General features: G+C 41.3%; 1 protein-coding gene across 1 annotated transcript; it reads left to right on the forward strand.

Moving 5' to 3' along the window:
* Positions 1–35,867: 35,867 nt before the first annotated feature.
* LOC306705262 (polypeptide N-acetylgalactosaminyltransferase 10-like) lies at positions 35,868–93,240 on the forward strand (the record flags this gene model as incomplete). Its single annotated transcript, XM_079171968.1, has 12 exons — positions 35,868–36,026; positions 48,063–48,165; positions 51,844–51,982; positions 54,588–54,754; positions 75,772–75,957; positions 77,675–77,858; positions 82,075–82,192; positions 87,264–87,371; positions 89,374–89,595; positions 91,354–91,470; positions 92,260–92,409; positions 93,076–93,240. 12 exons carry the CDS (start codon positions 35,868–35,870, stop codon positions 93,238–93,240), a joined length of 1,818 nt encoding a protein of 605 aa, XP_079028094.1.
* Between the last annotated feature and the right edge of the window lie 50,939 nt (positions 93,241–144,179).

The following is a 144,179-nucleotide window of genomic DNA, read 5'->3' on the forward strand; positions in this document are numbered from 1 at the left end:
ACTTCATCAATTTATTCCGCACAGAGCTGAGGAACCAGGGACATGTGTACAATAATTACAGGGTCAACATGTTTGCAAGTTTGCATTCTAATTTAAAATGGAAACACCAGGATATTCATCCACGTTCTTTGCAAACTGAGGAGGGAATTCATTCCAGCCATTGAAGGCTTCATCTTTTATTTTTTTTCCCCAGATGTAGACATCATGATTGGTGGTAAGAAAACAGACATGTGTCTGATTTCAATATAAAGACCATTGTGATTAGATCTGTGCTGAATCCAGAGGTATGAAATGACGGTTTGCTTTCCCTTCACCTTCACTAATAACTCCGAGTATAAGCAGGATGTGGTACAATATGAGGGTAACTTTTAATTATTATAATCTTTACTGATTGGATAGTAGAAATAAAGAGATATTCTTTGGCAACTAGATCCCTTTATGAATTTCTCTTAATGAGGTGTGGGCAGCATGTGAATTCAGCCCCCGATGGAGTAGAGACACTGTTGGTGGGTTAAAAATAACCACAGATATGACTTCTAGCGACCAAAGACAATTATTTCTGGAGCTAATATTCATCCGAGGAGCCAGATGGATTTGACCTGATGAGCTTGTTGAGTTGGACCTGCAGTTGTATAACACTGAAGGCTGAACTATTGATTAACACTGGAGTTGGTGATGCAGGTATAACTACTGCACACATCTGATACATCTATAACAAGTCAAGTTAGACTTAAGTAGGGCTACATCTAATGAGTATTTAGATTGATTGTTCAATGTTCTAATAAATCACACAACTCAGACACTAAACAAAGGGGATGAAATAGAGAGACATGTTAAAACAGACATTACAGAAATAGAACATTACGCAATTTAAACAGACAGCTAAAATGGTTCGAGGTTAAAAGCAGACTTAAAAAGCTGACAGCACAGTATGTTATGTACTGTTGTGTCAAAGATACAACTAGGAATAGGGGAAAGGAACCAAATGCAGACAAATAAAAAGCTGCTTTACTTTTAAACTATTTTCAAACTCAGCCAAACAATCTAAAACAAGTCTGCCAAAGCAGAACGGACCGGCAGCAGATAAACACAGTTAACCACAATGGCAGATGAGCGACATACATAATCAGGCAACTGGGAGCAGGATAGTGGCTGGTAATTATAAGATGGGGCTTAGTAAAGGAACGAGTGTCAGGTGTGCGGGGAGTAAGAGTGCCAGGTGATTAGAAGGAATGGAAATAATCAAGATGGGCGACTGGAGGACAAATGCGGAATCGCAGGGTCTCAGGGAAGAGAGAGGTTCCTCAGCACATTAAGAGAGCGTACATAAAAACACATCTCTGAGCTCTTAAGGGCTGAAAACATGCACTTCATTGTGTACTTAATGAACACAGTAAAGGCAGCATTATTACTATTATTAGATAGACATAGATGGTTGTGGACGTGGGAGGATTGGCTGTCAGGGTTCTGCACCATCACCCAGTTAAAGAAGGCATTTTTTATTTTATGTTATTTTATTGTGTTTATTACTGAAGCACCTGTTTCCCAATCTGACCAGACCTTGACTCTGAAAAACAGTGTTTGTTACTATTATTATTATTATTGTTATTATTATTATTAGGTCAATTCACCAATTACTGAGTTCTAAGGCCTCCCTCCACCTAAAGACAAGATTTGTTTCAAGGGTACAAATAACTTGAGGAAACAAAATTATCATACTTAATCACGCTAATTATTTATTCAAGGTAATGATCTGTTATTTGAGGTCATAGATTTACAGAAAAAAATTCCCCCAAGCAGTTCAATTCAATGCACCACCAAGGGTCTCAGAAACTTCAATAAAAGGAGAATGAACAACTTTTTGATCGTTTAAACAGACATTAAAATGTTCAGGTGTTTCTATTGTTCTGTACATGTTTCCTATTCACCTTGCTGTCATGTGCTTCTTATGGGTTGAACAGTTCTTGTCTTGCAAACCTAACTTCTTCCACTGGGACGATAAGGACACTGAACTGGGATCCTGACTGGTGTTCAGGTTACAGTTCCTGGTTACAGTACACGGCTAGGCTGCTGGAAGATTGTTAGTTTAAGCAGACGGAGGCCTGGAGGCTGACAGGCAACAAACGGGAGGCCAAGATCAATGTGGGCTAACAACTTATATATATATCAGCAATCTGATGTGTCAGACCTGAGGCTCCGGTACGGGGATTTGGGTCAGTTCAGGTCGGATTCAGATCTCATCAGTGTGCACGGAGAGAGACGGTTTGTCCTGTGGAGGTCAAGACTGAAAAGGTGAGCGTCCCTAATTGGCAGTGAAGTGCAGAGCAAAGTGCTGCGTCTTGATAATAAAACATGTCAGATTCAATCACCTCAGCCTCACCGCAACAGGGGGACACTTTGTTTTACTTGACTGCATGTGATTGATCTCCCACCACACACACACACACACACACACACACACACACACACGTTCCCAATACCCTTCACTCACTTATGACGACAGTTAGAGACTTGGAGACACCTCCCACCACCAGTGTCTGCCACTATAGAACAGAGGAGAGGAGTGAGAGTAAATTACAGGCTGCAGTGGAGCGTTGTATAAAACTTTTTATGACCAGAGGACATAAAACTGTAGAGTTGTGAAGTCAAATGTAACTTCCCATTTGAAAGTTTTCATTTAATGGAATCCTCGTCGGTCCTCAACATAGAACACCTGGAGCTTCCTGGATCATTTATCAATCCTAAAGATGTATGTTCTGCTCATTGGTTTTTAATTATTTGATCTTCTTCGTCTGACAAAATTATATCTTTTCACCAGTTTGGTATCAGTGACCAAAAGCAGTGCAACACCTGTGAGTCTCTCTGCCGCTGTTCAGGAGAATGAGCATGAACTGAATGTTTTATCCAGTTTACACAAATCATGATCTTCAGCCGTAGCCCGCCGTTAGTGGCACATGCAACTGAACTTCAGGGACGGAGTGTCAATATAAGCTTGTTACATGCATAGCGTCCATTCAAAATAAACTTCCATCTTCACAGGAAGTTTAGGTTTAGGCAACAAAACCCCTGAGTTAGGTCACGTGAGTGACAAAGGAATCATGAAACTAGCAACACTCATGGTTCAGCTGACTAACAAAAAAAACTTTCAGCTTAGCATGCGAAACCAACTTGGGTCTGGATGAAAGTCCTGTGTTTGTTTGTAGTTCAGCTTTGTGTGTTTTAGATCGTTATTTGGTGAGGCGTTAATTATGCTAGTTAGTTAGTTTTAGCATTTGTTAGCTAGTGGTCAGAATGGCTCAGCACTGTTGCTTTACTGGTATGTCGTAGCCCCTCTGAGCGCTGTACATGTAATCCAGTAAGATGTTTCCATTAGCCGCGTAGCCAGGATGTGTCTGCCAGATGTGTCTGTGACATAATAATATTTCTATGCTACTAAATTATATAAGTATAAGTTTTTGATTCAAATAAAATAGTTTTGATGAACAAGTTGGGATTTGCTACCCCTGTACATTTGACAACCCCGAGCCTCTGCTTCAAAACGATGCGGACATGATGATAGAGAAACAAAACAAGCCTTTGGATGAACAGTTGCCTCTCCGTGTCGTCTCACACACCTAAACCACGTCCGGATGCTGTGACATTGTGAGATTCCACCTGACGTGTAAAGGTAACCAAATTTGGGCTTTTATGGCCAACTTTTACACGGTTGGTATCGATACCGTTGACATCATTTTTGGTCAACGCAGAAGTTGCCCTAGCGATTGCTTTCCAAAAGATCTTAAGAAATGTGTTTGAATTTCCTTCATCGTAAAACATTTTGAAGCGCTGCGTTACTTTAACTATGTCCAAAAACACAACATCCATGTCGTACTATGGCGTCCCAACAACGAGGGCAATTCTGACAGCAGCAGGGACGAATGTGTCGCCACAAAGTCCAACTCATTATTTTGATCGGGCTGCTCTTCTGATTATTAATGGAATAAAAGCATTAAACATTTCATCTGTTTAACGTATTATTTATTACCAGCCATCATGACCACTGTAAAAAACAAACAAACAAAGATAAATCACTTCAACTTGTAGTTTGAAAACTAGTTTAAATATCAGCGATTGAACCTATGTTGTATGCTAAATAGTTTTTCTCCCTCCCGTCAGTGATGCTTATTACACTTTGAGGTGAGCAGTGAGCCCTGCCGATACAACTCATTTAATAGCACACTCTATGCTTTCATGGTCCCATTTAGGTGATTGATTCTGGGCATCTCAACCAGCTCAGCTACGCATTAGTGATGAATGCCGCTGTGATTTAATGTTCTCTCGCGGAGGCACTTGGCAAGCATCTAATTTTGTAAACAACATAAACACAACACCTGTATTCTAGTGGTCTTTCCATCCAGGGGACAAGACAACCGAAGGGCCCGAGGAATGTGATTTCACTGAGGAAATAGTGCTGTGATGTTTAAACTATTGTCTCTGGATCAATAGTTGTCGTGGGCATCCATCTGGCCTTGTTGTTGGGATGTGCCTCCTACTTACTTTGGTATTTCACTTGCAGCAAACTGTTACGCAACGTGACGTTTTATCTGGAATGTCAAACTTGAAGATGTGTGTCATGGCTGGCTGTCACATTAAATATCTAAACAAATGCATCTCTTTAGTTGGGGGTATTTGCTGGTCAAATGGCTACGTGCTTGAAGTGGATTTCTATAATTCATTTTGATAAAAGTGTTATGCAGGATGAACAACAAATACCCTGAGGGTACAAGTACATACATCCTCTGTTGCCTCCGTCACAGTGCACAGTTGTGCAATTTGAGGCTGAACCTTCATGGAGGACATTGTGTTGCATGGACCGTCACCGTTATTATTCATATCAAAACATTCCTTCAAGGGGAAATGACAAAAGAATGTTTTTTTCCATCTCCAGCACAGGCAGATGGATAAAAAGCAGAGCAGATGTTAATTCATTTTTGTATTTGTTGTGAGAACCTTATCATTTTTTTTGACATATTAAATCAGGTATTGAAAGTAAATATTATCGTGTTGCTCTGGAATTAATGCAACGATTAGCATTCAGCTGCTCCTGGAATACCTGAGCTGGTACAATATTACTTTTTAATATATTTAATCAGTCGGATCACCGATCCTTGAACGACAAAGATAGTCAGCAAGGTCATTATTAAAGTTATGAACAAAATTTACTGCAGGTAATTAATGCGACTTTTCAAGCGATCTTTGACAAGAACACACGAGGGCTCCGTCTATTATCCCAGGGCATTCTGGGAGTATATCTGCACATTGAGTGGTTGACATTAGAATGTATTATGTATGATTAGCGTCTGTTTCCCACAATAGTTTTAAAAGTCACAAGAGATGTCATTAAACTACAATTTGAATAAGTTATTAAAGAGGTAAGGTACAAAAAGTTGCAGGGAGGACGAAACATTAACATCGACTCCTCCAAACAAATGACCTAATATTTCCTCTGAAGGCCTCGTTGGTCGGATTTGGAACTTCAACTGAAAGATTTCCTGTTCCTTTTGTAGATTAAGATATTACACTTGTGTAAAAATGTGTGGCATACTAAAAAGCGAGGCGGTTGCTAATAAGCTATCCTTTTTAATAATTTGGTTAGAATAGTACGGTTCCCATTCGGGGCGTGGCCGTTCAGGGCGCGCTCATTCAGAGCTGGACAAATGCTTTGGCGCCCAGAAGTGCTCATTGCAGTTATCTTGAAATTTTGAAATTTTGATATTGAACGTTGCGTGTCGAAATTGAAACTTCAACACTGCACGTCCTTGCATCCCCAGCAATACACCTGTCAAGTGTGAAGTAGATCGAATACATGGTTCTTGAAATATACAAAGGACACACACACACAAATATAGTGTAAGAGTCAGACTTTAATTCCTTTATAGTTAGATGCTGCTGCTACAGAAACACATGTTTCACTAGCAAGGACCACACTATCAAATAGAAGCATTTAAGAGATTTATTGAAGGTAAACCTGATTGAGCTGCGAGGCTTGAACTTTGTGTAGCTCGTCCGGTTAGCCGAATGAGTTGTGGGGCGCTTCGATCAGGAAGTCCTTACCCAATTAATTCAATTGTGCTATTTTATATGCGCAGAAGTCCCTGCGGTGAAGCTTTCAAACCCTTAAAAGGGTCTGAAGCATTATGGACGATTACATATTTCATTGTTTTGACTCTAAAAAATGTTTATAGGCACATTTGGGAATCACTGACAGAATGAAAAATAATTTGAATGTAGTGTTTATGAGTCAGCAGTGGTACGTGGCCTTTAGTTGCTCTGAAAGGAGACAAGAGGAAGCCGTAAATCTGATTCTTGAAGAGCACAGTCGGTGTCATCCAGAACAATAACAAGAAGCAGAAGTAAACACATGATGAGTGCGATAACTGCAAAGGAGACAGTGGAGGGAAGAGGTAGTGAGGGAGGAAGAAGAGGACACATTGGAAATGTCATTATGGTGAAGACGAAGGTTCGCTTTAGAGCCGCAGCTAGAAAACAAATGGACCTTCCGAGTCTGCACGACTGAGGAAACTGTTTACACAATTTGCTTATGCTTGGCAAACGTAATAACTCACAGCAAATATGCAGCCTGAATCAACACAATCTTTCCTCACATGTGCAGAATCTGCTGAGATTAAAGCCCTTTCCAGTGACAAATGGTGCCTGTTTTGAATTATACCGAATCAATAACTTGTGAGACAGAAGCTAATTTTGTTGCTTTTTCATCTATATTACCAACCGAGGTTTTCCATCTGCGTTTCATTAGGCTCCACAGAACCTCTTTGACTGTAATATGTACGAGATGAAAGAAAGTTATATCAACATGTGGTCACGTGATGCGTCGAGTGGAAGGCAGCTGTTTCCACGGTGGAAATTGATTGAATTTGCAATGCAACGTGTTGTTGAAACAAAGCTGCCAGTTGCCTGGGGACGCACCGAGCTTTCTAACATCAATCAGTGACAAACATGCAGATATGCTTTTATCTAGTGAACTATAGCGCCGACTGAAACCAGGCTACTGTCAAACTACAGCGCTCCAGCTGGACGCTAACTGTGAAATGAAAGTCCTCACATGACCTGCAAATAAATTAGCTAATCAAACCTCATTTAATAACCTTCACTCTTCTGGTTTCAGAACCGAGCTGCAAGGACTTGCTCCCACTGAACCACAAGAGCATTTCCATTGATGTTGGCCAATATGGCCCGGATGGCAGTCGACGTTCCAGTTAGAGGTGTTTTGACGGGGTTGAAGTCAGGGCTCTGTTCAGGCAAGTCAAGTTCCTCCATACCAAACTGGTACCATTTCTTCATGGACCTGGCTTTGTCACGTTGAAACAGGAAAGGATGTTTTTGCCACAAAGTTGAAAAGACAATATTCTCTAAATTATCACTGACCATGTTGCCATTCACATATTCGTTCGCATATTTTGAAGAAGCTGTCTGGAAACGGCAACATCTGATAAAGGTTGTTGCGCTTGCTTATGGTGTTTTTTCCTCAAAAAGAGTTCAAATGGGGTTATGGAAACGTCTTCGCTGAATAAATTCTGACGTAGAGGACATTTAACTCACAGGACTGATCAGTAAGGGTACGGCTAAAACAGTGGCAGGCTAGCTTTTATGTTCGATCAAAAGGAAATGTAGTAAATCATCACCTGTACTGTAATTCACTTCATCACCTGATATCCTGGGATACACCAGGAACGTTACCCATGAAGAGTATCTCACAGAGTAAAGAGTCATTTAAATAAACTTAACTTTCAAAGTGTGACCTACAATGTGCCTCTGCTGCTTTAGAAAAAAAACAGAACTCTTCTCACCTACATAAATCCCATAAAAAGTCCCGTTTCTAGCACCTGCACTCTGACAGGCAGTCAGAGTCACACGCCACTACAATCACATCTCTGCCAATTTTCACTTCTGCTCTTTTCACTCTTCCTCCCCCTCATGAACCGTCTGTCCGTCCGTCTCCCTGAAAGAAGCTTCATTAGAAGGTCTGTCCTCCCCCAAATCTGTTGTGACGGTGCACTTTATCACCCCACACACACTGATGGAGGGAGGGAGAGAGAGACGGGGTCCAATTAGCATCACTGTGCCAGACTTAAAACCCCAGAGAGTCTCGGGTCGTCTCCGGCTTTCATTATGCAGTGGATCTTGTTCTTTTCATGGAACTTGATTTAGCTCAAGTCAAAAAAACTCAAAACTTCTTTAAAGAAGAGAAAAATACTGAAAAACTGCAATTTCATACTTTTTCAGGAAAGAAGCTTCACTTCACTTGTCAATCAATTCCAAGTGCTAGAAAGCTTGAAATGTGTTGTGAATATTTAAAAGTGTATATAAAAGTTTTGATTTTTCGAATGTTGTTCCTTTCAAGGACACTCATGCACGGGGGATTTCAGCAGCTAAACAACAACTTTTTTAATGCAAGAAGTTTCCGAAAAACACATTATTCTTTTTGACAATATCTATGTTTACTTGCTTGTCTTCAAGGTCCAAATTTCTGACGATATAAGACGGAAGGACAATGCTTCTCAGGAACTAACTCCTTATTATTGGATGTTGCAGTGTACTTGAATTCACTGTCAAGGAGAGTTCAGCAAGTTCCAAGTCTTGCAAGTTGAATTTCAAAGAATAAACTAAAGCAAATGTCTTTCTGACAGACAAATACATATAAACAATTGTAGAATGCATTGAAATAGTTTGCAATAATGTACAGAAATCTTCTTAAACATGCAGGGGGGAAAGCTATGGTCCTCAGTGCCACTCTAAGCACGGCAGCCTCAAAATAATTCAATTCACATTCATTCCCATGAAAGGATCTGATTATTTAGGGCTTTAAGCTTCAATTCAATTTGTTAGGTTTTCTTTCTTTGGTTGAGACATCTGTGATATTTATCAAAAAACACACAAATCACACAGTGCTAACAGTCCTCGTGTTTCCAGCTGAATGTTTCCACACGAGGAGAATCATTTCATGAATAAAAATACAAAGCAAGGCAGGTAAAAAAGCTGAGCCGCAGCTGCTGACGCTGTTCAGATAGAACTGTTGAAGAGATTAAAGGGTTGTTTATCAGACCCCCACTGACTCAATAATAATCCACAAACTCTCCTTCCTCCTGTGGTGACAAGAGAGACTCAAAACTCCCGCTAGTGTCTACAAGAGGAATTTAGCAATCAAGGTCTCAATGTTATAAAACACCCTCCTTCATAATACATGTGCTTGTTATTGCTCTTCACTCGTCCTGCATAACTGCAGCAGAACATCTTCAATGTTTCACAAAAGAAGATAAATGCAAACTTGATATTGTTGTGTTGCTATGTAGGTAATTATGGTAAGAATAGGTAACTGTGTATAATTATTATATCAAGCAAAGAAAATAGATAGTCCTTGACAGATTAATGGCTGCATTCAACTTTGCATTTCTTTTAGCGAACTGTATGTGTGTGTGTGTGTGTGTGTGTGTGTGTGTGTGTGTGTGTGTGTGTGTGTGTGTGTGTGTGTGTGTGTGTGTGTGTGTGTGTGTGTGTGTGTGTGTGAGCGCCCTGAATAAAGACATTAGTTCTGTTATTGTTGTTTAGTAGAAGAGAATTTTCAACACAATTTGTTTCATCTACAGGCACATTTTGATTCAAAACAAATATGAGGGAACAGAATGCCGACTGGAATGAACTGAATAAATTAGACAGAGTGTAATGTAGACCCGGGTCACTGAAGGCTCCATGTATGCATTCAAGGATTAATCCCAACATGCTGCTCCTACACTGTGCAAAACATTAACATCAGCACAAGTTTCAATGCTTATCCATGTGTTAAATTAATTTGTTCTGACAGTGACTGGAAATGTAATTTCTGCCTGATTATGGCCACTTTTCCAGTGAGGGAAGAGCTGTGGAGATGGACGGGTTTTGTGCCTAAACCCACTCTTAATAAAGGTGTCGGATCAGAAAACGCTCATATGAATACATCTTTTTAAGGACGTTTTAGGAAGGCACTGAAAAATGATGTTTGTGGACAAAATATCGTGTTTCTTTTACATTTAAAGAACATATTTTATCATTTAGTTTGGACGACTTGTTGGCCAGATTCAGGCCTTCATCAGTTTTAAAGTTGATTTTGCGGGCAGTCGACGACATAATTAGCTCATCAGGCAGAAAAAAACAACAACTGTAGAGAAAATTGATATCAAACCCGTTGAACTCGCTGCCGCTTAACTGCACACATGTAATTGACAGACTGCATCTGTAACAACATCCGACATCCGTCAGAAAAGAATAACCCCACACTGCCTGGAAACACGGCCCCGAAGCATTTCATTATCCTTTCATTCTCTCTCTAGCTGTAAAAAGGAAAGAGTTGAATTAATGAAAAACAGCATCAGAGCTAAAAATGGAACATGACGCACGTGCAAACAGTAAGACAAGATGTAACCCTCACGACGAAGTTAGCAGGAATCTAAAGATCAAAATGTTCTGTTCTGCAGCTGAGCAGATGCTTCTCACAGGCCCGATCTCCCTTTTTAGTTTCATACATTTTCTCTTCCTCTCAGTTTATCCCTTTTCTAACTTCCCTTCTCTCCTCTATTCCACCCTTGTGCGTCTTCCGCTCACTCACATGCATTCCTCTCAGTCTTTTTCACCTCTCTTTCTCTACTTTTGTGTCTGCAATGCAACGTTTGAAGACAATAACGTGTGCACATTCATGTCTGGTAAAAATGTTTACAAAAATGAAAGTATGTGCTGCAAAACACGGGACGTATAGATATATCTTGTGCACGTGAATCAACCAAACAGGAGCATAAGCTACATCTTGCACGCACCACGATCTCCTCTAATAAATCATGGCTTTGAAACGGTTATGCCACCATCCATTTAGCACCTTCAGACTATTCCTTGTGGCCGTATCTCGACTCCGGTTGCAGTTTGATTTCTTTCTTTGGATTTATTTTAAAATGCAGGAAAGTAAAGAGGCATGTCAAATGTAGAGCTGCAGAAATTGAGATAATTCTCCGAAAACTAGTATTAATTGTTTTAGTTTTTAGTTTTATTATTCAGTGCTCACATCGGTTTCTCCTCAACACTCTTTTGAAAACTGTCTCCACGCACGATGATGAAGACTTCAATGAAAGCTTTTCTCGTTGGCTCTCCGGCATGCTGAAGAATTTCCTCCTTGACCACAACTCAATTATTTCTATGCAGACTTGACGGTGACATTAAAGGTCACGGTGTATTTCCTCTTATTCATACCTTATTCTACCTTTTAATAGAGTTGTATATACACGTTTGAGATGAGGAGGGACACATCGAGGATGTTCTATAACTCTTGCCTGTCGACTCTGTTGATTGTGTTTCCCTTTCAGTGAACGTACATCCACACGGTGTTGAGCAGAGACACTCGCATCGGTGACCCCACGGCCGTCTTCCCTCCCACTCTGTAACCGACCCTTTTGCCGTTGAGCGTGACACATGCGGGATGAGCTCCGGCGTCCCTCTATTTCTATTCTTTCCAGCCCCAATCCTCCTCTTTCTCTTTCCCTCTCTCTGCCCCCACGTCCCCCCTCTCCATCTGTTAGTCAGATGAAAAATTGGAGAAACATTGTTCTCATTATTTCCCATAACCCAAAATAGACCTGGCCTACTAAAATGGCCCCTTCTTCACCTTCCCATTGGAATTTAGACAAGAACATCTCCTTGGGAAAAAAAGTAAATCTCCTTTTCTGTAGGTATTCTTTTTTATCTTATAATTCAATTACTTTCACTCACTTTACCTCGTGGTGTACCAGTAGGCATACTTTAGAATACAGGTTTCTCTCCACTCAAATCAATTATATACCATTAAATATAGAGTCAGTAATCACTTCACACATTATTAAATGTAACATAAATAACACATGGCCCAGTAGACAGCTGGATTGATTAAAGTAGAAGCATATATTTTCCATCAGAGACGGGCAACTTAAAAACACAAAACAAAAAAAGCGGGAAAAAACAATTACAAAACAAATTCCAGCCTGCTGAAAGCAATTAGATAACACTTATGAATTCCCAAATCAGAGGAAATCACCAACCTCCAGCTCACCACTGCATCGGCACAAACCGTCTAAACAAGTGCAAATAAAATCTTAGTTTTAAATATTCAATAAAAAAGTGTCATTATTCAATAAATACTTATTAAAGTCAGAACAAGTAGGAAGAATGCCCTCTTAAGAAGTTAATTCCTTCCTGTGTCAGACACACACAGACGCACACATACATGCTCACTCTGGCACACACTCATACATATTCACCACCTGCAGTCTGGAAGCAGCGGACCTAATCTCGGCCACATACTGTTGGGTGTAACACGGCATGAAAGATGCATGCATAATCCATAGTTTGGATTGGTTCGTCTTTTCTTTTTCTTTTTCAAGTATAGTAGGTGTCTCTCTGCAGGGCTGCGGAGTCTGAATGTGAAGTGAAGGTTGTTCTGTCGGTCCAGAACTGAGCCCTGTGCTGTTTTTAAAAGAACTGAGTTCCATCAGCCGAGCTCTGATGGGTTTTACTGTAGAGAGAAGGTTATTCTGTGGTTTCTAACTAGGTTTCGCTGAGTAATGAAGGTCATTCTGTATCTTCTCTGTGAAAAGGCATGGAGCTTTATCTCTGAATTGCAAATGGGAATGACTGCGGAATTAAGGTCACCCTGTGGGTCCATAATAATGTGCTGTCATGTTAAAATGAATTTAGTACTTTTCCCGAGGACCTAAATCTGCTTGGCGGTTGAATCGAGTCCATTGTTTATTTCTAACAGAAAATATCGAAAACTGTCCAAACATATTTCTATGTTAATGACAACAGCTGAAAGGAAGAAGCCAAATAGTTTTTTGTGGTTTTTATTTTGTCAGTCTCAAAATGTATGATGGGGATCACTTACCGCAACGGAGCCCACTTTACAAACGCAAATTGCAAACACTTGTTACACCTCGATCGCAATAGGTGGTGTCACGTTTCACGAATAATTCTCACTTGCAAATTTGGCACATTTGCTGCTACTCAGACACACTAACTGGACCCTGATGAAGACCTGTGTCGGTCGCAACATGTTTATTTTACACTTTTTTGAGACCATATTTCACCCTCGCAGTGAGCCCTTCAAAAGATGAAATAAGCGCAGTACACCTGAAGGATCCAACGAGCACCTTTATGCGATTACCACAAAGACCCAACAGCACTTTTCCTCCATTGTCTTCACACACTTCACGTATAAATCCAGGTCGACTCTTATCAGAGTCCTGCCTGCTCATTTTTTCAACAGTATTTCTCATGCTAACAATATTTCTCATGCTAACAGTATTTCTCATGCTAACAGTATTTCTCATGCTAACACGGTTCAAAAAAGTCATTTGAAATCTCCCACAGTTCTATTGTTTCAGCTAATATGAATTAAAGGATATCTTCAGATGTTTTACTCCTAAAACAATGCTTAAATGTGGTAAGTTGATTGAATTGGTTGCTCACACTTCATACTGGCCATAAACAGATCCATTCTCTGCTGTAAGGAATAAAGCACAAAATATACAGTCCTCGTTCCGTGCAAAAACGCTGACTAAAGGTCAGCCGAAAGTGCAAGGATTCAGCACTCTGAGACACACAAATCATGATTTTTGTATTGTGATTTAGTACCGTATTAAAGACAGACTTGAAAAATCTGAGCTCATCCTTTAGTGCAGCCCATTTCTCTCTAAAGCAATAAAGCTCAATTATGCATCTGCAAACATAAATGATTGCAAGTGTGTGAAACTGCGTTAAAGCCACTGCAGCATGTGTAGAATGTGGTGCGCATTTCGTAATGCACACTGCTGTTTTCATGTGTTAGTCTGATTTGGGTTTTTGGATTGTTCAGTTTTTCTTTTATGAACAAAAAAAGTATATAATCTTAACAATTTACACAAAGGGGCTTTAATAGATTGAAATCAAAAGGGTTATTCTTCAGCTTCTAAAACCAAATGATATTGCTGATACAAGACGGCTTTCCATTAAGATTACTTTTAAAATAGCTGTTGTAGAGCACTCAACCGGCTTGATGGGCGGGGTGCATTCCATATATTGGCACCCTCTATGGTTTGGTTTGAGGCCCTTTATTGCATATCAAACCCCCTCTCGCTCTCCCCTAACATTTCCTGTTTGTATCTACGTATCTACCCCAAATGGAGGTCAAATGGGGGTAAAACGCCCCCCAAAACATCCGATATAAAGACCTCACATTTGTGTGTTGACATACTGTATATACTCCACCGATGGTTCAATTCAGCTGGAAGCCTTATGAAGCACGGTCTGCAGCATGTGCTGCCTTTTTAACGTATTCAATCGTTTTTTTATTGACGTACAAAATATATAAAACATGTAAAAGCCATTTGAAGCCGACTGTATGACCCCATGAGACTTGCCCCGGAGCAGCAACATGATCACATTAACAGAGCCCATTTTACAATGACGGCTAATATTGAAAATTGACAGACAAAAAATAGAGCTGAAAAACACACTCAAACAGGCTCATACTGGCAGGTTATCGTAGACCCACTAATCACAGGTGAAGCACAGGAGGAAATGTGGGAACTGAATACTCAGCGGTACGTCGCTTTTGTGTCCATCAGTTAAATTAACCTTTCTACATGGTAGCTAACATCAGCCAGAATTTAGCAGCCACTTGAATCCTGCAATCCGGTGAGTGTGAAAAGATGGTTCCATTCCATTATTGCAATGGCCAACAGACAAACACACCCACTCATACATCTCACTACGATGGTCCAATTAAAGTAATGCTCTCTGGCATAATATGCTTCCCCTACTCTCGTGCAAAATTAAACAATAAAACAAGAATAATGTTTTTGCCCAATACAAACAAATCTCTCGCTTGGCTGTAAACCGCCTCAGCTCGGCCAAGTACTTGTTGACTGCCAGTGAATCTGTAGCTTGAAGGCCGACGTAAACATAAAACTTGAAAGAAAGAACCCACCGGCTTGTAACATTTACAGGCCGCTACCCTGGATCAAAGAAAAGAACACATTCGTGAACAGATGCAGCCTTTGCCCGGCCAAAGTGCCACGTTTTTTACTGCGAGCCTGCAGGACTGAACTTTCACTTAACCCTCAGAGGTGATTGGGAAAGTCATCGCCGGCCTTCTTTAAGATGTCATAACGTTGATTTGGTTTGTACTGACCTTGGAAATAGTATCTTTCTTCCACTCTTGTACTGTGTAGACTTTTATTTTTGAATGATTACATCTCTGAAAAAGCCTGAAAGCCTGGGTCCAGGTTTATTTCCTTTCAGCTGTATTCAATATTACCAAACACTTAAGCCTTAGATTTAAGAGGGATGTGTTTACTGGAAGCAGAAATGGCCGTGACCTCTTTACGGCTCATAAAACACGGTGGTGGCACGTGTTGACATTTCGTGTCAGCACCAGCAAAACAATACCAACGTAAAATAAGCGTAATTTGACATGGTGGACACACAAATTAAATGCATCGACGTGAACATGCAACGATAAGAGCTAGTGCCGTAGTTTAAAGAGTGAGAAAGAAAGACTGCGTATGGTGGGCAGGAGGGGAGGTCGATGAGTCAAACCATCAGGACTTTCAACCAGAAGACCGGTGTTCGAGACCTGTGTTCATGGACCAAAGTGTTTTTGAGTTATTTTGAAGTTACGTTAGTAATGTCCTTTACGCTCTTAAGTAATTGTTCACATTGTGTGCCCACCACCGCGTAATGCCCCGTTTAGACCATTGTTGTCATTTTACGTATTTCTGTGAAGAACACGTTGACTGCAAGACAATCGGAGACAAGCTAACAGACTTCAAACGTAAGTGTCCTTATAGACAGAAGATATCAGAATAATGACATAGGCCTTCCTGTAATACACCACATATTGAAAATAATGACGAACCAAAAATTAGTTGACAAACCTCCCCGACAAATAATAAACATCCAAAATGTCAAAGCTCGTTTTGTAGAAGCAGCTTTTAATGACTCATATTTATCTTTATTGTTAGGAGCAACCTAAAGTAACGGGAGCAAACAATGAAGTCAGATGACATAGTATTAAAAAAAGACAAAGCCGTGTAGCGAGTAGGTCAGGTTGGATGGATGAGTTTGACCTGAGACTCTGCAGTTCCCGTGTGAAACCAAATGTTAACGAGTTAAGGTATTTTAACTTGTGAAACTTATGTTTACCTGCGTATGTATTTTAAGTTACGTAACACACTTATTCTAACCCAAACCATGATTTACATGCATATTAACTACGTCTTTAAAACTTCTATCGTTATCGTTAGTTATCAGGAAGTGCATCTCTGCTGCTTCAGATTCAGTCAGGAAAAGCTCCATCGGGTCTCTTTAGAAAGTTTAGATGATCGGAGCAAACAGCCTTTGTGGTCGTATGGTTTGGAGGACTTGTTGAAACTCAATGAATGGACTAAAACCTTCAGTGAAAAAGCTCCCTGGAGCACTCGTACAAATATATCTTTTAATTAATTTAACATAAATTGCAATTCACAGTGACCATGTCCATGTGCAGAGAACTGCACGGGGATAATAACATGTGGATATAGCGGTGAACAGTATCCATAGCAACAAGCGTCATCATGTTCCCAATAACATACTACACTACACTACACTGCTTTATACATGTTGCAAGGTGGAAGCATGGAAGAGGAAGGGCTGCTGCGTTTGCTCACACCACAGAAGCTAGAAAGCGAAGCTATTTAAAGCTGTAGAAGTAGAATTTTAAATTCTCTGACTTTGTTGTCCAAGTGTCCAGTTGTGTGATCGTGAGTCCATCCATGGAAATAAATAATGTGGATGGAAGAAGAAGAAATAATCAATCCTTTGGATTCTTCTTGTCTTGTGGTCACTACGGCAATAGAACAATTAGCTATGGGGAGAATGTTAATGAATATGAATGGGATGGAAATGCATCTAGCGACGTATCCCTTATAACAGGGGATTCAAACTCTGTTTCCGGCCCGCCACGTCATTCTATGTGGCCCAGCGAATCCGCCAGCAAAAAAAATAAAAAAAGTTAAATAAAAAAAAAATAATTAAAAGTTAGACTTGAGAATAAAAATATCCCTAAAGTCATAATTCTGAGATAGAAAGTCGAAGTTATGAGATACTTAAACACAGTCATAGAAGCAGCTCTTTGGCTGCTTACTCTACATTTGACATATAAATGCATTGTGAGTACATTGAAGACACATGAAATACTTCACGTGGGATTGTGCAAACGCACCCTTGAAAGGATTTTAAGCATTGAACAAAGTTATTGTAATAACTTGTGTTTGATATTTGTCTTTGCTATTTTCTTTAAACGTTTGATCTGTGATCGAGTAATGTGGGTTTCTTAACCCTAAATTAAAAGGATTTAAGTTATAATAACATGTATTACATTTATATGACCAATATGTGAGGAGTAGTTACATTTACACAGTCTTACAGTTACAAGCGGCCCTTTGAGGGCGACCGTGATGCTGATGTGGCCCAGACTCAAGATGAGTTTGAGACCTCTGCCTTATAAGATTTGACTCATGCTGCCTTCAAATTGATGTCACGAGGTCAAATTGTATTTTACGAATGGAAAGCTGAGTACACAAAGACTTGAGATTGCACTTACAACATTATGAATACTTATTTCAAATGGTGGCCTCATTACTATGACGGTTTACACAGGATTTCTTCTGGTTTCTTCGTATGTTGGAGTGCTGCTAATTGGCACTTCCTTCAATGCAGCATGCCACTATAGATAAATTGCAGCGGTGTATAACAGTATAGAAGCTCCAATTGTAGTCACTAAGCAAAGAAGATAGTGGAAAGATGTGTTCAGACCGAACCTAATGCTCTGTTTTCTCATGCTGTTGACTTTAATTTAAAATTTCCTGTCCTCTTTTTTTCAACATTATTCTTGGAAAAAATCGCATAAATGCCTTATTGGTTGAGTTCCTACTGATGTCCTTTAAGAACTGTAATACGTAGCATGTCCTGGTTCAGTGCTTTGGCTATACCAAGTGGGCTTGTTTGACGTATACAAATATATATATGTGGCAAAAAAAGGAGGGCAAAATTCCGGTTAATAGAAATGCTGAAGAACAAAAGGTAGGTTTTGAGTTGAATTTTAAATGAGCGTAGGGAAGGGGCTGATCTAACAGAGAGTGGGATATTGTTCCAAAGTCTGGGAACCTTGACCGCAAAAGGAGCAGTCGCAGGATTACTAGGTGGCCGGTGTCAAAGCAATGGAGAGCTGTAGAGATAGTGTTAGGTTCCAGTGAGCAGCCGAGCGGCAGAATTCTGCAAGTTGCAGGTGAGACATGTATGACTGGGTATTAGAGGGAGTTGCAGCAGTCGATTATTAGACTACTTCCAGGTCTGGGTGGGATAGGAAAGGTCTTAATTTGGCTATGGATCTGAGCTGAAATAAACTAAGAGTTTAATGGATTCTGGGGGGCCAAATAGCACGGACTCATTTATTATCATTGAGCTGCAGGAAATTGAGGGCCATCCAGCATTTGATGTCCTCACGGCCCTCCCTGAGGCAGTCGGAGGCAGGGAGTTGGGCTTCACGGGCAGGAAGAGATGGATATTATCGGCGTAGCAGTGGTAGGAGATGTTATATTTCTGCATGATACTACCAAGGAGATGGAGAAGAGAATGGGACCGAAAATGGACCCTTGTGGCAATCCACAGGAGAAATTGGCAGAACTAATTGAGAATGTTTTGTTGGCGAGATAGGAGGAGAACCGGTCTAGTGCTGTACCCTCAATGCCCAGCGCATGCTTGAAGAGGTTGAGGAGAGTGGAACACTTTTGTAAGTGGACAGTCAGGGACAGGTCATGGTGGACTTTCAGCATCGCGGATTCTGTACTATGAGCCGTCTTGAAACCTGAAAAGTATTTGTTACATTCGTAAGTATTTCAGGGTCGAGGTTGGGTTTTTGAGGGGGTTGAAAACAGTTTAAAGGATGAAAGAACAGAACCTGAGGACCTCAGGACTATACATAATGGTTAGGATGCTGGGATGCTGAAAAAAAGCGGGATTTTATCAGTGCATTTATCAGCTTGTCCAATTTAAAATCACTGAATATGTCTTCAACTTAAGTGAAATATGTTTCCATTTGACCTTAATGGTGCCAATGTCTTGAACTTATTGATACTATACTAGCAAAGTTGGGACATATGAGGCTAGTTAGCGCGTGGAAATGTTCGCTGAGCCAGTGAACAAAGCTCTTGCATCAGTCACTCTTTCTAACGTCACATGTTTCTTTTGCTCTATGGTTACAGTGGCTGATTGCATGTGTCTTCACAAATGCTTTACTTCAGCCAGCTTCAAACTGTTTATTTACACAATCTCAAATATTCAGACTGCAGTCTACATTCAGAGTTCCATAAACACAAAGAATTAATCCATTTTCTTGGTGATCTGGCCTAAAAAAAAAAATGTTTCCCCCCACCCATGTGTCTATCAAAATTGATTAGGCGATGTTGATTTGACATGTTGCGGTTTTACATGTACCAAATAAACATTTGCATAAATCCAGCCTCCATATCTATGAATAATTATATACCCACAATGCAGTTTTACTGACGCAATGCAGACCCAATCGTTGCCTGTCAATTACCTCTCCACTTTTACCTATTTCTCTCTTTAGAGGCTGTAGGTTGTGATTCGCCTCTCTGCTCTCGGAGCCTCTCTGGCTCCCGGTTATCAGTCATTTATTCTCTAATCTCTCTGTCCAGGAGCAGCCTTGGTCTGGCTCCATATGGCAGAAAGTGGAGGTGGCAGCTGGCCTTTTATCACAGCACAGAACCCGGCCAGGTTATACACTAACACACACCAGGGAAACACACGCACACACACACACACACACGCACACAGAGACAGTGCATCAGCTCCTGCAGACCCGAGCCAGATCGCACACTGTTTGACAAACACACACACATGCAGTATAAAATGTACACGGAGATGAACATGCAGTGAAACAAAAAACAGAGGTTGTGCAGGGCAAACACAAACATTAGTGCGCACACAAATTGACCAGACAACTAGACACACACAGACACAAAACAGTCCATTAGACTGGGGTATAAACTACTGTAATCAAGATGTCAGCAGAGAGCACACAGGGACAGAATTCTACATTTGAACCACAGAATCCTGATTTCACGCACAGTCGGTTCTGCTTTCGCATCTTCTTGCAGCTCTGTCACTGTTCGCCTCTTTCAAAGGTTTCTTTTTGCATTTTGTTGAAGAGGGTTCAGCTGTTGAGAGTCGGGTGCCTTCTGTGGTTTGAACCCTTCTGTCATTTTAAACAGCTCCACATTGTTCATTCAAAGTGATGCGCTGCTCTTGTTGTCTCGGTGAGAAGGCTCATCCTTTTGTCAGTCCTACGCAGTTTGGATCCTACATGTGTTTTTGGGTCACAGCGTGATTTTGAGTTTTTACCAGGAAAAATACAGCCTTACAGTTTATTTTGCTTAAAATGACCTAATAACATAATCCACCAATTAGAAGCACCTCTGCAGCTCAGTAATTAACACAAACTCATTTCCTTTTTCTGTAATCTTTGAAAAAAAAAAATGGTGTAGAAACTGACAAACAGCTGATTTACCGGCAGTCGTGTGCGGACTATATTTCTTGGCTGTGAGCAGTTGCTAGGCAACCATCGGAGGCTTCAGGAAATTGAGTTTATTGAATTGAATGGAAAAAAATCGCAATCGTGTTTTTTAGTAGACAAAAGAAAAGGGAAACAGTTTTTCCACCATTAACCTATCTAGAAAGGGTTCATACACGGCTAATAATGCTTCTTTTTGGGGTGTTTCCTGATATTCATGCTTTTCATTGATAAAGTTGACAGTTTGTTGGGACCTTGAACCTTTTTAACACTCGTGTGGATCCTGATAGTTCACGACAGCCGGTAAAATGCCTCCACGCTGAGGCGTCTTTACGTCCTCCTGGAGGCTGACGTGAATATTTTCTCCGAGGCGTCAGCTCGTATTTATAATCAATCCACTCGTGAGTCTGGCCCGGCCACTAGCTCGGGTCCGGTCTTGTCACATTGACTGCTTTGTGTAATGGATGGGGCAGAAGCTGAATCATCCTGCGGTCTAATGTATTACCAATTACTTGATTTCTGCCCCGCGCTCGGTTCAGATGCATTGATACAGTGAGGATGGAAAGTGAAAGCTCCCATAGTCCAGAATGTCAATAGAGCTCAGCTAGAGGCCAAACGGGCATCACTCATCTACGTAATGTGTGTGATGAGTTAGGACTGAAGACACACTGTGTAGGAGCAGCTCATTAATCAGCTCCAATAATCTACTGTAATATCAATAAGCTGATCGATGGCTGGCTTGAGCCAAACTCGATTGATACAGCAGTGAGTTTCTTATCTAATGTGCAATAATTAGGGAGTGAGTGTATGTTTTGAGGGAAGTTCACTGTAACATGAGTACTCCACATGGGTGCTCATTTGTAACTATCAACTGTCAAAGGTGATCATTTCCAGCTATAGGTCTGTATACCATGAAAAAAGTGGTGTAAGCTCATTTAAAGCATTAATACTTTGGAAGTGTGATGACGTAATATAAAGACAGAAAAGACCCGCACAGGTCAGAAGCGATCGAAGTGCTTTAGTTGCCTGAACCTGAACTCACAACATTAGCTGTTATCATGTTGTTGTTGTGGTCAAATCCAATCATAGATTTCTGTTTCAGATATTAGTCATGATCGAATTGACCTTTTGCATTCATTACGTAGACCATTTTATAAAATTAAAACGGATATTAAAAGCAAGACAAAATATGAACATGCTCTCGCTTTAAAACACAGCATCATACAATTGGAACTTAAAAAGAAGGAAGAAAGATTATCATTGTTCAAAGCACTGCTGTCCCTCAAATGTCGCTGCACAGTTGGTAGCATTGAAGCTCACTTTAACATACACACACAAAGGTATCAAAGTAGACACATAGATACATGTATTACCATTAGCCACACAACATAATGCATTCACACATCAGACGTTGGAGAATATTTTAAAATAGAAGGCATTGTGGAAATGCTTCCACTGATGATATCTCTTGGTGCCGTGAGGATTCGTGTGTCTGCAGGAACCATAATGTCGCCCTATTCTGTCACTCGCGCATTAAAAAGGCACAGGAATAAGTAAAGGAGAAAACTGTATATTGTTCATTGCCAATCAATATGGAAACGATCACTTTGCTCAGCTTTCATGAGGAAAAATCGCGAGGAAAAAAGGCAGAAAGAAAGAGATGGAATGGGTAAAATATCCACCATTCATGAATTCATTTTGACCGTATCTCTCTCCGCCTGAGTGGTTCATATATCGGCTTAATGTGGTTTCATGCAGATGAGGATCTGAAGCTGTTAAATGCAAAAGAAGCTGCACGACGGCTGATACCGTGAGAGTCATTCACCGCCTCAATCAGGAGGAGAACGAGGGTTTATGGAGAGGAAATATGTAAAGTCGGCATCTGGAGGGGAAAAAAAGAAGCAAGAAGAAATGGTGTGAAATTTTTAACAAAGTGAACTAATAAATGTCTGAGGAACTGAACGGTCGTCCAGCTGAAATCTTGAATACTTGATTTGTGATGATAATTGATTTTCAAGTGATTTTGTTTGTTTCAAATGCACCCGTTTTGATTGATTCAAGCAGCTTGACTGTAGCTAGCAGAATCACAGCTGAACCTCAAATGTATTTTACTTTCTAAAAATGTCATCGAATCTTGTTTTCTCTCCGAGCCCGCGAGCTCATCGCTGACAGTTTCATCCGCCCACCGAGGGTTCACATCATGCGCACAACCGCCTGTCATTTAAAAGCTCGGTTGCTCTGAATGTCCCAGTTGTTTTGTCAAAACTGTTGACAGCTGGAGAGCAAACATGTCCTCACACCTGCATTGTTAATTCAGCATCACTTTGGGTTTTAAAAATGAAGGAAAACTTCCTGAGCAGCAGTAAGAGAGCCCATGTATTATATAATACAGGAGTCACTAATAGGCGGACCGCGGTCCGGGTCCGGACCCAGACGCCGTTCTATCCGGACCTGGACCTAAAAAAACGATTTCAATTTTGACGGAGCGCTTCTATTTTAACCGGCGCAGCTTTTCTAGCCTTTACGGACTCGTTCAGCGGTCCAGGAAACACGCCGACCAATTACATGCGTTGTAAATCACATCACGTGACGCTGCTCAGCCAATCAAATATGTGTATTCCAATAAACTTCCCGACTCGAGTTAGAGTTGCACACACGGGGGAGACGGGGGGAGAGAGACCCAACGGAAAAAGTACGTGAGTCAGAGAAGTTGTATTACACAGAGTTCTCCAAAAAGAGAAATGTGGTCAGAGAGACCCGAGTCTTTAAACAAGAATGGACGGACTCTTATATGTTCATGCTTCCTACGGGCAATTTACCAGTTAAGTCTCAGAAGTCAGGGACCGTAGCGATTATTAAAAGCAGCAATGTGACACGCCACTACGAGACAACACTAAATATACAATCTAAGAGCCAAGCGCAGTGATTCACTGCCCAACGATGATGTTAAAACAGATGAACAGAGCAGAAACAAGTGGTCTCAATAACCACAGATAAAGTCCCTGCACACACATTTCTCTCTTTACAAGGTGAGGAGATATAATATCTTGGCTTCTTTGGGCTACATCACCTCAATAAGCATGTATTTATTATCAGATTATGTATTGTTTATAATTCATCCAGTTCAATTTGAAATAAATATTGTTTGTACATTATTCAATTCAACTTTCTTTACTTTTTTTGTCAGTTGTTGACTACGTACAGACGTTAATACAACTGCTAGGCTACTTCAATATACATGGGACTGAATGACAGCACAAGTTAGACATTTCTGTGATGTTCCACGCCTCTGCGTGAGGAAATGCTCTCTAAATCGACCTCGTTGTGTTTTAATTGAATACTCCTGATATAATACATTAGATAGCAGACTCACTGTGGGGAGAAAGAGTCTATTTGACCTTTTTTCATTCACAATGGGTTCCCCTGCTTCTCCTCCTCCCCTGCAGCCACAGGTGGTAATGATTAAAGGTTTAATGATGTTCCTCCGTTCACTTACAGCTCTGCATCTTCGTGATCTGTTACTGAATTAAGCGTACGTTCTGCATTAGTGTAGAGTGACAAGGTGTCATTGATCTGAGTTTACTAATTAATTATCGTCGAAAGGCCTACATTAAAAAGGGGGCACTCTATCCGTTTTACTCTTGTGAATCAGTTCACTTATACCACTCAGCCTGTAAATACATATAAAGCCTTCTTTTGGATCTGTTTCTTGTAAATCCACAGATTGTAAGGAAGTGCAATACTAAGAAATACTAAAAGTTAGGGTGCAGAATACTGAAACACTTACAACAACCCCGTCTTCTTTTTTCTTTGTACACCACTAATTTGCTTTACCAGCTACATTTAGCAGGGAAACATAATTGCAGCTTGATTTATGTGCCGTGGCCGTGTGTTCCCATGTGTCTGAAGTGCATTGTTTTTTTACTGCAAGCAAATTATACAGGGCGATGTGGACGGGAAGAATGTGAAGTGCATGACTTTAAAAACACAGAATTGTCGATCCAGAAACTAAATGTCCAGAAGTAAAAATAAACATGACTTTAATCTCAGTGATTCAAAAGCAGCTTTAGACACGTTTTCCCTCTGAAAAACCACCAAGTTTCCAAATATAAAACCCTGTGTCTGTGATGAGCGAAACAACCTTTGTGGATAAACGATGCATTCATTTGCCTCATCTTGATTAAAGCCCAAAAGCAAGCAGCAACAACATTCTCTTTACCCTCTTCATGTTATTTTTTTCTCTTTCAGAAATGCAGTTAATTTGATTTAGAGAAGCTCACATTAACATTCAGTTTATGTTTTACAACTATTTCTGCTTGATAGTTGGATGAAAACACAGCTGCTCTACCAGCATTGAGGCGCGTTGGACGAGGTTCTGCATTATGTGACTTTAATGAATAACAGATAGAAGCTCCGGCTGATACCAGTCCATTCTCTTTGACTTGAAATATCTTGTATGTCTTTTTCGATTACAAAGACAAGGCACTTGTTGGAAGACTGGAGCGAGAAGGCACTGAAGCATAGCTGTATAATCTCATTCTTCATCTTTTTATTCCCTCAGTGTGCTCTGTCTCACATTCAGACTTTATAACTCATCACGCTCTAGTTTGACTGACCCCAGAGATTGGAAAATAAAAACTCTTGAGACCGCTGGCCCGTTCGGCCCTGGAATAAATCGGCCCATTAGAGAGTCTAACCCAACTTCCCGATGGCCAGCCTGCCCCTACGTACCAACAATTAATCTTTAAATGTATACGTTTGGAGGGTTGGCAATATGAAACGGTTGGTAATTGGATAAAATGTGCAAAACCACCTGTTTAGTCGTTTTAAATGCAGCATTTGTCATATTTGAAGGTCAGCTCACTTGAAACTATTATTCCCACTTTCATCGCTCCATCTTGGGGAAATTCACTGACCTTAAGTGGATTCATTGGCGGCACCATCTGCCCGACTCACCGGGGCCGCTGTTTGTTAGAGGCTGAAGAAGCTATCAAGGCAGCGGTGGGAAGAAAATAAGTTCGAAAATGAGAAGAAAAGTGGATGGGCTGGTTATGTTGATGAAGGTGTTTGGATTGCAGGGAAATGAATATACTTGGCTGGTATGATGACTGATGAAGGAAGAGACGAACAGAGATGTACAAACAGTAGCAGAGAGGGAGAGAGAGACACACAAATAGATGTTAGGGTTGCTGGATAGAAAATACTCTATTTTTTGTTTGCATATAATCTTGTGAATAGAGATGGATGGCTGGAGATGGATACGCTTTTAGATACTACCAGACACTTGGGAGAAAAGCCGCAACATTACTGAAGAACCATGATGTTGGATGCAGATACTTTGTCCCTAATGGAGGAAGATGAAACTCAAGGTCTGCATTGTCAAAGGATACATATGAGACTCTAGCAATGGCATCTTTGTGTACATAGCAGTGCCCGTATGAGAAAGCAGGAAAAACTCTTAGTGTTGCAGAGAACATGTAATTGCAATGCTGTTTCAGTAAAAAGCTCCCAGGCACCACTGTAAGAGAAGCACCTGTTTGATGATTGGTGAACCGATGCTCTTGTCTCCCTTCTCATATATTACCGTGAGGTATGGAGCACAGCTTAGATATAATTCAAACACTACGAAGGATGATGGTTTTTGAAGCCAACAGTGGTTACTGATAAGTTTTAACAAAACAAAATGCAAGAACGTAGTGAGCAAGCTTACACATACTCTTAATAACACAACCACAGTATGACCACCATTATTATCCTGAGATGAATCGATTGGATGTCTTGATACAACAATATAAAATACATAAAGGCCTGTACACATACTCATCTGTTTCTTAAGTTCTCTGCATTTAAGCATTAATCAGCCCCACTCTTTTTTTTTATTAATAAATTTAGCATGAACACAAGCATTGTTGAATGGATTTTCCAATTTCTGGGAAATAGATTGTGGCGTGTCATGGTGAACGGCACCCTGTCTGATTTCCACAGTCCACATTCATACTGTAGAGTGTAGATGGGTCATTGAAGAAGTTCCCATCCTGACGGACATATTGTTAAGTTTGCAGATGATTCAGTTATTATGAGCCTGGAAGAGGGGAGTGATTGTGTTCATGATCCAGAGGTTGAAGAGCATTTTCAGTGGTGTGACGGTGGTGTTTACATTTAGAATGAGAATCAAAAATGAGTCATTGGAAGTATTATTGCAGATACAAGGAATGTTACTTTGGGATTGATGCATAAAAATTAACACAGTACAATAGTATAAAGACATAATTCGAAAGATATATTAAAAAGTATTACTCATCCTTGTGTGTTTTCCTACGAATGTCAAGCAACACGTCTCATATCCAAACACTTGTGTCAAATTAAACCTCACAGGGAACAACATAGTTGGGTTCAGGAAATGAATTGGATTTTGGATGAGCCAAACCGTCGTTATTTTAACCCAATGAAAATAAAATGATAAAGTTAGAATCCACATTTGGATGGTATTGATGGCATTTTATCATCAGCAGCTTTTCAGTGTAGTCAATGCATTGTTTAATTGCCTATCCACATACACGTTGGACTATATTTACAATGCAGTGAATCATCTAAGCCCACGGTTTTCCAATCAGGAGAAGGAAAGAGCTTCTCTGTTCACATTTGCCCAATTTGACACCTTGTGTACAGAAGAGTTCACTTTCAATCATAAGGCTTGTACATCCAGACAAGGACGGAACTCAGAAGAAACCTCACAGAATGTTTGGGAAATGTATGCAACTTGTGCAATAGAACATTTATCTGAGAGACTGGAGCACAAAGACAATGACAGGAGAGAGCAAAAGGCGACTTCTGAAACATGCACTCACGCAAGCAAACAAGTCTTCCAAAAAACCTGAGGTTGGCAATTTCACATCAGTGCAAGAGAGACGGGCACATTATGAACTGCTTGGGACCGGAATCGACACATCGGAGAGCAACAAAAACCAACAAGAAGCAACAAAAGTCTGAAAATGGGCACGACAGACAGTAAACTGGAACAGTGGAGCCTATCTATTGTCCCACAGCTGGGATAGTGTCCTAGACAAGCTTCCAGCAACAACAGAAATGACTCAGGGAAAGATACGACCACCTGGCAGCGCTTGTTATAGTTCTGAGGAAAGGTAGCAGTACTACAGTGAAAACTGTCAGAGTGGATAAACAAATACAGAGTCACTACAGTGCAGTGGAATGCAAGGGCTGTAGATAGTGCTGTGGGACCAGAGGAGACATATTTACAGAGGGCACTGGTCCAGGAGCAGCTCTGGGTATAACATCCTAATCTTTCTTCCTCTGCCAGTTACACCAGGAGTCTGAGGGAATACTGATGTCGCATAATTAATTCATAAACAAAAAGAGCAGACTTCATTATTTTAAACGCAGAAGGACCTTTCACACAAAAGGCAGCGATTGTGTTTGTAAGGCAAGTGATACTATTTACCCGGAGAGGTTGGAAGGTGATATTCATTTTAAACGATTGTAAAAGTGAATAAAGAACCACCCGGCTTTCCAGGAACAGCGGCGTTCCTTCATTTCATGAAGTGATGTGGTGGTTTCGCTTCTACATTGTGATCTGTAGCCTTCAGCTTCTAGCTTTATGTTTCTACCTGTTTTCACTTCAGTTTAACATCCTGGAGATATCCAACGCATATGTAGACCCTTCCGTTCACTGATGAGCAGAAGGGAAGGTGGACTTTCATCCAGGAGGCCGGTGTTTGTGTCCCAGTGTTGTTGAGTTGTTGAGTTGTGACAGTTGTGGCGCATGCAAGTATTTTACTTAGTTTAAATTCTTATCTTAAGCCCACGCATGAGGTTTTTATTTGACCTACCTACCTAAGTTGTGATATATTGCCTAATCTTAGTTTTGCTGTCTGAACCTAACGTTGTTGTTTCTGTGGCAGTAGCATGTACTTTAAACACATTGTGCCACCACCACCATGCACTGTTGAGGTTGTGGTAACTCTTGCTTCATAGTAAAATTGTTTATGAAAGCATTGATCTTTTCTAATCTCTTGGCTCTTTAACGGCTGCTTTTGACTGTAATTGTTTGTGTAGTTCTTTAGCACTTTGTCTCAATGCTTGTTATGTTGATGTAAATGACTTTGAATCGCCTCGTTGTTGAGATGTGCTGTATAACTTGCCTTGCCCTCCTGAACGCTCCTGTGCCACATGACAGATTGCTCCGGTTACAGATTTAGCCAGAAAAGCTGTGCAATTAGGAAGAAAGCATCAGATGAAAATAGTATAGTGGAACCATGAAACAAATCAGTTCCACTCAGCATCCCAGCCCTGCCTTTTATTATCCTGCTCCTTCTTTGCATGCGCGACTGTAATTTCTCCCGTGAATTGCTACTTCTTAACCTTTCATGGCATTAGTAAAGGGCACTTTTGCCCATAAATTGTAGTGTTCATTTCAGCCTCTTTATCACCAACAGAAAGAGAGCACACCACACATTTTCCCTGTCATAGAGGCTATATTAGTGCACATCTTCTCCTGCCTTGAATGTGCTTACCACCAAAAGTAACACATCATTCATTGAAACATAAATGTGTGAGCTGGGAGATTTACACACAAACCCAGGCTGCAAGGAATTATCAATCTGCAGCACATCCTGCTCACTCAGTGACTACTGTTGCATATTAAGTCATTTTTAAATAAAACCATCCATGGCTTGACTCCTTTACTTAATATGTTACTGAATACATCCAACGAAGATATTTATTGAATAATAGCACTGCTTTATGGGCTGCAGTAGTTTTCACTGAATAAATGACAGTTTTTTTTTTATTTTCAAGTTATTGCTTGTTCTTTAAAATGGTGATAAATGTCCATCACAATTCCCTAAAGCCCAAAGTAACGTCTTGTTTTATCAAACCAACACTCCCAATTTAAAGACAATCAGTTTACTATCACATAAGACACGTAAATACAGCACATCTTCACAAACGAGCTTTCTTTGCTTGAAAATGACTTAATGAATCGATTATATTTGCTGATTCCCTTTCCATCCTTGATGTGGATCTTCATCCCGTTGTCTATCACCCCCTGTGTGAATGGCATTTTGCCTCTTGTGTGTATGTGTTGTTTATCCTCTTTCCAAGGAGGCTGAACAGTGAGGTTGAAATGCAGATGACTCATCACCCGGAGAGGCAGCTTTTGGATTCATTGGTATGGATACGTTTATCAAATCCCCACAGATTGTGTATATTACAGTCATGTTGTGCTACAGAAAGATTCTTGCTTAATTCTGCATCGGGATAATTTTGGTTTCTCACTTACAGAGAGGTGAGATCGGCTAAAGCTGCAGAAATAATTGCCCACATTTATCTGTTGTGTCTCCAGGAAAATAGCGCCAGCAGTAATGCTCAGCTAATCACGGTTCATCTAAATTAAAAACACGTTGTCACGTTAAGCAGGAACAGAAATAGTATGTACAGGGCACAGGTTAAGGGCGATATTCTGTTAATTACACTAAACTGCTTGTGATGATGTAAACAGTGCCTAAATCTATTTTGGGATTTTATATTTTTTTGCAGCAACTCTGCCAGTAAACACTTCTGAATGTTTGCATAAATACAAAAAGAAGCTTCTTCATTCTCTGATTACATGCCAGCTTTCAGTCACAGACCTTCAGTCATTCAGAAGGACAGAAACTCCAGGTGCATATATATATATGTATATATATATATATACATATATATATACATATATATATATGCATTCCTGTAATTAGTCCCAATGCAAAGCATATGTGTATCCCTGAACAACATCATACACACATGCCAATATACTTATCCAATAATCAATTGGGATGTATGAACTACAAAATCGTAAAATGATTGATACAATGAGAATGACACCAGAAACACATTTCTAAATTTAGAGACAATTGCACATGTTATAAAAGAAAGCGTGGACGCCACAGCTGTAGCTCTTTACTTGGCCAGAGAAACGGATCCTCAAGTGTACAAATCCCGTCTCGGTTTCATCTCTTATCGACTGCTGAGTTTCACATTTATTTGCCACAACAATACAATGTAAGCTAAATTTCAGGTAAGTTAGCGGTTTTATCATACGTTGTATCCATTTATGTATCCCAATGCACACAACCTGACTCAAATAATGGAGCTGTAACAGGATGCCACTGACTGTAAACTGATCCTTGAAACAATGCTGGTGCCGCCCACCACTTCTTCAGTAATCAAAAGTCATCCAGCTGCGTGATGTGGGGAAGTTGACAAATATTTCATGCAAATGACGCGTAGGACCAAAAAGCCTGGAGACAAGCGATCGCACTTGTTTTGATGGCCTCTTGAGACAGAAACACCGTAGTTTTCTATTCCCCTCAAATACATAAAAGAAGTTCAAAGTAAATGTAAGAAAAACTACGGTCAGAGCCATCTTCTCCCCAATCCTATATTATAGAGCTTCAAGGAGCTTATGGTGTTTGAATGCATAATAAATCTAGAAGGGCACTTGGAGAGCGCAGACTGCCGTCAAGGCCAATCCGCTCCATAATGTAAGAGGTTATTCCTGGGCCCAGGGCTAAGTTTCATGAAAATTGGACCAGTACTTTTTTCATAATCCTGCTGATAAACAGACAAACATGTTGAACCGAAAACATAAACTCTTTGGTAGAGGTAATGAAATAAAAACTAGAAGGCCACTGGGAGAGCGCAGATCCTTCGCCGAGGCTAAATGCCCGATCTCGCAATGTTAACGAAAGTGAAAAATGATTTGTGCATCCGCATTGTGATTGGGATCCGCTCTGAATTAAGTTCTTCCTTGGACCGTGCTACACCCTTCCTGTGGTTGACTGTCTGAGGTTCAGGGGCCAAAAGACAAGAGGGCTGCAGCTGCATGTGAGGGTGCACCAGGCCCCAGAAAGCTGCCTGGCATGTAGGGCAGTCTATATGGCACTTGAGGGCACCCATTATTGCAATGCATCTCATTTTCTCTGCTGGAATGGTACCCTAAAAGACACTTTATTATGTTTTAAAACTGTCGGAGCATTCAAGAAGGGACTTCCTAATGTTTTCTTCACTTGGATGGCATCCGAGATGGCACGTCATCATGCTTTAGTGCCTTAGGGGGCATTCAAAAGGGCACTTTGTTGTGTTTTCTCCACTGGTAGTACTGCCAAGAAGGCACTTTATGATGCCCTTCCATCGGTGAAAACATGACCGAGGGCCCTTTAACATGTTGGTTCTACCGTAAGGGCAACCAAGAGGGCACTTTATCATGTTCTATCTGTCATAGGAACATCCAACAGGGAAATTCATCATATTGTTTCCACTGAAAGGGCATCCAAGAGGGCACTTAATCATCTTCTCTCTTCTGGAATAGCAGGGCACTTTATCATGTTTTCTCTTCTGAAAGGACATCCAAGAAGGCACCTCATCATGTTTTCTCCACTGGAAGGGATCCCCAGAGGGCACTTCATCGTGTCTTGTATACCGTAGGGGCACTTCATTCTACTTTCTCCACTGCGAGGGTGCGCCACAGGGCACGTTCTCAGGTTTTAGCTACAATAGGGGCATCCAAGAGGGTACTTGGGTCCACCAGTACACCCTTCTACCAAATTGGGCCAGTAGTTTTTCTATAATCCTGCTGGCAAACAGACAATATGATGATAATTACTGTAATGTCGACATATACACATATACAAGTGCTCTTTTCTAATCTGTATGTACTGTATGTTTGGTTTTAGACGTGATTGTCATTTAGCCAACGCTCGTCAGCCAGATGAGTGCTGGACACTTGCATGGTCATCATGCCAAAGACAACATTCGGGTTTGCTCGCTCACTTCATTTTTGCTTTTTAATTAGCATAAATGACATTTTGTAAAAGTGATTCTCACTCAGTCCGTCACTGACAGCACAGCAAACAATGCTGACCTCCTCTTCTTGACCTCAAACTGCCCTCCTCCCTGTAACCTCTGACACACACGATGAGCAAATCCTCATTTCTAAACCAGTCAAGCATCTCCGGAATCTCTTCTAACCCTTGTATTTGACAGGCATGCATGTACAGAGGAAGGAATGAGCGTGGGTTAACTCAAGATTAGACACATTGTTTGACAGAGCGGACTTGAACCAAGGATGTGTCACGATCTCTCCCTCTGCTAATTCAGAGAGAGAGAGAGAGAGAGAGAGAGAGAGAGAGAGAAGCTCATTCCTCTCTTGTTCTCTCTCCATCTGTACCAGCCTGAGTTGTGACAATTCAATCTGTTCAGCGTCTTCCCGCATGAATTATGGATGAACTCTGCAACCTCTGAATGTGGTGGAGATTTACGCTTTATACCTCTTCCTGCTCATGTCACAGGCTCAGTGTGGATTTGAAAGAGGTTCGGGGGGGAACAACAAAAAAAAAAAACAGCTAATTCTCAGAACATCAAAGCAGAGGAAATGGCAGCATTAATATCCCCTGATGGCAAATTACTGATTTACTCTTCTGTGCTGAAAGCCATTAGCAGAGCTCATTCAGAGACGGCCGTGCCGTGACTTCCCTGATAAGTAATTACTCGAGCATCATTCTGTTTCGATGAACCGAGCTGTAAAATCTGCTCCTACAGGTCAAATAAACACAAAGAACAACGGAAAGACAGAACAACTTCAGAGCGCTCTGCTGGGTCCAAAAGAACTGAAGAAACATCCAAAACAATCCCAAAACATAAGCTCGCCGTTTTGTTCCGCCTGTGACTCACACTAGCCTCTACGCCTCATGTGGGCTGCAGGTAGCCAGTAGAAGGATCCTGTGTTACATCTGCTCCGCAAACATTAGCCGGGCAGTTAATGTGTTTTTAAAAATAACTTCCCCATGGCACACTGGTCAAACAAACAGCAGTTGACTTCAAAAATCACCTCAATGGAGAGTGAAAAGGATATCTACTGTCATTTTGAGTCGACAAACGTTGAGTCATTGAGTTGAAAACACATTCAACTTACATACAATCCAATAACACGTTCAACTTTGGTTATAAAACATATTGCAGCCAATATTAAGCTGAATGGATGTACTGAGAGGGCCACTGACCCACTGAGACCATGAGACGCCCTTTGCAATATCAGGGATCACATTTCTTGCTCAAGGGCAGTGCAGCGGGGCAGCGATTTGCTGATGTCTGCACAAGTCACTCGGTGAAAGAACATTCTCTCTGCTGAGCTGACGCCTGCTCTGCTCCTTCTGCACGCTTTTCAGATGGGATAATATGTTGGAAAAGCTCTGATTCAGAGTCTAGAGTCAAGCATGGCTGGCGTTAATTAAGTAAGGAGTAGCGCAGTGGCAATGCAATATAATGCAGTCGTTGTATTCACTGTGTCTGCAAGTGCAGCCTTGAGGAAAAATTGAAAAGGCAATGAAATGACACAAAAGAACGGCCGCTACTGGTCTTTTTCAGTTACCCTTTAAAGAAACACTTCACACGAGGCTGGGAAGCAGTGTTTTACTGCCCTCTCTGGTTGGAGGTTTCCAGTTTTTTTTAGTTTAGTTTAGTTTAATCTCTGTTGGGTGTGGTCAGAAGTTTCATTTATTGAAGCTCAGACCACAACAGTAGTCACATGACTTGGTAAAGCTGACTTGATATTCACAAAGGTGGATCACCTCACTCAAACAAGTGTGATGTCTCGTCACTAATGAAAGGAAATCATTGGCTACCTGGATGGTCGGGAACAACACCATGCTTTGGACAAAGGTCAGCAGTCCTCATCCTGAAGGTATTACTGAGCCCAAAATGACGGCGATATGTGTACCCTCGTCTGTTCTGTTGGGATTATTCGATATACGACTCTACGAGCAGAAAGTGCCGCTTGACGTCATTCGCTTTATTCTCATTTATCTCCTTCTGTTCAGTCTCAAGCACTACATTCCTAGAAGTTTTGTCAAAGGTTTGATCTGCTGATTATCCCTCCAAGTCTCCTTTCAAAATTATGAACTGGATCAAGTTTGATAGAGCGAATCAGAAAAACACAGGAAGTTAGGTGATCTACACTTCAAAACAAAAGCATCAATGCTGGCACTCGCAAGAGAGGGAGGGGGGGGGGGGGGGGGACATAAATCAAAATACTAGGAAATAATAGAATGAAGCTGTAGTTGTTAATGCTAAAAGTCTACCTATAAAATGTGCAGAAATAGTTGACATATAAAAGAATATGATGAATTGATAAAAACGTATACAAAGTTAAATATCAGTTCCAGAAGAGTTAGAAAATGGACTCAAAATGGGGGCTGTGCAAAACCTGTACGGTCCATTCAAATACATAGACGTACCTCCTCCAGCCTTTGGGTTTAAATAGACATGTTGGTCGTAGACGTGTGGCTCACAAGCGGCCTAGTATATATATTGTATGTTTTTTTATAATGTACTTGTACATAAATAACTTCCAGAAGTCTACAGGAATTCAGCTTTTTTTTCTGTACAACAGATTTATTTGATTTGTTCAAAACTTTAACTAACATGTGGTTAGATGATGTACATTTTAACTAGCTTTTGACAAACCATAGCTGTGCACAGTCTCAATATTTATATGCATTTTTTGTATGCCTCTTTGATCTGATATTGAGGAGCGTTTTTCTTATTTTTCATCAACTTTTTTAGGTTTCATCTGATATGTTATCTGCTTCTTATCAATATTAAGGGACTGTGAACATTACCAAGACTGTTTGCTTTGTATGCAGGCAATTGAATACTGAATACTTCAATACTATTACTGAAATGTATTTGATTTCTTCATGTGTAATTTTATTGTGACATTGTGAATGCAAAGAACAAAAACTGTCTGAGACATTTTATATTCAGTTATGTGTTCTCTGCATATATTTATTTATTTAAGATAAAGCAATAAGACATTTATCAATTTCGGAATTGTTAGTCTTTTTAATACTCACATTTCCTGGTATTTTACATTTACCACAGGTGCTGTTCTCACAGTGAACCTAATGTGTCTTTCTTCCTGTTTATTTCTTTATTTTTTTGAATAAACAACTCGGGGTTTTATTGTGAAAGTCCCGACAGGACGTTGCGTCCGTGGGCGTTTTGCAAGTAGCTTGAAAAGCAGTTCGTCCCCTCCAGTCAGTCAGAGTGAAAGTTGTCTCCCGCTTGGAAAGCCTGGGCAGTCGGCACTCGCTGGTTTTCCGCCGCCGCTGCTTCTTCTTCTTCACTCGCGCTTTCTTCCTCCCGGAGAGAGATGAGGCGGAAGGAGAAGAGGCTGCTGCAGTTCGCCGGGCTGCTCATAGCGGCTCTCCTTTTCCTCCCCAACGTCGGGCTGTGGTCTCTGTACCGGGACCGAGTGTTCGACAACACGCCGGGCACGGTGGACGGTCCGGGCGGCACCCTCCGGATACAGGTTAGTGGATCTCCGCTAGAATTCTTCTTATGTATTGTTTCTCGAACCGGGGAGTCTTGAGGAGAAACACAAGTGCCCGGTATTTGCCTTTACGTTGTCTCCTCGTTTTCTACGAAATTGGGACTCGACGAACTGAAACAAAGAACTCCCTGATGTAGGCGACTTTGGAAGTGGCTGTAATTACAACAGAAGTCAGCTCAGAGCGGCAGAGAATGCCCATAAGGTCGAGTTGACCGACCGTATCTGCGGTGCGGAGTCAGAACCACGGAGAGCGCTTCGACACTTCACCGCACTTCAGCCGCTTAGGTTCAGCACCATGGAGAGCGCCAAGACTTTGCGTGACTAGGCAAGAGGCGCTTCTCATAACACATGGGGATGTCCAATCCCGCAGTCTAAGGTTGTATTGGCTTACTAAACTCGTGGTGTAATTCTGATCTGAATTAATAAAGTAGTTGTTTTGAGATTTCTAGCAGCCCATTAATAATAAGGCAGCTATAGAGGCTTGGGATTGGCACGAGGTTTAGGCTCATGTCCTGTGAAGTCGCTCTTGTTTGCTGCTTGGTATTATTGATATCTGCTCCAGGCGGGGTGATTTGCTGCTGGTCGATGTACTGCATTTCTGATTTTCCTTTAGGGGGGAGCAACTGTAGATGGTTTCACTAAGTGATGGTGTTTTAATTGATGTTGCTGCCCTTTAACATCTTTTCCTAAGCTCTTGCCTGTTGGGGACGTATAAGCTTGCCACTGGCTGTTTGCACTATTGATGACTGTGAGGATTAATGGAATATCAAGAGTAACGAGAACCAGTCACAGACGTATGACTCATGACTCAATTTGGATGTAACAAGTTTGTTCTCCTTTCTTCTTTTGAAAAGGGTTCGTGGAAACTCACTGTTGCTGAGATAAATCAGAAATACTTTTGGTTTGGTTTGTTTTCGCCTCTCAATTGATTTTTATCTAACTTCCCATTAAGATATTCCTCGTGTGCCGTGTATTGTGAAGACTTCAACTGTAATTCTCAGGTGCTTTGTGATATCAAATTACATTTGATATCATCCTGAGAGAACATTTAACATAGATTGCCTTTTAATATCCTTCCGGAATTCAACGACATAAAAGGTTAATCATATTATATTCTCTTCGGAGTTGTATTGAAACAGTGTTTCAGGCTAAACACTCAGAGAGTGAGATCATATTTATATTCATTATGGTTCACGATGCCTCTCAAGGCTTTCCAGTTGTCGACTGAAAAAAAGAAAGTGAAAAAATGTGAACCTGGTAATATTCTTTCACCGTAGTGAGTGGTTCCATTTGGTTTGGTCAGTGGTTTTAGACGTATAACGGATAGTGTGCGATCATGGTCGTGGTAGGTTGCCAAACACATTGTCGGTACTTGGTTGTAAGACTTTGCCGATGTTGTGGGTAGAGCGAGTCTTCCAGTAATCAAAGTGTTTGCTGTTTGATCCCCGGCTCCTCTTCTCCACATGTTTGAAGTGTGCTTGGGGCCAGAGGCTGAACCGCATACTGCTCCCAGTAGCAGATGGCAGCGCCTCACAGGGTGGCTCGCTACCACCAGTATGTGATTGTGCTCCTGGGTAAATTAGAGGGGCACATTGTAAAGTGCTTTGGATAAAAGCTTGTTTTTTTAAAGATTTTATAGCGTTAATTTGTGACAATCTTCCACTAATGGCATCCGATCTGAAATAAATACCCCATTCTGGAGGGTGAAAATATAATATTTGATAATTGGTTTACACAGGACTGGTTTAAAATCAGTCTCGTCACTCAGGGTTGCATTGCCTGTGGACGACTTTGCGTTGCTATGCCTCTACCTCGTTACGATGGCTGTGCAGATGGATGCTGAGTAAAACATGATCATGATGACCTGATATAATTGGTTTGATGCTGATTTTTTGCTTCTCCAGGAACATTTGTAGTTCTAAGACCTATTGGAGCTGTTGTGAGATCTGACAATGTGCCGTTATTTCAGTGTCATGTGGGTACTGACGGCTTTTCTGGGACGCATTGTGTGAGAAGCAGGCTGCCAGATGTACATCAGGCAGCGCTAACATTTGTCTTATTTTAGGTTTTAATACAACCCAGAACGTCTTTTACACTGCTGGAAGCTGGCTGCAGTTTTCTTTTTTTGGCAAACTTAATAGCAAAAGACAAATGGAACAAAGGACAAATGAGAGAAAAGGAAGGAACAATATGTGTGTTTGTGTTCTGTGTTTGAGTGCTCCCTGTGGGCTGGTATGGCTTCACTGAAGTAGATAAAAATCAATACCCTTATCCCATTCAGCCTTTTCCCACATACGTCTTGTTAGAGACATCTGTAGCGGATATTTCCTTCCCCTTTGTTGGGTTCTGTCAGCTTCACTTGTAGACGACACAGTGCTTAAACCATCAGAATCAGAGCAGAGCGGATTAAACATAAACAGAATGAGCTGCAGTCTCATTCATACACAATCTCTCCCACTGATGTACACAATAAGATAGAATATAAATGAACTACATTCAAACCTATTGTTTTTTTAAAGAGTTATTTAAGCAGAGAGGAGGAGAAGACTGGCTTTTCTTCAGCTGAATACTCATTTATTTGGTTGCAACTAGTTTTCTCCTGTTTGCCCCGGAGCATTCTAGTTCGAGGAGTTTTTACCGTTTTGTTCTTTCTTGCTCCTTCAAGGGAACCCACAGCAGCAGTCAACTTGGATTCACAGCAGGTACAATGGATCCCAACGGCAACGCCCAGTCGCACCGCTCCTGTAGCTTAATCCGCTTCGACCCATGACGCATACGCTCAGTATCTTCAGAAACCTGTAGTCGATCCATCATCATTAAATGCATCATCTCTTCATATCTCTGAAGCTCGGCCCAAAAGTATCTTGGGAACGTGTCGAGGAAGCAACACTTGCTTGACAGCGGATGTTGACCTCTGCAAAGGACCGATTTCCACTTTTCAGAGTCTCTTTTATACCAGTGGTGATGAAAAGATTCTTTTTTGGTGGAGTATTCCTTTCAGGGCACTGCAGCAGCAGCAGTTGACTGCCTGACACAAAGCTGCTATGTGGAGATTGAAAGTGCAGCAGCAACTCGCTGTGACCGGTTTCCATTGAAACTACTGGCTGCACAAATGAGTTCTGTGGATTATCCAGAGTAAAAGGGACACAAGAGGGTTTCCAGGAGGTTGCAGATGAATTTGGTCTGATATCTCAAACTCGGCAAATAAAAGCAAAACTATCTGTGTGGCTGGATACAACGAGGGTTATTTGAGGAATTCTTCCACATTGACATTGCTTTAATTTTCCTCTGCATGTTGAAAACGGGTGTTTTCCTAATGTGGCTCCCTGACATTGCTTCCTAATTCGCGTCTCTTCCTCTGGTCTTAACTCCTGCCTAGACTGCAATTAATCACGTCGCACAGCATCTGTACTGACCTAACATGTGTAGAATTAAATAACTACTGTGTGCCGTTCCAGTAGTGATTATAGATCTATTCCCTGTTTTGGAAGAGTCAGCAGTATTCCTTTTTGCTTTCCCATCAGATCCCACCAATCGCTAAACAGATTCACTTTGAAGAGGACTTGCCGTGTGAAGCCTCCTCCCTCCTCGTTCCTCATCTCCTGTGAGATCCATTGGATCCGCGATGACAGGGGACCTCAATTGATTTGCGGGTCCTGCTGGAGGACCGAGGAGCCGAGGACGGGAGGGAAAGAATAATTAGCCGAATGAAAAGCGCTCATTGTGGAGCACGTTGAACACAAACTGTTGGCGGTTACGTTGCTGCCAGAAGCGTGAAATGGTTGAATGTTTCAGTCCAAACAGAGCCAAGAAGCAGCCAAGAAGCAGCCACTCTATTTACTGTGTTTGTGGGCTGAGTTTCTTTTTTAGGGTTAGATTGTAAATGTTCAATTTTTCCAAATTTGACTGTGAAACGAGGTAAAAAACGGAAGAAGCAAAAAGCAGGTTTCTGTTATTTAAAATGAATTTAATCTTGCGGTAACCTTCCCTGCAGCGTGGCTGAAAGGCGTTCAGCGGCACACTGACAGCTCCGTGTGTTAAACCACTGTATCTGTGCCTCTTAACCAAGCTGAGCATTGATCACTGCAGGAGAGGGAGGGAGGCTCCCCGGCTCAGCGACACACGGTGCCACTCAGCAGAACAGAGTAAGTTTACATGGGCAGTCGTACATTAGAGTGTCCCTTAGTACCCCCGGGGTCGAACGGAGCCCAGCAACACAAGCAACGAGCAGAGACAAGTTGCTCATCTGTTTGAATTCTGCTGACAGAGAGACATTCACACAGGGTGAAGAGTGAATGGCTGCCTCTGCTTATGCCTGTCTTGTAGCTTCATTTGTAGCTCTAAAAAAAAAAACATGACGCTGAGGGAGAAGCACAGTTTGTGGTGGTCTTCATCACGATAGCAGGGCTCTGCCTCCAATGTCAACTCCACACTGCAGACTCTGTTGTGTATCTGGGCCGCAAAGATATTTTTAATTTTAACAAAGAGTACGGCTACGCTGCTTAACGGGAGGTCAAGCACCAAGTCTTCATAACAAAACCACAAAATAGGTCACCGGTTATATGAACCACACACTTTTTAGACCCGACCATCTCTATTTTAGACATGAAGCAACAGTTAGTCTACAGTGCTATAATTCCACTTCAATCTGAACAAGTATAAACTTGCTGTTTTTGCACTGAACACATTGGTAGAAGCTTCATTTCTGTGTTCACTAAACTGCCACCTGGCCTTCGCCTCAGGCTGAAAAGGGCACAGAAAGCTGCTCTTTGAGCTGGCAGCACCACGGATCAGCACTTAATGGCCACCGTTCTGTAGTTCTGCAGTTATTCCCCAGCCTTCCTCCTCCTCAGACATGATAATCAGGAGCTTATTTGAACGGCTGAGATGTGTTTGGGCTGGAGCCAGTGGAGGCAGCAACCAACACAGCTGTAAATTACCACTGAACCCCACAGCCGCTCCATCACACCATGGTTAAAGCCCACAATGTGGTTTTTTTATGTGTCCCTTTGTTGGTGAGTCGAAAGCCTGTGCAAGGGAGGTTAAATGCTCTTTTTTCCCCTCCGGCGTTCACCCAAATTTACAAAAAAAATTGTGTTTTCTTACTTAGCAGTGTCACACACAGCTGTTTTTCATTTTCATGTGCCAAGGTTCTGAGATATGCGTCAGTGAAACACCTGCCGTCATCCCGGCACAACAGAGGGAAATAGAATTGTGTGTGTCCCCTTTATAGTATTGGAAAATTACCTAAAATTGTATGTGCTTAAAAATTTAAATTCAGATATTTGCAGGTTTCCCAGCTGAATCCGCCATCAGCTGTTATTAGTGTCCTTGAAGCTGTTTGGAGGAGCCTCTGTAGTCGGCTGATCGCAGGGCTGCTTTCAGCTGGAGGTGTTTGCGTACAGTTTACCCTCTGGTCCTTTCTTTGTATTTGTGGACGTACACAACTGAAGTGTGTATCTGTTCCGTTTGTGCATACCTCTTAGTGTGTTCTGTCTTGTGTTTTTGTAGCTGTTTGTTTACAATGTGTGTGTGTGTGTACACACAGAAAGGAGTGCTGCAGAGCCTCCATTCTTCCCACAATGTGTTGGAACCTGGCCGCCTGGGTTTCTCTCGTGACCATTTCTTTTTACGTTTTACTTTTCATCCATGACTAAAATCATTTTGTATTGCTCAAGGCAAATATACAAATTGCAGAAATGATCTATGTATTTAGACCTTTACACATTGAGGGGGTTTGTTTGTGTGCACATCAATAAATATATTAATATTTGTTTCTCAAGAAAATGTTCAGCCAATCAGCCAATCGTGTTGTGCTGAATGGACATGTTCAAAATACAAAAGGCAGAGCACATCAGATCCACTCCTACCATTCGTACCTTTCACAATAAAAGCAGACTGTGTAACTAGAGGGAATTCCAATTGCCTCAACATAAATATCTTACACTAGCTTCGGCTGTACAGCAATTTATCAGTCACCAGTGAACAAATATCAAGCAGAATATAGTGTTTGAATAGAAAATGTAGATACAGTCATTACTATCAATTCCTCTTTGTCAACAACAAAACAAACAACAACATAAAGGAAGACTAACTGGCTGAGAAAAAGGTGCTTGATGTGACATTTTCAGGAAAATTGAACTTTTCTCTTGAAACACTGCACTCAAAAGCATCTTTAAAGAGCCTGGCACTCTGGTGCTCTCCGTGTGAACACGCCCGTTTGCAGAGTCCCATGTTCTTGTGTCCTTTTCTTTATCCTTCACTTGATCTCTGCTTTGATTCAGGAGTGAGGGCCTACATTTTCCTGTGCAGGTGATCAAAGCATTTTGATTTTGTAAGACCAGTGTTCACAACACAATCCATTAATATCTGAGCAGAATGTCTAAGACCGCGGGGGGGGGGGGGCGGGGACTCCATGAGTCTGGCATCTCCCTGGTCTTCTTCCTGCTCAGCAGGACTCTGGATAATGATTCCTTTCGGGAGACAACGGACTATGCTGTGGCCGTGTCTTTGAGAGGGTTTGGAGTGCCTCGCTGCAGGGTCCTCTGGAGGTCCTGTGCCCTCAGACTAATGTCTTGCTCTGACAGCACAGCAGCGTAGCTCTATAGAGCTATTTGCAACCCAAACACCTTATCTACATCTTAGCGGTGGGAGGATAATGTTGCTCTTTTTAGCCGGTGGTATGACTTGTGAAAGGACTTAGTCATCTCCCTCTAGCCTGGCCTCTCATGGAACTGACGCAGGACTAGGTCAGTTAGTTCATGCAGAAGTTTCATGTTCTTAGAAGAGGTAACGGGGGATTTGTGAGCCTCCAGCACAGCTTGACTTGCCTGTGAAGTGGCTGAAGGTGGAGGAGGAAGAGCAGAGGGTGAGATTGGAATAGGGAAGACAGGTAATTGTGTCTCTGGGGGTTCGAGGCGGATCTGTTTGTGATCTGACAGAACAGGAAGGGGGGTGGGGGGGGGAGAACAGAAAAAGCTTCCTCTTCTCTGTCGGAGCTTCTGTCGGCTCTGAGCGCGGGGAGAAGAAACAGAAAAGGGAAGTATTGACCCAAAGGTGGTCGGATTCATCCCTCTCAGAGAACAAATGGGCAGCTCTGTTCCTATCGGACTTACTGCTCTGCTGGTAATACCAGCTTTTCCTCTGCGCCAAACAAAGGAAGTCCAATAGCAGTCCTCAATCTCTCCCTGTTTACGCCTCGTCTTTGTTCAGCACAACAGACCTGGAAGCAGCTGAAAACGAGCAAAGCGTCGTCTGTTTAAAAGTGGCTGCTTGAAATAACGAAAGTGTAACACGTTTCGAGGCTGGTGTTCAATACAAATAACATTGTTTTGTTATTCCCTTCGTCTTTGAGCGAATGGAGATGACGCCCTGATTTGTGGTTCGAAGTAAGATGGTCAGGGTGTCAGAGTTAAAATGAATCTGTGTCATAATAATAATAATAATAATAATAATAATAATAATAATAATAATAACTGCTTAAAAACTGATTTTCAAATTCACATGAAATTATAATTATCTATAATTAAAGCAATAATTTTCCATGAACTGAAGTGATGAAGTGAATAATTTGACCTGTTGGGACTAGATTAAAAATCACAGCATCACCAAAGTCAGTACAATAGCTAGAATGGGCAGAATGAATGTCGTCACCAATTTCATATACATCTAAAAGAAATTGTCAAATTTTAAACTCAGGCCAACTTTGCCATCCCATTAGTGTGAGTGAAAAATGCAGCTATTACATATATATGTAGCATGTTTTCCTTCTGAGCATTGAACCCATCTCAGGCGTTGTTAATGCCAGGTCTCACAAGAGAAGAGCAAAGCTGGACAATTGTCTTGAGAATACAACCAGCAGTAGATTATACTGTAAACAACAACAAATAAAGATACATATTTCTACAGTCTTCTGTTGAGACACATTCTTGTCTTAATGAATTGTTAAGTGTTGACTTGGTAGTTCAGCTATCCTCTTGGGAATGCTTCTCGAGGCAGTAATACAACATAACAGCATGAAATCACAGCGATATGGGACGAGAGCAACACAAACAATATCTCTATTTCTGAAATATTCAGAAGATCCGTATCAGGGTGTTTTCTAACAGAGAAAGCATTTGGAGGCTAGACAGCAACCACCACATGTACTAACAACCTGACATTCTCTTTATCTGAAAGGTTCTCCACTATGCTTTATTAGTAAGTTTAGAAGGTACGAGTGAGACGTCACTGGCATTTTCGTCTGATTTTGCTGTAATTTATATCTCAGGAGGAAAGGTTCTCCCTTGTGCCATGATACTGTACATCCACTGAAGAATAAAGCCACCGCCACAGAGCACGGTGAGGTGACTCTGTTCAGAAAAGGTAATGCCTCAAGAGGTTAGCATGGCATTTCCATTCATCGCGGTGGCGCCTTTCATTGGCTTTTGAGGTGTTGAAGACCTTTTCAAGTCTGGTCGGGTGCGACGTGTAAGGCCTTTTCAGAAGCCACTGAGAGATGACACAAAATAGTCTGCAGATATGTCAAGAATGGGAAGTAAATGTAGAATGATGAAGGATAAAAAAGAGGAGAGTAGAACAAAGTTAAAAAGGGTGCATCATCTTTCATTCTCCTGAACAACTGCAGCTGAATGACCACTTAGCCCCGCCCACCTTAGTTAGCGTTCCGTTCTGGAATGACACAGATTTACCACTCAAGGCTAATCTTGCATTCTGCTGAAGCAAACTGCATCATATTTTTTGGGTGGCCACTTATGGCCAGGCGGCAACCTCCGGCTCTGACCGCATTCTCTGACCAGCAGGGGGCGACTCCTCACAAATAAAATATTTGATGGAAGTCTATGGGAAAATGACTCTACTTCTCTCTTGATTTATTACCTCAGTAAACATTGTGAACATGAGATTATGGTCTCAATCTCTAGTTTCACGTCTTCTTCAGTGCAGCATGATGTTCATTTAGTGAATCATGGTCCCGTTCAGAGTCAAACGGACCATAAAGCAGGGGATGCTTTAGGGGCGGGGTTTACTGCGACTGTATACGGCGTCACTACGTCACTCCTCCGCATTCCAAATATGGTAATATCCGTTCATTGGTTGAAAAAAACAACAACATGGCAACGGCTGTAAACCAAGATGGCAACGACAAAATCGGCGAACTTGAGGCTTTAAAACGTCAGTCCACAAACCAACGGGTGACGTCACGATGACCACGTCCACTTCTTATACACAGTACATGGTTGTAGCTCGTGCTCAGGTACATCTCCTGGTTGCGGTGACCCAGTGGGGGTCAAGATTGTATGGAGTATCTTACACAATGACTTTGACATGTTTGCATGCAAACTTCGCAACTTGTTTTTCTGGACGGGCGCTATCTAATTGTGGGTTGTAGTCATTCAATCACCCAATACAGCGGTGCTACATCTGCACTCTACTGTCGGCACGTTTTCTAGTTTGAAGTGTGTTTTTTGTGTTCTACTGCATTGTGAAAATAAATATATAAATATATATATATTGTATAACTCATGTTAATCCCAACCCAGGGAGAGATACGTTGAAAGCGGCAAACATTCGATGGATAGATGAGTAGACCATTAAGAGGCTACATGAAAGTTAATTAGTGATCACTCAGGTGAAATTGGCCGCCCACCTCCTCCCTCACTGCCATCTTCTCTCCCTCACTGCATTCAACATGAATGTTTCGCTTGATAAAGTATGAATTCCGTCGCAGCGTGCCCCTTATCTGCACAGTGCTTTGTAATTAATGATTGAATAGTTGATGGAGATAAAACATTGGCTTGCATGTTTTTTGGCATTGCTCCTGTCATGCCCTATTAGCTCGTTCATGCTACACCATGAATATTGATGGAGTCAAAAAGTGGCCACAGTGGAAATGTGTTCGTGGCAGCATGAAGCCTCGTCCCTGTAGGTATCGGCAGAGCCCACAGCAGGCAGGCAGGATAACGATGAATGTGTTTGCTGTTCTATCTTTACAATGTGAATACCATTTACACCAGCTTGTATGAGGTGGTGATGTGGTTGATGCTACATAATGCAGACCCACAGCAGTGTAGATTCACTCCCTTTATTTGCAATCCTACCCCACCTGCCTCGCCAGTTGAATTGGATTTTTTTTGAAGTGTTGGAGTGGACGAGAAAGGGTCAGGCAACCCCGGGGGTTTAGTTTCGTGAGGTTACAGCAGCGGAGGCTCTGTGAGACGGAGGAGCAGTGATGGTGAGGCCGGCTGCAACGCTTGCTTGTATCTTTTGAAAAAAAATGGATTGATTGATTTTTGTATGTTTAGCCTGAACTGTTTGGCTGTTATTTTGTAACTTATTATTATTATATTAGTGTTGAGTGATTAAATCAGCTTTTCTGGAAGTTAGATTTCCGCTTTTTGTTTGTTCTCTGCAACGTCCTCAACATCTGCTGGAGCGGTCACTTACACAGATGGAATCTCGCTTCATGTCAGGTCCTGGTGTGACACAACGGACCTCATACAGGAATACTTGAGGAAGAGGAAATATGAAGCAAAAAGAGAGGAAGGACGCTATCGGGAAAGAATTATAAAGGCATTTTACTTTGTAATGAAAAGACTAAACAGCTAAAACAGATGAGAAAATGATGAGGTACGTTACTGCACAATGTTTGTCTTGCAGAGTTAAATCATACTGAATAAGCCTCCGTCTTCTTCCTGCAGAACGTGGGGGGGAGGAGTGGCTGCTCCAGTGACCTCCTCATGCAAATCAATCAGAATTCAACACATCGCTAACACCACCAATCAGAATAATTAGCTCTTTAATTTTTCTTAAAAGAGGTGGCACTGAACAATAGAGATCCTGATTTTCCATAATTAAACTTAATTGGCTGTTTTGTTGAAGCGCTGTGTTTGGATTGCCTGCTCTGGTGCGTGAAGTCTGAGACAAAACTGTCCGTCAAAACCCATCGCGGCCTCTCAAACTCAGCTGTGTGCATGTTTTCAGAAACACTTTGTGGCATGTTCTTGCTGCTTTTAATACATTTTATAATGTTCTGTTCATACAAAATGTTATTTAGACTTAATTTATATTACAAATAACCGTATACTGTCAAGATGAGAACACAGTATGAGTGTTAGTCATGTTTTTTACAGTATCTGCCACCTTGGATAACTGCAGCGGCTGCTCGAGGCACATTTCACTCATGAACACACCCTCCTATTACACGTAGTGGTTTGTTTGCCTGTGCTGTGGCATCAGCTAACAGCCTGGTTAATAGTATTCCGTGCAGTCAGACGTGTCGTTTGCATTAACAACATTTACTAATTGCATCCTCCCATGGAACTAATTGATTTATCATTGTGCTGTAATCCTGTAATATCCTCAGAGTCTCGGAAAAGTAATTTCCAAAGCAGAGACTATTTCTTAAATGGCTGTATTGAATTTTAATGCTGAGCAGAGAATAATAGCTTTGGCGATGGGGGTGTGTACTGCATGTGTATGTCTGTGCACATATGTGTCACAGCAGTGGAACTGAATGTCATTTTCTAGGTGTCATAACAAATAGAAAGAGATTTCTTTTCCACCCTTTGTGTGAACCGGCAGCTGTCAGTAGCACACTTTAGGGAGAAAAATATAACTCCTACAGATTTTTGGAGGAAAATTAAGTCGTTATAAAGTGGGTTTCTATACAAGTTTGTTGAAAAAAATCTTTTATTCAGGCATTTTACTGCAGATTCCTATGCATCACATTTGTATTATTTAGAAGCACAAGATATCTTCCTGTATTTGTTTACAGTTTAATATCAAAGACAAAGACAACACTTTTCTTTCTTCCTAGTTCACCACCACCAGAAATCAGTTCATGTTTTAAGAGCCACTTCTCGGTTTTTCAAGGAAACATCTTTCATTTCTAGATAATGTGATGGAGAGCTTTTGTGTGATCCAACTACATGTTGTGGTTCGTATATCTTTGGAAACAGACCAGCTAAAATGATGGAGGTCTAAGTGGTTTGTACCTTTTTCTGTGTGCTCTTGCAGGGGTTGAACCAGATGAGGAAGGTCGCTCAGGTGGGACTCGACGGTGTGCGACGGACAGACTGGCACGACTACGAAGCAATGAGGAGAGACGCTGCTCGCTCAGGTAGGTCCTAACTCTGTGCTGATGCTGCCGTTTTGTTTGGGTACGTTTTCTCAGAGCATCTGCTGTGTTTCAGCACTGAGGCCACACACACACACTACACACACACACAGACTGCAGCATGCTATTTCGATTCTTTATGTTTAATACCTTCCAAGTGGATGTGTTTCTCCCAGAAGCAGTGTGAATCAATGCTGCGAGTACAGTTCTGAGTTCGTAGATATACACAGTTAATCTTCTGCTATAAGCATCGATTCAGTCTCGTGCGTTGAGTGGGAAACATGCCTTCTGTCTTTTTTTTTTACAAATGTAACACATTGAATTGGCTTTTAGATATTATTAGATGGTACTATAAGAACAGTACTTTTTATAGTACGCACATGAACTGCCTGCACGCTTATAGGCTACATTTGATGTCTAAGTTCCCAGCATGCACTGGTGCAGTCTGTTCAGCAAGCGTGTGAGCTAGCAAGACAGAGAGAGAGAGAAAGAGATTGATTTATGTTTGTCTGCACTAATGTTAGCGATTCAACAACACCACCATAAAACTCAGATTACCGCACACGTTTCAAAGACCAGCCAGAAGGAATGAAAAACAGCAGCCAGCTAAATAACAGGAAACTATTTAGCCAGAAGCACCTTCCTATTACTTTAGGTCCTCTGGCTACAGTAGCTTTGGAGGCCCTTCCTTCCCTTCACTATAGGCATGGCAACATTAATTCAGCACCCGCCCCAGAATTGTGTCCTACTTGTGTGATCCAAGTTGTTCAAGTCACTGCAGTGCATGGTTAGGTCCAAAACACCAAATTTACTCAAAAAAAGATAGTTATCATTTCCAAAATTCACAACATTTAGACAAATATTCTGCTTCAAACTATTGTTGTTGGCATATAGCCTTGCAAAAGCATTATTTTCACTGCTGGGTAAGCCCATTCATTAAGGCGCCATGGACGTTATCTCACAGAAATACTTGAAATGACCACAACCTCTTTTACAGCGGAGATGGCACTTAAAGTGTTAAGATTATGTGTCTGCACCACGGGGACAGTCTACACATTTAGGCAACAAAAACACGGAACTTCACAACCCTTTACACAAATATTTCCCTGCTTTTGCTGGCTTCTTACACCCAGCTGAGTAAACGGGCCAAACCATCGGGAAGAAAACGGGAGAAGCTACAGACTGTTTCAAATGTACAGAACGGCCTCAGGGATCGCCACCCATAAGAGCGACATATATCCTGAGGAATATACATCAATATTGACATCATATATCAGCAAATGTGCTGATGATGTGGTGATCATGAAGACAGTAAAATAATTTCCCAACCCCGACATGAAAACAACTCTGTTGTGAAGTTTTCAAATGACAATACCTTCATCGGACGGATTACAAACAACGATGAGAGTTCACAGGAAACCTACAATCTTCCAGAGTCGTGCTCGGAGCAACAACCATGTTGCTCAACATCAGTAAGTCCAAGGAGCTGATTTTTGATGAAGACACACCCCCCTGTGTCTACATCGATGGAGATGAGGTGGAGCAAGTGGACAGTTTTAAAGTTCCTGGAAATCAGCATCACAAACAACCTGACATGGTCGGCACACATCTCCATCCTGGTGAAAAACAGCTCTTAAGGAAACTTAGGAAGGCAAAATGCCCAGAGGAGCATTAGAAGGCTGACTGGAAACATTACAAACTGACATGGGATGTGCACGGCCCAGGACAGGACAGTGGGTAATTACAACTGCACAGAACATCATTGGTACCTATCTACTGAGCGTCAGTGATATTGGTGACAGGAGGTGCCTGCGAGGAGCTCAAATAATATTATAAAGACCCATCCCATGCACAGCCCGTTCACCCTGCTGCATACTGGCAAGTGTCACAGAAGTATCAGCTGCCGTAGCAGCAGACTTCAGAGCAGCTTCTTTCCTCAGGCTGTGAGACCCCTGAATTCATTCTCCACCCTCCACCATATAATAAAGTTTTAGAGGGTTTTGTATTTTATTATATAACAAAATCCATTTTGTTACGCAACCCTGTTGTGCAATGACGATAAATAGACCCCGTGTCTTGTACTTTCAGACCCAGAACCTGCAGAGAAAATATGTGGTATGAATTTGGGACACAGCTTGTGTTTGAATATCTCAGCATGCAGTAATGGAGAAAGGCAAATTGAGAGACTGCAGTTTGAATGCTATAGCTGCCTAGAGAGACATGGAGACAGACAGAAAGAGGAACAGTGTACGTCTCAATAACCAAACCTGTCTGGAGCACTTCACATGCCGCCAGCTAAGTAGGAAAGTGTGTAGCGTGCAAGTAAACAACATTTCAGTTTGAAGAAAAGCACTGAGAGAATCTGTAATTCAGTCAAAAGGAATCTTATAGGATGGTTTTAAAAAATGTCTTCGGGTTCAGATTTGCCTGAAGAGGATCAGAAAACACAAAATAAGTGATATATGTGTTTATTATGGAAGGAAAAGAACACTGTTAAGTAGAAGAGTTTATCTCTGAAATGAGCCATTAAAGTGAGGAGTTATTCTTCACAGTTATTACCTTCAGGATCGTAGACAGATCATCTCTACCTAATGAAACAAGGCAGCTCACTTTAATTTGACGCTCTGCTCTGACTATAGATAAGCCTCCATGCGTGCGTCTTTGTGTGGAGTGCATTGATGAGTGGCTAATGAAACATACAGCACAGTGTAATTTGATGCACTCCTGAAATAAGCTTGAATGTTTGTGGGTTGTTGGAGTGATTAGGTAGATGCTTGTGTGTACATGTCTTACATCCAGGCCAAGTGCTATACAGTATATGTGTAGGTATATATTGGTTGTTAGCCTCGACTTGAAACGATTGGTTGATTAATTAATTACTAAATGGAATGAAAACATATTGGTTCATTCGATTACAATGTCGATTACAATGTTTTGAATCCAAATATTAGCATATTTTCTTGCTCTTTTATGATATTGAACTAAATAGGTTTGGGTTTGGGACTCTTGGTCAGATAAAACAGCCACTTTGGATTAGGAAAATATTTTCTTTTTACCGTTTGCTGACGATTTGTAGACCAGACGATTCAAAGATTAAACAGGAAAATAACCAGCAGATGAATCAATCATGAAAATAATTATTTATTACCGCACCGAAAATAACTATCTGTGCTTCAATGCTTTGATCCCTTTGCTTTGAGCTAGTTTTATCCGAATTTCTCATTTGAAAGAAGAGACTTCCTGTTTGTATAAAGGATCAAATAATTAGAAAGTTCAGCTTGCTTAATTAATTATCCTTCAAAAGAGAAACAGATTTGAATGTTTAATGTGAGTTATGAAATTTGTATTCATACCTTTTTTATTTTGTATTTGTCATCTTTCTATGTCACAGGTGAAGTATCATAAAGCTAATTACAGAATATCAAGAACGCTGCCATTTCGGCACAAACATCTGATCTCTTCCAGCCAGAAACCTTCAACCAGTGTTAATTGATTTTTGGCTACTTGGGGGCCACAATTGGTGGAGTAAACACACCGTGATGATCAACCTATTTAAATATCAAGAGGACAAAATAAGCTTACGTAGTGTTTGAGTCTAAATGCATGTGTCTGAGATGCATACAAAGTCTCCGGGTTAGTGGAGAGTCACTGACCTGTGCTGTCTGTGTGTGTTTGATTCAGGTAACGGTGAACAGGGGAAACCGTTTCCTCTGTCAGAAACTGACCGGGTAGACCAGGCCTACAGGGAGAACGGCTTCAACATTTACATCAGCAACCGGATCTCCCTCAATCGCTCCATCCCTGACATTCGACATGCAAAGTAAGTCCTGTATGTGTGTGTGTAGGCCAGTTTTACCTGTCTTGAGGGGACCTTCACATTTTCACATTTTCACATTTTGGGGACTCTCTTTCCTTACGGGGACATTATGAACGTCCCCAGAACCTAAATCAGTACATTTTTGGAAAAGACTTGGGTTAAGGTTAGGGTAAGGTTTGGTTTAGATTAAGGTTAGGCAAGGGTTAGGATTAGGCTGGTAGCGGTTATGTCTCCAGGAAATCAGTGTAAGTCAATGTAAAATTCATAAAAAGACAACTGTGTGTGCGTGTGTGTGTGTGTGTGTGTAGCCCCCGGTTAATGTTTGAAAGCACTCCTTAAACAAAGTCGAACACTTGCTGTGCAAGGTCAACAATGCATGCAATTTGAATGCATTGACTTGCTTGTGAAATGCCAAGATAAAGATCATTTTTAGGAGGACCACCAATGGACTGACATTGCCTTGAATCATTTGATTGTATCTTGTGAACAAAAAAAAAAACACGAATGCAGTAACATTTTGAATTCTATTAGTCCCTATTCTAAGTCCCTGACATCCACCTGTGTATTCACGTGTAGCACGTCATGGAGAGAATGTTTGGTGCAGTATTTGTCAAGGATTACTGCTGCATCAGAAAATAAAGTTATAGAATTTAGAGACCAGGTCCTATTCAGACTCCTGCATGCTCCCTTCCCTTTCTTTCAAGTAGAAAGCACCTTGGAATGCTTTCTCACTGACAGTTTACCTGTCAGTGAGAAAGGACTGATTCTTTTCTTAAAACCTATAAAAGCAGGCCTTCCTTGACCGTACACATCTCTTGACGCGACTCGTCTGTGCTAACAGGAACTCTGGAATAAATGCAACACCTCAAATCAGCTACATATTCTGTTTTTTTTTTCAGCTGACCAATGTAGATGCATGAGAAAATGTGGTTTTAGAAAATGGTTGGGGGCTTAAACTTCTTATTAAATCCACTCGTACCCATTTTAAACACGCGAACATACAGCAAACAGAGCTGTTTTAAGACGTTAAGTGAAAGTCACGTCTCAGGTCAAGTTCTTTTTGGTCAATGACCGATCTTCACTAGCAGATAGCAAGTCAAGACGCAAGTCTTTCGGGTCAAAATGCTGATCGATACACTGACCCAGCATTTCAATACTATATTTCCAAAGCGGTTGTTAGTGTCATTTTTAAATAAATTTGTCAATAAAGAGTACATATCCGAGGTGTATAACAACACAAGGCCTGTTTGGAATCATATTGTGATGAAATCCCCCGTCGAGATATCGTGATAAACAATTACGTCGTCTCAATTAGTAACATAGAGCACACACTCACTTGAATTTCTCCAGAAATATGATCAGTTAAAGCAAACAATCTACTTAATCTGATTGCTCTGTTTTTGTCTGCATAATCAGAGCCAGTGTTTAGCTGGAAAATGTCTATTTTTTCTCTATAATTTTTACTAGAATTATATTTATTTTGCACTTAAGTTCCATACAAAAATAATTAAATGAGGAAATATTCATTCCACACAGAAGTATACAAAAATAGGTTTCATCATGTAGACTATTTATTTGTTCAATTACCAGAAAACGCGATGCGTCATGTTACACACCGATTTGGAGGTATTAAACGCTCATCCCTTCTGCTGTAACGTCTCAGGTCAAAACAAGTCTCAATTAAGTCAAGACCTTCCCTCCATCGATTATCTACCAGTGTTTACCTGACAACAGCTATAATCAAAGCCCAAAGATTTGCTTTGGTGTAGTTGTAATTGAATTATTAGCATGTAAATGGTGTTAAGGACTGATGTAGCCCCTGTGGCTGCCAGACACTTGTCACCCTCCTGTGACCAATCATACAGACACACCTGCTCCCCCCCCCACCGACCGGCGGCTGCTCCCCCTGACTTCATCCACTCTGTCTGCCTCACAGGCAGCGTCTCTCTCTCCTGGTGATTGGCATGTTGTCGGTGCCTCCGAGGCAGCCAGTCCCAGACCTGCGACTGACACATTCCATTTCTGCACGCTGACAAGATTTAATTGAAGCACACACACACACACACACTCTGACACACACACTCTCACACACACACACATCCCCTGTGGAATTGGACAGGGTTTGTTAAGAGTCACCAGTCGACCGTCTGCCTATCACTCTGCCCGCATGTCTCCCAGCGTTCATATTTGAATAAATAACACGCAGGCTGATGTTCAACACGGACATTGATCGTCTGACACAGTTGGCTGCACTCTCTCTCTCTCTCTCTCTCTCCATCAGCGTAACTCTCTCCCCGTGATTAGCTCCTATGCAGGGGTCACGCCGCTTGCTGTGATGATCATGTACGAGGTGATCGCTGTAGCCCCGTCATCGGAGCACAATGTTAACAGCTACGGCGACTGATGACAGCTGTATGTGCTGCAAATAATAAGATTAAAGCTGGCTCTGATGCAGGAGGGAACATGTCACTGCAGAGCCAGTAACCAAGAGAAAGGTGGATGAAGGATGTGAACGAGGTGCTTTCTTCCGTCTCTCGATAAGGCGGATGGAAGGGAAAAAAAAGGACAGAAGTGTCATATTTCTATATTTATTTTTGCCTGTTTGCAGCTGTAAACCGAAGCTGTATGCAGAGAAACTGCCCAACACCAGCGTCATCATCCCGTTCCACAACGAGGGCTGGTCGTCGCTGCTGAGGACTGTTCACAGCGTGCTCAACCGCTCTCCCCCGCAGCTCATCGCCGAGGTCATCCTGGTCGACGACTTCAGCGACAAAGGTACCGAGGAAACGCGCCGAGCAGAACACACACACACCTGTACAGATAACATACCTCTCCATGTGCAAGATAGACTGTTTGATTAGTGTGTCACTTCTCTGCGTTTTGAACAGTTATGACATAGTTTGTTCGATTCCATACTTTTGGTCGAATTTATATATATTACAAAGGTTTTAAACTATCTTGGTTTCTTATTAAAAGATCATTTTGATGATTTGTGGTGCTATTTTTTCACAATTTCTCTATCACCAAATTCATGGCAACATGCAACTAGAAAATGTAAAGATGTTGGTCAGACCAATTGAAGTGTTTTCATCAGGAATTTCTAACCACAGTGCTGTACACATTTCTCGTTATTTTCAATGGGATGACTGTGATAAAAAAATCACTTGATAAAGCTGTAAAGGCAGAATGAGTAGGATTGTCCTCAATAAAACCATCTTTTAACTCATAAAAAAAGAATCCCTCTCAATCATCACCTATGACCCGCTAGGCTTTCTGAAAAGAAACACCACTGACCAGTTAGCATTTTATAGATTGCAAGGAAGAATTTCCGAGCCACATTTGACAAGTTATTGATTACACAATAACTGCTATGCCAGGGGCTGAGCATTCTGGCTTCCAAACCTTCTTTGAGGGCTCTTATACGAGTCTGAAACAAAAACTCCTCGTGCAAGAGGTCATTGAAAAATTCTATCTTTGACCTCCTCACAAACCCAACCTGTGGAAACATCCACAAAGAACCGACTAACACCCGGCAGCTGGAAATCAGTGGATGTTGGGAGTTCCTTGATAACGTGACACCCTGAATCTGTCTTTCTGCAAACAAGAGCATGTCAAAAACTATTTAAACTGCACACTTTGAAGATTAGTTTTTAAAATCAAGCTTCTCTCTGCGATCAGAATGGGTTTTACTTTCCTCATTTATTCAAAAACATGCTTTGGTCAAATCAGAAACAATTATCCAGGATTATTCCCAGTAATATCTTTTCCATAAACCTTATTAAGCAAAACCTTCATGTATATTCCCGTCTGTTAATACGGAGAGAAATGTGTCAAACGTGGGTGAGACTACCTGTGAACGCCGAGTATTCATGTTTAAGTGACATTTTCACGCATCATTGGGCCCAATTAGCCCTCTGACAGGCGACTCAATTCTCTATCTCTGACCTATAGTACCTTTAAGCTGCCTTTAAATGCCTTCACTCACCCAAGCTAAGAGAAGACCCGGTTGCATCTACTTCAGGCTAAACTACATTAGATGGAAACACTTGCTTGATATGCCCAGTAGTCAAACCACAGTCTGTGTTTTCATGAGTCAGGCCTTGACCCACATGGTCTTAAAAAAAGAAAAGAACATGGTCTCAACATTCTGATGTGATTGAAGATTCAAGGGCCATTTCCTCAAGTACACCTACCGGAGTGTGCGTTTCGGTGCGGGTCAGTTCCAAGTACCCCCGACAAAGCACATAGAGCTCAAACCCTGCTGTTGGGAAAAAAGTGAATGTGAATGTAAAATGCAAAACAAAAAATAAGAATAAAAACAACCCTTCTGTTTTTACCTGGTAGCTGAGAACGGCGCTAAAGATGAAGGTATAATCATATCTTACGAAACAAAACACTCTATTTCTGTGTTCTTTAGCCGCTCTCTCCAGTAAACATCTCATTTCCATTGTTACGTAGCATTGTCGTATGTCTCCGTGTGTGTGTGTGTGTTTGTGTTTGCGTGTGCGCCTTCCTCTCTCGGTGTGTTATTTTGTCTCTCGCTCTCCCTTCACCAGCCCTCTTAAAGAAAGTGTTTAATTCCTTGTTAATTAGTGCTCTCTGTCACGGTCCCTCGTTGAAGGATGTGTTTACCTCCCGTCTCCACGGTAATGAGATGTTCCCGCTGCCTCCGACTCATTTAGAGGTTAACACCCATCAGAGCTCGGAGACCGAACCCTCCCACTGCTGCTGCAGAGCGGAGAGAAAACAAAAGGTGGCGAAAGTGCGGCTACAATAGTTTTTTTTTGTAGAACTAGCTTGAGGCAGAGTGATACAGGAAAAAAAATGTATGTCAAATTTACAAAGCAGAGAACCAATTTTATGTCCCACTCCACCCTATAAATAAGCAATTAAATAGAGTAGCCTTTTGACCATTTAAAAACCTGGTGCTGGACACAAAAAGAATAATCAATAGGATTGAAGAAACGAGGAGTTCCTGCACACTGGAATTACAGCTCCCTTTAATTGTGTTGTGTTATTGATGTCTCGACCAAATGCAAGTTCACCAAGGTAAAGGAGATGAGGGATACATATATGGGAACGTATTTGCATTCACATATGTGTCAAGAAATGATTGTCACAAGGAAATATAAGAGAAAAAAACAATAGACAAGCGAGGACAAAATAGTCTTGTGCAAAGCATCCAATCAATAGGTCTCAAAAGATGTACCATAAAAGTATCAACCTGAATTCATAAGCCATTCTTCAGCACTTTTAATCTAAATAAATCATACAAAGTAAACTTTTGTATTAGGATTCAGACAGAGGAAATAGGAAACCTTCTTTTCCAACATCATTCCTTCCCCTCCACCACCACACGTCCCTGTGGGTGGGAGGTAAAGAACAAGTCAGTTGTGTGAAAATAGCCTGGAACCTCCGATGGGTCTGGACCTCCTGTCGTCAGGATGGATGGGAGAACATTTCACAGCTGCAGAGAAGGGATTTACCCTCTGCAGGCCGTCGGCTCTAACACTCCCTCTCTGCCACTGCCCTTTGATAAGAAATGAGTCAGGCTGTAATTAAGGCTTTAGAGACACAAGGACAAAGTAAACTTCAATTGGTTCTGGTCTCTGGTTGAGTGGCTGGTGTTACAACGTCACGGGGAATAGTCGCGGACAGTTTATGTGCCGAATACAACAACTACTCAGCATTGAACCCTTGCATAGTAAATTAGGGAGCAAGTGCATTATGGAGGAGAGAAAAAGTCATTTATCATGAAGTGTGGTTCAGACATCCAGCAGGGTGCTTCATTTCCGGTCCACACATTTATTAACCTGGCTGATGAATAATTTTTAGTGAGAATTTGGAAAAAGCAGGATGAAGACTGTGCCTGTATATTTGCATTTCTAGCCGTAGCGTTCTTCATTCACTCCTTAAATATATATTTTTCCAAAGTTAAAGGAATGTTGGCTTCAAGCTTCAAGCCATAACGAGTAACCAAAATAGAATTTATTTTAGAAACACACAAAATCAATCACTAAAACATCAATCACTTAAACATCAATCACTTAAACATGAGGAAAACAATGTCACCGAATGGCATTCGGGCAGCAACGTGTTTGTGAAGCACAGCTCACAGGTGATTTGACTTTGTCTGATTGGACCTCATCTCTGGTCTGTTCGGGCATGTCCCCCCTGACTATTTTGTTGGATTTTGTGATTCCTGTTAGCGTGGGACAAATGACATCTTTATCATTCAAAAATGATTTCAAGGAATCCAGAGAGACCCCGCGCATATCACAGCATAGTCTTTCCCCACCTTCAACCTGAGCACAATTTGCAATCAGCCAAAATAAGTGAAATCACCTGTGGGGTGTGTGGTGCATTTACCGCAGCACAGCGGGAACCAGCAAGGCAATCGCTCAAACACAACAACATATCCACAGGGAGATAGTGAGTAACAGAGATGCTTTTAAATGAATTGATAGACATGTAACTTTAGCTCAGTTTAGATATTTGGTGGGGGGGTTTCTCATCGCAATGTTTGTGTGCACCTAAGAAAACTATTGTATTCATTTTATTGTGTTGTTGTTTCGAGGCTCTCAGGCCTTTCTCACCTATACGAGCTAGCTAAATGATGCTTTAAATCCTCATTACCTGGGTCAGTACACTCTACCTGCAAACTGTCTACTGTGTCCTTTGCTAAAAATAAACAAGCAGGCGAGGCACATTTTAATAGAGGAGCCAGTCCCTCTATTAAAATGTTTTATTGATCTTTACATCACTGAACCAGCTTCAGCACTGATCCTTGAAGGAAACATATGCATATGCTCATACGCTCATACTCTCTGTCACTGCAGTTCGGTGTGTCAATGCGGTGCATCTATACTGACTCTGTGGCTGTGACATAACATCCTAACTGAAGTCCAGCTCGGTGTCATTCCTAGGGCGTGAAATACCAACGCTTTGTCACGGCCGTCCGCGTCAGATACAGATACGCAAGGAACGTCGGTATGAGACGCAACAAGGCTTTCAGTTAACTCCAATGTAAACCAATCCACCGCAATATTTCACATTTAGAGCAAGTCATTTGGAAGTCTCTGCTTAGGATGGACGTGTCGAACAAACGCGGGACATTCACCCAGGAGACTGCAGTTCGTGTCCCGTGTGAAACTAAAGTTTGACATTACGTTATTGTAACCCAAAGTGTTTTTGTTTGAATTCATAATTTTAAGCACGTGTTTCCTGCGACCGCAGTGGAGCGCCATAGTTTGACGCGTAGTGCAGTGAGTTGAAACGTGACACCAAGTGTTCCTGACCGATCGTCCACATGTAAGGAGCTGGAAATAACAATGGGTTGGGGAGTCCAGATGGCTCATTAAAAAGACACAGTTTCTGACTTTGGGATTTCTCCGTGCATGGTTTTGATCAACAAAAAGGTAATGGTCACAGAAAATTTACTTTTTGCAATACCCAACATTTTAATTAGAAATGTAGCATTCATGCTTTGGCAGTTCATAGAGTCAGTGCGAAGGATATTGATTTTCATCCCCACATGGTCGAACATCTGACACACCAGGGGTGGAAATTCTAAGAGGAGCAATAGAAACATTGCAACTATAACTATAATCCAGATCTAGGTTATACGCTACCTAGCAAACAGCCCTGTTCATTTAGTTTTAGCTGTCTTAAATTCAATCTTTATGGTCCAGTTGTACGGCACTTTACAGTTGAAATACAAGCTTATCATTCTCAAGCAGTGTGTGATCTAATTCTCATTCACAAAACAGAATCAATCTGTGTGAGTCATTAGCGGGCCGGCCCGCCCTGACAAAGGTACTTCTCCTTTCATTACCCACACACAGACGGGAAGAAACCCTCCCAATCAGTTCTGCTGACGCTGAGTTACCTCGCTCTGCTTCACAGCATACAGAGCCTACAGTCATACTAATGCCCTGATATATTTATAGCTTCATTATGCACCAGAACTGCTTGTAACCGCTATACTGGGGCAAATTAACTCATGATGAGGCAGGTTTTTCTTTTTTTTTTACGTTGTGAAGTTTGCCCTTAAGGTGAGTTACATTACACATGTTGTAATTATAAAAATGACCTCCAGTTTTATTGATGGGGTCGTTAAAGTATCCCTCCAGTGTTGCTGAAAGTTAGCATCATTTTCTATATCAGCCTCCCTCTCGTTTATCAAACCTGCTGTGACTGTTTGAAGCTGTTTATGCACAGTTAGCAGAAAAGAAACAGCCGTTTTCCTCAGTTTTTTCACGATATCCATTCATTCACATTTCTTAGGTTTTAAACCTAAACATCAGAGATGTGTAATAATGGCACTCAATTAATCAACAAACACGAATATTCCCATGACGCGTGGATGCTTCTCTCTCCATTTTTCTCTCATAGAGGGACCTGAAGGCCAAGCTAACTTGTTTTGTTTCTGGTTTCCATCCTCTACTTCTACTCTGTTTACTAGTGGATAACAGCCGTGTGTAGCCTATAGTGCCAACTTCTGACTGAACTACATTGACCCAAGTTTATTCACTCCAAACCAGTTGATGGAAAACCACCTGATTTGCATTTCTTTTTCTGCGACATTTAAAAAATTTGCAAGAAATTTGCAGGACAATTGAATGAAAACATAGCTGCTGTATCTAAGTATGAGGTTTACATGAGAAAAATTCATAGCATAAATTAATGGTTGCTCACAGAGATCATAGTGACTCAAACCTTCACCATAAACTCCTTCAGTTGAGACTCAAGAGACTCTCGATGCTCTCTGCCTCATCCTGCGAGCTACATCTTTCTTTCCCTTTTTTGTCGATGCCAAAACATGTCAGCAATCACCATCCTGATGCTGCAGTCGACGTCTGTGGGGAACCGCCACGCTTGTTATCCTTTATATTTGCATTCTTGCACCAGAGGGCAAAGCTTTGAGGCTTGACAACCCTCGTCCCACGGCTCAGTAAGCTCCACCAGAATGTTTCTGAGGATCACGACACTGTTTTAGATCATAGAGAGTTGTGGACCACGATGGAAAAAAACCTGCATCCATCCTATTTTTTTGCCCCTTCTGCTACGATCTGGCTAATGGCAACAGGACCACATTTTCTGAGGAAAGTTCACCACCTGCAAGAGAATCCTTTAATGCACCAAGCGGCTCTCAGGAGATATATACTAACTCCATTTAGCTGCCGTTTAGCCACAGATGATGAATGCTATTTGTCAAGTGGAAGTGATTTTGGAGAGATACCATAGCAACAAAAGCCCTGGAGGTATGGTGTGAAAAATGTCTGTGGGAGAAACCTCTTGGCGACTGAGGACACAGCTAAGTTTCACAGTTGCCCTCAAGCGAATTGTTAAGAGGAGGTGATGACCGTATGATGAACGTTTGTTTTGTAGCATAATGTCATCCCAAAAAGGAAGTCATTCCAAGCAACACAAAACAAACAGACAATGTGTCTCCCTGTACCCAAAACCAATAGATTGCATTTCATGACTATTTCACATTTCACAAACTGCTGTGAGCTGGTGCTGTGTGGTCAGGCAGATACTGACTATACTCTGCAGATTTGGTCACATAGATGACCAACGGCCATCTTCTACTCCTTTTTTAAATTATTTTTTCTTGGTGACCGTCAACAAATCCCTCTTTGGATTAAATATCCTATGAAGTGGTTGCCTTTTAAAGGGGTTACCCTGACCTTAACCATAATATCGTCACATTATCAAAAAAGGTATTTGGTCAAAATTATTTTCATATTGCCAATTTCACTGCATTTGCAGTATGGTATACTGATGATGTTAATTATTTGTCAGATACATTACAAACCACTATGACCGAGTAATAGGGCCATTGTAGGTTAACAAAAATAATTACGGAGCCGTGCGAGGGGGTAATATTAAAGCGTGAGCCTCGGAGAGCAAATTTTTTAATATTAGCGGACTCTCCATTCATCCAACCCTTTTCCTTCACTTATCTGGGGTCGGGCTGCAGCGGGCTAATCACAGTACTCCAGACGTCTCTATCTCCCAAATGAACTCTAAGACATAATTCACCATCATCTGTGACAGTTGATCTCAAAGGCTGGTTTTTAGTTTAGTTTAGTTTATCAACTGGATCCCCATTAGCTGACGCCTTAGCGGCCACTAATCTTCCTGGGGTCCGTCAGAAAGGACAAAACGTAATACATACAAAACGTGTACACCATTTAAAAGACACTTTTGTGTTTGTCTCTACATTTCTGTAACTTCTACAATATTAGTATTTATCCTCAAAAAAGAACACTGACAGAACACGTGTGTTTATGTACCACCATATTGTCACACTCAGTTTGGAAGTTTAAACGTTTAATGAAATGATCTTTAATTAAATGAAGTTGATTAAAAAAAAATCATTATTCACAGCCACAGCAGTGGGGGAGCATTGTACATATTCACGCCTTGACACCTGGGAGCTGGCCATTACCAACACAGCCTGTTGCCACTTGCACATAAACACCAGTCGAGCGGTTTGGGGCTGAGAGCTTTGTTCACCAGTCTGACAGGAGTTAATGATGCAGGGAAAGGTGTTATTCATTTATTTCCCTTGGCCATGCCACAGTGGGGTTGCAAACGGGTGATGTGAGTTGGTTGGTTTTTGTGTTGAAACATCTATTTTCTGAAAACTATGGAGCAATGAAACATTGATTTACTGGTTTTTCTCCATTCTTCACTAAGGGGTCCTACTGATGTCTTTTGCAATCTTCATCCCATTTACCACTGCAATTGCTTTGATTTGTTGGCTGCAGGCTATGTGATTTGCTGACAGTTGGTATTGGTCTGTGGTGCGTTTACCTGCAGGTAAAATACTCCAAAGTCTTTGCGCCATTCTGTTCACTGATATGTTTTTCTACTCTTTGTCCTATTTTTTTAATTGTTCTAAAGTAAAGGGATGTCTTCACATGACTCATATGACAGGACTACACCGCTCTACGAATATTACTGGAACTCTAATGAGGATAAAAATTGAAATACGAGAAGTGAAAACATTCTCTTAAATCATACGTATGTGCAAGATAAACATGAATTAATTCATAAAGGTGATTCCTAAATGAGGACTAATTTTCCTTTGGAAGACATTACCTTGATTATCTACCAATGTTTTGTAATGTATAAGCCCTTTCCCTTTAAAACTATACCTGTCACGATTAGGCTTTGCCTCTGTGTTCTGTGTTTCTCTACCCTCCTCACTCTACCTGTCAGTCACTCCCTCAGCTTATTCCCTTCACCTGCCTCTGATCACTAATCAAGCACTTCCCCCTTATCAGCACAACTCCTCTCACCTGTTCTTCCCCCTACATAAACTCCTGCCCCTCAGTCACTCCTTGCCAGATTCTTGTATTGTCTACCCGCCCGTTCGGCTCGTCCTGTTCCCGGTTTTCCCGTCTGTCTTCCCTGTCCTGCTGGAATTTCCTCCCTCGTCTCTTTTCTGTTCCGTGGATCCCCTGCCGATTCCTGTATGGTCTGCTATTTGGATTGTTTTTGCTCATTAAATATACCCTTTCACACTACTCTGCCTGGTCTGCGCTTGAGTCCTCCACCATGCCCCGTGACAATACCAAGTTGAAACAACTGTTCTCTCAAACGACGTCGTTGATATAAAATTGACCATTTTTGGTCAACTTTATCAGTGCATACATGTTCCAAATAAAAAAGACTCATGTGTGACGTTACCACCGCCAGTAACAAAGCCTATATTTACTCAGTGGGACCTCATAGGCACACTTCTCTAACCGCTACTGTGATGTAAACTTGCCATTGGCAGCTTGATTTATTACTTTCTTATTTCCTGCTCCCCATCGGCATCAGTTGGGCAAATGGCGGCCATACTTCATTTCAAATAAGGTGGGGTCTGCACGCTGGTATTATGCAAAGTGACTTTTGATGTATTTCCAGTCAAATGTAGTCTTTTTGGTGGTTGAACAGCATGGCTCCCAGCAGGTGTCAGCACAGCGTCCAACCTGACACAACCATAGGTTCTGCTGCTAATTGGGTAGAAATATGTCTCATATTCTGGAGGCAAAAATATTTCCATTGTGTTATGAAATGATTGTAACCTCGGCGAGTGCTGGTGCATAGTGCTGCCAACTAGGGCTGCAACTAACAATTATTTTAATAATCGATTAATCTGCAGATTATTTCTTCGATTAATCGATGAATCGGATAAAAAAACAAAGCATTAATTTCCAACCGAAAAAATCGCGTGACGCTGTGACCATGTGTAAACCATAGTGCAAACAATGAAAACAATGAATAGACACTGCCGTATTTATGTCTAGATGTTATTTTTAGTGTTGATGGAGCTGCTACAATGTTAGCATAGCCTAGCACCGATTGATCCGAGCTCCATTGAGAAAACAAGTACAAATGGGCGTCATTAAGTAGTTATTTCGGAGTCCCTTTTTGTCGGTTTATTGCCGTCAAATCAGTTTATTGTGTGTTCATACAGCTGTAGTAAACCGCCGACGTGTGGCTCGCTAGACACAGTGAGCTCGATGAAATCCACAGAGCTCTTCCGGACTATGTTGTGAACCAGTCATGACGGCGTTTAGTTTTCCGTGATATCTGGGACTTCCACAACACGGGACTTCCACAACACGTACTAGGCAGAAATAGAGGTGAATTTTTTCCACGGTTGATGGTGGACAGTTGAGCGGCTAGCGCGATTCACGCGAATGAACACAAATAGTCCCCGGCAAGACGGGCGGAGCGAATGACGCGATTCGCGCCGCGTTCATCGCATTTGGTGTGAACACGGCATTATTGAGTGGCGTAATAATCGCGCGACACAACAAATCGATAATGAAATTTGTTGCCAACTCTTTTAATAACCGATTATTAGCGATTTTATCGATTCGTTGTTGCAGCCCTAGTGCCAACCACAGCAACTTGTGGATTGAATCCAGAGACATTTTTGTGCCAGCTCCTATCTGCTCTGATGGTTAAAAGGAGTGAAAAATCCAAATCCATTTATGCAATTAAATATTGAGAATGAAAAGTCAATGAAACATTGCTATTGTCAGAATGGCCATGCTATTAAGATGACAGTAACTGTCGTCATCCTGTAATTTTTATGTCTGCGCTGGCGATAGCCAAGGCCAGAGGCATTGTATATTTAGTTTTTTTTTTGTTGTCCGTCAATCCATTAAATGATGACAATTTCACAAGGGTAATTCTAGCTCTAAGTGCATATCATTGCAAGTTGTGATATTGGAGAGATATACCATGTGCAAATTTGATACATGAGTTTAGTTGGCCACAACAGGAAAGCTGTTAAGGTTTTACAACTGAGGATAACTATTGAATTTAGAAAATTGTCCATAGAGGAAAGTTCATTGAAGTACCAAAATCATTAGGGTGCATCCTCTGGAGGCCAAGAATGTCCAAGGCAAGTTTCATGTAAATTTTTTTATGCTATCTTCTCAAGGAAAAATATTTTTTTAATCAGGGACAAATGCCGATCTGACTTCGGTGGTGATAAATGAAATGTCGGGAATCGATTAAGGAGTCATCCACTGTGGTTCGCAGCAAATGTCAAAGCAATCCGGCCAGTAAGTTGTCCAGAAAGAGGATCTTGCTCTGGAGCAAAGTGTTTGTGATCGATGGACGACCTGACTGACTGAACTGAAGTGACATCACTATCCTTTGGCAATTCCCATTAGCAGGCAACAACTCAGGCATCTGCTAGGGTCTGCTTGTGGTGAAAAGAAAGAGTACCGTAAATACAGTTTCTAATTGGTACTTAATGGAATTATTTAATTTTAAGAAAGTTTTAACAATGCTTGAGTTGCTCTGGCTGCCTGTGAAAGTGGCTGTCAGCAGTGTAGAGCTACTTTGAAAACGCTTATCAACACCAGCAGCCTAACCATCTGCATGACGGATAGGTTCGGGCAGGATGCTGCGTTTATGAGGAGATGAGAGACAATTTGTGGAGCGGAATACAATGGAAGCGAGTACGAAGCATGGGAGAGGAAGTTATGCAGAAAGAGACTGAACAAAGTTCAGCGTGTTTGTTCATTCATGCCAGTTTGTGACGGTGTGTGTGTGTGTGTGTGTGTGTCTGTCTGTTTGTGTAAGTGACTGAGGGTGTAGGGAGATAATGAGATAATGGCGCTCAGTGAAGTGTGACGGAGAGACGAGGGAGAGAGTGATATGAAGAGGGAGGTTGAGAGGGAGACAGACGACAGAGGACAAAAGGAGCTAATTAAGTGTTCCCATTTAGAGATGTTGAGCCATCAGTGGGAGCTGATCGATTCAAACTCTTTCCGAGGAGGAGAGCACGAGATGAGTCACGTTTACTGTGTGAGGACAACGTACACATTGTCTTCTGCAGCCGTGGCGATGCATTTACTGGCCTCTGCATTAAGCTATAAACTAGAAAATGTAGCGATGGAAGTTCATTTAAAAGCCACTGAGCAAATTCATTTGTCTCTGATTCTGACTCCGGTATGTTGTTGGTTACAAGTCCCAGTTTTTTTCTTTTATTGTATTTGTGACAAGCACATTGGCTGGGGGTTACTACACCCCCACATCGGGCCCAAAGGCTCTTTGCTGATGCCCAGAAACGTCCCGAACACAGCAAAATAAGGAAAGAGAAAATACAGCCAGAGAGCAGGGCCTCTGTGGATACAGACGATGAGTAATGATTCAGAGGGATTCTTTTTGTATTCATCTTGTTTTGTAGGAAATTGTTGCATATTGTACCTTTTATAATGTACCTCGCAGCACTTCTTCTGATTTTTGCTTCCCAGCAGGTGAACAATTTTCTGCGCTACCAGGGTCACAAAGCAAAATCCCTCTGCCAGACAGCGCAGACCAAAACTAAGACTCAATCATCTGTTTCTTCAAACATTTCGACACAATGTTATCAAAATGATCTGCAATAACGAGCAAGTGCTCGTAGGTTGCACAACTAACACTTTATTAAGATTAAACTCCATCCACAAAGAGCATGTCTCGATCAAGCGCTGAGCACAAAAAAACACCAAGCCATAAAAACAAGTCTGGTCTATTACAGCCTGGAACAACACAATCTGCCCAAAACAATGGCGCAGTTAGCAAAAAAACTTCTGCCCACAGTAGCACAAAATCTGTGGCGTCCTACAAAAGTGTGCAAAAGTAGGCATTATGCTAAGAAATAGCAAACTACACAATTATAACAGCGACCAACGTATTCTCATACAATAGTTCGTATGATATTTAAGGAAAGTTACTCCTCATTTATTGTGTTTTCCCACAAAAGCCAGCAACGCTGCAAACGGTCTTTTCAAAATAAACTTCCGTCATCACAGGAAACAATTCAGTTAGGTTTAGGCAAACAAAACTACTTAGTTGGGTTCGGGAAGGGTCATGAAATACTTTGTTAGGTTCGAGACAAGATCGAAGTGCCGTTACTGAAGTATGCAAATTACAAGACAGAAACATCAACATTGACTTCTCCTGGGGAACGAACAGCGGCCTCCTGGCGGAAAAGAATGAAATATCAAAAATCGAGAGTCTAACCCATGTTGGGGAAAAAGTACGATCTATAGGGAGAAAAAAACAAAATCTCAAAGATCGTGCTTCCTGCCGACCGGCCTTTTCACACACACACAGACTTCCTCCGCCTCCTTCTCCCTGATGAGTCATTCCTCTCAGGTGCTTCTTGAGAGAGAGAGAGAGAGAGAGAGAGAGAGAGAGAGAGAGAGAGAGAGAGAGAGAGAGAGAGAGAGAGAGAGAGAGAGAGAGAGAGAGAGAGAGAGAGAGAGAGAGAGAGAGAGAGAGAGAGAGAGAGAGAGAGAGAGAGAGAGAGAGAGAGAGAGAGAGAGAGAGAGAGAGAGAGAGAGAGAGAGAGAGAGAGAGAGCGAGAGAGAGAGATGCAGTGGTGCCTATTTATGCATTAGCACTGTCTCTTTCAAAAAGTAACCCGTGGATATTTTCTCAACTTCATCCTTAGAAAGCACAGCATCAAAAAGAGAAATCAGAGACAGATCAGGATTCCTGAGCTTCACCAGTAAACACACACTGGAGAAGCAAAGGCCATGCACTCTCTGGGCATATTAAGTGATTTTATCTCAGTCCACCACAAACAACCATTGGAAAGATGTTGCAAAACATTTAATTAGCTATGTGATGAGTGACTGAATATATGTGATGGTACCTTCACTATCCACCACCTCAGTGTATTTGTACAGGAGCGATGTAAGTCAGCTGGTTTGAGACAACTCTTAACATGACGGATGCAAGAACAAAGCTGAGGTGGTACCCAGATGTACTCATAATGATACCAAAGTCACAAAGTTGTTTTCATCAGTACATTAGGCTCAGATCAAAATAAAGAAATCACTCAGGTTGCAGGTTCAACCCCTCACTCTGACAGTATTAATGGTTAGTAAACAGTAAAAACAGTTTCTTCCTCTACAGTATGTTATTCATTGTTTTTGTTCTTTGTTCATTCTTTTGCTCATGCATATTTATTTGTTGTGCAGTGTTAGAAAGAGCTTATATTTAGAAAACCATAAACAATAGGGATTTAATAATCCCTACCGGTCTGAACTCTGGAGTATGATGTTCACTCAAACTTAGCGGTGCTAAAATCGTATCAGTAAAACTCTGTAAAAGAGCTGCCATTCTAAGATAATCAGGGGTAGCATCTCTTGGTTTTTAGTTGTTAGACGCTTTCCAGGTGGCACAACTGGCGTTCATTAGAAGAGCTTAGTCGAAACCTTTTTTAAGGTGGAGAACACAATCTGACTGTCTGCCTCCACAGGCCATGAGGGCCTGCAGCTTAATAACAGAGCTTAAAGCCTGCAGGACATACTACAACCTCCCTCTGTAGTAAGTGTGATGTAGAATTATGTAGGGTTGTCCTTTCAAACAGAGCTGGAAGCCCCAAAACAGAACACGCTGTAGAAACCATTTTTCTAATTCCATCTTTCTTTCCTACCCACTGCTAACTTTACACGTTCACATGCATTGAGACATATTGTAATATTTAGCTTTTCTGTCTCTGTTCCTCTCTTTTACAATATCATCCATAATGACAGCATTTTCATTTTTATAAGACAAGCCTTCAATTGCTTTGGCACCCACTGAACCTCGAAACATGACTCGTCATAATGTCCCAGGTTGTGCCCTTGAAAGTCTCTCTTGTCTCCTGTTTGGTTTTTTTGTTGGTTTAACCATTTTTCATTTTGAACGTAGAGGCAGTTTTTATGTGAGGTACCAGAAATGAAAGTTCACACATTTCTGGAGATTAATGTCAAACGGGTGTCAGATTTGTTTGGCTCAGAATTTGCAGATGTTGTGCTTCTACATCTTCATCAACCAATAACCTCTGGCACACACTGGGTCGTTTTGCAGGCAGGGGAGTTTGAATATCTCAGGGTCTTGGTTATGACAAAGGGTAAGATGTGAGACCGATCAAAGCAACATCTGCAGTAATGCAATGTTGCTGCGCTGTCGTGGTAAAGGAATGAAAAATGCAACAACTGAGATTTATATGCAAGTATGCTAAAGCTTGTCATCATTGGTTCGTCATGTACCTCCCTAACCCTCCCCGTGTTTCCCGACGCTCAAAAATGCAGCACACACACTGACCTACAAAATGTTTAGTCACTCCCTTGAAAACCCTTTTTTAACAGAGAAAGAATGCAAGCTGCCGCAGGAAGTGTGGAAGTGTGTGATGGAGTTCACGAGGGCATTGGAATATTTTGCTGAGGGAATAAACGAGCTGCTCCAGTCCTTGGTGGTGTGCCAGAGCATCGTGGGATTAATCCACCACCCTGCAAACAAAACACAGTGGATCCAACATGGCACACTGAGCTGTGACCCTAATGGTTTATTTATGCATTTGGTTGGATGTGGGTTTTTTTTTTTTTAGGTAGAAATGTGTGGGCACCCATATGATGGTGTGTGAGTTTGTGTTCATTTCAAGCAGGAAGCCCACTTTCAATCCCAAACAGCTCATGTCAGTTTTGACTTCAGTTGGTAAAGTTTAAAGCATTTCATACATTGGCCAATTTAAAGGATTATTTGACGATATACATCGTAGACCACTTTATCCCCAAATACCACTCGAATTTTAATTTATTTTTGCCCGTCCCGAAAATAGTTAGTGACCCTAAATCTTTATTAAACCACTACGGTACTTGAATTTGGGCTTTAAATATGTTGGGCCCTCTGCAGTCTACTGATTGGTTGGATTAAAGAGGTTTAAACTGTGATTTGTCAGTCCATGACAGTCTATGTTCAGCTGAATAGTGCTAACCATAGACTAACCTTCTATCTCTATTGTGACATTTGAAGAAGAGCTTTGCTAAAGCAACACACCTTTAAATATCCCATCTTGTTATAGGCATCAATATGCACTGGACTCTTATTCAACTGTTGCTCAGAGCGATCTTTGTGTCTTTCTGCCCTTTCAAATTTCAGTCTGGTTAAACCATTGTGGAGCCTTTTGCTCTCCATGTACGTACAAGACCAAGTAGGTATGTCAACATAACCTATTTCTACAATGGACGTTCTACAACGTCAAAGCATGAAAGACAATTTATAGTCAGCTATAGCCATCTGACTGTAAAGAATCAAGCTTTTTTTTCAACCTTTTGAACTGCAGTGTATATCTGGTTAGTCAGTTCCATGACTATGAAACTGTTGGAGCTTTCAACCACTCGAAATCTAGTAAGTGGATTTCTTTCTTTTAGGTAAGAGGACTTGCTTTTTCCAAAAGGGTAGCTTTGTTGCAGCGGTGCCTACAGATGACTCTGAATGACATTAACGTTGAGTTAAATGTTTCCTGGACAAATGGAAGCTGTATTCCAAACAAATAAAGTCACATTAGCTCACCGGCTGCTATATTACTAGTTCACACAAGCACAACATGCATTGTGCAGTTACGGTGGTTGTGATGTTGTGAAAGACTTGGCTGACTACTCCTTTAAACTCTCCAGTTAGCTGGTGTGATTTCAGTTCACGGGACACGTGTAAGCTAAAATCACATTTTATCAATGACATTTTTAATGAACATAGACACTTTGACAAGAGCCTGAGGCAAACTGCCTCGCCTTTCATCCGCTAACCGCTAATTCAGCTTTGAGTATGGCCGCATGTGAGCAGAAGAAAGAAGGCTGCGGCAGCTAACGCACCGTCCGCAGGAGAGAATAAGTGAGCGACATGCTGCAGGAAGGTAGAAAGAAAAGAAAGGGATGGATGGGATACTGGGAGTTCAGGTGGAGTCTGAATAAACATCTTGAATTGTTATCTCCAACCCGGTGTGTGATGAGCAATTCATCCCTCTGATCCACGCTGGGAAATGACCCCCGACATCCACCACGCCTCAACCCTCCAATCTCCTCCGCTTCACATTCTAATAAAGACTAATGTGTTTGCCGACATCAGCTCGCTCTCATTAGCGTGATTAATTGCCTCCTTGCTTTTGGTAAACATTGTGAGCGGTATTCCAATTTATTCAGCGAAAATTAACCAATCATAATTAAATGCTCTGATCTCTCTCCCTCACCTCTCCCTATATAAGCTCTCTTCACACGCCGGGTGAATGCCCGCTGATGAGGTTTGCCTCGCTTCCTGTCATTAGCAGGATGATGTGAGCGTCACTGTGCGTAGGGTGAGCCAGAGTCAGGCTCGTAATGGTCAGTTTTTAATGGGTTAATTTATTGCTGGAGCACATGGGGAGGACAGCTCGCCTTTTCCACACAGTTTGTCCGCCGACCTTTCGGTGCCCTCCCGCCCTTGTTGCAATGTCACACTTTACAGCATGTAGGTCAGCTGCTGTGCAACACAATAAACACAGCAACGGAAAATAAAGATGGCCGACTGTCACAGGACTCAGCGAGAATATGTGAGCGAGATACAGGCCCCACGTATATCTGAAAATTGGCAATGCAGGGATTCGATTTGGGATTTGTTTTTGATGGGGTTGATATAGAGGAAAATAAAAAGAGTGAAAACAGCAACATAAACACTCAGCTCGAAGGTCGAGGTTTGAGTTGGTTATTAGCAGAAGTGATTGTTGTTTTGAGGCCTTGTTTCAGTGTTCAACACTAAACCGAGAAAGCAATGCTGCAGCCATGTTCGTGTCTCTGCCAGGAATCAAACATTTAGTCACAACGCAGGAAAGCACAGATATCATAACATATAAATAGTATTGTAACCCAAATTTAATTCACTGATTGAATGACATCATTTTACCTCTTGTTTTAGTAAACGTAATCATGATTGCAACCCCTTTATACATGTATAGTATTAAAAGCCCAATGATAAGGTAAAGGATTTGGTCTCAATGTGTGGTACTAAAGCGGTTTTAGTTCTCTCCCTCAATCCAAAGACATGGAGGTTAGGTTCCCTGAACTCTTAAATCGCCTTTAGGTGTGAATATGCAGCCTGTTCTCACTCCCAAATATGGCGACTTGGTCAGTATCCGTACGCTCTACGTGGTTGTAGTTATGGCGGGTGTGAAGGAGCAAGTCAGTTGATGGTGTTGATGCACAGCCCAGAGAAAAAGAGAAAAAGACAGACTAACAACTGAGACACAAGCAGTATCAATACATGGAAACATAAAGGCTTCCATATCATCATTTCTAAACAGCAGTGAGAACAGAGAGAAATATGGAGGACAGAAGGAATGAGTCCTGTCACATCTCCTCTGTTGCCCTTGTAGATAGGATCCTTCCTCGTCCCTGAAGATGCTTTACGTGTCTCTGTGGCAAAAACTAGAGCTGTATGCGTAATGGTTCAAGATAGAAAGAAGAAACAGGATGGATGGAAGTGCGTGACATTCTTGCTAAAATCTCAAAATGTTGTCAAAAGTTTTTGCTACCAAATCAAAGCGTGACTTTTTCTAAGTTGTACATCAAGGTCTTGGTGTCTTCATGGGGAATTTTGGAGGATTCTTTGCATATTTCTATCAATTCTTGATAGAATAATTATTAAATTGAGCACTAGATCTGCGTTACCAATGGAATCAACCCCCAAAAATGACTGCAACAACTTATGAGAGAGAATCTAGCATGGGAATGGCCATCATATACTTCCATCATGATGTTCTACGCCCTTATCCACTCTAAACTTTCAACATTTAAATATGTAGGCGCCTAAACAAAACAAGATGTTTATTACATATTTATTTATAGTAGAACAACTTGACACATAGCTGCAACTCAAATGATTTGCATGAAAGTAAATGAAGGTTTCAACGTATGAAGTTTAAAGGTCAACTGTTCAGCTTCTCATAGTTTCTCTCTCTGCTCTTGTTGACGGGCAGTAATGTGGCTTTTTGTCAAGCATCTGTCAAAGTTACGTTTTATGTTTGGACTGCTTCTATTTAAACACTCAGGGCTCCTGCTCTTATCCTCATAAATTAGATATTAGTGTCAAAAAAAGTAATTATCTATTTTTCACCTCCAAAACACGGGCGGTTGCAGCATCCTCCTTATTTGGCACACGATGAGTATAAAACCATTTCACTAGAATATCAAATTTAGACCCTCGACCCTACCGTCAAACCCTGACGTGTGCTGAGCCACACACACCAAATATGCAATTGGGAAACGAGTAAGAAAATAACTTGTTACACAAAACTTGTCAGAGAATTGTGTCTCTTCTACCAAGGTCTACCAAAGTATTCCACAACAAAAAGCATCCTTCCAAATACATCGCTCCAATCTCCTATGATCACCCATTCAATAATTAACAAAGGAGCAATAAAACAGAGGTAAAGTCTTCAGTCCGATCTAAACAAACAAACAAACAAACGATGCATCACGAGATAGACCTTTAAACCTTCCTGCTTCTGTGACTAATGGTATAGCTGAACTCAGCGTAGTGATCTTTGACTTGATCACAGTGATGGATGTGATTTGAGTTCAGTGGCAATCACAGGGCTGATGGTTGTCCTACAAAACTGCTGGTTTTGACAAACCTTTGGGGTTTGGGTTACAGTGTTCTACGGCTTTTGTTTACTTGTGACAGTTTTGCTAGAAGGAGGCCTGCAGCATCTCTCTGCAAGAGCAGGTATCTGTTGCAAGCAATTTATATAGAGGGGTAATGGATTATCAGCTGTTTAATAATCTTCATAGAGGAGATTCAAGTTTGTCTGAATCCATTTGTTTTTGTCTCTTTCCTCTGTCATTTGGCTGTTTTGAGTATTTACTGATGCAATATAACTGTTCCTTTTTGTTGTCCTGCATCAGTACAGCAAAGAAAAATTCTGATTTAATGTTTAGTATGTAATGTCAGCATTGAAAATGTGTCATCCGACGGGCAGAAAACTGAAGAACAGTTGTAGTTAAGATGTGTTGCGTAAAGGCATTAAGGGACCTGTACAACCTTTTGTGGTTTAAAAAGTTTCCCATCCTGAATCCGTCCTTCACGGCTCCTGCGCTAGCCCTGCTGGAGACTGGCCCAACTGTCAGCATGCAGTGGGCAAGAGGCAAGGAACACCCTGGAAAGGTTGCCAGTCTACCACAGGGAACTGCAGTAACCACTGCACATCAACCTCTATCCTGTGAATATGACTAAGCAGACACACTTTAAAGGAGAAACCCATCCCTGTAACAGCAACTCAGAAATCACTGAATCACTGAAAAAGCATGAATGCCAAAGTAGCTGAGAGTTCGAAATCTTTTCAATCAGTCAGAAAAGAGTCACAAACCAGGCTGATAGCTAGACATGGGAGTCTAGACAGTCTGGCAGAGGGTTAATGAATCTGGGCCAGTAATGAGTCGCTGATGAGGACATTGAGGTCCATGGACATGGAAGTTGAGTGGAAATGAGGTGATCGCAGAGCAGATGAGGGTAACAGGATCTCTAATGACAGGAGAGTTAGTGATCAGGCAGGTGAACACAGGACAAATGTCCACACTGTTTTGCAGTGCACTGACAATATTTGTGTATATATATACTATATATATATATATATATATATTTTTTTTTTTTTTCTTTTTTTTTTTAAATTTTTAAATTTAAAATGTTCAAGTCAATTTAACTCCAACAATGTTTTACACTTTGTTTGCAACGCACGTAAATAATCAATGTGTATGTAAGTGTGAGCCAAAACAGGTGATGGAGAATAAATTATTATAGATTGAGGGTGTCAAAAAACACCAGACTTCCACCCAGATCACTGCTGTTCATGTTCCGTGTGAAGCTCATTTGTCGTCTACCTTCCGCACTTTGACATTCCATACACATTTTAACCAAAACCACAGTCTTTTCCTAAATCTAACCAAATATTGTTTTGCCGAAACATTGCAAGGACCTGCGCAGGAAAACTGATCGCTCTTATTGCTGGATAGTACAAAAGATATCATAACTTTTCAAAGGATATCTTACAAATTTTTGCATGAGGATACATTGCATTATTAGAGATTTAGTCAGCATGTGCAGCTGGCCTCAATCGCAGCTTTTAAAAAAGCTCATTCTTCTCTCTATATGCGTCAATTTGCATTTTGGTTCAACAAGCATACAATCTGAAGTTCATAATGTAGAGACAGATTTCACCATCAACAGACTCAAACATTGCAAAGCAGGCAAAGCTTTGTTGTCCATGAAATTGCCATGTGTTGCAGACTGAAAATCCCCTCGCTGTTGTTTTTCCAAGGGCATTCTAGGAAATCAAGAAAATGATTGAGGTCGATGTGTCAGTCTGAGAGAAAACAGATGTCAGGGAAAAGCAAATAATACCACTTAACTGAACAATTCTTGACAGCACTAAACATGACACTGATGATCCCACCCTCTTCCTGTATCCCCTCCCCTATGTGCAGAGCACCTGAAGGTGGCGCTGGAGGAGTACATGATGCGGATGCCGAAGGTTCGCATCCTGAGGACCAAGAAGAGGGAGGGGCTGATCAGGACTCGCCTGCTTGGAGCCTCCTCGGCCAAAGGAGAAGTCATCACCTTCCTGGACTCCCACTGTGAGGCCAACGTCAACTGGCTGCCTCCGCTGCTGGGTGAGGAACACAAAAGCACGCAGCTAAGCATTAGCTAGCATCAACATATCACTGTCAAGATATGTAACAATGTAACGCTTATCCCAGCCAAATCTCTTCATTCACGGTGGAGTAGAAAAATACACACTAAAAAGAAATCATGTTTTTATTCCACAGACAACTTGACTAAAACAACAACTGTAATTCATTACTCACTACTTTACAGCTAGCGTTAGCTGCATCCGCAGTAGATATACTAGGTAACGATCGGGTGCTAAGGCTTGAGACTTCCTTCACTACACTTAACTTATTACGGGGGCATTTGATAGTTTGATTGGCAGAAAAGAACATAGCGAGAGAGAGTGGCAGTTTTAAAACCAGGTTTCAATGAATACAAACTGAGCTTACCATTTTACCTGCACCAAATATCAATGCACTTACAGCCTCCAAGAAAGCAGATACTCCAACTTGCATTCACGATCACCGGCAATGTCTTCTTCTTTGTCTGCATGCCTTTTACATTTCCTGTGGATGACCATCATGGATGTGGCCCGGCGCCATCTTGTCTGCTACCAGGCACTTCACAAAATGTCCTCACTTTTCCCAATGAATTTCCAAAATTGTGAAAGCTTTGCTAATCACCAGTGCTGAAACTCATTTGCCACCATGTTTTATTTCAAGGATTTCTCTTTCAAAAATATCCAATGTCTTTTAAAATCTCTTTACTTCCCAAAAGTCTCCTCACTTTTCCAAAAGCTTTAATTTCCCAATATGTCCTCTCTTTAAGAATAATCTCAAGGTCCTCATAGCTGGATGTAACCGACCCACACAAACAAACACACACCACCCCTGCTGTGAGACTAAGCGCTTCCTCCTCCGCCTGATGGACTTGCTCACAAACACTCACTTTCTCGATTACCCTTTTTCCACTAATGACCCACGTTCGGCTCTGTTTCCCAGCATGGCGCCGTCCCACATCGAAACCTTTTTAACAACAAGCTTTATGACCCACGTTACCTCTATTGTTAACACAATACTCAGGACAATGATGCGTGTCTGCCAGTGTGTGACATAAACAGGCAGCTGTTTGTGTTCATTACAACACTTTGTGACATTTTAATAAAGGAGAGAGGGTAAGGAGGCTGTGACAAAATGATGAGTACAATTTCATTTTACGTGCACCCTGTGTGGCATTCAAATGACAACCGTGTAATAATAACTTTTAAGGACCACACAACTAAAGTACTGCACTTAATCTAAATGTCATCCAAAGAACCTGCAAGTCAGAACCCTCACTCACAAGTTACCTTGAAAATGTTTACACTTTGTGTCACAGAGGAGCTTAGAAACTGGACTAGACTTGCAGAAATAAATGATTCAAACAGATTTAGAGCTGCACTTTTCCAAAAAATATATTATTTGAGCATTTTCTTTACTGAGTCAACACACTGGCAACCCTTTTCCAGTGAAAGTTTGATATGCGTCTGACATGTGCCGAGAGCTCAGTGGAAAAAGGGGCAAACACACACATACAGTACATTCATTCTTCCCGGGCACCCACTGACTTCCTCCTTCACCACTGCAGATGAAGGACCCTCAATACTCAAACAAAGACAGACACACAAACACAACTCTAAGTCTTGTAAAAATGTAAACGTTGTTTCTGGTTTGCTGTAATGAAAAGCGGTGGAACAACTTTTCTTTGGACTGAACTATCTGCTGCGTCTGTGTCTCTCAGACCGAATCGTCCAGAACAGGAAGACGATCGTGTGTCCGATGATCGACGTGATCGACCATGACAACTTCGGCTACGACACGCAGGCGGGGGACGCCATGCGAGGGGCGTTTGACTGGGAAATGTACTACAAACGGATACCCATCCCTACAGAGCTGCAGAGCGACGACCCCAGTGAGCCCTTCGCGTGAGTGACAGCATGCTCTACTTATTGATGGTGTCTTTGTTTTCATAGCCTACTCCTCACTGTGGGGATGTTTTATACATCGCTTCACCTCACACTCTTCATCTGCTGGACGCTGGCTATCACAGAACCGTAAACCGCTCATGTTTTAAGTCACCTGGTCATCATTATCCATGTGCACATTCATCCTTGGACTGCTGCCCACATATTTATCACCTCAGAAGTCAGATACACATTGCTGCTATAGCCTACGCTCTCACGGCATCATCACTCTCTCAATCCTCTGTCGTTACTGAATTTGAAATGCTCCCGTTCTCGTACGCAGCACCTTTTTAAATAGTACGATTGTGGCAAAGTTGCATGTGTTTGGGAAGTACTGAGCATACGACTGGCTTGGATTATGTTGCACAAGTTGTGTGAGAGTTTTCGAACTCATTTTCTATATAGTTTTGCTGTTGTTAATCCTTGACCCCATTTATTCAAATCCATCCGTTTAAATCCGTGTTCAGATTTTCCGTTTGCCGGAAGGCATGCAAAAAGAAAACTGCTTCTCCCAACAATTTCATGGAGCACATGGTAAATAATTGAAAATACAAATGGTCATTCTGTGGGTGAAATATTCTTTCAAAATGATGTTGGTTTGTGCAACACACACGGAGGACGTTGTCAAGTAATAGCCCCACCTCACTTAGCTTGACGTTTCCGATGTGTGTAGGAGGTGTGGACAGACCGAAAGCCAGTGTTTCATATTTCTTTTTTGGTTTTACTTTTCTACTTTTTTCAGGAAGGGGGGAATCCATGTACTCGTACGACAGGCAGTACAGTGGAAGTCAAACACCCTCCTGAGCAGCCACTTCACTGGTGCGCTGCAGTGCTCCTCCAACTGTAGACACTGTGTCAACACATGAATTAAACATTGTGCTCAGTGGTTCTCCTACCTACAGCCACACTGTCGTACCACATGCTTTTACACGAGGAACACAGACGAGCAGGTTTTAAATCTCTTTTTCTATATCAATCTGTATATAAGCTGCATGCTGAAGACTCGGGTCACTTTATCTGCTACAGCAGACCATGGCTATGCTACGGACAGCTAATTCAATCCATACGGTGTTCACCTGCCCTTCATTGCCTCTGGTCCAGTGTGGCAGTGGGGGAATGGAGAAGTGCGTGAATTTGATTTTCTCCATGCACAATGGAAAATAATGTAATAATTATTAGTAATTATAGCTGCACAATATGTACTTTTTTTTGTAACTGCAATATCAGCTTTCTTAATGAACACAACACACACAAGCGGGAGTTTCTAAAGCCGGTTGCTTCATCTGCTCCTGTGCTGCACTATGTCTCAGCGGTAGTTAAGTCCATTCCCCTGCAAGGATTCAAACTGGTCCTTTGTGCTCAAATCTAAAATAATATAGAAAAAGTTGTGGAGCAATGGCTTATTATTCCAGGCAAAATCAAACACTGTTGTGTAATCTGCTTTATTTATGTCTTTTGGCCAGTGGGAATCAAGCTCATTGTCCACACACTTAAATGTGTATTTATACAAAGTTTATTTTCCTCTAATATGCGTCCATAATGGAACTGAAGACTGTAGTTGTTGTCATGCAGGGCAAAAACAAAGCAGCAAACATGGATACATCACTTGGGGAAGTTTGATTTATAACTTGTTGCTTTATAAAAGTTGGTAGAGTGGTTGTACACATGTTCGACAATAATATACTAACAGTTTGGTGAAGGCCTTTTCCTATTTCAACATGACAATGCCCCCCCTGCACAAAGCCAGCTCCATAAAGAAATGTTTTTCCCAGTTTTGTTGTGACGGACCTTGACTGGCCTGCACAGAGCCACGACCTCAACCCCGTTCAGCACCTTCAGAAGGAATCAGAACACCAACTGAGAGCCGGGCCTCATCGCACCAACGCCAGTGGCTGAACTCACTACTTCTCTTGTGGCTGAATGGGAACAAATCCCTGCAGCCAAGTTCTGGTAGAAAGCCTTTCCAAAAGAGAAGGAACAATTCCAATGCGTTTGTAACAACATGGTAAGCTGGCAAACGTCTGTAAACATGCCAATATTGAATACAGACAATGATTGTCATTGAAACGATTGGAAAGGATGACAAGTTCATTACGCAAGCAAACAAAGCCATTCATTTAGCACACGTGCGTATCATTGAGCTGTAGTGGTCATTTAGAGACCCGTCCAACAAACAGCAGGCGCAGCAAACACCACTGTTTGCACCACAAAAGAGAGGAGCAGAGTGACACAAGACATGTTAAAAAAAGACAAAACAAAAAGAATGTCGGAGGGAAGTACAGAGGTGTTTGTGCAGTTATCACTCGCCGGTAGATTATTTTTCATCCTGTTCACCCTTGGAGGAGGAGAACTGCTGAAACCTGGCTGTTATCGCCGCGGGACTCGTGTCTGTGCTCACAGCTCGTGAGGCGTGGGAAGCCCCGGAGTGTTTCCTCACTGCTGACAGTACAGTAGCTCGCCCTGTTTGCCATTTAATTGATCCTCCTCGGGGACGACTTGGGGCGAGAGCGGACTACCTGCTGGCTGCCTTCCTCCGACTTCCACTTGATGAAAAGCTTGTAACTATGACAACTGCAAGCGTGTATAGTGACACGTCTGTGCCGAAGATAGGGTATTTGTGGGGGAAGGGCGGCATGGGGGGGGGTTGAGTTGTGATTTATTGTTAAGATCAGTGTGACATGAACTGGATTCAAAGAAGGCACGAGGTGGGTCGGGTTCCTTACAAGAAATCAAATAATAGTCGTGTGTCTGCACCTGCTGCCCCAATTTGTCTGCCTCAGGTGTTGCCGCCGCTACCATCGAGTACCGTACGGCAGCGATGTAACGGCTAACAAGCCCCGCACTCAGCAGCACGGAGCTTTGTCACAACAGACAGAAGCCACAGTGCTCTGCGGTGGGTTAATTGGTTCTGCACTCTTCAGTGCATGTTCATTATCTGTTGGGAACTCGTGGCACCATAAATACATGCACTCTGACTTGCTGCCTGTGTCTCTATGTGTTGCTTCCCTCGCTCTTATTCTGACTGTTATGTTTGTCATTTGAGTTTTTATAATCGCGTAGGCTGCAAAGTTTGTTTCGCCCTCATCATGGCGGACAGCAGCTGCCGTCGGTTTTGGATTTAGATCAGTCACAGTGGATTCCAACTGAGAACCAGTCACAGCAAAGAACATGCATACATGCATGAATAGAAACCTCTCAAACACCTGCAGTACAATCCATTACGATGCCTTCCATTCATATGTTAGGTTCGTATCAACACACTCATCGCTTCGCCGATATCTTGCTCAAGCTTCTTCCAGTGAACATATTGTTAACATATTGAACGTATTAATCTTATAGAAATAGATTTTGCTGCCACAGTGATTTGAAAAATGTTGACCCTTTCTTGCTGCGTCTCCTTCAAAGCTAACTCGGACACAATTGTTTTATTTGCTGTTTGCTTTCAGGTTGAATTTAATACATAACGGGATATAGACTCTGGTTAAGGAAACTTGCAAATCGGACAAGAAGATATTGGATATCATTTTTCATTGTCATTGGGAAACATTCATAGCTCCTCATCCATTTTCATTCAAACAAAAGAGCACGAAATGTATTTTCTTTTTCTATAGAATAGCAATAATGCACAAATTGTTACAGGCATAATTTTTGGCAAAATAATCTCTTTTTTAATTTGACAATAATTATGTATGCAGCTTTGGTTTACTCGAAACCCATCAGCCATCAGCCTGATGACGGATACGCGTCTGGAGGCGAGAGTCTGTATCTCTGGGGTCCCCGTGGAGCCAACAGATATCTGAGCCAAGACTTCCTTCAAGCTTTCAAGGAAAAAGTTTTTAAAGTTCCTCACAAATCAATATGCATCGGCTCATGTCTCCCTCTATTTCTCTCATGAGCAGTTCCACCCGTAGACATTTAGTTTCAGTTGTTAGAAGTGATGCTTTCTGATATTCTCCTCACTTTCTCTCTCCATTTGGTCACTTTGACTCAAAAACAGTGCTGCGTTCAAGGATATTGTGAGTTGTTGCAGTTGTTGTTGTTGTATTTTCTTTGGCAGTTGAAAAGTGGAAAGCGATGCTGCCGCTCTGCGTGTACATGTTGTGATTTTGGGTGCATCTGTTGTACAAAATGTACTGCAAGTAGTGAGTGTGTGTGTTGTATTTTGTGTGTCCTGCAGGTCGCCGGTGATGGCAGGTGGACTGTTCGCTGTGGACAGGAAGTGGTTCTGGGAGCTGGGAGGATACGACACGGGTCTGGAGATCTGGGGAGGAGAACAGTACGAGATCTCCTTCAAGGTAAAAATGATCAAATCCAAAATGTAAATTGTAAAATAATGTTCTTATATGTTCATAAATCACAGGTTAATTGAATGCTCATTTATCGTACACATTTGCAGATGATATTTTTGGAATTTACATCCTGTAACCAAGTCATTCTGCCACCTTTTCAGCCCGTTATCATTGCATCGGGGTCATACACATAATGATAATAAAACATGTCATTTTGGAAAATAATCTTGTTCTCAAGCAATGCCATCATCCTGTTTCCGTTTGGTTTCTGTCACACCTTTGATGAAAGCTTCTCTCTTTGCTTTGTCTTTGAGACTCTTAGATTTCTGTTTCTAATATTTCTGCCTGGCCGCTGTTTTTCCACATTTTGTAACGGTGAAGCAAATGTATGTCCAGGTTCAGTGTCAGGGCAGTAGACAGACGGGGGGGGGGGGGTGTTAATGGAAACATTCTTCTCCTCACTTGTAATGTTTTGTGATCATGTTTTCTCTAAACCAAAAGCACAGCTGAAAGAAGAACAATGTGTGTTTAACAAACTGATTCAAATGCAAGTGAAATCCCTTTTTGGTGTTCCTGAAGAGGATTAAAGAAAGCAGAGAGTTGGAGACACATTTATGAGGTTGGCAGTGTTCCCAATCCATTCCACACCAACGTGAAGCCAGCTCCTTGGAGGCTGTTGTGTTGTTGACCTCTGACATTCAGGTTTTGGCTTTGTCGTTCTAGCAACTGTTCAGATGCCAATGGTGATTGTTAATAGTACATACATCATCAATTCAGCTGGAGAAAGGCTCAGGAATCTTGTTTTCAGCAAATTTCTAAACATATTTTGTGATCTTGCGAACTCACTTCTGACACAATTTCTTGGAGGAATATGATGAAAGCACCACACAGCCTCCGTCTTCCTGCTGTGAGGTTGGTGTGTGGTTTCAACATTTCAAATCCGACACTGAAATATGAATCAATTTACAAACCTGACGCACTTACAACTTGACCACTAGTGATGCAGAAGATTCCACTTTAACCCTGGAATGTAAAGGATAACTCTGCGCTGGAGTGTTTTTCAAACCCTGAGCAGAAGGTGAGGATTTCCTTAATTTAAAGCCGAAACGATCGGCCTCAACTAACATCATCCGTGACCCAGGGCTGAGCCTCATGTGAAAAGCTCTTTTATTTGAATACTGTTTCCAAGCTTTTCATCTTATTGAAGTAATTACTGAGATAATATCCCAAACCGTGGTTATTATTTTGGCCAAGATTATCATACCATTAAATGTAGCTATCAGTACATTCCTAGCTGTGCCTCTTAACCCTACTTTAAGCCCACAGATATTCAATTTGGTTTCCTTTTTTATTAAGATCCCCATTAGCTGATACAGAGCAGACAGCCCATCTCCTGAGTAACAGGCTCTCACACTAATCCTTACAGCCACACCGCTGCTCCCACAGACAGCCGGGCCCTGCTCGCATGCGAAACACAATCACTTCATTCACTGGTACAGTTAATCTAAAGCTCCATCGTGGTCACGTTAAGTATGGGAATATCAAGCATTTCTCAACTCATGAAGGGAAATAATCTCAGCACATACAGGCACACGGAGCACAAAGGCCATATGACCTCACATGCCAAGCAAGAAGATAGAACAAGGCGCATAACTGACGGTGGATGTTTTAAATTCCGCTCTGGCATATTGGAGTTTCAGTTCTGCTAACATTTCTCAGAGACAGCTGCTCTGGAGGCAGGAATAATTAAACTTCCAGGGAAGGAGCCACAAAAAGTAGGTATTCTGTGTATGAGTAAGCTCAATGGCAAAAAGTCTGCAGAGGGAAACTTTTCTCTAAAAGCTTGCATTGAAAAATAAATGACATGATTTTTTTTAGCATTCTGAATTTTGCATGGGTAGTAGGCCACTTACATAAACTTTCTCACATTGGCCAGTGGTTTGCTTGATGCGATCGTGTGGTCGCCGCCATGATAATGCACCAGCTTCTTGATGCTTGTTTCCTTTAAAACACCATAAAACTTTAAAAGTCTTTGTTTGCCAAAGAAAACATGAACTTCATTGTTTTTTTGCATCATGCAAAAAAGGACCTGTAAAGCATCTGTTATCTAAAAGCAGATAGAGTCAGTCATTGAGTTTGGTGCAGAAGCCAGTACTAACCTTGAAAGCATTATATTTCTGCTTTTTCTCTGACTTTTCGTTTATTGCTGCCGGCCTTGGTTAGGTCGTTGTTATTCATGTAGTGGAAGGAAGCGCAACACAAGAGCCCCTGACATACAGTATATGCTGAACTTATGTTTTATTTATTCAAAGACACCAATAGAGACAACTCAAGTTTTAGTTGCACTTTTATTCAATGCTGGATTTTGTCTTGCAGCAATATGTTTTATTCATGCAGTTAGAGTGAATTCTGTTGTTCCGTAGCTTTTCTCTATCAGCTGATCTGAGTCGGTTCACTGGTAGTGGAACTTCATCTGCAACAGACCAGAGAGACATTGATGTCAAAACAGGGTCTGGATGCTTTAATAGCCTAATGTTAGTTTGGGTTTGAAATTATTCCCATGTGGTTAGTTGTTTCTTAACATCGCAAACTCAATCCAAGTTAGAAACTATCACATTAAAGGGTTAATAAGATGAAGCGTGTTTTGTCGATTTGAAAAAGCGAAACGCATCGCTCTGCCTTTTTTCTTGTTGTAGATCAGACGGCGCGTTCTTTGCATTTCACTTTGTTTTAATTGAGTATAATGTTAGCTTGACACAAACCATGAACTGTACACATCCTGAAAGTCAATAGTACCGTTTAAATGAATGGAATCCAACAACATCTGAAGAACCACACTAATTTGCCTGAAGACCTGCTGTTTGGTGTTCAGATAACTACAGTTGGTAAAGTCGTGTAGCTTCGAGTATCCGGCTAAAGTGGGCCACGAATATGGACTGACGCAGAATATTTTGTTGGATGAAAACTTGTTACAAACAATTACATCGATGTTTTTTCCGTAAATTTGGACTTTCGGATTGAACAACGCTCTTGAGTTATTGTAAATGTTTGTATCACACAATTAGAAAACAATCCTACGCAGCCACCACTCAAGTGTGATAATAATAATTCAGTCAGGAACACTCTCGTTATAGATTTTAACCATTTATTGCAACAAATGGAATACAGTTAAACTTGGCGATAATGGCTCCGCTCTTTGAATGCTCCCCGGATTAGCCAGCAGCTACTGAGCTAAGACCGGGAGCACCGAGCAATAACCCCCCTGGGTTTACAGGACAGAGGTACATTTTTTTAAATACATTTCAAACATTTGCCAGAAGACTAACGAAGAGGTGGAGGCTGGGGTAGAGGAGGCGAAGCTTCGCCAGCAGTGTGGTGTGTAGCAGCGTAGATGTAGAATGAATCAGTGAGAAGGAAGCCATATTTAAATAAACCTCCGTGAAGTGAGAGTGGGCTGTGATTGGTGCGTGGCCGATTGGAAGCTATGATTCAATCGGCTGGCTGTCAGCTGGCTACAGCTGGGGCGTATAACTTCCGTGTCCTGCATGAACTTACGCTAGCTTCATTATTAGTGTATTCTTTCTTCTTTTGCAAATGTGCAGAAATACTGTGTTGAAACACAATGACTGTGCACTTTTCAAATGTTAATTTAGCATTGGAATGGCAACGTTATAAACAAAGCTTTGTTTGGTTTTTATCATATTTTTACTCTCGGTTTGCCAGTTGTTGTTTCTTTTCCCAACATGTTTTTTATACATAACGAAGCTGAGAATAGGCTGCCGTCGTGTTACCTTTCATTTCAACGGACGTGTTGTTGCAGATGATTTTGAGCAATATTGCTTCGACTTCCTTATTCGGGTGTTTTTAAATGTACAGTAGGAACACAGTGGGTAGGACCAGCTGTTCACACATGCACTGAAATCAAACTGAAGTCAGGTTATTGCAGGCGGACAGGAGTTGCACGACTGCCCGTACACCCCCTTTGAACTCTGCACTGTACGAGCCTACACCATGAAATCATATGTAAAATGTGTATATTTCATGTTTCTTTATTCCTGTCCATGTTCTTGAACTCTCAGCAGTTTCAGCTTCTAGCCTTCAAATAGCTTCAAATAGCATACACCTTATTTACATATTAAAAGAATTTACTCTGCAGAAACAATTTGGACGCCCTACACGCTCACACTTAGGTTGTTTGTTTTCATGTTTAAATCCAGCTTTTCAATTCCCTACTTTTCGTTTTGCTGTTGTCGTTAAAACAAAACCCTTTTTCCATCTCGCCTGCTTGTCTCTAAGTCCTCCTTTCATCGGGATCCTCTTCATTGCCTCCCTTTCTTTCTCAAGGTTTATTTTCAACGTTGCGAGCCAAGACAGAGAATCATCGCTGTTGTCTTTTTTTATAGTTGGAGGATTAAAATGAGGAGCCACTGCTGGATGTGTCGGTTATATGAGATAGACGAAGGAAAGGAAAATAAACGAGATAAAATAACACTAAAGGAAGAGGTTTTTTTTAACTTAAGAAAATCACATCAAGGTGCTTAAAATCTCATTGTATGACTTCAATATTTCACAGAAAACAGCATGCCTCGCTTTCCTGGAAAGCCTTTGCAGTCAACAGTTTTTCGCAGATGCAATTGTTTTTCCCATATCAGCTAATTTTAAATATTGTCATAGTATACTGTGCCAATGAGTTAACCCAGCGGCTCAGTCTTTCTCTAATCTGACCCCCCTGCTCAGGTGATTTCAGGTCACCATCATAATAATTTGGTTTTGGTGTCTTCTCTTCTTCCCCCACTATCCTGCAATTTCATCTTTATTGCCCTCCCTCCGAATTCACTCCTCTCTCCTCTTAGTCTCCCAGGATTTATAAGCCTGTTAGAATCACTGTACTGCATGCCTCTTTTATTCTTCGCCATCACTCTCCTGCTCATCTCCTTGATCGTCTCCTTCTTTCACCTTCCTCCTACCTTTCCACAACTTCCTGTCTTTGAATTTTGAGACTGGACAAAGCTTCTATATACACAATAGACATCCCGTCTGATGAAAGAGATTCCTTCCTTTCTGTGTTTCTCTGTAGGTGTGGATGTGTGGTGGTCGAATGGAGGACATCCCCTGCTCCAGGGTAGGACACATCTACAGGAAGTACGTCCCCTACAAGGTCCCTGGTGGGATCAGCTTGGCGAAGGTAATTCTTCACACTGTGCCCACAGTACGCCTCCACGGTTCATGAGAAAATACGATTCAGCACATCAGATTTTCTGTGTACCAGGACAGTCTGATACAGTGCTGTCACATCAACTCCTTCACATCTGAGACTACATTACATTTTAAGATTCTTCTCTGATATTGCAGGGCTAAGACAGGTCAAACCTAACTGATCAAAAGGTCCATACAATGAGAGGAAAGGACTCTATACATGTATTTAAGGAAACCAATAAACAATGGATGTAAACACAAATTCATACTTCCAGCATCCGCGTTTCTGACGTCAGGGTCCACTTTGGTCCACGTAATGTGATTATCGCCATCCCAGCTCTTTTATATTGCACTTTTACAAAGTGCCTTGTATTGGCCAAACTTCAAAAACACACTTCCGATAATGTAGCTCAATATTGTCTTTTTTTTGTTCAACAGTTTCTGCAAGATGTTTTTAAAACAAGTACGTTAAAAAAAGTGTGCTCTCCAAGCTTTGCCATGGTGAATATTGTCAGTTTTAGTGTTTTTCATAAACAATGAACGTGGCTATCGTTAGCATGCACAGGTGTTAAGCTAGCAGCTTGTGGAAGACTCTGGTGAAGAGCAATGATTGCACAGGCAGGCAGCTGTCCTGTCATTACATTTGGGGCGAATTAAAAGATTAGACAGGCTTATTGAAGTCTTGTGAAAGTCACAGATTCTTATTTTGCCAGAGCATTTGATTTAATGAGAGTTTCAACAAAATTATCAAAAATGTTTTTGTAGAGGATTACCAACCCTACCTTTTAATTAAATTCACCAAACAAGAGTTTTTTTTGTGAAATCACATAAATACAAACACACACACACACACGCTATAAGAACACTGTGTGTCCTTGAACTGCTCTGAACAGTAAATCTGGTCTTAAATCAGGCATAACTGAAAACACAAGCTTACGAGAAGGAGCGAATGAACCTCTAGTTTCAAGGGCACAAATAAAGACGTCAATACTACATGTGTGCAAACACAGACTGTGTACTTGCACATACACACATTGCCCTAATGTGAGCTAGTCTTTAAGTGACGCACTATAATGAATGACAACGTTTTTCTTTCATATTTCCTGATTACTCTCCTCCTTCTCCTCCACGCACAAAAGCCTTGTTAAAGTCGGTTCAGCATCTACGGACAAAAAAAACCCAGACGAGAGGCGGCAATAGCAGGGAATCCACTATCTACGGTTTATAGCTTTGGCAGGTGTTACTCTGAAGAATAAGCTTAAGTTTCTTTGTTCCTTGTACGTTTTAAAAGTATCTACACAGGATGAAAAATTGTCTAAAATCATCTGGAGTGTTGCCTAAAACGATTCATTAGAGCTGCGGCTTGGAACTTGGCTCAGTATGCAACTGAAAGGCACCGGCCTTTGTTTTGACTTTGTATTCGGACCGGCAGTCTTTAAGCTGGAGCCTCGGGGGAATGCTGATGGTCCTGAATTTGCCCGACCTTGCAGATGAAGGAGAAAATGTATATAAAAGGTACTCAAAAATGAACTCGCTGCCATCTTGAATTTTAATTTGATCGTCAGTTTAATCCCTCGTAAATTTTTATCATTCTTCAAACGTTTTCTTTTTTTATTGATGTGCTACAGTGTTTCAACTTAAACTGCATTCATGGAAACCAACTTATAAAGGTCAGCTTTAATGTAGCCGGCCCAAAGTGGTCTTCAATGGTACACAGTTTTAAAAGCCAAGTATGTTGCTGTTGATGTGAGAGTCAATAAATGGATGCCACTGTCGGAACAGACTCCCTGAGAACAATCTACAGTACTAACAGCAAACATTTATGTTCACAAAACAGTCCAATGTGGTTCCACAAGATCGCCCTCGCTGCCAGGGACTGTGGGATTTGGTGTTTATTTGTGGGAGGCTCATAGACATGCTGGCAGACTTGAGATGCTGCTTAGTGAATGAATCTATCCGCCTGACTCTCTCTCTCTTTGATTTGGTTCCAGAACCTCAAACGCGTGGCGGAGGTGTGGATGGACGAATACGCAGAATACGTCTACCAGCGTCGGCCCGAGTACCGCCACCTGTCGGCGGGAGACATGACGGCCCAGAAGGAGCTGAGGAACCGGCTCAACTGCAAGAACTTCAAGTGGTTCATGAGCGAGGTGGCCTGGGATTTACCGAAACACTACCCGATGGTGGAGCCTCCTGCCGCCGCGTGGGGGGAGGTAAGGTTCAGTTCATGACCCTGCTTTGATTAGCGTGGTATAAGGATAGATGTTTCACAGATTGCATGGAGAAGAAAACGTAGAGAAACACACATATTTGGAAATGCAACAACGATAAACCAGCAGAGCACACATTTATCATCTCATCTTAACTTATAATCTAAACTCACTCTTAATGTATCAATAAGAAAAAACCCTGCTCGGACCCGAGACAGTTACAACATCTCTAGTTCTTGAACACTTCAGTGAATCAAACTTTATTTGCACCACACTTTTCATTCTCCCATGCACCCGTCAGTAAGGTGTGCATTAGAACATATTAGGTCATGTGATGTCATGCCTTCCAGTCCTAATTGTTGATGTGTGAGAAGCCCCTCCTCCACCTCGCAGCACTCTCTCCCAGCCACTCTCAGAGTCTCACCTCAGAACTTCATTGTTTTGTTATATTTATTGATTCAACCTGTGTTTTCCCCCTTTATATAGCACATACATACCACATTACACATACATACATGCACTTGTCTCAGCTAGGCGTGCAAATCAAGCGAGGAGCATTACGTAATGCGTAGCAGATACAAGAATCAGCAGTCAATGATGCTGTAAACCTTCAATACAACATGTGTGAATCACGACAGCACTAGAGGTCCTTGAGCATACAGTCATTAATGAGACAAAGAAAGGCCGATGGGTCCAGCAGTATGTGAGATTAGCTGTGGAAAGAGAGGCACAGAAATACACACACACGACCTAAGAGATAATCTCCCGGTGGAGAAAATAATAAGGCAATTAGCTCCCACCCACTGTCAGCACGAGCACAGTTATTTAAGGTGTGCACATGACTGGTGAAGGTCCTCTACCTTCTTTTTATTTCAGAAATAAAAAAAGACAATCTGCATAGACAAAGTAAGAGGAATAACAATATCAAAGGAATGAGGAAATGGGTATTAAATTGCTTCGTAGCTAAAAGCAAAGTTGAAACAGTGTTTTTATCCTTTTAGGTTTGAAAATGTCAGCTGTTTCTATCCGTTATCTGTTATCATCTTAAAAATGCCTAAAGGCTCTTACCCAACTCTGGTTCTCAACTTGATGAGTTTATCATTTCTATATTCAGAATCAGGTCATGGAAGTCTAATGTTTACATTATGAATCCCTTCTTTTAGTCGACCTGTGTTGACTAGACAGAGATGGACTTTATACATTGTTCAAAGTGTAAACATGTGAACAGCATAGTTTAACGTGGGTGGAGGCATGTACCTCATTCTGGACCCAGGCAGGAAAACAATGAATCTACTGGAGCAGAGTTACACTTATTGCTGTGTGACCTTAACCACAAACACCGCATGGTGCTATAAAGTGTGCCAGAGACAAAGGTCGCGAGGTGCATATCATGTTCAATTCAACACAGGGGTTTTGACTTACCTGTACTACTAGTGGGAGTTTTCCAAGTAGAAAGAGGGGTGTGCACCGAGCTGGAGATAGCGATGGAAAAATTCCCAAGAAGCAGACAAGAAGCAGTGATGAAACATGTTTGCAATAACACAGGGATGCCTTCTCTTCCTGCATGCAGCAACTACCATCAGAGCATTGTGGGTCCACACCAAGGGGCCACACATGCCTTTGGGCCCTTCCAAGTGTAAAAAGAAAAAGCTCAACATTCAATTCATGTCAAGGGCAAATAGTGAAATAGTTTTTCTTTAAGCAGATCCAATGTCAGTATTTCTGTGACTGTGACTCTGTTTGTCTGTGTGTGTGTTGCAGATACGGAACGTGGGCAGCGGCATGTGCATGGAGATCAAACACTTTGTGTCGGGGAGCCCCATCCGCCTGGAGAGCTGTGTGAAGGGACGGGGCGAGGTGGCGTGGAGTCACGGACAGGTGAGGGTCCTTCGTTACACTTTTCTCCAGTAAAACGTCTCAGGAGGCCTCCTGACCTCGGAAGGTTTTCATAGAACACACAAGGTCGGAGTTCTTGCACTGCATATGTTGTATCTGAAAGGACCATGGCTGTCATGCAGGGGTTAATGAGTAGGTGACCTCATTGGCCACTTGAACTGAACGGATTTACAGGCTTGGCAATCCTAAGTAATTGTTTCACGATTCTACTATAGTTTGATATAAATGTTATGTAGCTGCTAATGTTAGCAAGTGGTTTCCCGTGAAGACGGAAGTTTATTCTGCAAAAAACTGTGCATTTATTGACACGTTTTTGGACTTTCATAGGAAAATGCACAGACAAATGTCATACTAACTGTTGTATTGATACTAACTGTTGACGTGTTTGTTGCATGATGTAATTGTGATTGCAGGTGATGATGTATTACTGCTCTTGTGCACTAAGCCTCATCATTTCTTGATGACATCAAAACCCCCTTGAGACTCGTGTAGCGTTTGAGCCTCTTTCACCTTCACCTGTATTCTTTTGAGCAGAGACGCATGATCTGAATGAATCAAGTGAAAATTCTGAAGCTCGTAATCACAGGTTTGATTCAGATGGATTTTGAACCTGTGCGACACACTATCCTCATACATTTAATTCAAACCTGGCAAACTCCAAAGAGGAACTCTCTCTTAGGGAAAAAACATATTGACAGAAACCTCAGGAAAGAGCCACAGAGGAGTGAAACGGTGTGATGTTTAATTACAGTTGAGATGTGTTCCCTTCAGGTGTTGACCTTCGGTTGGAGGGAGGATATTCGGGTGGGTGACCCCATTCACACGAGGAAGGTCTGTTTCGACGCCGTCTCCCACAACAGCCCCGTCACCCTGTACGACTGTCACGGCATGAAGGGGAACCAGCTGTGGCGCTACAGAGAGGTACGGGAGAAGAAAGTGAAGACTTTGGTGTTTTTACGGCGGTAGTCACAGCTGTATCCTCTTTTCGGCCTTCCAACTGTGCTGCTGTAGCATTTTCTTCGGTCAGCTCAGCATCATTTCAGCCAATTAATGAATGATTTCAACATAATGGGGGACCATCTGTTACACATCGTATTAAATGAATCTGAAGGAAAACTGCAGGATACATAAACAACAGATGTTACACGTACCCTGATCACAATGTGATGTGATTCTAGCATCTTCACGCTTCTTCTTCTGGCACTTTTTGTTTAAGTACAACAAATGACAATCCTGAAGAATTTGTTGCTTTCAGCCCGTTCGTATCAGCGTGGAACGGATGTCTGCCACAGTGTCACTTTTTTAATATTGAGCCTGCAAAAGTCAGACAATTTCAAAACACCTAGTGCCTTTCAAGCTACTCGGGTCAATATGTTTGATCATAGTGTAACATTTAGAGAACATTTCAAAGAGCCAATTATTTCCCTTAGGAGATGGAGATGAAATTAAAGCTAAAGGAAGGGGCGGGGGGGGGGGGGGGGGGGGGGGGGGGGGTCAGGAGTGAAGTTTATAAAATAGATTTTTGGAACAGAATTTGAAAATAAATCCAGAATGGACTAAACGTCAGTCTCTTTCTCCGTCCTCCAGGATACGAGTCTGTACCACCCCGTCAGTAACAGCTGCATCGACAGCAGCCCGAGCGAGCGGCGGGTCTTCATGAACACGTGCGACCCCTCTTCTCTCAGTCAGCAGTGGATGTTTGAGAGAACCAACGCCACCGTGCTGGAGCTCTTCAACCGGGGCGCCAACTGACGCCACTGGACGGTGAGATGAGGCGTTTTCTGCAGAAAAAGACCAAGAACCAATGATCACGTTTGATCAGGTGAGTAACCTGGTTTTCCCAGGAACATAATGGTGCGCTCGTTCAAGTCAACTTTCTGTGAATAACGAATAACGAATAACGCTGTTGTCATTCTTCATACTGTCTCACTGTTGTCCAGATAAGAATGGAAGCTACATGTGAATAACGTGCTGCTTCAGACACATCGTCCCGTGGCACAGCAGCGATCCGGTGTGACGGCTGAGAGCAGAAGAGCTGGTTGGACCACACACACACACAACACCAGGAATACAATCATTCAGCAAGACCTTGTGATGAGGAGGAAGGTATAAGAAAGACACACTTGCCTGAGCACCACTGCCACAATTCATCATTTCACTGTCAATTGAAGTTCACTCACTAAAAAATACTTTGTTTTCTGTCCCTCCCCAGGGTGGGAGAACCTCGGTGAAACCGGATTGTCCTGTGGAAACACGGAAAACACGGAGCTCTTACAGACTGAAGTTTGGACGTCTACGTGTTTCCAAGAGTCATAAACACAAACTCTGCTGGATGCTTCTTTTCCCCCTTGTCTTTTTCAGTTGTTGCCTTAACAATTCCAGCAAGGGGAAATACCTTCTCCTTAAGTTTTCCTCCAAGGTACCGAAACAGCATATGAGGGCATATGTGGGACTTTTGCAAGCCAAAACTCTATGGAAACCGGAAACAATTGGAAACAATTATTCCTGCACTGTGTGCAGATGAACTGCAAGAATCTCTTTTATAGAAGGAACACCATCTTGTACAGACTCATCTTTGAAGTGCAATTGTTTTTCTACTGACCAATAAAGCATCAAATTATGTCCATTTCTACCATTTATTTATTTGCATTATTATTTATAATATGTTGCGCTGTCTGACAATTTACCGCTCGCACAATCATGTCTCTTCAGCCAGGATACATAACATAAATATATATATATATATATGTGGTTTGGTTCACTCTCTCTGCTCTGATGCTCAGTTTAAGCAGACAGCTTTTTCAGGGAACAAAGTGTTATGTCATGTAATCACAGGTCAGACGCTTGAGCAGTGAAGAGAACCCTACAATATACCTACTGATGGTTCTTTGATCAGCAACAGGTGTTGAGCACTGTAGCTTTTGCAAAGAAAGACAATACCGGGGGGTATCAAGGGGTCACAGATCCCTTGATTGACACTTGAGACCCCCTTAAAGCCTCAACCAGAAAATGTCGTAGGCTCCAGAAATATAGCCCCTATAGCCTCCAAAGGCTTATCCATCATCAGAGCAAAAACCAAGGGGTTCAGAGATCTCTAACATCACTAAAGAACATTTTCCTTTCTTCACATGAAGAGGTTGGATAGCCAAATGAGTCATAGTCAAGTCCAGAGTCATCGTTGTAAACCTTTGCTTAGAAAGTTATTGTCTCTGCACAAAGGTAATTCAGGAAAACACTTGACAAAGAAACATCGATTTGTCACTGTCAGCCAGGGTTTTCTGTACGTTTGGCGTTGTGCATGTGGAGGTTGGAAACTTGGAAAATGCCAACTGCCGAGTTGTCTGGAACTCAGTATAAGGTCATCGAAGCTGAAGATCATTGTCATACACTGTGACACATTAACATAATAATGAAATAAACCTCTGCAAATATCTTCTTAATTATCATAGAGGTTGTCCACTCCTGCACCGTTAATATGACCACTCAGATCCTTGACTCGGCATCTGGATATGAGCAAAGACATCTTATTGCAATTCTGATAAAACCGAGGTCACACAAACTCATCAGTCTGGGAAGGAATCCTGCACAGCGAGCTAACACCTCACTACAAAGGACAGCAGCTGCAGAGGCCCAGCGATCATTTGCCACTTTCACTTTTTTCATTAACAGAGTGAGTCATCAACCTTAGTGGCAATTCCAATACCGCAAGTATGAGTCTGAGGATCTTATTGGCTGTCTAATGCCACCAAGATTAAACAAGCAAACAGTGGAAGCCACTGCATATAACCATGGTCGTTTTGCACACTATTGCCCTCAGCTTACTAGATTTGTCATATTAGTCCTCTTTAGAGTTTAAAGCAGGAATGCCACATGACAGTCTGTGTCTCTGTCATTCAGTTCTCCCTCCACTATTCCTTTTTTGCAGCTGTGATTAGGCCCCCCTCCCTCCATTTGCTTTTTGCAATGCATTATGGGGCACAGTACACTGTGGACAGACTCAAATCAAGATAAGTGTGATATGGAATTACAAAGCAATCATTTTCATCTTCACCACATCAGAAATGATGCATCCCACACTAACAACTTCAGAAGCCAGAATAAGTTTTTCTCCTTTTTAGACTGGAATTGAATCAGAGCACGCTCTGCTTTCACCATTTGCAGCTGTAAAATAAATGTATCCAACATTGAGATATACTTCTCAGTTCTTAAAACATTGTAGATAATCATCAAGAGAAACTGTCATCTGACGGTTTTCTTTCTCTGAATGTGTTTTGATGATCACTGACATGAATGTGTCTGAAATAATGTTTTAACAATAATATTCCGAGGGGCTTTTCTACACAATACATTCAAGCTTAAAGAAAATGTGGAGGAAACACTGGTTGTGCTGCTCTCCAGTGAAGTTTGAAGTGACAAGCTGCACACGTTTTGATTAAATATAATATTTCCGTTCACTTTCTGCGACGAGTGATTGAAACTTTTGACATCTAAAGCTCTAAACAAATGCGGTGATAATCAGAAGTGAATTGTGGGTAATCTTCACAATTACTGACTCTACGCCGTATGTGTAATGCACTGTGTCGAGTCAATTTCATAAAGGGCGAGAGACCCGTGGCACATTAATTCCATTTCTACACATTCGCCTCCATCATATTATGACCCTGCAAATTGCAGGCTATCTTTTTGATGATGTGCAATACGAACATCAGACGGCATGAAGTGGAAAGATAGATGTGAGCCGGAGACAAAAACTGAAAAAAAAAACAGAATCCAGCCCTGACTCCTTCTTCACTGTCAACTTTTATCGTTAATGTTTAATGTTTTTTGCAGAAATGGGTCGGGATGAAAAGCAACTTCTTATGAGTGTGTGTGTTAATCAGGCTAATGGTCCTATAAAGGAGTCGCATGTCGGATAGAAGAGTGAAAGAGTCCCGAAATGAAATATTAAATGAATACTGGCGAAAGTGCAGTTTCTCTTCTCCGGGGAGACGCTTGCTGCAAGTACGACTAATAACCAAACACCCTTCCTTGCTTTTAATTCGCTCTGTCCAGGGAGCCGGTGAGAGGTGTGACAGGCCTGCCCTGCTCCTGACCTATCAGCTGAATAATTACAGCTAACCTCCTTCTCCACAGGGCTTCACTGCTATTAACGGCCCCGCTGTCACACACTAATGGGAAATCAAGGCCGTGGCAGTGTCGCGGCGGCAGACTTGAGTCACCGGGGACCTGGGTGGACGTATTCGGGTCAAATCCTTTAACACTCCTCCTCGCTGTTCAAAAAGGCAGATTGGAGATGTTCTACGACGGGTGTTTTCATGACGTTGCTCCGTCTCCCGAGCGTATTTCAGTCTGGATGCTGTTGTTTTTTTGTTCACACTGACAGAGAATGAATGCACATTTGAACAGGTCAAATCTGCAGATCTTTTAGTTATTCCACTGCTAACAAAAACGCCCTCTGTTCTAGCCGAAGCTATATTTACCATCACAATTTGTTTTCATTGCATTTCTGTGGCCCTGCCGGCTAAACCGTCGAACACAGACACCAGCCCGCCCACTCACAGACGTGAAGGCTAAAAGAGCGACATTTCTCCCAAAAGTTATTTTTCTTTAATTCGAGAAAAAAAAAACTAAATTGTAGTTCATTTCTCTTCATGCTTTGTGACAGTAAACGTTGTCAGCTCCAGGGGAAACTTGTCAGGAGTTAATTAAACGATGTTAAAGTTCTTACTCAGGTGACCTGTCGATTGAGTCGACGTGAAGCTCTGCTGTTTGAACAATGGCAGCCTGTTTGCACTACAGGCATGTGGACAGCTCAAGGTATCCTCATACAACGGTTGGTATGATATCTTACAAAAAAAGCGACGGCTTTTTTTTCCTGCGTTTCTCTACAAAATTCCAGCAACTCATGTCAATTTCCAAAATAAACTTTGTGGCGTTACTTAAGTACGAAACAGTAATGCTTCCTCCTATTCGACATAACACCTCGTCCCTCACTCTGCATATCTTTGACATCACTCCTTTTTTTTTTTTTTACTCCACAGTCTCTCTGAGGCTCAGTGACTTAGTTAAAGACCTGATGTTGTATTTACATAAACCCATTCAGCCTGGGTGAGTAAATCACACGCCGGAGCTGCAGAATAACAACCGTGTTTTGACAGCGACGAGCAGGAACCACAGCTCATTGTGCTGCAGTCAGTTGCTCGCTGTTGCTGGCGACACACACATGCTGCTGTCACCTCCGTCTTTAAAGCGGATTTATACAGCATGCTATATATTCTGTTTGCGATTGCCTCCACCAGGCACACGTCCAAATGCAGCATGAGTAACAGGAGCCAAACTGCTCTTCACTGACTCTTCAGCTAAGAGAACGTCATGAAGAATGTCAGCCAGTTTAGAGTTCACATCATATTGAAAGGCCCAAACTAGTCTCCTTTTCTGTCCATTTACCACAAATACATTTCGGCAGCCATTGTTATCTAGTTATTTTACTTCATTGTGAAAATCAACTCAGAAAGAAACTTGGTGGAGTTCAGTATTTTATCACAATGAACTAGGGCTGCAACTAACGATTATTTTAATAATCGATTAATCTGTCGATTATTTGTTCGATTAATCGATGAATCGGATACAAAAAACAAAAAAGCATTAATTTCCAACCCTTTGGTGACCCTTTGGCTGACAGTGCACATTCACAGAGCAACACATCTTCAGAAAGTGCACAAACAGGTTGCTCGAACATCCCTGAGCTCTTAAAGTAATTATTTAAAAAAATAAATGGACTAATATCAGGAGTGGGGTTCAGCGGGTTTACCCACGCCTCTCAGTGAAGGGTAGACACGCGCTGATCCACTCAGTGAACGGCTTTCAGGCCGATAAGCCACGCCCCCTCTCCGGCGCGTCCATCACGATGCACGCGAATGAACACAAATAGTCCCCGGCAGCGTTCATCGCGTTCGCGTTCATCGCGTTTGGTGTTCACACACCTGTGTGAACACCAAACGCAGTGAAGAGGTCCCCGGCGATCGCGTTTCCCGGCGATCGCGTTTGGTCGCGATCGCCGGCGCGAATGGCGCGAAAATAATACAAATCGCGTAAATCAACTTCCGGTGTCGTCATGGCAACGTTTATACGCTGGTCAGCGTCAGCTACAGAACCGGAGTCCTGTTCCATTATTTCCTGCTGCTGTGAACACTCAAACATCTCCGCCACTTATTGAGTCGCGTAATAATCGCCGACACAACGAATCGATAATGAAATTCGTTGCCAACTCTTTTAATAATCGATTTTTATCGATTTTATCGATTCGTTGTTGCAGACCTAGAATGAACGTCATGTCTACAAGAGCAATAACCAGGACTTGGAAGGACCCGGGTGCACATTCTTCAGGTAAATGGCATATTGACCTACTTTAAGTCTGTTACTCGTCAGTCAGGCAGTGATCATCTACACTGTGCTTAAAAACAGCCAAACTGACAATTGACTTATCATTATTTTGAAGTTTTGAAGTGCAAATAGATTTGCACAGCATAGCCACGTAATTTAGACAAAAATAAAAGATGACACAATGTCCACTGTGATGGATTACCTATCTCAAGTTTGAAGTCTCTGAAAGTTTATTTACTTAGTGTACAGAAATGAACATGTTCAAAAATGTGCTTTAACTGTGCTTTAGATGGTCAGCATTGATATAAGTTGTACATGATTTGAAGTACATGAGGTAAAACCTTAAACTGTTCCGACTAACGTCTTTTCTCAGTATAGCTGACTCGTGCATTTTACAGTCAAAAGGCCGAGCTCAGTAACTGAGGAAGATATTTTGTCTCCGTCCGTCTTAGAGTGGAGGAGGACGGCACCCATTGGTGACCTCAAGCACCATATACGACATGCTCTAAGCATGGGTATAATCAAAATGGCCACGAGTCATGATCTTCGCTGAGCAAATTCATGCTGTCCAGAGGATGAACCCTCTGTGATTGTGAAAGCCCAAATAGCTTTTCTAAAAGCACCAACATCTAGACATGAATTCCAGGTGTAGCTCCAGCACTTTTAAGGCTGTTATAAAAGCACAATTGTCAGTATGTCTGTCTTTCTGTCCCACACTTTCATTTTGTTGGTGTAGAGCACATTGCAGCCTCTAGGGGCCGCCACCAAGGTTGTTTTATTTTGGCCCGTTTCAACATATACGTATACGAGTATTTTATTTCATATAATGTGTCCTTTAAATGCCATGCGGGACACATTAAACTCTTCAAAAGGATTAAATAGTATACATGAGAGTGAGATTGAGAAACTGTGGAATGACATCTGCAAAATAAGGCCAATCCGCATAATAAAGCTGCACCATTCTTCACCGAACTGACGGCTTTTACAGGGAAGGAGGAGCTGTGATGGATGTCAAGCCTGAGTTTCTAAGATCACACTGAAGTGCTTGCTTGAAAGTCACAAAGATGAAAAGGAACCACTTTTCTTTCTGCACCCCCAAGATGGCCCTTCATTTTATTCCCATTTCATTGTCTTTCAAGTGGTATGTCATGTCATGTCATGAGGTGCACTCCATCCTACATTTTAAGCATCTATTTAAGAGCTTGAGGGCTTTTCTTCTGATAGGAAGACGACAACTGAACAAAAATCAACCTTCTCCCTTTGGTATGTTTCACCACTCTGTGACGTTCACTGCATTCCAGGAGGTATTTTTGTCATCAATTGGTGTAATTCAATCTCTGTGTATTCTATAATCTCTCCATGTCTACTGAACTTGGTAACTTTCTACATTTCCCAGAGTGCCTTTCAACAGTCCCCAATAACATTGGCATGATAATGCTTTCAGCAACATACATAGCCACAGACAACGGGGTGACAAAAAAGAGGGTCATTCTGGTATTTCCCACTACTGTAGTACTAGAAATGTGTATTATTTAATCTACATGCTGTTTTCTACACTAATGCTGGTCAAACATTGGTACAATATGGAAGGTCTCAAAGAACGAGTCAATGAGTACGACGTTCTCTTGGTTAAGCCTCCTTTCACTTCCTCCCTTTTTGAAATTCATTTTTAGATAATTGGTGTTCTCAATCCACACGTTGACTTTCTCAAACCACCGTCTCCCTTCGACTCCTTTCTTCCCGTCTACACACTGACACTGACTCTAAAGCCTCGCCCACGTCCTCCTCTCATCCATCCACAGAGGCGTTCATCCCCCCCAACAATGGAATCAATCACAGGTAGGAAAAAAGAAAGAATGAAATAAAATATGGTAATATATTCTTTGAAAAAAAAAAAAAGGTCATCCCAGACAATCAACAATTAAAGGGTCAGAGAAATCCCTCACAGGCCGCAGAAAAGAAGAAGAAATAGCACATTGTCTTCATTTTTGTTCGCCATGCTTGGGAACGTGATGAATGAGTTTTGCTGAAACAAGAACGTAAAATTCCTGAATAAATTAAAGACGGGGAAAGTAAATGTCGAGGCAATCAGAGCAATGCATTCTAGACTGAACACTAGCCATCGGACAAGGCGGCAGAAACAAAGCTAGAGACCAAAGCTCAACTGCTGCAGTGATCAAAGCACCCTCGGCTCAATACGAACGGGTTGAACAGAACTAGCATCAGAAGATGAAGATATTGTTATTTGTAGTGCTGCTAACATAAAATATCAAAATCCTGTGGTCAACAAAATCAAACGGGTTCATTGGGAACATTGATTTGCTGAATAGATTTAATTTCAAATCCTCCTACGAGTGTAAAGTCCAAATTGTAATCCAATCAAAGGCTGTGGCTAATGGGAACGTTTTAAGCCTCAATCTAGCAAACCCACAACATTCAGTGCTTTTTAAATCCAACAGCAGGATGAGGTCGAGGCCACAGGTTTGCTGCATTGCATGGGAATCATGAATAGTCTGTACATTTCTTGCAGGGCTTCGTGACTCTGTTGTGCAGGTCAAATAAATTAACTTTATTCTACTGGCAGCCATGAATATTAAAGAAATATATGGTAAAGTTTAGCTCAATGGGAATTTTTTGATGCATCTTCTGGTGATCACACAAAACAAACGTCATGACAATCAGGTTTGTGGATTGGAGTTGGTTCGACGATAATTAGAAATACAAAAATTGTTTAATTAAGCCGACAATTCCCTGAATCTGTATCAGCAGACAAATCTAGATAAACCTGGTAGCTACAACATCATTTGATGAGGATTATCCTTGTGCATAGTGGATGGTTGGTAAGAATTCCTCAAAGTACCAGCTCCTGCTGAAAAATAAGGATCGGGAGAAGAAACACTCACACCCTGCAATTTCAAATGAGTTTTGGCAACGACGAGCTCACCGTTTCAGCTGCCATATAGCGGCTTTGTTGTATTGCTTTCCTCCTTAAATTAAACGCAGCTGCTGGAAAACCAAACACATTTACTTCTCGGTTTATTCAGGAACCCATTCACTGCAGGCGCCGCGCAGAAGGTTTTTAAGAAACTCATCCTCTGGACTCTTATTCAAGGGACTACAGCTAAAGTCAAGCTTCCCTCCAACACACACCCTCCACTCTGAGTGCCTTACAAAGAGCAATCATATCAGAATAAGGATGATGAATTGATGTCTGTCACTGAAGGGGGGATTAATATTACAGTAGTATATAGTCTACATGATCTAATTAAAGGGGAACTCCACCAATTTTACACATCAAAGTTTGTTCATGTGAGTATTCCTGCAACGTGTTTGGCTCAGCTTTTCTCCAGGCCTCCCAATCCGGCCTTTTGCAATTGGTTCAAACACATATCCTCATATGAACTTCATGCCTTTCACTTATAACGGAGCCCTTTGCATTCAATCAATTCCTTAGTTAGACAGCAAGCAAACACAACACAACAGCTGTCTGCTTGAGTTTGATGAGAACACTGAGACTAAACCAAACAGTAAACGTGCCGTGAAGCTACAACTATGAATCTATATATCATATTAGATTAATTATCGATATCTAAACATATATACATGTAGGTTTAGGTTTCCCAATCTGAGTCAAATTCTTTCCAATCACCAATGTATCCGGAGCCCCGGTTGGAAATGTTGGCTGTGTGTAAATCTTCAGACTTTACACTGTAAACGTGACCTACTTAGTTCAGTTTCATCCAGCCCATAAAATTCATTAATCCTTCATGGAGAAATTTCCATTGCAGACATTAAATCAAATACTAAAAAAACACACACACACACACACACACACACTCACACAGAGCAACCTTCAGAAACTAGCTCCATGTTCAGCAGCATGAATGTGTCACATAAAGAAGCGTGAAGAGTGAAGAGCCTCTAATGCTTCTGCCTCGCCTCCATTCAGCGTCCCCCAAAAACCCTCCGACTTGTCAGAGTAATTTTCTTCACTTGAAATTAGCTGCTTCTAATAAAATTATAATTCAGTTATTACAAGCACAGTGACGCCTCAAGTGCTGCCCCTAAGCCCTGTCTGGCTTATGGAAATGTATCCGCCAGATGCACTTAAGCCTCATGCAAATGGATTTTAATTTGGTGGAAATTGGTTCGGTTCATTAACGCGACATTACCCTCGCTGGGGAGTGGAATCTCACCATTCGTCAAAAACACGTCGACATCCGTTCAATTTGACTGAAGGAGCGCTCTAAATGATGATTAGGTCGCTCCACTTGGAAATACTCGCTGGGCTTCCTATGAAGTCAATAACTACATTTACAGCAAATGATTTCTGGCAAAAAACTTTCCAGCTGATCCAGTTATGACCTGGAATCTATTTTAGAAAGGAGAGGAACTGTGACTCAGGGAGAAACCAAGACAACGCATGTATCACGATGCATCAAAGGCACTGTTGTGGAGAAAATATTGCATTTCAGAGTGTTTAGGCGATCTTCTCTTTGATGAAAAATAGATGCCAAATAGAAGTATCTGATGACGGCCTGTCAGCTTTTTTTATACTCTGTCACATCCAGGCTTTCCTTTCCATCCACTGTAAGTGTTTACAAATATAAAAACAGCTCACAGCACAAGCTGTCTTCTCCTTTTTACACTGAAATATTAAATATTAGCACTAGTCCTCATGAATTTAAGATGGTTTCTCACGTCGCTTTCATAGTCACTGTGCAAATCAAAGTGTAGCCGGGTGTTTTCGTGGATACACACTCTGCACCAGTGTTCTTCTCTTTGAACCATTCTGAGGATTTCTAGAAATGAAAGTTATGTCAAAGCAGTTCAAATATTCTGTCAAGAGTATGAATAAAGAAATATTTATGTAAGTGTCCTTAATGCTCTGTCAAGTGAGGAGATGTTCTCTTTACAGAAAGAATGACATCATTGTTTCAAGGCTTTCAGCCTGAACGATTCCTACTAACGTCTTTTCTCAGTATAGCTGACTCGTGCATTTTACAGTCAAAAGGCCGAGCTCAGTAACTGAGGAAGATATTTTGTCTCCGTCCGTCTTAGAGTGGAGGAGGACGGCTGCTTCTGGTATTGAAAAAGAACAGTTTGCTGTTGCTGTGGTAATTGCATGGCATACTGCAGGCGATTGCTGGACCTAAGATTCTATCCAATCAATCTGTGTCAGACTGCAAAGTATCCCTTCTAAGGCATGTCAGATTGTGAGATGGATGCCTAGCGTGACACATCATTAACTCACATCACCCACCTGCACCACTCTCATTTTTATGTGACCATATGGCCGATGCGGAAGCTTCTTAAAACCTGCATTCTCTCTAACTCCCAGCAGGGGGCGACTCTGGTTGTATAGAATCCAATGAAGAAATAGCCCTATTTCTCACTTGATTTATTTACTCAGTAAACATTGTGAACATGACTTTATGGTCTCAATCGCTAGCTTCAAGTCTTCTTCAGTACAGCAACAGACCATAAAGTGGAGTAGGCTTTAGGCCAGGCTTTCTGTGATTGACAGGTCGCTGCCGCTACCAGAGATGTACTTGGCGTCTCTACGTCACTCCTCCGCATTCCAAATATAGTAACTTCCATTCATTGGCTGCAGAAAAAAAACAAAAGTGTCGTCGACCATAACCCAAGATGGTGACGGTGAAATAGCCATCATCATTTCACCTACACAAACGTATCCCTGGCTGTTTACGCCATAGTGGAGCTTTTTTATTTTAAGGGAAAGTGGCTGTCCCATGCAATCATTCAGAGGTAGATTATTCCATCAACCTGTGCTGATATATGGCCGCTTCCCTCCTGGGCACCCTTGATAAAAAAAAAAAAAGCTTTTTACACCAGCTAATAAATTTCATCTTGGTGTGATCGACCTGAAGAAAAGAAAAAGGTTAAAGTCCTTGAAGGCTGCTTATAATTGTATGGAGTATTACACAAAACTATTTGCTGTTGTATTGTAATCACTTACTTAATAAATTCATATAGTAGCTGTGAAGACATGCGTCGGTGGATGACGACACAGACTGAATCTTCACTTTCACTCTTCCTGCATCCTGCGAGCGGCACCGTGGTCCTCTAAGCCACCTGACTCGGTGAAACACATCTTAATTTCCAAAATATTAAATATGTTTTATCCGTGAATTCTGTGTCTCCCTCATGAGCTGAAACAATCCCATAAAGTGTCTTTTGTCCTGGAACAGAAGCATTCATCGGCTGCACAAAGAGCTGAGGTTCGCCGTCTTGCCCCCGTAGCCCTCGCGCTGTCATTGCGCGTACTGATGCGCTTCTTCGTCTCGCTCTTATAGTCACGCTCACAACGGCTCAGAGCTGACAGAATGAATAGCTTCTTTCACATGTTGCCATTCAATACTTCTTCATTCTGACGATGACATGTGAACTATGGGCGCTGTATAGAGCGCCTTTCTTCACTGATTTAAACTTCTGTAAATTCTTCTTTGCCGTTCTTATCTTCGCCATTTCCGAAAGACTGGTATGACTGACAGGGTTATTAATAGTTCATTATGAGTATCTCCAGAGTAAATCAGGCTGTGCACATGATTTCAATGCATATGAAAGAAATGCATATGACTTTACAGATCACATGCATATTGTGTTCTCCCTATACCGTCCTAACGATTCATGTTTTAATCCAATGTAAAGCAAATGTTATAGTAAATGACTGTTTTGATGCATGCTGGTGGAGACCCCCGTGGTTTCCGTAGTGGAAACTGTTGGAGTTTGCTGGTTCCTGGGCTTTACGATTGAAACACCTAAAGTAGGTAAGATGTGCTAAAACGTTGATTTCTAGAATGAAAAAAGGAAGACTCACACTCGATAATAAATGAATGTTTGTAATGTACAGATGATAAACATATTTTGGGCAACTCATGAAGAAACTAAGACTGGAAATACATCATTGTCAGCATTCTCCTTTTCCACTAAACTGAACTTCAGCTCGAGACTGCCAACAACCAGACATGTGCAGAAAAAAAGCTTCTCTAACGTTAAAGGATCAATCATTAAAACAAATCAAACCAATAGGAGCCTTTGGCCTCGGTCGCTGTCAGTTCAGACATTGTTCACGCCATGAAAAAAATAATAAACCAGCTGCAGTAATACCGACACAGGTACTGATTTTACACCTCACAGGCACTGTCCTCTCTCTCCAGTCTGACAAGAATCAGTGTTGTATCAAGCTGTCTGTCGGCTTTTCACTGTTCTGTCAAGCTTCACAGGAGGTGGACGCCTTCGCTGCGTTTCATTCCTGTTTGAAAGGTGACGTGGTGGATTTCTTTTGAGGGCAGCCTTTTCAACAGAGCCACTCATGAGTTCCTCATGCAGAGCAGTGCTGAAATGAGTCAGTCTCAGACCTCGACAGCAAAGCCATTACATGCAGAGCACACACACCAGAGCACATGAAACCAGCCCCCCCCCAAAACACTCTCCACTGCTTTCATCTGGTTATAGATATAGATCCATCGTCCCCTCTGCCATAGCATCACAGCAACAAACCACACCGTGACGTGTGTAGAGTGGATATATCTGATTTCTTATATGTAGTTATGTTATGGTGTATAATGTAATTTATAAATGTATTATTGTGAGGCGCTGTACAGACTGTGGTTGCACATGACCTGGAAGAAAATAAAAATATAATAATCGTGGTTTCTTTGTGTCTTGTGGGGAACAGCAGAGAGTAAAAAGCAGTATGAATTCCTTTTAGCTAACTAGTACAACTGTTTATCATTTACTTTCTGCTAACTTAAGGTCAACTATCACTAAAATGAGAATAGGTGCTGAACCTTTGTCGATTACCTTGGTGCTAACTGTCATCAGCAGGTGGAAAGCAAGAAGTAGGAACTTGGCTTGGGTCTGAAGGAGTGGGAGCATTTATTCAACAATAAATAGCCTTAACTGTTGACATACTGCTATGCTCACATATAGATTACTGCTAGCTCCATACTCACACAAACACCATATAAGAAATCATTTTCTAATAGGTTTCATATGTAGTTTGTACATATAGGTTTTTTACTACATATATACATATATTTCACATATAGAAATTCTAAATATGTGCATATATTACTCCTCTACACTCATGCACACTGACGATTATCGTGCATTAATAATAGACTGGAGCTGAACGTAAACACAGCCTGCCAGTTTTGCTAAACTTGAAAAGAAACTGCGAGCGAGGAGGAAAGCGACTAAATAATAAATGAGGGACGGCTTCTTGTTTTCCTGCTCGAGTTATATGGATGCTTCACATTCCAGTGAATCCTGATGCAGAAATATGACGCTAGGGCTCGGAAGACACGATCCCTCTGTATCACGCCGGTGAACATTAAGGGAGAAGATATCACAGGTTGAAGCTGTTTTTCTGTCCTACTGTGAATAACTGTGCGACGAACTTTTCACCCTCATAGACCTCTTGAAATAAAAGTGATTTCATCTTTATCACACTTTGCCCAAGAACGACAGGGAAACCTCACATTTAAAGAGTCAGATTAGTGCAGAACAGTGCTGTCACTCACCCTGAGTTATTATATACCAAAACTCACGGGTCACACTTTAAACTTTGCGTAATTTCATGATCTTTTTTAATCATACAGCAAGGTGACTGTACAGAACCAGGATAACATTATAGTCTCTTAGACATCACTAACGAGATTTAGAAATGTCCCTCTGTTAACCAGAGTTTGTGTTTGTCACATATCCGTCACTGGAGCCGGACAAAAATGTCTGTTTTCTGTCGGCAATAAGGCCGGATGAGCGAAGACAATGGAGGAGCATGATAGGCTGAGACACCTGTCAGTCAAGCCAACACGGCCTCACAAAAAACAGGCCTCTATATTATCATATTACAATATATGATGTGTTTTCTTCAAACTAATTTTGAAAGCTCTATAAGTTTCAACAAAAACTATACTCCAGCCAAAACTTAAATCCTGAGGGAAACACTTTGTGCCAGCTTGAAAGGTGTTGCTTGGACGTGCAGCAATTACCACGGATTCAAAAGGCAAATCAGAGTAAGTGTGAAAGGAAAGAAAAACATGTCCCAAAAAAAGTATTTAATCAAACCTGCAGCCAAGTCCATTGATCCTCTGTCGGTGTGAATCCAGTTGGTTCTCTCACAACAAACAGCCCCACTAACAAGGGAAGTGGTGTGATGAAAGAGCATACGCTATTATATAAAATTGGTTTGAAACCCAGCGGTTGCTGTTTTGAATTCCTGAGCAAAGAAGAAGGTGAAGAAGAAAGTACCTTCTCCTTTTATTTTTTACATTACAGTAAGAAAGCCTTGCAGCAGATTATGAACCCCAAAGACTCGGCAGCAGAATGTGCCTTCAGGGATAAAGATGCTGCCTCATAGCATCGTGCTCCCTGCTCTGCACTCCATATAGCCTGCTGTAGTCAAATGGATGCTCTGTGTGTGTGTGTGTGTGTGTGTGTGTGTGTGTGTGTGTGTGTGTGTGTGTGTGTGTGTGTGTGTGCCTCCAGGCAGGTCAGAGAGGTCAGAGAAGTCACGTGTGTGTGTGTGGGTGGGATCTAGCTGGGGCCGTGTGTGTGTGTACACACTTATGATATAACAAAATATGGATGATAATAATCACACATACACCCAATTAGTGTCGTACTTCTCAAGTCTTCCTCAGGGTCATGATCATAGAATAACCACTACATTTACAAGATGAACATTCTAATATTGAAAACACATAATGAGAATAATCCCTGTGGCGTGACGCTCTGAGTCCAACATGTGATTCACATGAGAGTCTGTGGAGCTAAATCCAGGTCAAAGGTTTTGTTCCTTTGAAAAATAAATGTGAACCTGAAAGTTCAAGTTGTGTTCTTGAACATTGAACAATACAGCAACGTATTCAAAATAAAAATAAGTGAATGAAAAGTTGTTTTGGGTTGAATATAATTTTGATATTTGAGGTTTATTATTTTTGTTCAAGCTAATATTGGTTTCAGTCAGAGTTTCACTTGCCTTTAAATCCAATTGTGGTTGTGAATGTGCTTACAGCATCTTTCAAGTCATTCCTTCAGTTGTTATATATCCTATGTATATCAGAACATTGGATTCCCATAATATAGCCTAAGCACAAAATTGCAATGACAGTTTCTATTTTTGTTTAATTCAATGTATAACTCCCTTCCTGGTTGGGTCCAAACAGATCATATATCTCATTTGTATCTTAAAAAGCGCAGCTATTTTCCTGTGAGGTGAGTTTATTGTGAGAGATGCTTCTTCCTGTCATTGATTTCAGCCTTTCCATCGGCCTGCCTCACTTCACAAGCTTTCACCGAGTGCTTGGGGAATTAAAATTGCTTCCACTCTCAACCTCTATTTGCTCTGATTCGAAAACTAAGAGCCATTTACTGCCATTTTCCCAGGGTGCACAGGGAACTTTTATTAAACTTTGATCAATTAACTTTGCATAATTGAAAAAAAAAGATTAATAGATGGAGAAATTTGATTGGGCATGAATATATCAACACACAAGCACAGTACGTGACTACATTCGGATGTACTGAACGTACCACAGGTTTGAAATTCAACCTGCATCAAAGGTTCTCTTCAGCAGTGGCTGCAAAACTAGACTTATCAGTCATAAAGCAACTGGAATCTGAATTTAATTAATCAAATTGTCAGCTCAACATTAAATCGGAAAGCTTGTCTGCTGATTGATTTACTCGGTCACTCCCTCTTAAGCTGCTGAGGTTTACTTCAGTGGCACAAAGCGGATGCCTCTCAATGCAGAATTCTTAATGAAGCTATTTTCTGGCACCAGAGTAACAGTTTTTGCTTTATGTGACAGTAACAAATGGGGGGATACGAGGCAGCAACCTCCGGTTCTGCAAAGTGAAGCCAAAGCGGAAGTTCCTTATTAAACATGCATTCTTTCTAATGGCCAGCAGGGGGCGACTCCTCTGATTGTGAAAAGAAGTCTGATCGTATAGAAGTCTATGAGAAAATGACCCTACTTCTCAATTGATTTATTACCTCAGAAAATTATTATAAATATACATTTATGGTCTCAATTGCTTGTCTTCTATCAGCTGTAGCATGATGATCAGTTGGTAAATTATTTTAACATTTAACATTGACTACCTTGTGATATACCGAATGCTACAACGGTGTTGTCTGGTCTAGTTTTCCGTGTTTTTTTTCTATATTTTAACATTTTCACAAAATGTTTTCAGTCGATAAAGTAAGAGTAACATTTCGGTAGACTAAAAATGTCTTAATCAGCCTCCGGTTATACTTAGCTCCACCCTCTTCTGTCATTTCTGGTTTAAAAAAAAACAAGATGGCGGAGGCCGAAATGCTGAACTCAAGGCTACTAACCGGCGGTCCAAAAACCAAAAGGGTGACATCACGGTGACTATGTTCACTTCTTACATACAGTCTACCGCTGGACACAGGCGTTGTGATCAAATACGTGCGCAACTTTGAACATGATAACAATATCCAATACATCTTGAGGAGTTGGTAACAGATTTTGAGAACATTGCATCGAGTGAATGCAAAGCATCAAAGCAGAAAAGAGACGTTGAAGTGGCTTAGCTGCAGCAGAAAACCATGTAGGGTTCTGTTCATTTAGAACAAGACGGTAAGACAGAGTTGTGACCTCTGTGACTGGATAACTGATGACATCTGGTTATTCATAACCCTGTACATACAATAAACACCTGTGATGCACCCGAGTGCAGAAGAGAACCAAAGGAAAATGTTTCGGACGGTACATGTTGTGGTTTATCAGCTTGTTAATGTGATTCAGTTTGGTATGCACGAACTTTGATGTGAACAAAGCAAAGCTTCTCCACTAGCTCTGTCAGAGTGATCTCTTTTTGCAAAGCCCACGGAGAGCTGAGAGTGCGCAGGGTTGCGTTCAAACCGACCACAGCACAGGTGATTTCCCTAATCAATCCTCCCTCTGTGATTAAAGGTGTGCTTATCAGTGAAATCGCGAGCTGAAGCTTTTTCTCCCGCCAGCTCCTGCTCAGTGTTTCACAGCAGGGACACAGCTGGCTCTACTGATAAAACAACAACAACATTCTTTATACTTGTAAATTGCTCGATTAAACAAACATGTGGCCTTTTATAGTGCTATTACTTTTCTCTCTGTGGACTTAAGAAAGCCTTGAATCCTTTTTGTGTATGTTTGTCTTAGCACTGAAACCTCAGAGTTTGGCATTAAACCTACAGGACTGTCTCAGAAAATTAGAATATTGTGATAAAGTTCTTTATTTTGTGTAATGCAATTAAAAAAACTAAAATGTCATGCATTCTGGATTCATTACAAATCAACTGAAATATTGCAAGCCTTTTATTCTTTTAATATTGCTGATTATGGCTTACAGCTTAAGAAAACTCAAATATCCTATCTCTAAATATTAGAATATCATCAAAAAGTATACTAGTAGGGTATTCAACTAATCACTTGAATCGTCTAATTAACTCGAAACACCTGCAAGGGTTTCCTGAGCCTTGAAAAACACTCAGCTTGGTTCAGTAAACTAAATCACACGTATGGGGATTATCACAATATTCTAATTTTCTGAGACAGTCCTGTATATGTCACCTGGACAGATTAACACATTTACATTTTCTTAATCTTGCTATATGATTCAGACTGAGGCCTTACTTGTTGACCCGGAATCCTGGGATGTCATTTCTTGTCACTATAAAAATCTACAATGGACTGAATTGACACTTGCCTGTAGGCCAGAGGTGTCCTGATATATAAAACAACAGAGCAGGAACATGTTAGCTTGAACGGCGGCTGGATTGCAATATCACAAAGATCCTTATTGTAGTCTCCAAATAATGTGTTTGTGTCCAGACCATCGGTGCCCAGGGTGTTCAGGGTCCTCCGCAATGACCTAAAGATGATTTTGAAGGTAACTTTATGTCTTCAACTTTCATCATCATGTTTGTGGAAGAGCAGAGCTTGCAAAAACTTCCATGATCTTGTTAAAACTTGATCTGTAATGTATTCAATTTTTCCAAGATGCAGCGTGCAATCCATCATTAAAACAATGGGCCCCGTGAAAAGTGCATTCATTCATTGGGCTGGAGGAATAATGTTACGGTGGAAATGTGATTGTCTCATCAGAATTCTTGGTGAATACCCAATCTGAAAAGAAGGACCACATTAATCAAGTAGCAGAACCCGAATGAGATGTATTATTAAGCCCGCCGCCCCTCTCATCGCTCCGCACGAGTCCTCATTCACAACCCGTTCAGCAAGAATCTGAAAATGGCACTTTTAAATAGTGTAACCCTAAATTTAGACTGACCAGTTAAACAGAGCATAAAAAAAGATTTCATCCATTTATAAAATGTCAGATTCATAATTAAGGTGGCACCAGAGCAGGCAGATGAGCTCTCTAGTTTATGTTCTTATGGGAAATATAAACTCTCCACTGTGTTTGGATTTAGGGTTTTCTCACAGACAGCCTGATGCATTCTAAAGGTAGAGCTTTTATCTTCAGCCTAAACTTAATTATAACCCAAAACATGCAGTTTGTCTTGATTTACACAATTAAATAATTGGGATTTATTTTATTAAACCCTCCGAGCGTTAAGAGGAAAACTGTCTCGGCAGTTTACCGACTAGCAAGATTGACCAATGACACGACTAAACCAAGACATTTTCACCCCAAAACTCGTCACATAATGATGCTTCCGCAGGACTTTTGGCATCACTTTCTGATGTACTTGATAGCCGAAGCGCATCAAACTATGACGCTCTACTCACGTCGCAGTGAACACGTGGTCGACGATGTGAATTCAGACAAAAATACTTGCTTTGGTTTAGGAGCACCTGTTTGTTTGACAGGAAGACTGTCATCGGACAATAACTGCTTTATTCCCAGTTTGTCCCAGTTATGTATCACCCAGTGTCGTTCCCTGTTTCAGAAACACACACAGGCACACACACACACACTCTGTCTGTGGCTTTAGGTGAATAAATCTGTGAGTCCATCCGTCCAACAGCATGGGGAAGCATGGAGGAATTGTTAGTATCTAATTAGCGGTATTAATTTGAATAATGTGATGCAGGGAGCAACACCTTTACCTATTTACCAGAAGGTCTGCTTTCTTTCACCACAAGGATTCAATTGATCCTAATTTATGAAAACAGATTTATGCCCCCATGCCGGCGACAACCTCGGCCAGAAGCATCAGCAAATAGATTTTAAAATTTGGCACCTGTACTCAAGGATGAACTGTTTAGATTGTTTATGTCAAAGGCCAAAGTCCCTGTGACCTCACGTCCGTCTTTCGAACGCCGTGAGCACATGTCTTCATATTTGGTACAAAGGTCTAGTGGCACTCAAGGTTGAAGCTATATAGCTATATATATATATATATATATATAGCTATATAGCTATATATATATATATATATATATACAGGACTGTCTCAGAAAATTAGAATATTGTGATAAAGTTCTTTATTTTGTGTAATGCAATTAAAAAACAAAAATGTCATGCATTCTGGATTCATTACAAATCAACTGAAATATTGCAAGCCTTTTATTCTTTTAATATTGCTGATTATGGCTTACAGCTTAAGAAAACTCAAATATCCTATCTCTAAATATTAGAATATCATGAAAAAGTATACTAGTAGGGTATTCAACTAATCACTTGAATCGTCTAATTAACTCGAAACACCTGCAAGGGTTTCCTGAGCCTTGAAAAACACTCAGCTTGGTTCAGTAAACTAAATCACACGTATGGGGATTATCACAATATTCAAATTTTCTGAGACAGTCCTGTATATAAATAAAGGTGTGCAGGTGTATGAAAGGCTTTTTCTTCTTAGTAGTAGCTACGATTTAAGCGGAGTTCTATGGAGCTAAATCCAGGTCAAAAGTTTTGACCTGGATTTAGCTCCATAGAGTTCAACATTTCCTGAGCTCTCCTTTTAAAAAGCCCAATATTCAGAGCGACCTGATGGCTCCCTGGGGCTTTCTCTCCAGTCTACCTCTACTTTACTTTTGTGCTGAAATATTAGGAACACAAAGATGTAAATGTGAGGAACCTGCCAATTGTTTTCCCTTTGGGCTTTTTTTACTCAGTTATTTGTAGGACGTTTGTTTTGACTCTCCTTATTGGCAAAAACCAAAACTCGAGAGTTCGCCTACAGCAGAGGACGGCCAGGAGGCAATGAGGCTTAATTAAAAAGCAGGCATCAAAAAGCAGAAATTTGAAATCAGGACGACGTTTGTGATTTGCGTTATTATGCACTTTCCTTCACTTGATGGGCATTGCATGCATATGTCTGTCAGAGTGGCTGCGGATTGATATTTGAATAAATAGAATCATTTCTGTTCAGACGGGTGATTGACGTCTAAAACAATCGACGAAGGATTTTCAAAACCTTGGCCGTGTGTTTTGCCCTTAAGTCCGATATAATGACAGACACAGGAAGATAACAGGCTATGATCACTGTTGTCTGCGCCTTGCAGGGACCAGCTACTACATTTAGATGCAGGTCACAGCATTAATCAGTGTGTACAGATAGAGTGTTCATCTTGTAGAGGGGAGAGGGTAAGAGGGCCGGTGGCCTTAATTGGCGGTAAACCACAGAGCAGCATGCCAGGACTTGTAATAAAACACGTCGGATTCAATCAGCTCAGCTGCACCACAGCTGGAGGACACCTTGTTTTGTCTTGAAAGCCTTCTATCAGATTATCGATTCCTCTCTGTCCTCCGGCAGCACCCCGTGGTGCTTATTAACCCGGCTGATTTAACCACACTGGAACAAGTGAATCTCAGAACTCTATCTGTCAGCAGGGCACAAACTACAGGGGAGCTTGTCTCCTCTCATGAGCATTTGTGAAATTTAAAAATTTAAAAATTTTAAACTTTAAAATATTGAGCGTGCTATTTTTGCCATGCATTGGTATTTTTTATATAAATGAGGCTTTTATTGATGTAAAGCTGCTGCATTAAGGTGATTTATCACCTGTTCACTGTGATATAGATACTGGCATGCATGCTATTCTTGCAGTGCACCTGCACTCCAAATCGCCATTATCAATTCCTCTGTTTTGTGGTCAGCAGCTTACAGATGTGTCAAAAAGAATGGGCAGACCCCGATAGTGAGAATGTGTTGGTCTGGTAAAAAAAAATAAAAAAAATGGCGACGACCCAAAATGTCGATCTTGAGCGCTCAAAACCGAAGTTGCATAAACCTAAAACTATTTACTGGCAGTCAGGCAGGATGTCTCTAAAGCGAGGCTCAGCGCACACTGACTCATTCTTTTGCCATTGGAGGCATCTTTTTGTTGCTAGGCAACGCAGCACAGCTGTCAGTCACTTGTGTGTCAGTGGTCGTAACTGCCATCAGCAGCTATGTTCACCTCACCTAACAAGTGCAATATTATTATCTATGAACAGGTGCAATATTCTTATCTGTGCAATATCCCCACCATAACCTTCTTCCACCTCTCAAAATGTGCAATATTCCCATACACAGGTACTCATTCTCCATATTGTGTACAGTGTTTTTATACTTGTATATCCTTCTTCTTATTATAAAGTGTTTTTATCCTTACTTTTATCTTTACTATCTCCTAATGTTGACTCAGAGAGCTCTGCACAAATAATTCCAATGTATCTGGACTGTTGGTCTATGTGCAAATGGCAAATAAAGAACCTTGAACCTTGAACCTTGATGTTCAGGATATTAAAAACACAGCAAGAACAGACGAACAGACCTGGAACCGCACACATGTTCCTGCAGGACGCCTGTGCCACGGTCGTGTGCACTCTGCAGCCCCTTCGTCACGGAGGAACCGTGTCGCAAACTGGGGTGATGATGTTTCGAATAGTAAAAATCCAGTGAAAACAGGTTTAAACGTATCTGCTCAATGAAAGACAATGATTCTGGAAGTTATCGTCGGTAATGCAAACAAAAGGAAAATTAGGAAATGTCCTTTTTAATTCCAGAGCTTGCAATGCGATCCTCGAGAACCAACGCAGTTTTAAAACCTTCCTTTTAAACTGGTTTCACTGTAGGCTGTATCAACATGCACATCAGCGTTACACTTCATCGCAAGCTTTCTTGACTATTGATTCATGCAGAGCGAGTGCAAACACATCCCCACACGTAATGCAAAGTGAATGAGCGGAGGTATCTTCAAAGGGATTGTGAGTGTCTCCAGAGGATCTCAACCTGAGCTCACTCCCAATGAACCTGCTCATCGCCAACATCTCCCACACTCACACACACACACACACACACACACACACACTGTATGTATATTAAGACCCAGTGGAACTTGTGTTAGGAATGTAATTTAATATTCCAGTTATAGGACAGGGCTGCTGTACCGCAGGGAAATCCATCATCTCTTGCTGCAGCTTGAGGCTTTGGTTGATCAAGTTAAATTTCTCCTGCATTGTCTGCTACTTTGTAGTTTTCCAATACCTCCGGAAAATCCCCAGAAAACAGTTTTAACACCCGGAGTACTCTGAACAGTTCCACTCATGTCCTTTGAGATTATTACAAGATACCTAATAAGAACAAAATAACTTCAGTGTTTCTATGCGCTGAAGTAAACAGATGTTTCTTTCTGACTAGAATGTTTAATTTCCCCAAGAATTGAAGGTGGAATTGTTTCTTGCTCCACTGCACTACAGTCACTGATGTCTGCCGGCAAATCTATTTTAAGGAGACATTTAATACACAATCTGAAAATGTGTCACAGTGGAGAAAAAGTTTTCTGTTGTTTCCAAGACAATCCAGTTTATATTTATATACATTTTGCCTCCATAAGTAGCTGTTTCATGACTCATTCGAAATGTCAGTCAATCATAAAGACTACAAAGAAACCACCAATGGTAATCCTTCCACAGGATGACAGAGAACAGAAATAACCAACCAGACTGATCGCGGTGCCGTCTATGTATGTGTGTGTGGATTTACTGCTTTACATCATTGTATTGCAGAATTTGGGTTTTAAACTATTGGTAAAAACAAAACAGTCGTCACTTTTCTTTGACCCACCTTTTTATATATATTACGGAGTAGTACTACAACTGCACTACATTCATTGGTGCTTAACAATGAAGGCTGCAACTTGTTGACATGATCTTTTACTTGTCAACGTATTAATGGTTCACCCCATAATGAGGATCGACTGAGAGAGTTTGTATTGGTTGAGACAGCGAAATTATTTGTATGATTATTTGAATTAAAGTAGAAAAATTAGTAATAATCCTGTTTGCACTTCTAATTTTAGATTATTAAATTGTGTTTTCTCCTTCTCTGTTGTGTTTTTGTGAAATGTCGTGTTTGTGAAATCTCTTTGTGTTTTCTGAAATTTCGTTGTGTTTTGATCCTCAGGGCCACCGTAATTTGTGCTTTGCCGAATACCGTGCAGATTTGGGTTGTCAGAGATACAATAAGCTGCAGCCCACATCTCTCTCTCTCTCTCTCTCTCTCTCTCTCTCTCTCTCTCTCTCTCTCTCTCTCTCTCTCTCTCTCTCTCTCTCTCTCTCTCTCTCTCTCTCTCTCTCTCTCTCTCTCTCTGTTCTTTCCAGGCTGTGGGTGAGTTGAGGTGACACTCTGCCTGTAGGTCTCTGGTTTTTAGTTAATTTCATTCCAGGCTGCGAGCTACAGACATCTTTTTTAGAGACGTCAGACACGGTGCAGTGTGGCAAACCGATGCATCATCCCAGTGTGCCAGAGATCAGGCCCCTTTGGCTAGTTTAACAGAAATTACCTCATGATACCTAAAGGTGATCCCTGCAGGTCGTGACCCTCCAGTGTCTTTACCTGTTTAACTGATTGAAGAACACGAGAAAGTGAACCACGCCTGCTGCCGAGCTGTAGTGAGTTCTGTAATGGGTGTTGCATTTAAAGTGGGATTAAACCCAAGGCTAACTTATTAAAAGTGCTGCATGCAGATTTTCCTTTCAAACTAAGACAAACAAGTTGCTCTCACTGATTAGTACAACTTCTGCCAGAGAGTAAGAAACTAATTAGTGACATTTTCTGAGTGCTTGATTAAAGGGAATGACAACCTGCATCCTCTCGACCCTCTCTTGACATCCTGCACGTCGTCATTGAATAAACACAGATGTCAATTTCTCTGTTTCAGCTGTCTCCGTTTTGTGGTATATTCCACTGATTGGAAATAAATCATTTTATCCTCTTTAATGAAACTCAAGGTTGTTGTTGCTTTGCACGGTCGATAACCGCATTGTTTAATGGAAAGTAACCTTCAGTGACTTTTCTTTTTCTTTAATGGTGGTGAGTCGTGCTTCATATTTTATGTATGACATAAAAACAACGTAATTTGGTAGAGTAGACAGTAAGTTTCCACCCACCTGTTTTAATTTGCTTTTACAATATCCGCATTAAAGAAATCTGAGTGAAAATACTTAAATCGCTTTCATTCAAAATGTCATTTGTAGATTTTTTGAAGTTTAGTTAAAATGTGGACGTAAACCTTAGTTTTATATGAAAGGGTCTAAAACTGAAGGGAACTACAGACATAAAACATAACTTTGAAAAACAAAAAATAGAGAAACTGTTTTGAATTTGTGAATGGCAGTAAGATTGAAATCAGCAGGTAGTAGCAGCATATTCAGGAACATATTTTGACCCGACGACTGGGACGTACTGAGCGTCGATGGACACGGGAAAATGTATTATTTATCGCTGTAATGTGCATTATACAACATATGTCAATTGTATTGTAATGAAGGTACAATGTGGATAATAATCTGTGTGATTTGTTGAGGAATGCTAAATAGGACCTAAATGTAGACTCCTCTCTATTTTATCCCCTCTGTAAAGTGTCTGAGTTTTTTGAAAAGCCCTCATTAAATAAAATGTAATATTATGTATTATTATTATTTTCCTGCGTTTGAGGAAAGTTACTTCTTGGACCTTTTACTTTTGTAGCATGACATCATAGTTGCTCTGGTGCAATTACAGCCTAAATTGTACTTATATAATCAGTCTGCATCGGGTTTTCTTTTCTTTTTCCCTAAACAGGAAGCTATCCAGTGCCTCCCTTTTTTGTTTTAGGTGTTATGAAAAGTACATCACTGTTCTGAAATCTAGAGTTGGAGGACCAGGCTTTCCAAAACGGGGGTAAAGAGAGTCAGTAATGTCACAGAAAGCAGATGTGCTTTTTCTTGACTGAGTGAAGATGACGGAATTGAATCGCTGAAGCCACATTCACTGATGGTAATTTCACAGTCTGGGGATTTCTGAGAGCTTGTTCTATTAGCTCCGGGCACGTTCGACATGTTCAAGATCCATTGGCCAGCAGCTGCCAGCTTTACAGTTCTTTTAACCTTTATCAACCCGGGTAGAATACTTAACCCTCCTGTTACCTTTGGGGTCAATTTGAGCCCATTCAATGTTTAACGTCTCTAACGTCGTCATTTCTTTTTGTGTCATAATTAATGACTTTTCCTAATTAAACATAGAATTAACATGATGATATGTGTTCAATGTCCTGTGCACATGCTGTACGCATCGGTGTTCTTTGGGGTCAATTTGACACACATTGGTTTGGGTGGTTTTGGATGATATTGAGGTCACTATAACATGCAATTGTTGTAATCTTCAAAGAGCTTTAGGGCCTCAACCTAACATAACCATAACTGTAGTAGTGCGAGAACCACTGATAGTTCACACGGCGTGGGGGAGGGGAAAACATCATTCTCGCGAGAACTTTGATATTTCCCACGCTGTGGGGGAGGGGAAATATGGATCCCGTGAAGATATTGATCATTCACACAACACCGGGGTGGAGCAAACATATAAAAGCTTGCACAGCAGCCTTCTAAAGCATTTCTCTTGGTGCGCTGTGTGCTCTCTCTTTCTGCTCTCTCAACTGAAAATGAGTTCTAAGGAAAGGTTTTCTGTCAGTGAGGTGTCGTCTCATCTCTTTGACCATGAAAGTGACGAAGAGGAGAATGTGCCTGAGACAGAGTGTGATGTCGAGGAGCACCCTGATTATGAGGCATCCTCCTCTGATGAGACCCTCAGTGTTGACCCTCCTGTCGTCTCTCAACCACCAGCAAAACACACTACCTTCCAAAAATGGAAAGTTATTATGGTCTGTCTCCCCACTTGAACTAGACTTAGTGCTGCTAATGTCATCGAAATGGTTCCAGGCCTCACCAGATACGCTGTCAGCCACGTCCAAGACACTTAAATCAGCATCTGAGCTCTTCATTACACCATCAATCGAAAAGGATATACTTGAGATGACAAACTTAGAGGGGAGGCGCGTGTCCAAAGACTTGGATGTGACCCACTTTCAAGCCTGCATTGGGTTGCTCATGTTGGCAGGAGTGTACAAGTCAACAGCGAGCCTTTGGGCTGCTGACACTGGAAGGGCAATATTTCCAGCCACCATGTCTCTAAACACACTCCATGTGTTCTCCCGTGTCGTACGCTTCGGTGACAGAGAAACAAGGCAGGGCCGACGAGAGCGTGACAAAACTCGTAGCGATACGGGATGTAAGGGACAAGTGGGCTCAGCGATCGCCCTTTCTTTACAATCCAGGCCCTCGCGTGACTGTGGCTGAATGTCTGGTTGCATTTTGTGGGCGCTGTCCATTCAGACAACACTGACACTGTGTTGGTTGTTCCTGGGGTCAAAATGACCCCGAACATAATACATGTTACTATTCTATTATAGATAACAAAAATATGTACTTAGAAATAATATATAAAATATAAAGCCATTAAAACACCAAAAAAGATATTTCTTTCCAATTTTAGGTCAATCAGTGAGATTTTATGGTGATCTGCATATTTCTCCATAGTTTTATTTAAGGTGTTATTTAGGTAGTCAACAAACAAACTTAAAGTACCCGACACATAAACATAAACAATTTCAATTATAATCATTTTCTGGAGGTTTAAATTGCTTGGGGTCAAATTGACCCCAAGGATAAAAGATGTTAGTAAATTTGAAGGTAACGACAGGGTTAAAGGGTATTATATACATGCCATTTTTCAGCAACAGCCTGCTCAACATAGTTACGCTCACACCGGGGACATGCTTAGTTGAGCCAAAGTCTCCTTTTGCTCAGCGATGAGCGTCTCCGTTTGAGCAAATGGGGCTCAAGGCCTCAGCCTGAAGTGGGGATGCAGCAATCAGACCTTATTCTAATGGCTCTACTCTGGGTGTCAGTTGGTTTTAATCCAATACCAATACCTCTCTTTAAAATGTAAAGTCTATGTATGCCACTGCAGCCCTTGGCATCATTTTTATATAAAGTAACATGAGGCCATGGAATTCTTAAGGCAGCAGATGAAGCCTCATGAAAACACAAAGCAAGCTGAAATCTACTAATAGACTATAACCAATATAGACTGCTGTATAGATAATACGGATTTCTCTATAGACGATACAGACTACTAGTCAATACAGACCACTATATAGACAACACAGACTGCTATATAGACAAAACAGGCTACTATATAGAAAGGTAACTAATGAGTAATTATTCAATGACCATGAATTACTAGCCATAAAAAGAATCAAAGATTGGTTTGATGTGATGGAAATATGAAGGGTTATAACCTGAATCAAAGAGGAACATATCAGAGTTGTTGTTAAACTTGAATTGGATTTCTCTGGCAAGGTGTTGTGTGCAGATAGTCCGGGGCCTGGGAGCACGCTGCGCCGTTAGCAGCATAAATCACTGATCAATAAACAGATACTACATTATCTGGTTACCTCGCAACACGGGCTTGAGAGTAACCGAGGCAGCGAACTCGGGAGGTTCCATCTTGTGTCTTTTCCTCTTTGTGGGAGTTCAGTCACACAAATCCACTCGACTTCTTTGCCGGTTGTCCGTCCTGTGTAATCATTGTCGTTAAGACACAGGACGGACAAGAGCCGTATGTTTTATGAAGCTGTTCCTGATCACAACAATGACTCCTGTTGATTCACACTGAAAATATCTCGAGAGCAAAACAGGATTACAAATGTTCACCCAGAATACGGTGTACATTTAAAACAAGTCAGCCATATTTGTTTATATCATGATCTTCCGTATTGTACCCTTGCATTCCAGGTCTCTTCATGTTCTTAATTGAAAACACAACATGTTGTTCATCTTGTAAAAAATTCCCAGAAAGGATCTGCCAGGAGGATACATTTCAATTGTACCTGCATGTTGCTGAATGGATTACGCATCACGGATTCCCAAACGGTTCCCTTATCGCACTCTGCCTATAAACGTGCAACAGCTCCATATTACACACAGCTAAAGAGAGAACAGGCATTGCAGACATATCTTTCTGCAGTCTAAATATCATACTCTGTCTCTGTCAAGTTTCATGTTACACATGAAGGGCTGATAAAGACATTTGAAAAGGCTTCCTCGTTTACTATGAGGGTTAAAGGCTGCATGGCAGCCGGCTCCATCCCTGTTCAAAATGCACACAGTGTAATGACGCTGCTGGAAAGCATTTGGAATACTGGACCTCCACCAACGAGGGTTTTGTTCTGGGTTTTGTGTCTAGTATGCAGGTTTCCTGCTGTGTTTTTTTTGAAGGCGTTATGATTCTTTCGACTCACACCTCACATCCACGTCCTCGTGTTGTTTTTTGTGGAAATGAAATCCCCCCGTGGCTAACGAGCATCTGTTTGCATGGATAAGATATGAGCGAGGTGCAACAGTCAACATCGCTTAAGGAATCATTTCACATTCAACTCATTGGAAAAGACAGCCAGAGGACGGCGGCAGCCCACGTGCCCACCAACGAGCCCCGTGAGACCCTGCAGCGAACCTGCAGTCCCTGAGATAGGACATGACAGCCGCGCAAATGATTGTTGATTTGGGATTTTAATTTTTCTATTTTTGTCTGGAAGCAACAACTGAAACCTTTACAGGAATGAAAGAAAAGAAATAAAACACACTGTGGTCTTCTCATCATTTCCTTTAAAACTCTTTACCAGTTACTATTTCACTATTGCTGTTGGAGGTCATTTCTGTTTTCCACCTCCACAAAAAGTATCTCTAACTTTGACAAAGCTAAACTTTGTAAAGTGACCTGAACTTATTAATCCTTTCAGGCTCAAAAATCGAATTTGTGTAAATAATATTTTTTTTAGTCTAAAAGGTTACAAAGATAATTTAGAAGAGAAGCCGAGAGAAACCATGAAGTTGGATTTTTATACATTTTCAGAACAGAAATCTGAACATTGGATAAAGGTTCAAGAGTGTTTCTGTTGGGAGGTGAAACTGCGGTCTTCAATGAAAAAATAAGCCAGACTCTTAAAAACATGTCTCCAAAATGAAGTGAGAGACATTATGGTCAAAAAGAGACAAGCAGTCAGACAGACAGACAGACGAAGGACTGAGAACTCAAAGACAGAGTGATGAGGACATAGTGAAGATGTAAATGTACCCAAACATTTTAATTAACATTAAATTAACAAGAAGCTTCATTATACAGAATGAGTAAAATATAATTTGCAGAATATGCTAATTGTATAAATGCAGCATCACCTGTTGGGGGAAACAGTGAACATGTAAACTAGTAGAACACAGAGAGGTTTGAGCTCTGAAACGATAGATTTTGACTCCATCTGGAACAATAGAATAATAAGAAGTAGAAAAATAAAGCTTTTGCTTTCTGCAGTTGTTAGAAGTCACAACCTATGATTGAAGACAGCAGAAATGTGTCCGCTAAGAGCGCGTAAATATTTGTCTCCATTACTAATGCAGCATACATGCATGACGGGGGACGTTTGCCACTATCGTACACCAAATTTAGATCAAGTACCAAATTACCAGATCGATACACCACGGGGCAGCTGACAAATGTCTTTGCAGCCAGATAAGTGGGGATGAAAAAGCAATTTTTTTTTTTAGGTCTGTACAAAACTTTTCATTCACTTTCTTTGGACAAATACTGCTGCAGTGCCATTTCTGAAGCTGCTCTCAGTCGTCCCTGTTCTCTTGGAAAATGGTATTGCTGTCTGGGGGATTCACTGTTGATAGCATCATTTTGGGGAATGTGTTGGGGTAGCATTAAGAAAATGACACGCAGTGCAGGTTAGGAGATAAAATTCAACAAAACTGGTCCAAGAGGAAAATATTTGACCAACATTGTGTGTGTGTGTGTGCATAGATAATGTTGCACAACAGATTTCCAATGATCACCTCTCATCAAAGAGCTTTGTATGCTTCCTTAATTATTTACATTCTATTAACATGGCACATGTATTGAAGTAAGACAGTATGAATTGTATATACCGTGGCTATAATAAATGTTTCATTGATTTGAATGCTCTTCCAATATACTCACAAATGTAATAGTTCATTTCTATTTACTGTGAGTTAAATTCATACTGCACTGAGAAAATGAAGGATGAAAGGACTGAATTATAGAAAAACATGACTTTAGATTTAATGAAGTATCTAAATCTAATGAGTCAGCCACCACTACACCTCTTTATGTGCTAATGTGTTTAGATTTTCTCCTTTTTGCCTCTTTTGCTTCTTCCAAAAACCACCGATCAATACATTAAATTGCCATTGTGTGTTTGGAGACTAGTGCAGGAAAGCTGTGGAAAGTTTAAGAACTTGCCTCCCTCTGCACCGTGCACAGTTCTTTCAGCAGAACGCTGTGATATTCGTGTCATTGAGATTCCACATTCCTGTGTGCAGATAGCTCTTTGAACCCACGCACGCCGCTCGGGTTTCAAGCAGAAACTGCTGACAGAGGACGACTAAAAGCTCGCCGCACTTCATCCCACATCAGCCCCGGCTGCAAAGCTCTCTCTGTCTCCGTGAACGTTCCTGAATACTGGCGACGCTGTTCACTTCGGCGACAAACTTCTGCACAGGAGTGGGAAAGTTTCAACGTGGGATGTTGTTTGCTTACAAGAGCCAACAACAGTGAGAAGTTGAAAGTTTTAAGGGAGCAAAAGAGGTTCTCTCAGAATGGCAGCATTATGCACCGAGCGCCGCCTCCTGCGGTGCTGGAGGTGGACAGACGCGCAAGAGCAGTGTTTCAGTCACTGCTAATGAGGAAGACTGCCTGTCAGGGCCCTGCTGCTGCTGACGCACCGGCATGCTCACACACTGACCCGCATGCATACATATTCAACAGCCTCCGTTCCTTCATAAAGCATTAACCCCACTCTCACCATCTGCCTCACACCACTGAGAGCTGCACCCTGAGTGTGTGTGATGGAAAGGTTAAAGCCGGGATTTGTTTGCATCTTGTGTTTGTTTGCCTGACGGCACAGAGGTCGGTAGAGCTTATACTGTACAGGAGAAGCAATAAGCTGTAACTTTGCCCGTGCAAATGTATCCGAAAATATTTGTAATTGATAAAAAAATATAGCTTTCAGATTAATTTTTTTACTTCTATCACGCACTGCACATGGTGGTCACAGACTAAAGCAGATTGGAGAATACATATACTAATGATTTTAAGAGATTAAACCACAATGACACCTTCTCTTCCGAGTCAGGATTCAGGTGAGGACTTTGCTGTTGTTTTAGAGCTCTTTCAGCCAATGACGGAGCAGCTTTCAGAGCAGCAGACGGAAAGCAATAAAGGGAAGGCTGCTATGCTCTGCAGTGCAGTCTGACACTGCTAAACCCCGGGGACATGCAGTGCCTCACTCTCCTGCTCTCTGTCTGACTGGCGGCGTACCGACTGATTGTCTGCAGGTCGAAGCTTCGACCAGCTGATTACTCGCTTTATTCGACTCACTCAGACTCCTGAAAGCTGATTTTCAATTTTAGTACTTCCAACTCTCAGGTTAGTTAAATTTTGTCATAGTTGAATTCATTTTAATTATGAGCTCCATATTGCTGGACACAAAACTTTCACCCAATATGTTGTTCTATTCCCTGAAGTGAAAAGCACAATATCCAGTGTGCACACTGTTGTGTCATCAGAAAGATCTCTGGTGGACATCATCTGCATGTTTCTGCTCTCTGTCTTTACTGCACACTCTCACATCTCACCTGTTCTTCTTCTCATATGTCTGTTGACCCTTGTCTCCGTCTTCTAAAGAAAAGGAATCTTGTTATCTGTTTCATTTCTATTTCTCGTTGTCCACAGGATCAATATCTGATTCTGCCTTCTTTCATCTGAAGAGAGATATTCCTTAACACGACTCCTTCCATACGTCGTTGATACTTTGAGTATTAGTTGACGCTCATGGCCCCGCATACCTCTTAACTTTACACACATGGGCAGCTCAGAAAGAAACGCCTCAGGTTGTGTAAACTGTGGTGATTAAATTAGTTAGATGAAGCCTTCCTGCTGACTGCTCCCTGTGGTAACCTTTCTGTTAGGTGTATAACATTTCCTTCTTAAACCAGTTAAGTTAAGAAGACTTTATTTCAGGGTGAAGCAACATGCACACACACACACACACGCGCGCAGACATTAACAGGGGTGCAGAGAAAGAGGGTTATTCGTTTCTTGGTAGCCGTCTCATATTTTTAACATTTACCTCACTGAGACTCACTCACTGACTCAACACGACCTGTTAAACCACACTGAACGTTTTTCACAACATTTTCTTTGGTTTCAATATTAAATGCCTCAAAGCTGTTAACTGTTGTTAATTAATTGATAGGATATTATTTCTTAAATAGTTCATATTACAGTCGATGGAAGCTTTAGTGATTACAGGTGAATATTAGACGGACTGGTTGGACAAAAGTTGAATTTTTTATTCTCAACATTTTCTAAGCCCTGAAAAAAAGGTCAGTGGAGCAGCTCATGGGATTTCATTTGCTCCCATGCTGAATGCAGAGGAAGCAGGGTGGGTTGGTGGGTTGGTGGGTTGGTGATGCCATTAGTTGTCCGCTGGCCTTTTTTTTATAGCGGTCTAAAAGTGCAGGCGGGACTCTGGAGATGTACTGGAGTGCCGTGGAGAGGCTGAGTTTCGAGTTGTTTTCAACACATTTCACGAGTAGATAGATGATTTAAAATACAACTTCTCACTCGACTATGTCATCTAAATTCTATCATGTTGAATGACCAACATGTTACACTGATGGACTTATGGATATATAACTGTACAATATCATCCGAAACTCAAAAACATAAATACCTTTTTATGCAGACTAAGACGACAGTAATATGACCAACTGATTCCAACGCTGTGTTGAGATCTAATAGTCGGAGCTCCGTGTTGCTGAAACGCATATGGTCGATATTTGTGAGGCGTGTTTAGAGACTTAAGTAGCAGCAATCTGTTCCAGTGCTGTACATGCTGAGGAGGGAAATCATGAAATATTGAGAGATGGACGAACATATTGTTGGTTTTGGTCTTTTTGTGGGATTTGTAGAAAAACAATAACGCCGGCCTTATCCTTTAAACAAGCCTGCTGGAAGGAGTTACACTTCTACAATCCCTGCATCTTTGGATTCTGTACTGAAGAGAAGACACATATCAAAAATTCAGCGCAAAAACATGTTTCTTTACTGCGTCCAGCATACATAATGTCACCGGACATCTGACAAAGACAAGAAGGGTGGACAAAAGGCTTTAGTTTATCTTTTATCACCTGGCTTTGATGACGACATATTCTCCATACGGAGTCGTGTGCCTGCACGCACACACACAACGCAAACACACAAAGATATATACTGTCGGAGCGTTTGGCCCTGCAGGCATTAAGACTGGAGGATGAGCATCTACATCCCTCAGCTTTGATGAATAAAAGATGAAAACTCAGTTTATACCGTTTTCTATTTGACTTGAAATATTTATACCTTTGCCTATTGTAAAGACAAGCAGGTACCACAAGAGAGCCGGGTCAAGGACACTCAGGACTCTAATCTATATGATTTTTCCACTTTCTTCTTCATTCCTTTCTGCCCCATTCCTCTCTCTCTCTCTCTCTCTCTCTCTCTCTCTCTCTCTCTCTCTACCCGGCATAATGAATCACCCCAGACTGATGTTTACATAGGCTGATAGCCTAAAGAAAGGTTTCTGAGGGAAAACTTCAATTCCCTGTCTCAGCACAAACAGAACAGAGCATTAGAGACGAGGAGGAAAAGTCGAACTCGTGGCTGCAGGGGGGAAGTGCATTCTTACAATTTCTCATCCACTTTAAAACCATTCAGAAATGTGACGTCATCACAACAGGCTGTGATAATCCGGCCATACTGTCTCTGATAAAAGGGTCACGCAAAGAAATAAACACACAGATGATGCTTCCCATGGGCCAGACCATAAACTACACTGAGGAGTCTTAGTGTTCGTTGGACCACAGAGTAGAAATTGTTGGACTGAACAATACTGAAGACTTAGTTGTTCATAAGAAAATCATTACAATCAGTAAAAATATGTTTGTCCTGAGGTATGCTGGGAAAAACAAGAGACCACAGGGTCATTCAAATCCAAAGCATTATCCACCTGAATCCGTATATTTCTTTCAATTATGAGATATTGTTTGTTAAGCTCAAAGTGGTGCCAGATCAAAGGTGTCGTAACAACCCGGTTTCACCTGATGCTAGAGGGGAACCTAGAGCGTCATAGTGAAGCTCAGGGCAACTGACCAAGTGTCGGTATTTGACGAGTCAGGATTGAGAATGTTTGTCCTAAATAGGAGAGACTCATCCTCTTGACAGCGTGACCGTGTTTAGCAAGTTGCGTTGCAATCTAACCAGAAATTCCTTTGTACACTGAGAACGTTTGGGATGATGGAGGCACGATAAGAATGGTTTGGGGTATTGTAAAAATCATTGGGAATATTCCTCTGGGAACCATGAATATTCACAGCAACGTCATTACATCCGGCCCGTCCACCCAGCTGACAGACAATGGCCAGTTGCACAGCTGCTTCAGGGCTTTTCTTCAGTGGTGAAATAGTTTGGATCTTTGAAAGTTAGAAATGATAGGCATCACTACCATCAGCGCGGCTGTGTCTGAATGCAGACTAACATAAGTGTTGTGTCCAAAAGCTCAGCCTGCTCATTCATTTGGAGGCGGTGTTGCTGCCACAAGGGGGTCAGACAGAGAACACTAAGTCATCAATCAAAGAAGTTGTACCTGGCTCAACTTTAGCTGCAACACAATGCAATGCCATCCACCAACACACTGGTCTATCAATTACATGGAATCGTCCGGAGTAATCCACTCCTGAAGTTTACTATTTGTTTAATGCTTCACCCTTCCACCAACTTTCATGAAAATTGGGTCAGTAGTAGACACAGAACAAATCAAACTGAAAACACAACCTCCTTCTTGATGGCGGTACTAATCCATCGCTTTCTCCCTAACCCCCAATTCCACTTGGTACAGTCCAGAATTTCCAACACCTGGTCGAGCAAACGGAATCCGTGTGTCCACATTGACTGCAAATATGGCTGTGAATGAAGCTCTCCCCTCACAGGCAGCAATACTATTTTCTTTATTTAGCTGACTGATGAACGAAAATGATGAAATACAAACAATAAGAAAGATATCTGGGAAAATAAAGTCCTGAAATATGAATGACTTCAACAGAGTAAGAACGTCTGACAACGGTTTGACAAGTACAATTCCCCAGTACATGAACATGTATTGCTTATTTATATTTGGTACACATTTTGTTAAATTACTAATGACATTGTATGTCTTTATATTTACCTATTCTAGCATGTGGCAAATAACAGATATGTTGTTATATGTTCATACATACTAAACCAAAGACGGAGCATGTGCATACTTTGTTGTTGATGATGTGAAGGCTGGTTAGTAAACCACTTCATCTCAGCTGAGATCTCCTGAGATGGAGATTGAGGATCCTCAGACACCATCTGCTGAAGACATTAAGGCTATTTGGAGGCTGATGAAGGTATTAAGGCGGCGATGGGGAGGAAATAGGTTAGAAAATGAGATAAAGGCTGAATGGGCCGACTGTGCTCAGCATCATGAGAGGGCGACTGATAAAGATCTTACTGTAGGACTTTGGGAGGAAAATGAGCTCCATTGCTGGGATGTGGAAGAGAAAGAATGCGTCCTGATTCCAGTGAGGTCTGCACACACTCACTTATTCCTCTACGGGTAATGAAGCTCGAGCATAAATTGAGCCAGGAAGACTATACTTCTGCATGCTTGTAGTCCTGTAGCCTATTTCTGACGTATCTTGACAATCACGTCACTCATGCATGCTGACTCATCATTTCCTTGCTGCCATCGTTGCTGTGAATCGTGAAATCAGCCGTTCTCATCGGCCGGTCCCATCGATCCAGCAGCACAGCGACACGACTATGTCGTTAGCCTGTCATCTTGCTTTTGTCTTCTATTTTAAATAAGATTCTCTCGCTGCTTTTCGTGCTGCTGTTACACCTCCACCTCCCCATCCTCAGCCACTACCAGTCACAAACCGAACTTGAAGATGTGATAAACGTGACATAATGTCAGTGTCTACTTTTAGTTTTGCACGGGACACAAACCGTGGTCTCCTGGATGAAAGTCCTGCGTTTGTTCGACCCAACCAACACCACCCATTGTGGTTACAAGCAATTATCGTATAATTATGAAAAGCCGTGAATTATCATGAAACATTGATATGTTTTTGTTTTTTTTATGCTGAAGAGGGCCTCAGGAGAATACGGCTAAGGTACTCAACATATTATTCATCTCAGATTGATTTAAAACATGAACACAATAATGCATAATCATAGAAGGTTTGCTGATGTTACCGGGTCGAAAGTTCCACAAAGAACAAGAGTTGAGATTGTTTAATTAGCGACTGCCTCAAGGTGAAGAGTAAACTGAGGAGGAACGATTATTGAAGTGAAGTTTTCTTTTTGTCTCTTCTAAATGTAGGCAATCAAGTAAACTTAAGTGATGACTTCAATGTTTGCTGCTTCACAGTAAATAAACAGAGCTTTGCTTGGCACAGTGCGCTGTCAATGTCTCCCTGACTTCATCTTCATTCTCCTACATCACACCCATCACTCACTCTGGCACCACTTATAGAAGTAATACATTCAATTTAGTCGCTCGATAAGGAATTGTTTGCTTTGACAGCAAACTTGCGTAACGTTATTTTCACATTAAAAAAAGCACTTTTTTTATTCCCATAGAGAACAATGGGACTGGCATGAAAGGACTAATCAGTGTACTATAAGCTAGAAATGTCAAGTCATGTTATTGATTATTCATTTGACCAAAGTCTACACTTTATTTTGAAGGAAAAGGAAAATTGTGAAAAAAAATGCTTGGATGCTGTCATGCCTAGAGTTAAATGAGACCTCTTATTATTATTAATCATATTTATTTAAAAGGGACCATGTACAGTTTAAACATAAATGTCTCCATTCAATGCACTGTACCAGATGGTAGCTTAAGCTAATTTGCATCTGCAGTCCCTTGGCAGGTCAGACAAGACAATAACACAGTAAAAGTAAAAGACATAATACAAAGATATACCATAAAAAAACATACAATACACTCAATACAACACTACACACAAATAGCATATCAAAAATGTATGTTTGTCAATAAAATCAAGTCAGAAAGACCACAAGAATTGAGGTCAGTGTGTGCAGTGTTGTGCAGCTTTTAAAATACCTTTTAAGTTGGATTTAATAGTGCTAATAGAGCTGCAGCTCCTCACACTTTCAGGCAGGGTGTTCCACTGATGTGTTGCTTTTACAGAGAAGGCAGATTGTCCAAAAGTAGTGCGGCGAAATGGTATTTTACAGTCTCGTGTAGAGGATATTCTTGATGATCGAATGGAACTTGCTGAGCGAGTGTATACAAAGTCACGGAGTGGAGGAGGGGCCACAAGTTAAAGCGTGTGTTTTAAAACATATATATATGTATATATTTAATAGGATTTGACGCCTGATGAAAGGCAGAGCAGCAGGGTGTCTTCTGGCTGAAATCACTATGTCTCTGATTGCCACCACGGAGCGTTGCTGCCAGAGGATCACAGGCTGCTCGGTGCTCCCGCTCTGTTGGCAGTGATGAACAGAAGGTGCCACTTACCTGCTCCTATCTGACCGGCTTGCTGTCAGCCTCAAGAGCACTTTGTCTTTTGAACTGTCAAACTGGGGGAAAAAGAAAAAGCTCTCCTCCCCGGGCAGCCACCGTGGCTATAGCGACTTTGGAAGAGATAAAGAAGTGACTGATGGACGGATGTGTGGTTGGGTGGACAGAGATTGCACTGAGGAAAAGATGGGTAGGTGGGCAAAGAAAGTGGTAGTTGTGCATGTGTGTGGATGACAGGATGAAGTGTAAAATGGCAGCTAGGGTGATTGAAGAGTAGGTGGGAGGGTTGTTTGACAGTTTAGATTTTTCTCATGAGGAAATACAAAACTTTTACTTAGGTCAAATCCATTGTGTAACACAATTACATCCATCTGTATGATGGTAGATGGCCAGTTGTTTGTTGGATGTCAAGTGGCTGGCTGGCAACGCCCCATGTTGTCTGGATTCATCATTTCTGCAAATAATACCAAAACATGGCAATAATGGAGGAGATGGAGACAAATATGACACCTCTAGCTGTATAATCACACTTATGGCAACCTCTTAAAGATTGAGGTTTGAATTCATCCGTTCTGCTTGTTTAGAGTCCTGAGGAGCCTTCTGTTTCCAGGAAACAGGACTAAAAACACTAGATTTGTGTAGCATGTTTGTAAGTGCTTGAGATCTAGTGTCTTGCTCAACAACACCGAGTGATGGTGGAATTAGGGGTGTAACAGCCCCATGTTATTGTACACTGGTAGCCTATAGAACCACAGTTTATCAGAATCACGTATGCAGCTGTAGAATTCAAAAGCAACGTTCAGTATAATGAAAACAGAATAGCTTGTAAAGCATCATTCGTATAGCATGCGGAAATACAGCTGAATGTCTTACGATAGTGTTGGAAAAAGAAGCGAACAGAAGAGAAGATAAAGTATTTTGTGGCCTTTGTAAAGGTTGGATCCCCTGGTAGGAAAAAAACTAAAACACCCAGCACAAACGATATAATAGAGAAACCACACAACATGAGAGTGCTCCAAATTAAAAGCATACAGCTCAGAATAATAAAGGGCCAGAAACCTTACACACACACATGCTGTTGCTCTACCGACAGTTCACTGTGAGAATTGCTCTTAACACTGAACGCCCACTCTCAGACAGCCAGGCCATCAACACAAAAAAAGGGCACATATATCTGGTGTTGTTAAATTTAAGCTACATTCACATCAAATCTCCGAAAACGTGTCAGGCCGTGCCTCCTGCTCTCCTGTCACTCAACAGTGTACCTACACCGGTTCCACATCCACTCTTCGCCAGATCATTGTACAACCTCAGTGGTATTTTCTTCGTTCTCGGACGCTCTGTCTAATTATTATTCGGAGTTTAACCAAGTGTTTTCCCTTTGTACTTACCTTGTCTTCCTGTGCCTACAGTGTGTCTGCCTTCCCTGCCCGGTGTTCACCCTCGTCCTCGGATTTCCCCGCCGTTCCGTGACAGTTTTCCCCTGGTTGTGTCCACCTTGAATCAAACCCCTTTGTGTCCACTCAGTATTCCCTGGTTGTGTCTGCTCTTGGGTCCGCCACCACACCCCGTGACAGATCGGTCCGACTGCTCACATTGCATTTCTTTTGGACATTCTGTAAAAGAACACGAACGCCGTACATGTTTCCTCCCTTCAATCTCTACGGATTTGACCTCAGTACACAACACACTTGCCATCACGGTCATCAAGAGAAAAGGAAACTGTAGATTGTGCTTGTTAATATAGTTGTGGATGCACTCGGAGTTGCCTGGCAGAAAATTCAATGGAGGCACATTTAGCTCCAAAGAGGAAAATAAAACACATTTCCATAAAGTTTATTGTGGCATGAAATTACAGTAGATTATCAAACAGACTTGTAAAGGGAACTGTTCTCATGTAATAAATAAAAAATGAAATTGGGATTGGGTATGATTGTGTTTATACATGAAATCTTGCAACATAGATATACATAGACATATTTTAAATTGTGAAAAAGCACATCGTTCCTGGTGGCTGATACTGTGTCACCGTGGTGCATTTCATTGGGTCCGACCAGCCTCCAAAACGAAGCATAAAAATGTTTTTGCATCAAGATGGTAGAGCACATAACAAATACATCCATGAGTTATTCTAAGTCTTTCTGCATTTTCTATGTACAGTGATTTTCAGGGTTCTGGTTGAAGTGCATGCTGAGTGCTTCCTTTTCTCATGTGAACTGCAGAGGCTTAAGCCTTTCAACTGAACTTTGCTCATCATAATCTAATAACTGTAATTTCTAAAACCCTTCCCAGATTTACTTTGCTCTAGTGCAAGTGTGTAATTGGAATAAAAACTCTGGCTTTGCATTCAAATGAGCTGATTTAAGGGGAGAATCACTGCGAAGCCGTGTACTTAGGAGAGAGAGAGAGTGTGTGTGTGTGTGTGTGTGTGTGTCTTTCAATATTATAAGTATCCATGCTTGAGTTATTTTAAGTAGTTTATTGGTTTGGTTTCCACCAACCCCCTAAGAATGAAATATCTTTTTAGCCCCCAGATGTTCCACTTACTCCATCGCCTAGTGACAAACGTATGCTGTCTGCCAATTGATGCTTAGCAGGTATTGTACTTGATATATGAAAAGAAAAAGATGATTCTGTTTTTCTTTGGTTTATACTTTGCAATTTGGTCCAATTGGCATGAGTTTGGCTTCTTTGTCTGTTATGATAACATCATACCTGTTAATAAGTTAATTGCTTAGATCTAGGAGCAACACAAGAAACAAAAGCCGTCACATCAACAAACTCGTCCACGCTCAAGTTCTGCAACATCTGGAAGATAAAACATTTAGAACGTGACTCCAAAGACATCGCGGAAGTTGCCTACATGGCTAATCTCTCTTTCTGTCCGTGTATGCGTGTCTGCTCGCGTCGTGCCCGCTCTCTGTTTAGACACAGCTGACAAACATGAGGAATAAGTACGCAATTTAAAATTTTAAAACTACGATCACAAACGGCAGTGACACTAGTCTAAGTGTAATGAATATAGTGGATGGATTTTGAAATGTGATCATGTGGGAGGAGAATCAGGGGAATTGAACCTCAGCAGGGAGAGAGGGGAGGAAAGTCAAACGCGTGGGATGCATATTTTATCATTTATCAGAGACCATTTATATCATATTGAATATCATTTATGTCATTTATTGTAGATTAGCAGTGTGTTTTGTAGCCGGATTTGCTTGCGTCACTATGATCTCATTCTGATAATATCAAAAAGAAATTGCGTGATTAAATATGCATTCCACCCTTTTGACTTTCCGTCCCTTTACCCCTCCTGTTCTCCAGGAGTTTCAATTCCCCTGATTCCCCTTCCACATGATTTCATTTCTTAAATCCATCCACGATATTTAGTACAAATAGTCTAGTGCCACTGCTGTTTGTGGGTTTTAAATTGAGTTCCTATTCCATGTATTTCTCAGTTGTGTCTAAACAGAGCGACGTTTAGACACACACACACACACAAACAAGCAGACAGAGAGATTAGCTCTATGGAAAACAGCAGGGGAGCAGGATGGCTTGTTGACCCGCGCAGAGAAATGGTTCCTGCTCCGGCAACAACTGACAGAACTTGGTGCTCAGCAGCGCTTCCTCGTCCAGAACACTTAGGAAACAGTGGAGCGCCTGTGAGTATAAACCCCGACTTCGACCAGAGTTTTCCTTTCTTTTACCATCTGTGTAGAAAAGCCAACTTGGTCCATCCCGAAAAGAAAATTCATAAACTGGTGTATGCAACAAGTTTTCTTAAATTACTCGCATGTGCCACTTGTTAATGACTCATCCTATGCGATATCTAATGTGTTTTCAAACTCCTTTTTTTTAAGCCCTAAATGTGTATGAAAGTCACTCTACACACATAAAACAACATCAACTCCAAACCCAGGAAAGAGGAGAACTCCCCCCCCCCAAAAAAAAAGCGGCAACATTTAAAGCCTGAAAGCAGCGATTCATTCCAGTGACTCCCTGCAATTTCTTCCATGTCACTTTAATGGCCCTTCAAGAGGCCGACCGGCTTTTTGCCCGACGCCAATTTCACCCTGTCTGCTTCCTGTTGTCGCCTTTTCTAACTTTACACACATTTATGCCATCGCTTATATTCACATTTGTCAAAAAACGACACACGAAGACATACAAACATACACCCGCTCGATCAATACACAATGAGCTACAGTGATTTATTTTTAATGAGACTCGTATGAACTTACAGCGCCTCAAAAAACACACTCTCTATTCTTCCTTTAACCTTTAACTGAATCCTCATTATGTGGTGGCCAAGCATACACTTTCCCTTCAAAGCTCACACATAACAAGAGAAAGAAACCTCTCAGTACATACAGTGATGATCAAACGCGGCAGCCTTTAATTAGGGCGTGGGTGTTTCTAATGTCTGTGAAGAGGTGTACATTCAGCAGTGTACGTGACCTTAGTTTGCTTAAGAGTTAGAAGAATTTACAACGAACACTTAAAACATTTTGGCTCGATATCGCTCCCTGAGGCTGGGATTTGTTTTTATCTGATTATTGTAAACGAACTGACTATTAGTTAACACTAATTGTTTTCTTGCATTGTCAGCATGAATAATACAATCAGTAGCTCCTTCTTCATTCGCTGATGTGCTGTTTTCAAGCCCCCCAGGCTCATTAAAAGATGAGTCACTTGACTGCTGCCATTTTGTTTTTTTCACACAGTGAGCATGGCAGGCTTTCATATTTCACTGAGTCTCCATTGTGTTGCTTGTTAGATTGTTTTGAAGTCAGGGTTAATGGGCAATCTATTCTGTCTCACACTGGGCCTCCGACGTCCTCCGCTGACCAAAAGGCTGAGATAACAAGACTCTGGAGGAGAGGAAGACACACGGACGGAGACAGACAGACAAAGAGTGTAGCTCTGAAGAACCAGAGCGTTTACACTTCAGTCTCTTTAACATCGGTCTCACATTGATATTGACACTGTTGTTAATATACCAGCCTTTGGTATGTGACATATTGCAAACCAAAAGTCAAATAAAAGCTGGACTCGGCATGAAAAAAGTGACTAAAAACTATGGTTCTCTAAAATATATATATATATTTTTAATATCAACAGCGAACCAAAAGACCAATTGTAGTGCCATGCCTATTGAAAACAAATCCAATTTTAGCCCATTGTTTTCTCCCACATTCAGTAAATTGGGGAGTACAGTCTGTGCCCACTTCGACCAGACAGCCATAAACCCAGACTACATCACCCCCAGACCTTAACTAGAAAACAGGTTTGAACCATTAATAAATCCCCATGAGACAGAAGAGGAGATGGCTGCTGATAAGTCAGGACATGGGAGTATTATGAAGAGTGCCAAAAAGCTTGGCTAACACAGTGATTTAACCTGTAACTCTTGCCGTAAAAGAACGACTGCATCATAGATAGCAGGGTCTTTGACGTTCCTCAACTGATAAACATCCCAAAATTAATCACATTATTCGATGGACCAAGTTTGGTTCTGCCTGTGATACCCATTTGTCCAGATCTGCACCACGAAAACAAAACATCACAGCCTCGATGTGGACAATTAGCTCACGGATCAGTCTCCTAATCCTCCTTTTGCTCTCCCCTGCCTCCCTCCTTTTGGGATTCAATTATGAAATAGGAGCGTTGGATCACGTTGACATTAGATTATCCCAGATATTTGCATAAAATAATCTCCAAAAGGCACAACACACACGCTTAGAGGTTAGGTTTAGTGACTTGACCAACCCGTCACTGAAAGAGGCCACTCCCTTAGTCATGCATTAATGGAAATGTACACGGGTGAGTTTTATTCAAATTCCCTCCCCTTAAAGTTGTCATGAATATTGGCTATTGGGGGTATTGGCTATAGAGACGAAACAGTTTTTTATACCAGGTTGTAAACACATCTATTTCTGCTGTAAAGTTGGGCATTTTAACATGGGGGTCTATGGGGATTGACACTTTTGGAGCCAGCCTCGAGGGGCCATTTGAGATCAGCGATATGGGAACTAGATGTGATAATGGAGGCCACTAAGCTGAACTCTTGAATCTCATCGCCATTCAAATCATCACCAAGCAAATCTGCCTGGCATCAGTAGAGACGGGAGACATGATGCCAAAGACAAACAGGGTCCCTTGCTCCACGTCTACAACCCCTAAATTACTCTTCTGTAGCAGCAGACTGAACAAAACGTAGTCAACTGAATCTGCCGATTTATCAAATTTGACATCAATTACTCAGTCTGTCTCCACGAAGAAAAAAAATAAAGATGAATTGGCAGAGAATGCTTTTAAAACACTAAATTTAACTTAATTAAACATCAGATGTTTGGCAGGCAAATCATTTTTAATTAATGATTTGAATATTAACACAATCTTGATTTTACGGTTTGAACTGAAACTTGGTTAGACCAACACAACAGTGCTGCAGTTTTTTTAGAGTCAACCTCTCAATCTAAGATTTTTCTGTTTGCCACTGCAGTTCATGAAGTATCTTGCACTTGATACGCAATGTCATGTTGTTCTATTGTTCTATTAGTTTCATTCTATTTCATCTCAATGCGGTATTCTATTTTACTTTGTTTTAATTCTTTCAAATCCCGTAAGTGTACTTTATATATCGCCTTGTGTTTCTGTTCTTAAAGCAGTGGTTGGTAATCTTTTGAAAGTAACAAAGAGTTAGATCCCAGCCCAGTGTTGCCAACTCTTTATCATCCAGGCCGAATTCAAAGATTGGACGAGTTTAGTACAATCCTGCGACGGCCACAGATACCGGATTTTGTTATTTTGTCTTTTCTTTATCAGAACACTTGATTTATTGATTGCTTTCAAGATATAAAGCAAATTTAAACAAATAGAACCAAAACATTTTTTGAAGAAGATTACAAAACGAAGCTTTAATGCCGTTATGTCTTGTGTGTGCTGCTGACACTGGAAGGCTTTTGTCCTAATTTTTCCCCAAAAAACATTTGAGTCCTCTTAATCCTCAATGTTGTATGTAGGCCTTGAAATGATACTGGCTACTGACTGCCTGAGGCAAAAGTTTAGAAAGCTGCATATTTTACTGACAAAGACAAATCAAATGGGAGTAGTAATAGTTCAGTACACACACAGTGATTAGTCGGACTGTGGCTTCATTTGTTATTTAGAAGGTAAATCAAACTGGATGTTGTGACGCCGTATGCAACAGACCAGCCGAGTCACTCAGCATTTAGCTTTTGTTTGTTTCGTGGAAGTCAGTCGTAATTCCCCAAAAATGGAAACAACACACCCAGACCTGTGAAGACTGTTCCAGAGGCAGATTCTGCTGAACAGTACGTCCAAAAAATGGACCCTGACTCACTTCTGGCCGAGGCACAGACTGAGCGCGTGCAGAAGCTGCTCTGTAGGCCTGTCAGGGATCTGCTGCCCCAGATCGGCCTACAGAGCCAAAAGAGGGACAGGTGCAGCAGACGGCCTCTGGATACGTGCCGAGGAGTCAGGCTTTTCATTACAAATATGTGTGGGTTTTGAAGATACTTTTCATTTGCAGCCGATTGAGATTTTCCACAGACAGACATTTAAAGCTTCTCTTTAAGTCACTGAATGTAAAAATATGTATCATGTAATATTTGATGTAATAAATATTTAAGATGTTATCTGTTTACTGGGTAAAAGGCAGAATTTCAGCAGATTTAAATGGATCAATCAATATGCACAAGAGTTGCCTGTGCAGTAAGTAACATATGTAAAACCAGGTCCAATGTAGAACCCTGTAGAAAATATTTATTTATGACTACAACCACTACATAACTACAAGTTATTTTCAAGGAAAAACATCCAAACATATCCATGAAGCCATTGTCATTTATAATAGCAGAGCAACCTGTTAAGGAATATTGCCTGCATGGTCAAGAGAATCTGGAAGGTAGCTTATTAAGCGAGAAAATATAATGACTTGTGCATTTTCTGTTCCAGCTGTTCCAATCAAGCAAACTTCCTGACACAGACTCACTTTAAAAACACTTATAGGCTCCTGACATCCCATTTTTCTTCACACCAGCAGTGAAAACATGGAGACTTGGGATGACAGGACTGCTTATCTGTCAGATTGGACTCCAACTGCGATGGGACAGTAAGCTGCTCTTGGAGCTGGCAGCCCTATGCCTCAGCACTTCATGTGCCGCCACACACGTTATTACTGCGCTGCTATCTCCACACCTGCTTCTCCCACAGAAACCAGGAATACGTTTTTTTCCACGAGAGAGGTTTGAAATAAATCCCCAGTTTAATTCAGTTTTAAAGCCTATAAGGATTAATGATATTTGGAGTACTTACCATACTTCTGCATTCGCACGGTTTTAAAATACACTGAATTTGTGTTGCACATTTTAGGAGGACAAAAGTGCCAAAATAAGAGTGCATATCAAGGCTTACCGTTTTTGCATGTTTTTTCCTTTGATCTATGGTCTATACTGGAAATGCATAATCTCGTATGTTCTGATGTTGGAACACCAGTTAGATATGATATTGTAAATGAGTAAAACTCAATGAATGAGAGCTAGAAGAACAATCCACTTGATCCTTAACAGCAGGTGACAGTAAGTATACAAGACACACCACACAGACACACACACACACACATCAATACATTCCTACATTACCAAGAGTGAACTATTACGCTACTACTACCAAGTGTGGACTTCTGTTACCGGTCATTTTGGTAAAACTTAAATAAAATAGAAAACACACACAGCTACACTGCAGGATGAAACAATCTTAACAAATAAAACAAAACAAAAACTGCATAGGTGACTGCACAAATGTGCTGTGATTCACAATATGCCGAATAACATCCTTTAAGGACTAAATGATGCAGTAATAAAAGCCAGCGGAATGGCAAACAATAAGAAATGAATAAAGGAAAAGAAAAACCATAAGTTCTTTTTAACCAACTGTCAGTGTTATATTTCAGCCTCAATGAGCTTGAATAGCAGAACATCTCTCTGCTATCTAAAGCAGCAGTGGTAAATGTCAGCTTTTGGTGCCAGTGCTATTTTGCACCAATGTTCAAAAATCAAAGGGAGAGAATCATCAGAGAAGGGGCATGGACATCAATTTCTACATCCACAGAAGCAGGTAATAGACTGCTATGAACCTGAAGCCAGTTTCGTTTAAAGCACAAGACTTAAAAGACATTTTACTTTATGTCTCCTTACTCAACCAGACAAGACCAGTAGCCAGAGTAGTGAAGGCAAATATGAACCCATTCACTCAGTTTTAAATTAAAGTTTAGGTTGCAAAATAAATAGAATGAATTTCATCAGTGTGTGAGTTGCAAACATATTTTTCATTCCCAGAGCGTCAAACACAGCAGGACTTTCAACCAGGAGACCGGAGTTTGAATGATTTTTAGTTAGTGATTTTTGGCACTTGTTTTCTGTTCTTATGTTCTGTTGTTTGCGAGAATGAAAACGTGTTGAGTTTGCAACAACTTGAACTGACGAAGCCTGCATCCATGCCAGTAGCTGCAGCATGTCAGTCTAATTGTAGGTGGGGCTCCTCACCTTCACGCAGACTTTACAACACTGAGGAAGAGAATATAATCAGCTTACTTTCTCAGACCCCACCAAAACATTTTTGAGTAGTCCTGGGTGGTAATTAAACGGGCCAAGACTCATCCTCATATTTTATAGAGTTCCTTATCATCAAGTACAATTACAATTTGAAGAACTACTAACTGATCATCACTTAAGTGCATCCAATAACTATACTCTCCAGTACAAAAGTGAGTATTGCAAAAAAAGCATTTAACCGACATATCTAGTACAAGTAACCATTCAACACACCTGCAGTTTAAGTTTAGCTTACTTAATTAGTTTACTTAAACTTCTTCTATTTTAGTTTTGGAATCAGAATGACATTTGGAAACAAACAGGAATAAAATTAGAAGCAGAAACCCTCACAGGAATCGACTGTTAAAAGAAAACATCGAAGTTAATGAAAGACGACTCATTTCAGGTAAAATTGTCTGTGTCTCTGTCCTCCAATTGCTCAGTGTCTCTCTCCGCTGCTTCAGGTTTTCATCTGAATTCATTTGTTGATTTAAGATGCTCTTCCTGCCACTTGTGAGATGTTGTCAGTTAATGAGCTGTCGGTTGATAGAGACAAAATAGGTTGAGGGGCTCATTGCATAGTGCCTGCCCGAAGGCCCTGCTGGAGTGTTTATGCTGTACCTTGAATATTAAGAAGGTGGAAAAGAGCCCAGATTGGAAGGATTTTGTGCCAGCGCGGTGGCCCGGCCTTCAGCGGAGCATCAGACCGTGGTTGTGATTATGTCTGAAATATACCACGCCGTGTGTCCCTCGATGGAGTATTTCAACACCAAGTGTACAGAGGGAAACTGAAGGAACATCATTCATTAGCTGTAAACATGTCCTCTGATACTTTTGGACCGTACATTGCATTTCTGTCAGTGAACAGTGCCTCTGTCAGCCACCAGAAGATCAATTGTTGTAATTATACATAAAAGTTGGTGGAAATGGTTTTAGGGCTGCTTTAAAGGGAAATTAAATTAGCCTTTAAATACTCTTACAGTGTTATCATCAATCTGTCAGCGTATCAGCAAGGGTACTTTGGGAAGAACTATTTTTCCGCTATTCACCTTGTATAAAAGACATTTTGTTTTGCACTATTCCTGTTTATCTAGCTGGTTCTTCAACATACCTTTTGTACGTTTTCCAGTGCCAAACAACCTCATCTGCCCTTTATGTGGAGTGGCAGCACTACATTACATTGTTATTCAATGTCTGAGATGACTCAGCCAACAGCTTGATTAATAATTAATGGACTCAAAGCAATTACTCCTGCCATTTGTATTTATATTGTTCCACTCGTAGAGATTAGGAGTTTAAACTGATTTCAATCTCTTCGATTCCACTAATTGCATCCTCTCACATGCGAGGGAATTATTTCTTCATTGTGTCGAACTACTGTAGAGCTGCTGAAACTCATGTCTGCAGTCTGAAACAATTTGTCAAAGAAATCTGCGCTTTCCTGTTTAGTAGCTCAAAAGAAAGGCAGGAAACATGTGCACCTGCTTGCGTGTGCAAAGGCTGCTTTGTGTTGACGCATAATTGATATTCTCTTCACAGTGCCATCAAGCATGAAATAGGAGAGTGCATTTTCTTTGTGTAAACGTGCAGCTCTCAGCGGTGCACAGTTGGCCATTCAAGGAGGAAAATTATTTGAGAAAGGGCTCGTCTGAAAATCAGGGAATGGATTGAATTGAATATAAAAGTAATTTTGTTCTTTTAATGTAGAATCTCCAAATATAATCAGAACTCCATGAGGGTGAGTGGCCTTCTCAGAGCTCTGTATGTATGTGTACTATCAGTCACTTTGTTGTGACAGACACAAATTCAAACATTATGGGGACTCTCCTGCTCCGGGGGGGGGGGGGGGGGTACTGGTCCCCACAAGGTACAAGTGTTTGTTTTACTGATACTAATATGTGAGAGGGAGTTATGTAGACTAATGCCCGGACCACACAGCCCGGAGCGGCGCATGGCTGCGTCTCTCACGCGAGTAGTGTCCACACAGACAGCGTCGCTTCTGCTACTGCCGGCCCTTCTTTCTACTTTTCAAAAATATTTCATTATAAATATTTTTTTTATTAAAAACTGGTAATCTATTTATTGATTGAATATTTCAGAATAAAAGCCTTGTGCTGACAATGAATGATTCTGTCCACAGAAAGACGCTAGAGGGTTTTATCTTTTAAACGGAAACAGGAAGTTTGGAGTTAAAGATGAATTGTATTTTTTTTTTTATGTCATGTGACCTGTTGCTGGTAGGACATCAATATACTGTCAAATTTTTTCATCGCCAGAACGGTCAAGCTTTCTATGTTATTGTTTTCTAAAAGCTCATTAAATGTGTTTAACATAAAGTCTCTGTCAGAGAGCTTTTTAATAAAGTATGTAAGGTGTATCTAATAAATTGGCAACTCAATGTCAGTAACACAACATAAATCTTTGACGGGAAAAGAAAGGTTCACTCCACAGCTAGATCTGCTCAATATGTAAAACTTTACCCAGTCCCAGAATTAGACATGAAAGATATTTAAGTGCAGTTGAAGCAAAGCATGCGCGATACAAATTCAATATTTCCTTAATGAGATAACCCTAAATCTTGATGGGCGGTGGATCGTTGCCATGCAGCATAAATATTGTACGAGTCTTGCACATTCATTTTTCATATTATCAATACCGTCTTATATACTCTTCAATACTGTGGCTTGACTGATGA

The sequence above is a fragment of the Pholis gunnellus genome (assembly GCF_910591455.1).
Source record: "Pholis gunnellus genome assembly, chromosome: 13".
Classification (NCBI taxonomy): Eukaryota; Metazoa; Chordata; class Actinopteri; order Perciformes; family Pholidae; genus Pholis; species Pholis gunnellus.